The 121,896-nt window shown below is 40.8% G+C and overlaps 7 protein-coding genes and 1 long non-coding RNA gene across 13 annotated transcripts; 4 read left to right on the top strand and 4 right to left on the bottom strand.

Moving 5' to 3' along the window:
* The first annotated feature begins 1,666 nt into the window (after positions 1-1,666).
* On the top strand, positions 1,667-55,804 carry sgip1a (SH3GL interacting endocytic adaptor 1a). 5 transcript variants are annotated; one of them, XM_084012260.1, is made up of 24 exons: positions 1,667-1,751; positions 2,544-2,588; positions 30,136-30,199; positions 30,657-30,681; positions 31,328-31,390; positions 31,605-31,668; positions 32,467-32,645; positions 36,578-36,589; positions 37,252-37,273; positions 37,371-37,455; positions 38,573-38,658; positions 40,316-40,396; positions 40,923-40,997; positions 41,177-41,938; positions 42,883-43,004; positions 43,335-43,488; positions 47,380-47,439; positions 48,266-48,377; positions 49,228-49,383; positions 50,263-50,398; positions 50,499-50,701; positions 50,972-51,036; positions 51,615-51,779; positions 52,305-55,804. In XM_084012260.1, the coding sequence occupies exons 2-24, from the start codon at positions 2,579-2,581 to the stop codon at positions 52,325-52,327; spliced, it is 2,724 nt and encodes a 907-aa protein (XP_083868386.1). In that variant the 5' UTR covers positions 1,667-1,751; positions 2,544-2,578; the 3' UTR covers positions 52,328-55,804. The 5 variants fall into 5 exon arrangements, with proteins under 5 accessions (XP_083868386.1, XP_083868385.1, XP_083868388.1 ...); XM_084012259.1 differs by lacking the exon at positions 1,667-1,751 and having other exon boundaries at positions 2,108-2,588; XM_084012258.1 differs by lacking the exons at positions 1,667-1,751; positions 2,544-2,588 and adding an exon at positions 29,279-29,358.
* A 1,080-nt stretch (positions 55,805-56,884) lies between these two features.
* insl5a (insulin-like 5a) lies at positions 56,885-58,894 on the bottom strand. Its single transcript, XM_084011198.1, has 2 exons — positions 58,722-58,894; positions 56,885-57,062 (listed from the first exon to the last, which is right to left on the bottom strand). The coding sequence occupies exons 1-2, from the start codon at positions 58,891-58,893 to the stop codon at positions 56,923-56,925; spliced, it is 312 nt and encodes a 103-aa protein (XP_083867324.1). The 5' UTR covers position 58,894; the 3' UTR covers positions 56,885-56,922.
* Positions 58,895-62,382: 3,488 nt separating this feature from the next.
* pars2 (prolyl-tRNA synthetase 2, mitochondrial) lies at positions 62,383-64,997 on the top strand. The gene is made up of 4 exons (XM_084011153.1): positions 62,383-62,512; positions 63,052-63,385; positions 63,613-63,858; positions 63,956-64,997. The coding sequence occupies exons 2-4, from the start codon at positions 63,065-63,067 to the stop codon at positions 64,835-64,837; spliced, it is 1,449 nt and encodes a 482-aa protein (XP_083867279.1). The 5' UTR covers positions 62,383-62,512; positions 63,052-63,064; the 3' UTR covers positions 64,838-64,997.
* Positions 64,998-65,827: 830 nt separating this feature from the next.
* On the top strand, positions 65,828-69,042 carry ttc4 (tetratricopeptide repeat domain 4). Its single transcript, XM_084011013.1, has 10 exons — positions 65,828-66,110; positions 66,274-66,391; positions 66,464-66,625; positions 67,008-67,085; positions 67,236-67,360; positions 67,445-67,531; positions 67,627-67,868; positions 68,036-68,120; positions 68,426-68,508; positions 68,910-69,042. The coding sequence occupies exons 1-10, from the start codon at positions 66,000-66,002 to the stop codon at positions 69,007-69,009; spliced, it is 1,191 nt and encodes a 396-aa protein (XP_083867139.1). The 5' UTR covers positions 65,828-65,999; the 3' UTR covers positions 69,010-69,042.
* On the bottom strand, positions 69,033-71,456 carry LOC311014413. Its single transcript, XR_014597263.1, has 4 exons — positions 71,330-71,456; positions 70,531-70,661; positions 70,221-70,405; positions 69,033-70,135 (listed from the first exon to the last, which is right to left on the bottom strand). It is a non-coding gene; the product is annotated as an uncharacterized lncRNA (long non-coding RNA).
* Positions 71,457-89,191: 17,735 nt separating this feature from the next.
* LOC311014537 (cornifelin homolog A-like) lies at positions 89,192-91,919 on the bottom strand. 2 transcript variants are annotated; one of them, XM_084011192.1, is made up of 4 exons: positions 91,862-91,919; positions 90,188-90,262; positions 89,874-90,061; positions 89,192-89,797 (listed from the first exon to the last, which is right to left on the bottom strand). In XM_084011192.1, exons 2-4 carry the CDS (start codon positions 90,249-90,251, stop codon positions 89,615-89,617), a joined length of 435 nt encoding a protein of 144 aa, XP_083867318.1. In that variant the 5' UTR covers positions 90,252-90,262; positions 91,862-91,919; the 3' UTR covers positions 89,192-89,614. The 2 variants fall into 2 exon arrangements, with proteins under 2 accessions (XP_083867318.1, XP_083867317.1); XM_084011191.1 differs by having other exon boundaries at positions 90,188-90,289; positions 91,862-91,917.
* A 1,734-nt stretch (positions 91,920-93,653) lies between these two features.
* ttc22 (tetratricopeptide repeat domain 22) lies at positions 93,654-99,200 on the bottom strand. The gene is made up of 8 exons (XM_084011042.1): positions 98,815-99,200; positions 97,889-98,189; positions 97,402-97,457; positions 97,207-97,322; positions 96,434-96,552; positions 95,371-95,532; positions 94,910-95,062; positions 93,654-94,830 (listed from the first exon to the last, which is right to left on the bottom strand). Exons 1-8 carry the CDS (start codon positions 99,075-99,077, stop codon positions 94,294-94,296), a joined length of 1,707 nt encoding a protein of 568 aa, XP_083867168.1. The 5' UTR covers positions 99,078-99,200; the 3' UTR covers positions 93,654-94,293.
* Positions 99,201-104,525: 5,325 nt separating this feature from the next.
* lurap1 (leucine rich adaptor protein 1) lies at positions 104,526-116,812 on the top strand. Its single transcript, XM_084012535.1, has 2 exons — positions 104,526-105,211; positions 115,601-116,812. The coding sequence occupies exons 1-2, from the start codon at positions 104,999-105,001 to the stop codon at positions 116,450-116,452; spliced, it is 1,065 nt and encodes a 354-aa protein (XP_083868661.1). The 5' UTR covers positions 104,526-104,998; the 3' UTR covers positions 116,453-116,812.
* The last annotated feature ends 5,084 nt before the right edge of the window (positions 116,813-121,896 follow it).

Below are 121,896 nucleotides of genomic sequence, written 5' to 3'. Positions count from 1 at the left end.
ATTTAGAGGGAGAGAGTCAACATCTCATGAGCTAAAGTATGACTGGGGAGGATTCGTTGGGCACTTGGCTGGCCTCTGTTAAAGCAGGACTACAGACGGAGACAGGCAGATGGATAAAGGGGGAAAAGATACTTATTTGCCCCTCTGAAATGAGTTGCCACAGACTTTAAGGGTTCCTGTAAACACGCAGCATATATACAGTATATAGAAAGGCATGTAAACACCCATATACCACACATTCTGCTTTGCCCAGTAGATTTATGATGGCACAGCTGGATACCTGCTGAATACTGGGCTTTCATAGGAATGTTCAACCCTCTGTTGGCACATTTTACTGTGTATAGATAACTAAGTGAACAGTCACAACTATAAATGATGATTTCCTTGCAAGGCATTCATAAACTCTCTCTTTGCAAAAAAGACATGCACAGATCAGAAGTTTGAAAAAATAAAACAAATTGTGACATTTATTTCCCTCAATTTGTTTAATTACAGATTTCTGGAAAACTTCTGAGTAATATTAGGAAAAAGCACGATAAACAACGTTCAGCTAGTAGTGAAAATGACTATCAAGTTCTCTTTCGGTTCCATTTGAAATATAAGTAAAACCTGTAGACTGAGTAGATGAGGGCTTCCTGGAGATTGACTAGAAATGTTCCCATGTAAGATTCTCTGACAAAATAACTATTTATTTTATTATTATTAATTATTTTACTATTTAAGTGCTACATTATTTATCTGAATATGCTTTAATTACTTAATAAATTACTTTTTGTGCATTTTATTCTTTATATAATCTTACTTTTATCAAATAATTTCTTTGTCTACCATGCAAAACTGCTAAATATATCAAAATGTAATATTCGGTAACTTCTGTTTATACTGAAAGAAAAATGAATCCGTCTTTGTGGCCATATGTATTTTATTGCTTTCATTGCTACATGATACACAATAGGGAGTACTACTGTGATTACGATGACTTTTACTACGATTACAACAAACAATCAAAATTATAATCCTAGCAGTAGTACACTTATAACAGCAGTCTAAAATGACTTCCTGCATTCAGCGCTGTTACATTTGTAGATGTTTAGTTGTTTGGTTAAGTATCACTTCACTGTTTAATTTGTTGTTGTTGTTGTTTTGAAGGTTTGCCTAATTGTCAGTCTCCTCTGCTCTTTGGTCACATAAACAATCGCCCCCTCCCTCCCTCTCTTTCTCTCTCTCTCTGCACCCTCTCATAGAAAATTAATCGGCACACACACACACAAACACGAGCGCACGCCCCTCTCTGGGGGCTGTTCTATCATTGGCCCTTCCTGCTTGTTGGTTGCAGCTCCAGCCTGCGTTGCCATGACGTCACGCTGATCGATCCGGGTCCCGGTGCAGTGGGAATGCACAGAGACAGAAAAGGACAGCGGAGTGAAGCAGACTGGCAGAGAGAGGGGAAGGTGGGAGGGAACAGGGAGAGGAGGAGAGAAAGAGAGGGCAGAGTGAAACCACACCTCATTCTAAGGAAGGCGGAACACAGGCAGCCACACAAACAGCCACTACAGGAATAGTCACTCTGCCGGAGGGTGCAGGGCAAAATATTTTGTGCAGTGGTGTGTTATTATAGGGCCTGTGCAGTGTACGTCCTCAGCATGGGTTGTCACACCTGCAAGTTACTCTCCCTGTGAGCAAATAATTAATCATCATCAGTCATTCACCATTTGGCAGGCTCGTCACGACACACACTGCACTGACATAAGGTAGGGTGTAGGGGAGGGGTGAGTGTGGGTGTGTGTTTGTAGTTGACGTGTATCCTCTGTATTTACTCTCTACATGTCTGGTGACTTTTTGTGTGCCTCTATTTGGATGTGTAAACATATATATGTATTTAGCGTACATGCCAAAGTATTTGTCAAGCTAGAGCGGTTACTAATGTAGAGTCCTCTTGGGCCATGGTGTCAGGAGACTCAAGCTGTAAGCCATGTGACTCCACAAAAAGCTGCAGGGATTGGCTGAGTCCATCTCTGACCTCAGCAAACTGACTCCGCCCCTTTCTCCACACTACCACCTCCCCCTGCCAAACACAATTACACACACACACATAACCCTCCTCTGAGTCTCTCCACCTCCCTCCCTCTCTCTCTCTACCCTGCCTCTTTTATTTATTTTTTTCCTCCAGTTAGCTTTTCCCCCACCTCTCAGCATCCTCTGCTGAATGTGTAGGTTAGAGCCGCAGTAGCAGCAGCAGCAGCAGCAGTAGCAGTAGCAGCATCCATGGCTTAAGCTGCAGCTCTGATCGGCAGCTAGCGCAGCCAGGCCCCTACCCCTCCTCTCTCCTGTCTCTCTCTTTCTATCTCTCTGTATCTCTCTCTCTCTCTCCCTCCTGGGCTAGTTGACAGGCAACGTCTGGGGGTGTTGGAGGCTCACAGTTAGCCAGGGCGTTAGCCACATGCACACGGCTGCTCTGCTGCCCATCAATTCTACTGTATCTCTCTGGTAACCGGGGACTTCTTCTCTTCTCCCCCTCCCCACGCCTCCTGCTTTAATTTCAGGCTCATTGGAGATAGAGGAATGCAAATCTGCAACCATGATGGAAGGTAAGATGATTTTTTTTTGTGATGTTGTCCCTGTTATTCAGGGTAATCCCCCTTTATGTCCTTGTCCTACAGCGCTTCATCTGCTGTCAAGTGTGTATGTGTTTGTGGGGTTCAAATGTCATATGCTACCCTGCTATTTTGAGTGCATACATTCTGGTGACTTGGATGTTATTCCAAGGAAAAGGGCACAGCCACTGAATTTCTGTCACAGAGGTACAATGGCGAGGCTAATTGAACCGTGTGTACCTTTTGTGAGAGTGTGTGTGTGTATATGTCTGAGTACCCCCCACCCCCCGTTTTCCCGCTTCCCACCGTAAAGGATTATTTGGATTTATTGTGCAGGAGGGCTTATGTGCCCAGCTGGCTCACTTGTATAAATTCTCTTTGTATGGTGTACTCTGAAACACATGCACTGACACATGCATACACACTCAGTACTAAATGACTCTGCTGTCTATCTGCGCACACTGCATTCCATTTTTACCCAGCGTTTGCGTGTGGATTGCATATCTGTACGGGTGGGTGGGTGAGTGCATGTATTCGTACCCACCCATTGTTGGACTGATCCATCTCTGCTGGGTTCAGCCTAGTGAGGAAAAAGAGAACTTATGCTTGTTTTAGTTTCATGTCCCTTTAATTGATGACATCATCAAGGGGGAAAGCCAGTGATGGAGGGATGAATCCCTACAGCTCTGCAGCTAGCGCACGAAAGCCTCCGTCCATTCATCCGTCTATCTATCCAGCCATCCGTTTCACATGATATCTCTTATTTCTTAGTTTTTATATTTTTCAGACATCCTAAATGAACGGTCATTTGCAATTTGTTTGAACAGAGCAACCATATACGTTGACTCTTCCTGAATCAACCTTGGATTATGTAAGCTCACATAGTCCTTGATACATGGGCAACATTTTGAGGTAGTGAACATGGGGAAATATGTGTAGGTCACTATTGCTTACCCCTGTTCACCCCCCTGTAGTTTACGTGCATTCCCTCCTAAGTGGTTATTTTTTTGTCTGTGCTCCAAAAAACCTTGACTAATTTGTCACTCAAGCCTATTTATTCTGCTGCATTAAGCTCAACCTCCTTGTGTTTGTGTATATCTGTGTCCGTCTATCAGTAAAAGGAGTTATGTTATTGCTGCCGGGTCATATGTTGTTGGCTAGTGATTTCACACTAGAGAACAATAAATGTTGTATCATGTCATAGATGTCTTAGTCACAAAGTAGCCATGCTGTGAAGTTACGAGTGGATTTAAAGAGTGGGCAGGAACCTATATGTTTATTATGAAGTCAGAAAGTTAATTTCTAGCAGTATGAACTTGGACAATAATTGTCAGCTATATAGAATCAGAATCCTAAAGCACGCAATCATAACAGCATCATTGTTTTTCACACACACGTCATTGTACGAAGCTGCTCCGTAGGTTATAATTTAGATGATGACCATGATACAAGAGGCTACGCCCTTTCTGCCCATGTCAAAGTTAGGACAGTTCTGTATTTGTACCACACAATCACCGTATGCCCAACAATGTCTAATAATGCTCATGCTGGCTACACAGGCACAGATGCACGATAGATCATTTTAAATATTGGATCTCTCATGGTGATAAACGGACAACACAATGATCGGTAGTTAATGATCAACCCAAAGTTATTCAGGGTTTTCCTTTTGGTGTTTGGTTTAGGATATCATGGTCTTCAAGGTACATCACACAGCGTTGATCAGTACACTATAGTGATAGTGGTATGGTCTCACAGTTGTGTTGATAGGAATCTAGGTAATCTCTATCTGTTTTCTGTGTCAGGGCACAGCAGCATACACATCTTACATTTCTATTTGGTGTGCAGTGTTGAATGTCCAAATTTTGGGAAGCAGAAACAGAATTGATACAGATTGAACAGTGTCAAGAATTTTGGTTTACTTAAACAGTAAAATGACGAGCTAATCTTCTGTTCCCCCTCTCCCCTGGCTGCAAGTGTGCTGTCCTGTCATCCACTGCATTTGTCACGAGCCAAGTTGTTAGGTAACAGTTGGGAAGAAAATAGACCGTCTGCAAACTGCTTCCCGTCCATTAGCGTGGCTAGCACAGGCTTAGCATGGACTGTGTGAGGGCAGGATTACAGTCAGGTGTTAAAATTGGATGCTAATCCTTGTTAGCTCTGCTTTTTAAAGCCCCATGTCATGGCCAGCGTGGCTGTGCCTGAGTAACGCACATGGTAGAAGACATGGGGTAAATACATAATTTTAGTTCAAAGGGAGAGAGTATTCAGTCAGAATTCGTGATGAAAATCTTTATCCCTCAAGACACTATATGGCAAAAATCTTAAAAAGCATTTTTCTGTGCAATTTTCTCTTCTCTCCCCCTATAATTTACAGTCTAATAGCAATTTCTGTGATCATTTGCTATGCATTTATAACCTTTAGATTGAAATGGACCCATGGCATTTTCTGTAGCACAACCATTATGAAAAAGTCAACATAGTAATAAGAATAGTGCTATCAGTCGCTTGTTCGTATTTCTTCAGTGTGTTGTTGCAGAGTTTGTTTTTACTCCAACCAACAGTTTTGTGGGTTGTAATGAACACTGCAGCCTCCTGCGGCCACGAGCAGGGCTTCAGACTGGTAGTCTTGTTAATCCTCGTTAGTAGCAGCAGGAATCAGACTCACAGGGAGGCCCGGTACTTGGAGCTTTTCCGACTGAAACCTGGATAAACCCTTGACTGGAATGTTGCAGTTGAGGGCAGAGAGGACACAAGGTCATATGGTGGGCTTCCCTTCATTCCTTTAACATTCTATTACCTGACTTTATATGAAATATAATGATTTGTTGCTTTTGTGATGACGGCCAAGTAGGGGAACTCAAATACTAAATGATATCAGTATTATTGTTATCCTGTTTTTGCTATGATACAATTAAAAGATCATCTCTTTCAATTGAGTTGTAATGAAGATCTTTGGGAAACCAGTGTGTGTTGCTTATGGTTCTAGTGCCAGCACTAAGACTATAGATTAAGATTAACCATCACAAGTATCAATGTTTTTTGCCCAAACCCTGCTGGTATGAAAAATTAGGGTTGGTGGTCATTATCATGTATTCCATTTTTTCTCTTTCAAAGCCCTCAACTACATTAGTATCTTCTGCAACACAAACTCACTGAAACAACATTGGTGATGTTTCAAACATCTGAAATGGAGTTAAAATGTCATATTGGACTGTGTAGGGTAATAAAACGTATAACTGTTCTACCCGAACGGACACATAGTGTCTTTGTATTACCAGAAAAGATACCTGACTTCCAGAAGCCTTGGAAAACGTGATGTCAAATAGTCAGCATTATCTCAGGGCAACTCTGCTCAATATACCATGGCCTCCAATAGGCTCTAACTTTTGAAGGATTCTGCCGCCATATGGTTTCCCCGGTAACGACTGTGAGGCTGACTCATGTCTGTCTTGATAATGAGCTGGGCAGAGGCTCCCACGTGTTGATTTCCATCGATTTGTGAATAAATAGGTATTTGGTGGGTTGACGTGGGCACAGAAACCTGAAGGATGTTCTACCAGATATGTGAAAACATTGTTAAAGGTATATTTCCTTTTGAACCACTCTGAGCAAGGATTGTTATGGTGCTCCGTGTTGCAGACCAAAATGAGTAATTAAATGTCATGCTATTGGCCCAAACAAATAACTCATGTGGGCTGATGCATCGGAAAGAGCCCTCCGTGGCCTAGCATAAATTTAGGACGGAATGAAAAAGCAGAGTGCCGTCTTTTGAGCTGAAATGCAGAATGTGGAATTGTCTCTCCCTGTTATACCTCACAGTTGGTGCCACATATTCTTCACCCTGAGTCATAGTTTGAGTCCATGTTGCCATGTATTAATGTAATCTGGTCCTCCATAGACACAGAAAAAATGTGCGTCACAATATTTTTAAGATTCTGGCAGGCTCATGGTATATCACTGTATTTGTTTCTTATTTTTCTGTCTTTCTTTTTAGCATGACACAGACTTTTATATGGCTAATAGTGGCTTATTGTACTGTCACAATTACATACAATAAAACACATTTTATAGCATCATGGTTATACTGAAGGCTTGATTACAATAGGGTTTGAGTAGCCTTGCAAAATTATATATTATATGAAGGAATCAGAATGCATGAAACCATTACAGAATGTAAATAATTGTTATTGTGCAAACTGCAAAGCAGTAAAAAAAGAACTTAAAAATAAATAGACGTGCCAATTACTTTAACATTGCTTCCTTTTCAAAACAAAATATTTCAAGATGGTTGGATAAACTAACTGACGTAGACCACACGTCTGCTGTTGCAGAAAAGTGGGCAACACCGCTCCCAGCTTGCTTTGATGTTGTTGGTATGATGTTGGGATGGCAGTTTAGCAGTACCTAAAGCAGCTTTTTAATCATTGCTCTGAAACCTGTCTTTTTCGAGTGTCTGTCATTGGACCATGTCCTTGTATATGTGAAATGTTTTTGTGTTTGTGATATCCCTTCACCACTTGTTTTTCCTGGCATATGCACTGCCTCAAGCAAATGCCACTTCAAGCGATATCTGACCCTTTGACTTCGCTGTTTCACTGGTGCTACTAATTGATTGCCTTGAGTCTGACGACCATAATTGTGGTCTGTCTTCCAAAACATGTTTGAAGTGACAGAGTAAGTTGCTAGCGTTAGCACCCTCTGGCAACAACATTGGCTATGACTTCCAAACAGCACACAGCTCCTCTTTTGGGTACAACTTTTGGTGCACATCCCATCTCTCTTTCTTCATCCTCCACCTATCTTTCCTCTTCTTGAATATGCCACCCTGATGGAGCCTCTTCCAGATGGTTACAGACTGTTATGCTACTAGCTAACAACTCTAATGGTACCCAGCATGCTGTTTGGAAGTGTAAATTTGTAAATGTACAACTATTATTATTATTATTATTATTATTATTATTATTATTATTATTATTATTATTATTATTATATTAAGTCCTACAAATTGTTAATTTGACATAAATTGGTGTGTGCCATTGTGTTTGACCATGTTAAAGAACGTTCATTTTGGATTATTAAGTTAGTTACATTCAATTATAACCACAAGTGAGACAGGTACACAGTTGACATTCTGTATGCTTGAAGAGCACAGTAGGAATGGCTGTAGGCATGTTCCTTCTTGTGTGTCCAAATAATAACTGAACATTCAGATTCAGATCAAATAGCATTAATGTCCCCGTGGCAACTTGCTTCACAGAGAGTAGTCAAAGACATACTATACATCACAACACAGAAGAAGATGAAATATAGTTTGTTTAAATAACCCGTAGCAGGTGGAACATAGGACAATCTGTATCTGCGCTATCTTTGGAGAGTCTAAACCTCCGCCGTGGAAGCATCTGGAACTCTATAAAGGATGTTTGGAGTGTCCAAAACTGTAGTGTGTGCCGTTGAGATGACCCTCACTCAGTACAGGTGCTGAAAGTCGCTAAGGGTAGCACCAGTTGGTGATAAACAGAACTTGACGATATTTTTCAGTTTGTTCCTATTTTCAAGACGAAGACTTTCAAACTATTGACATGCTACCTCAGGTGGAAAAATAATTAAAAGCCTACATGCTTTCCATCTGTGCACCAATTAATGAGAGACAGTGTTAATTGCAATGTTGAAATATGTACAAAGGAGTGACAAGGATACTTCAGACTTTTGTTTCTGGAAGGAAGTAACTGATGTTCCTAATAATAACTTAAGTGTGTTCATCAGGCAACGCTGGCGCGAAAAACGTGTGCATGTTCAGTCATCAAAGAGCATGTTCTTGTGTGTCTTCTTCATTGTTGGATATGTCGCAGTAGAATGGGTCCATTGTGACTCTGCTTCACAATGACTTTGACACCGACCCAAATCAACTTTCCCACAACAACGACATGCAGGGACAGAGAATCAGCAGAGGAGGAGACAAAGGGAAAGCCTTTAAAATCAGTCTGCTTGGTCTGGTTTACACTGTTCCTAACACCATATTCATTCATAGACCCAGTAGCACAACAACTTCACAACAGCCCTCCAAATTCCACCTTTGTGCACAGACACAATCTCTCTCACACACACACACACACACACACACACACACACACACACACACACACACACACACACACACACACACACACACACACACAGAGAGAGAGATAAGCTTATGTAATGATGCCCAAGACATGTTTGTGTAATCTAGTGGCAGCTGGTGGAAGATCAGGTTCTCTAACATTGTAATCAAACTGCTTCCTTCAACGACATATCAGATATAGAAAAATGCTTGCCAAAAATGTCATCAGATAACAATAAATTGTTAAACTGTATTTGTGTGTTGGGAAGGATCAAGCTTTAACGACGTAGAGTAATTAAAAATGAAAATCACTACATTGTAAAAGTATTTTCCCTGCAGTAGTTGCTTCTTATTATCCTATCTGTGCCATACTGGTTTACCTAAATTGAAACATAGCACAGAAAAAACAAACTAGAAGTAAACTAACAGACTGGGGATGCTGTTTTTCATCCTGAAAGGGCCCATGTAGAGATTAGAGGAGCCTGCTGTCAAAGCAGTAGGTGATCTGCTGTCAGAGATGTATGGTCTAATTTAATCCGTGGCTTCAGTTTTATCATAAAAAGACTGACTTGTGTTGTGGCGACTGCTGTTACACTGATGTCATCACTAAACTGGCACTGGAGGCTTTTGTCAGGTTCAGGGAAGTATCTGATGGCTCCATCAACAAACACAATTCAGAGAACCAATTCAATATAAGTCAGTGCCTGTTGATGCCGTTTGTTTATGCTGTTGTGTGAAACAATACACAAGTCTTATTTGTTGAGATGTTGATGCGAATATTGTGCTGTTTCGCTGACCCATCTTCCATGTGTCCTTTTCAGAAGAATCACAAGATGTGTTCAGGTCACAGCCTAGATCCTCTTTTAGCCTTACCAGGAGAAAGAAACAGGGAGACCTTGTAATACTCAAAGTCTTGAGGCTCAGTATCATACCGTTTAAAAAATTATACTTTCATATCCGTGTCTTACAGAGTGCATAGCAGATTGGAGAGCATTTCACATTACCCAGTTAGAGTAGAGACAATGAGAGAGACATTCTGAGATAGAAGCTGACACCAGCTGGGAGAGTCTCCTAGAAAGCCATTGCCTAGAAGAAGCAGGTAAACAAAATGAGTGGTGACAGAAAAGGAGATGAATTGAGTTAAAATGTCCAAGTAGCTAGAGCGTGGAAGAGATACACATAGAGCAGCAGTGTGTCAGAGACCCAGAGTGAGAGGGCAGTATAGTGAAAGGCATGTATTTTGTTACTTTCTCAGTTGTGTCTTTTTTGCACTCGGATCAGCTCATGTGGTGGGAAGGGGATTTAGAAATGATTAAAGTTAACCCTTCTGTACGACTGGACAATACATATTATATCTTTATTGTGATATGAGACTAGATATGGTTTTAGTCGTTTTGTAGTGTCGCCTAAGTGTTGTCTTTTCAGACTTTCAAAGGCTACTTTTTAATATTTTTAACATTCCGACTGTTTTGGCTGTTCTATTATTTCTAGTAAGTCATTATATCCACATTACTGATGATTATTTATTCAAAATTGTGTGAATATTTTGTGAAAGCATCAGTAGTCAACTCTACAATATTGTTGCAATATTGATATGGAGGTATTTGGAAAAATATATTGTCATATATATTCTACCCTTCTGTGTCTGGATTTGCATCTTGGTTCCAACTTGCAGCTTCTGGTATCCTCAACTCCTGTGTGTACAAACTATTGTGGATGGTGTACTAATGCATTGCTTTACTCAAGCCAAGTTGTCTTGTACTGTTCAGGTAGAAGCTTGTTCATATCAGTTATTCCATGTAAGCTGCTACATAAACCGAGTTAACATCACAGTGCTCTGGTGGCATCTCTGACTTCAATCTACCTCCACTCTTCCCATCATCTTCTGCCATGTCATCCCTTCTCCACCTGATAACCTTCCTCTTTCTTGAATGGTCCTTCACTATTCATCCCCTGAGTATCTCTTATGCCCTGCTGTCCCTCTTTTCTTTCCTGCACTATGTCCTCCAGCTGTCTTTTACATTATGGAAGCAGGGGGGGATAGACACGGTGGCAGGGAAACCCCTCAGGGCACTTGGATTTATTTGGCCTTGTAATATTAATGTGCTTCTCTGTATAATGTATTCAGCTCCCAAGCTGACTGTTAGTGCTTGGCTCAATCTCCTTCGACTATACTTATTAATGAATAAACATGAAATATTATTGGATTAGATGTGTGGGTTCTTTTGTGCAATAAACATCAGAATACATGATCATTATGAGAATTTAGGCACTCAATGCCATGTTTTTTCGAGTACCAACTACATTAAAATTGCATCAGATACTTCAATTAATGATTTCCTTAGTTTCCCAGAATACCTTTCACCAAGCCCCATGTAAACCACATGACTTATTCTGTGATAGGTGAAATGCTGTAGGCAGAATTAGAAGTTTACAAAAATCTGATGATAAATTAATGATAAATTGCCAATTGTTCCCCCATTTCTCAAACTATTATGTGTCTTATCTGAATTCCCTTTGAGTAAGGTGAAGAAAATAGCATCTCTTTTTTGTTAAACTGGTTTTATCCTAATTTTGCTTGATTCTGGAAGCAGACATGAATATCTGCATTGATATTTGAGCTGAAGTATATTCAACCTGACCTTCTGTGGGTGTAAGAAAAATTTCAGGGCAAAACAGCCCCTGAAATACAAGATAGAATGCTAACACCAATTGTTAAATGTTTCTTTTGAGGCTACAGTATTTTGTCCTCTCCTTCCTTCTTCCATTTCATGAAAAGTGTCCTCAGTGGTAGGTTTATTAGGAAAAGTGGCATTGTATTCGCCCATGTATGTGTGACAAATCCCCTCTTTGCCATATCTGTGGACGTGTCTGGGTCTAGCACTCTATGTGTATTTTTACTGTATGGCTACGAGCCAGACCAGTGCAAACAGATGTCAGTTTCAATCAGCCGAGGATGCACTAGCACAGTGACGCAGAGACACAGCTACAGGAAGAGATTAGCAGCGTTTAGATTGGTACTGGTTGGGTTGAACGATGTAGTAATGAGGGGGGGAATGAGAGGTTGCAAAGAGAGCGGTATTTAGGCGAAGAGAAATGTGATTCATGCAAGAGGGATGAACTGAGTGTTTTGAGAATGTGATTAAAAAGAGACGTACGCAGAAAAAACGCAGCATTTGTAGACGTGTCTCGCCAGCTGTGTTTGCCATGTTTTCAGGCTCATACTGTTTGCATGGATGGTTTCTGTTTGTGTGCGTGTGAGGTTTTACATGTGTGTACTTTCTATGTACATTAGGTTGTAGGCTTGGTTACCTTCAGGCTACTGAATGAGCTGAAGGGAAAAAAATACCTCAGCATTCTTGCTTGCAAGAGTATTTGAATACATTGGAATTCAGTATGTTTCAGTGTACCTTGCATTTTTATTGAGGAGTATCAACCAGTCATGGGCAACATCTCTGAGTGTGTTGTCTCTGAGACAGTCTTGGATGACATGCAGCAAAGGGGCTGCAGGTCGGAATCAAACCCGACCTGAACTAAGGACTCAGCCTACTTAATCGCCCATTTTTTTATGATATGAAAATGTCTATTAAATTCTCTGTACAAACCCACCAGCTATGAGAACAGTTTGACCACAGACTGTAACAGTTGAGCCACTGCTTCAGGGAATGTGTGTATTTTGCAGTCGTTTTGTTGCAGTATGTGCAGTTTAATTTGCACATTGACCTCATTATCAGGATTTACTTCTGCACACAACACACATGTGTTTACATCAATGGATGTACCCATAAAGGTGTGCATGTTTATGTATGTGAGATCACAAATGGTGCTGCAGAGACGGCCCTTCTGCCAGCCGTTATCCCAGCAGCGATCAGATGGGTGACTCATACCAGATAGGATTTCATTAGCAGACATCAGACCTTCCACAGAATAGAGGAGCCATTGATTTTCACCATATCAGCGGGGAGGGAGGCAGGGGGGAGAGAAATGGGAGGCAGGGAGACATGGGAGTTTGAGCTGCGGCGAAAAAAACTGCACATCAGTGAAACTAAACCACACACTACAAAGCACCTGTCAATGGTAGTCCCACTGTAAGACATTGTTGAGGAGTACTGAATTGTGTCTATAATGAAAGATGGCCACAAAGGATTGATGAGTCATTTTTATTTGAATATCTTTAAGCAAATCATTACGATTCACCAGGGGAAGATGAAGAGGGAGCCTCCTTTTCTGCACATTTCTACAGAAAACGGTTGCCCTTATGGACAGTGCACCTCGTGAACCCTGCTGCACATCAGCTTCTGTGGTTTGGGTCTCTGACATTCACAATTACAGTTTGTTGTAGCAGTAATTGTTTTCACAGCATGCATCCTCAGAGGAGTTCCTTCACATTCGCCCCCAGACTGTTCTCGAACGTGTCATGATTCCAATTACTTTTATTTTCCGTGTGGTTGTACTATAATCAAACATTGTCATAAACAAAAGGAAGTGGGTTGACAGAAAGAGAGATTAATTTTTACTGTGTGAATAGTTCTTGAAGAATGAATTCTGTCTGCTGTCTGAGCACAGTGCAGAGTATTGGCCATCCATTGGAACACACAAACAGGAACCCACATGCAACAGACCATGAACATAAACGAAGCACAGAGTTTGGATTACAACACAGACACAGTGGGACTTCATTCTCTGATCAGGACAATATTAATTCACTGAATATTTACTTAGCAAATAGGTCTAGTTGCTTGCGGCTCTATTAATGTTCTGAATGTCATATAGAGAATGTCATATATAAAGTCAGCATTAGAGACGTGACAGCTGACAAAAGCCAGAAAGGAAAGATTAATAGATTAGACAGTTCTATATCAAACTGCTTCCAAATACATCACTTTACACAGCACAGATTACTCAGAATTGTCAGTATAAGGCAAAATTATTTGACATGTTTATCCCTTGCCAGCCAGTACAGGAAAGAAAATACAGTGAGAGAGGAGTGGGAAATAAATGCAGGGCTTGAAGACCTCCGGCACGGTGCCGGAAATCCGGCGTAGCAATATTTTGGTGAAGTGTTTTTTTTTTTTTTTTTAACTGTAACCAGTCGTTTAAAGTGATAGTTCCAACTACCAATGGTACTCAAGGTAACCAAGGAGTTATAGCCAATCAGAGCAGAGTAGGGCGGGCCTTAAGTTTCCAGGCACCTCGGACCGGGACAACGTAGCCAGAGCGATTGATAACATCAGCCCAAAGGCAGCCCTGCACACTTTTCATTCAGACAAACTAATGCGACTGCCACAGTTGTTAGATTTCATCAATGAGACCAACATTAATCTAATAAAAAGAATTTAACCAGCCAGCGGCAAACCTCTAAAAGCGTGCGGATAAGTTACTTGGCTCGTTTTTCTCCCCCGGGATGACGACAGAGGTTGGCCCTGGGCGATCAGATCAGTAGACCGGCGCTGCCGCCGCTGTGACAGCCGTTGCAGTAAAAAATAGTGACGTTTGTCTGTGCCCCCTCCCGCTCTGAGATTTGGTTTCGCCCACCTTGCCGGACCTGCGCTTCTCTACTGTCTCTCCCGGTCTCTCCCGGTCTCTCCCCGCATCAGCGGTGGTATGAAGAAAGCACGCGAAAAAAAGCAAAAGAATAAAAGTATCTTCCCAACAGGAGGTAGCTACTGCTAGGGCTCCAGTGCCACCACTCACGGTTGCCCCCCCCCCCCCCAGCCGGCGAGTTCGACAGTGCGTGCGCGTATAGCCCCGTTCACATACGTCGCTACTCGCCCGTCACTCGCTTTCTCGCTGAATTCTACTCGCTGGCAAAAAAAACTCACTGCCGCCGGCGGCGACTTCAAGCGACAACTCTCTGTGGAACTCTCTGTTGACGGCAACTGTCAATCATCTCTATTCTACATTGTGATTGGTACTCGCTTCACTCGCATCGCAGAAAGTTAAAATTATTTTATCTCCGATCGACCACATCACATCGCCTGTCCTGGTCCACATTCCGCTAGAACACATTCACATTCATTGACAGCTGTCTCTCAGAGATGGGCGAGTGACGACGTATGTGAACGAGGCTTCAGTCAAAACCAAAACACCAAGGAAGGCTAAGGAATAGTCACCCACTTTTATTATTATTATTATTATTATTATTATTATCATTATTAATAATAATAATAACAAACGAATTGTGTTTTAGTCATTTTTGTTCTCATCTTTTCTTGAATGCTTAAACTCCTCAACCCCATTTAGTATGTCAACATTTGTATCAGTACCAGCAGTTTGTAAGAAATTGGTCAGTAATTGATATGTCATATTTTGTTTCTCAGAATTCACCAAATTGATGCATTAAAATGAAATTATTCAAAATTTTCTCCCGGGGGGGCATGCCCCCGGACCCCCCTAGAGGATCGCAATCCCCCCACCATAGTCTCCAAAGATCCTGTGGGAAACACTACAAACCCATTTGTAATCGGGACAAAATACTTAAAGTTAGAGACAATTAAGGACCATGAGTCCTAACAAGAACACTTGCACACACTTTAATGTGTATTTTGTACACGTTCAAGACCCATTTTTATGCATTTTCTGAGTCGGTCAACTTTATTTTAGGCACAAACTATATATCTGGGCTGGTAAACCCAAACCTGCCGCAGTGGCTGGTGGCCAAAGAATATGTATATATATTATATACACACACCTGCTTCACAGGTGGAAATCTCAACCACCCCAATGTTCAACTCAAAGTTACGCCCTTGGTGATGCTAATTTCTGAGGTATTATACGTTAGCATTAAGCTAGCGGACTTTATGCTTAGTGATACTGGCTGTGTGTGTTTTGAATGTTGTTTCAAAACTATAATGTGGGTTTACTCTCAAAGTGCACCAGATTAATTCATTTAGATTGCAAATGTTCAGAATTTTCTTCTCCCCAATGCATAAAAAAATTTCAGGCACAGGATTTTTTCCTGCTTCAAGCCCTGTAAATGGGAGTGGATGTCAACTGTATTGAGGATTATTTTCAACCCCTTCTGATCCCACCTGCCAACCATAAACATTTTCTCAGAGATTCAATACGTCAATTTTATTATGGGGGCCGAGTGTGATCCATATTTGGTCATTGGACATCATTTCCAAAGTAAATGGGCTTCACATACCCATGCCGATAAAGCACAATTTGTTCATTATAAAAAGGGACAAAGCCTGGAGAAAGTTATTCCCATGATTTTACAATGATGTTAACCACTATCCATGTTAGTCCCCGTAGCCTTCTTGTCTTTTTTCTCATGACCCAAAGTTGAGCTTTTAAAAAAGTCTTTAAATATCGGCATAATGTGTCATCATTGAGGTTTGTTTTGGGTTGATTTGCATTTAAGACAAATACAGGATGTTCAAACTTTTCCACCCATGCTGAAAGCTCCCCCCCCCTAACATCACAAGGTTGTATTTTGTCGTTTCTTTTTACCCTGTGGCAAGTCATAAGGCTCTCTGCAAATAGTCTTATTTGCTAACTAAAATGGAGATTGCCACCCGGAACCATGAGAACCATACTTGAGAGGATGAACACTTCATGTCAAGTATTCTCCTAATGTTTTAACACAACATCACCATCTCCTTATCTCTCTTTGGCAATCATCTTTTGCACTTCTACTACTCAGCCAGTCCCTGTTGCTCTGTGTCTAAGATCATATCTAAACTGAATTGTGTGAGACGTTTACTTTTAGTGGCACAATTTTATTAGATGTCTACCTCAAAGATATCCGCATAGCTATAATCATCTCTTTGGTTCCTTAATAAAATATTTAAAAAGCATGCCTTTTGCTTTATTTCTGTGAAAATATTGCACTCTTCCAAAACATCATCAATATGGAAGGGTGTTTCATATTCTTTTTAATCACAGTGTGAGCCAGAGAACGGGGAGTAGGGTGTATTCTAGTAGTTTTAACCCTTTATACAGTCTCATTGAAGCACATCAATTGGGGTTCTGCATGGTACAAGCTTAAATGCATCTATTTCTGTGTTATCATTTGTGTGACTATACAACTGCTTCAGAACAGCTGCCTGATATACAGTAGAGTCACATTGTCCTCCATTTTGCATTACTTGGGTGCAGCAGTTGTATCAGGATTCTCCTGCAGTGGCCCCCTTTAGTTGTTTTAGAAGTACCAGCGTGTTACGTAACATGCAGTCACAAGGAACAATGCCCTTTTCTTCACTACCTTTAGCACAGCTTACACAATATGTGTACACAATGTAGGCAGCTCATACTGACAAAAAATATGTTGTCCTAACTGAGACATAGACAATGTGCAGTGCAGGTATTTATTGAAGCATTTATATATTTTTTCTTCTTTGTTTTTGTTCCCTTTAACCTATTTCTGTTGCTTTTTGCAAATTCTCACATGTTGTTAAAAAATAGCTAGTTCACGAGTATTTATTTAAAGTTATGCCTTTGCAAAGGCTGCACCTTGTGTGTTTACTCAGCGAGCCACAGCCAGCAGGACGATCCATGTTCTGCACTGTAACTTACCATGTTGAGATTATATCTTCAAGAATTCAGTGCATCTACCCACACCGTGGGGGTAGGTAGATACAGTCTGTAGCCGAAATTAACCTGCAGGTTATATAACATTTTCCATAACACCAGATTGCCGACCATTAGATTGACATTGGAATTGATGGTGTGTTCCCTCAAAGTGGTTCCAGATCTTGTGGTTCCCCATGTTTCTCCACATCCCCTCTCTTTTCTGCCTCTGAACATGTGCCACTCTCGCTCCCCCTCCCCCTCCTGTTCTTTGAGAGACAAACAGTACTCCACCTTTAAATGTTGTCACTCGTTCTTTATTTGCAGGACTATGACTGTGAGAAGATGCAGTGAGAGGTTTTGTGTTAATGAACCATAGACAGTCAGTACATTCCTTTGGCAACCAAAAGCTGACAAACCTATAATCTGGGTGTGAACAGTGGAGGGTGGATTCAGCGGTCTGCCTTAACCAAAATGAACTGAGATTAGATTTTAGGGAGGGAATAAGGCAGATGTAATCCACAGGAATTTGGGCCATCCTTTTAGGATCCTACTCCAATGACCGGAACAAGAGATGGAAGAGAAGTTAGAAAATGCGTTACTGATCTCATCCATTTTAACAAAAGGCTCGTCACTTCTGTGTCTCTTCAGCGTTTGCAGAGCTGACACTGTCGTCAGCTTCCTTTTCTCATTCCCTCCTCCTTTTTCTGTCCTCATTTTCATAATTGTTTTTTTCTACAAACAAAGTAATTTCCTGTGCTCCCCCGGAGCACATGGAAGGAGGACGTGACCTGGCTGCATTTGAGCTGCTGATACATATCAACTTTCTGTCAAGCCTCATCTGAACAAGACCACACACACACACACACACACACACACACACACACACACACACACACACACACACACACACACACACACACACACACACACACACACACACACACACATACATAATCTGACTGGCAATCTACTGTACGCCTCTATGCCTGTGTCCTCTCTTACTTGTCACATACACACATACTTACATGTCTTTATTATTGGCAAGCAGACCATACGCATAGCTGAATCATATAGCTGTCATGGTTACTGAAAGATGTCTGATTGGCTGCTGGGAAAGCACTGCTTAGAGTGACGCAGGAGTCTGTCCCCAAAGTCTTCTATGTCTCAGTAGTAGCCATCTTGTTTTTGTTTGTTTTTAATCCTGTTATTCTTTACCTTGAGAGAAAAGGCCTGTTAACCTGGGGGGGTAACCGCCATGTGGGTGCAGAGCAGAGAAACAGCCATGAGCTAGCCAGTGGGACACACACATTGGGACTCACCTGCATGAATTTGCACATGCAGCTAGATCAGATATTCATTCTCTACAATGGCCTCTTCACCCCTTGCCCAGGCCCAACTCCATACTAAAACTTCATTTTCATCTCAACTACACAGCTGTACAGTTTTGTGACTGCATCTTGCATGGTTGTGACGCTATCACATTCACAAAAATCTGGCTGACAGAAATATATATACACCTGGAAAACTACTACTACTACAAAACCCCTTCTGTCGAGTTCCCGCTACAGTATTTTGTCTAAAGACCATATTTTGCCATTATGACACACACAAAAAAAGTATGATAAAACCAATACCACATTCGCTGTTGCCGCAAGTAATTGTGTAATTTGTTTTAAAATGTCAACAATAATGGCAAATATCAATTACAAACGAAGCTATCATTGCCCAAAGTGCTCTCCTACTGAAACGGCCCAGACAAATTTCCTCTTGAATGAGAAGCTGTAACCAGAGAATATTTGTTCTTTTCTATCAAATAATATTCCCAACCATTAATTGATGAGCCAACTAATTGGGTAGTCATCAACAGATAAGAGCAAATCAAACTGTCCACACAAAAAGTGGAAATATGATGAGTGGGGCTTTAAGGAGTGTGTCTCTAAAGACTCCGAAGTGCTCAGTCTATCATGCTCTTTACAGACTAGTGAAGCCGTGCTGACCTATGAGGAACTGACACTGTTGATGAATGGGCTTATCTTGCCAACAGGACTTGTGGGAGGAGAGTCAGTTTATTAATTAAACTCTGCTTAACCATCGCTTTTATGTACACACATGAAGGCAGACAAGCACATCTAGTAGTAGCAGAAGAAAGGGACCAGGAAAGGAGGAATAAAAAATGACGGGGTAAGGAGAATAAAGTGAAGGTATTTATTGCAGTAATGAGTAATCAGTTCAGCTCTCTATCAGTCAAACCCAGCTCCAGCTTTTACAAGAGTCTATGAGGTGGAATCAAAGCCATTTAGCTGACTGCTTACTTGGTACATTGACTGATGGAATATGGATTTTGCATTAAAACGAGTGACTATACTGTACACTGGCAAGGCAATTTCCCAGGTATATATCGACCAAGTCTCACACACTCTTAGGTACACCCCGACTTTATGGAACCTTGATATAAATCTTTGCTTGGGATCGTAAAAGAAATGTTCAGTGGATGTAGTTGAGAGTGGAAGCAGAGTTTCTGTTACATAACATACAATTTCACACAAGCTTTATCAAATATATTACCATAACGTTTCAGTTTTACCATCAGAGTAATCAAGGTGGCCAAATAATACTTAAACTCTCCATCTATGCAGGAACTGTAGCCTCTTGATATTGTGAGAATACGTCATGAACACTTCTTATTTACATCCAGCACAATGGCCTTCCTATATATACATTTGTAAAGCAAGGATTTCACATTTTTGAGCCTTGGAAAGCGTATACTTAATTACAAATAAATACATTTGACATTTGCTTGACATTTTGTCAGCCTGTTGTATGTACAGAAAGGCATATTTAGTTTGTCATTGAGATGCTGCAGCAAACAGTTACAGGCAGATTCAGAAGTTGAAGTATGGACCACATGTTGGTATAGAATACCTGAGCAATATCATCTGACAATTTTGAGTCTTGGATCTCTCCTTTCCTGTTTTGGTATAGAGCATTAAACTTTGAGCAAGTTTTGATCCATCCGTCTGAAATCATCATGGTACTTTTACATTGTTTTCCCTGAGAAAAGTGATGAGGCTTAAATGTGTGCGTGGAAAGGATTTAATCAGGTTGGTCCATTGGTCCAGATCCCCTTCTTACTGTTTTAGTCTGTTTGCATGTTAGTATGGCAACTACGGGTGTGAATCTTTGGCTTAACTTCGATTTGATTAACGAAACAGTAGTTGGCGATTCGATTCAAGGACAATTTTTTATTTTTTTTGTAACGATTCGATTTGATTCTGTGAACCACGATTTGATTAAGTTACTTATGAATCGTTACACCTCTAATGGCAACCGATACACTCAGCTGGAACTTCGCAGTACTTTGTGACAAAACTCTAGAAGACAAAAAAGATCTGAATCTATTACAGATAGTTTCATTGAAAAGTCATGATCCGTAGTGGGCTTCTTCATCATGACAGTGTGCACAAATATGTCGCCAGATTGCCATTTTCAGAGGACAGTGAAGTATTTTATTTATCACACATTATGGCCTGTTCTGGACCTATAGGCCATCCGTCCTATGAATTCTAAAACTATGTGAACAACCACTAGGGGTTCTGTTAAGTAGCTGTTTATTCGTAATCATCATTGACCAGTCTGCTCTGTAAAATTGATTCATAAGTGACTCATATCAAATGTGGGCTTGTTGTGGAAACCTTCACAGGCTTGTGTTTGCTTCTCTAGGTGTTTGAGTGTGAGAGAAATGTTTTCTCACCACAGACCCTCCATCCTGCCTCCATCGTTTTATCAATACAATGAAGAGTTCATACATACTGAAACTCAGATCTCAGTTTTGGAAAAAAAAATCTATTTTCTCATCTGTGAATCACACTTCATTGTACACCCACACTGTGTTTTGGCTCATTTAATTTCAATCATGGCATTTGATATTAAAATGGAGGAAAATCTCTGGACTGTTTGGGTCAGTTTATATTAAGCATATTTTCTTTTCCACAATCTTAGAAGGCATTCTGTGAATCAAGGCAATCCTTAGGGCGTGTGTCCGTATAGCATCTTTTTCTGGCAGAAAAGCAGCCACTGGTCACTGGGGAGCACTTTATCCAGCATTTTCATTGAAAAAGCTCCAAGTGCTTTTTAAAAATGTTTCTTTAGCATCAATATCTCCACATATTATCACTTTAAACATGGTTGTATGATAGACTAGCATTGCCCCTTTGTTTTTTATTATCTATTTGGGCTACTATTTATTTGTTTAACATTTCTTTTTGGCTCCAACCAAAGCATGACATCATACTTTGTTTGAGTTTCTCACTGCTCAGCTGACATCTGACAGCTGTAACGGAGCAAGGAGCAAATAAATTGCCTAACAATGCAGTAATGCCGATGCTGGAATCACCATTTCTTGACAACATGTCCTTCCATTACTGGACTTCAACTTTGTTGATCATTATTTCAGCTATCTTCCATCCTTTGATGGGTTGGAAGTGTGCATCAGGCTTGTGATCCCCTGGGCTGCAAGCAGATCTAAACAGTTTTTTAACCAGTATTTTGGTGGTATTTTTTGAAGGATGTTAAACCAGCATATCAAAATATTGTGTTTAATGTGTCCAAAAGCCCCATAGAGCTACTTTCTGGGCCATGATTCTCAGTGATTAGCAACCATTGCAGTCATTAAATAAATATTGAAGAAAAGTGTCTTGAAATGCTTAGCATCTAAATCCCACCATTATGGTGCCAGTTCTTTTCTTCTGCTGGGCTGGCGTAGACAGAACATGCTTACGCGATCTAAACATAGATCACTTGTCGGCAAACACGGATCACGTGACAATAAACACACAGGGGAAACGTTGGTCAGTGGGCAGGCTCCAGTTTTTTTTTATTTAGAAGGCCAGAGGTTTATAAAAATTGATTTTTTTTATTTTATATTTGGTTATTAATGGTTTATATTTTGTACATTTATTATACAAAATATGTGATATTACTTTTGATTTTTTTCAGTTTAATGTTAGCACTATGTAGCCTATGTACTGTAGTTGCAGTAGTTTGTTGTATGCAGCTGTCTAATCCCTTATCCAAATTATAGTATATTATTGTGCACATCACCTTGTAAAACTACATCCAAGAGAATCTTGATCAATACAGTATGTGATTGTAACTAAGCCAGCCTAGAGCATTGAGAACTCATCATCATGTCTATCTTGAGCCTTTCTTAAATGAGAGAAATAAATAATACTGGTCCTTGCTGATTTAGTCCTGAGCAAGAAGACAAACGGGGACCTGCAGCAGAAATAGGAAACTATTTAACATAATTTGCTTAACTCTTAAGAGTTCCTTAAAAAAACTTACACTCGTGTCCAGAAGTACAGAAAATGTCACCTTCCCAAAAAGTGCTGTAAAAATATGATACATTCATATTTTTTCCACTTTAAAGGAGTCTGTCTTTTAAAACTACTTCAGCCTGAAATACGTACCAAATATGAATTATAATTTGAGCATTTAAAATAGTTATCACTGAAATGCAATTGGAGCCTCCTTATGTATTGGATTTGTTGTAGCACCCTTGCTTTTTGTAGATGATAAACATAAGTAATTGATCTGCCTGTTGTGTACTCAGGTTTTAGCATTGATGCTTTCAGTCATTTCAGAAAGTCGAGGCAGCAGTGGCCTGAAATACATTCATTAAAATAGAAGTCCAATGATCGAAACCCAGAGAGACATTTATCAGAGAGCCAATGACGATCAGGTGGACACTAGCTTAGAAAAGCTGCATCTCAGCTTCTACTTGATGAACATTACTTGAATACCTTGTGTAACATACCGTATTTGTACATGTGGTCATACATCGTTGGATTTCCAACAAACACACAAAAAATGAGATTAGAAAGTAGTATATTATAAAACATATAATATCGACATACGTACAAGATAAGACTGTCTCACAATAAAAAGAGAATGCACTGATTCAGGGTACTTCTGAATATGCAAAGCTTTAACTGTACCCTTGTTATGCCATTTTATAATAATATTATGCATGTTTAGGGCAACTAAACTAAATAAAAGGGGAGAACCATTAGCATATAGAATCAGGGACAGCTGGCTCATTTTGCGAGCACGTGCAAGTGATAGAGGCCAATGTGCATTTAAGAAAAGACTGATGGCTTTATTTCTCCCCAGTGTCCGTGTAACGACTGCTGCTCTAGCTCAACTGAACGTTACACCAAACCTTAGCCAATGGGCCGGGTAACTGTGGCTATGAAATGCAGGAGTAAAGGAGAAAGGAGGATTTTATTCTCACCTTGCTATTATAACTTCCTATGGTAATGCAGCTGGGTGGCTGCAGATGACATTTCTGGGTATAGAGAGACCGATGCCTATAGTTTATGACAACTTTTTTCTTTTCTGGAGACATTTGAAGGTGCTTGTATAAACGTGGTGGTTTATATAATGCTTTGGGAAATGCTTAAACTTTCACAGCATGCATCTTTAATATACTGTCGCACTTTGAACACATTGCTTCATTATTAATAACATTATCTAGTTAGAAATAACGATTCATTTGATGTCGAAATACGACAAGTTGTAGGAAATCATGAGCAAGAGCGCTCTGAGCACCAGCTGGAGGCGGAGAGGACACTTTTTTCCACTTTTTCCTATCTGCCTCCATGATCTATGAATGTCTTATGTCAATAAATGGACAGACTGGTGAAGAAAAAAAACATCTTCTTCTTGTGTCCTTGTGCCAAAAATCCATGTTAAAAGCCACTTTGTTGGTTGGGCAGCAGGGTCATTTGCCTCACAGACCTTGGTGGATGCTATTTGGAGCCTTGGGATGGGAACCATGAGTGCTGGTTGTTTATAGAGAGAGGAGTCAGGGAGGTTGAGGGGAAGAGATGAAGAACAATGATGGGGGTGGAAGAAGAAATGGACAGACGAGTGCTGCATATAATCTTATGGTAAATGCTATATTGAAATGACTTATTGGGTGAAGGGAAATAATAGAACAGCTAGATCAGTCTGGTCAGTTCAGCAAATTAAATCAATTTACTGTAATGCAGCCTTTAAAACCAACAAAAAACGAATATTGGGATATTGGTATAATATCCATATATCCTGTAGTTATTAATCAAAGATGATGAAAATGTATTAAATATTAATATTTAACATTATAATCAGTTATTGTCATTCTCAGTTAATTATTTTCGCAAATACTTGCTTGGTCTAGTATATCGGAAATTAGTGAAATATATGCGTGTGTGTGTGTGTGTGCTTGTTTTTTCCCCTAACCAATAATCAAAATACCTTAATTAGTCAATACTTTCATAGAAAACCAACAAATATTCACATTTAAAAATCATGGTTTGTGTTATCGTTTAAAAATGAATGAATTTCAGTTTAATAAGTTGTTGTTTTAAATCATAGACAGCAAAAACAAGCACTTTGAAGATGTCGGATTGGGTTAACTATTTTTATTTCATAGGTAAATAATCAATTAATCAAATGAATAATCTAAAGATGAAGTGCTAATAATCCATTAAATGCTTATGCTTATTTATCCGTCCATGTAGAAATAATCAAAACTAGATGAAATATCAGGTAAATAATGGAAACAGAGGAAATGCACAGATATGAATCGCCTTCATTCTGGGATTCTCAAATATTTTTTGTTCATCTCTGCACTGTTGGCATGCTGCTATATGGTTTCTGGCCTTGACCTACTTTCATTAGAGGTAGATGACGTAACTTGATGAAACATCTTTTTTTTCTTCCAAAGAACAAAACAAAACTGAGATGTACCATCTAATTTCTAATGTGTTTGTTTGTTTTTGTGTTTGTGTATGCGTCCTGCACTGTGCTAGTGTAAGTGTAACAGTTGATAGCTCACCGTGCAGCCACCTGGACAGTACAGTCAAGGCCTAATTTTAGCATCCACAGGCACAAACGCAAACTGACACCCCCTCTCTGTCTTTCTGCTGCCACACTGACGAAGGCTTCTTAAATGAAACGCATAGTGAGATGGGAGGGCGGAGATTTAACTTCTCTCCTCTTGGCCTCTTCTGTCAGACTCTTCCTCCATCTTTAGGTCAGGGACAGGAAGGTTAGTCAAGTCGAACTTTATTTGTGTAGCCCTTTTAAAAACAACCACAGTTGACCAAAGTGCTGAACAAGCAAAAAGCATAAGGTTAGAGACGTGGTGCAGGGTAAAAATGGGGGACATTGACTGACATCCATCCTGTGCCAATAGAGACATGTTCATAGAGAGGTTGGGCACTGAGTGTTGGAACTGGGCTGTGATTGGCCGATGGTTCCATAGTCATCACTAGTCACACACGTGTGCTAAATCTTTGCAGTCCGATTTTACAGCAAGCTGACATGTCATATATCTGACCCGCTGTCAGTTTATTTCTACCCACAAAAGTTACCTCTCAAATATACAGTATAACGCACCACTATCAGCCCTCGATAATAATCGGCTTTTTCCTGCTCTAAGCTGTTATTATACTATTATCGATCCACCTCTACTGTGTAATTCCTTGTGTGTGTGATAGTCTGTGTAACTGCATTTGTGTCTTTAGTTGACACCGCTCTGCATAAATTAAATGTTAAGACTTGCTGCTTCATATTTAAAGGTTTATTGTTAGTGTGTTTATCATAGCATATAGTTTTCATCACATCTTTCATCTTTAGTCTCCTCTGCTCTGCCTCATTTAACGATTCAGTGTTGAGACTTGCAGTGGCAAGCAGTTCTGCAAAAAAATTTGCATGAAATAAGATGGAGGCTGCATTCACTATAGCTTCACAATCACGTGCCTCCTCATGAAATCAGGGCAGTTTTCCAGCCTCAACATCGTTGTAGCATTGCGAGGTCATTGTTAGTGTATCTGCCAGCCCTGAGCAGCTTTTCTCTCCTCACCTGCCTCATCCTCCTGCCTCTCAGAGCCAGCAGGACGGATGAGTCACTCTAACAGAACGCCTTTTAAACCTCCTGTTTGCAATATGCCTGTCTAACTCTCCGTTTGTCTACTGTATGTCGCTCCGTCTGTCTCGGTGCGTGCTGTCTGCTTGTCTTTTTATTGTTTCTTATAGCCTGTCTGTCTGCAGGGTATTTTTCTTTCTGTTTGTTTATGTGCCTGCCAGCCTTCATCCTGTTCTACTAATTACTTGTCTCCTTGTCTGCTAACCTGTCTGCCTGCCTGTCAGTGGATCCACATGCTTCTCCTCGTGCTTAGTCAACAGCTTGACTCAATACCCATAACAACCCGGCGCACCGTCTTCACACTTAACTTTCTCTCATCCTATACTCCCACCTGAGCATGCTCTGACATAAACACATAAACATGTTTTTTTCATCCACTTACAGACTGAAATATAACTGATATATAACTAGCACTGAATGATATTTAGGAAATGGGTTCAGCTTTCATAGATACTCACTTAAATCCGAGGGTTTAGGATCAGAATCAAATAGTTGAGATGTTAATTTATTGCATTCATATCTAACATGGTATTTAAAAGGCAGGTACTTCAGAATATTCAATTCAGTGTCGAGAGCATTTTGTCCCTTCCAGTTTAGGTTTTCTTACTCTGTGGCGAATGTAGCTTATAGGCTAATGCACCAGATACCCCTGGCAGACGTAGACAAGCCAAGTGGAAATCAGAGGATTGCTGTCTTAAGTTCATTTACAGGCTTGGAATGAACTCTTGTACACATGCCATTTCATAATGTGAGAAAGGTATACTGTAATCGCTGTGTTTCAAAATGATCCTTTTCATTAAAAGCAGCGTTAGCGGCAACCTCTTCCTGTAGGTTGAAGGGTGGCCCTCAGATTCATAATAACACTGTAGTGCTCTGGGTGGTGTTCCCCTGTTGTGAGTGTGTTTTCATTTCTCGAGACCCTTTCTAAAGTTAGTTTTCCACTCCTAAACGATTATCCTGAACCTAAAAATAAGTCCCACAGACACACTAGAATTTTTTTTCTGTAGCCTTGCAGAGTAACATGTTTGAATGTTTAACTGGTCCATGTACTGTTGCTCTTCAGTCGTGTAGATTTTTTTCCCCCCTTCTAGCTTTGGCAGCATCCTGTCCTGTTTGGCTTCATGTCATTTGGCCTTTCCTACAATTACATCACTGTGTCTTGAGAAGAGACCACTAATTACGTTAGCACTAGTGTTAGCATCCCTCTGAACGGAAGCCATTTAGTCATTAAACAGTGTGTACCGCACTCTCTCTCACTCTGTTATTTCTTCTCCGTGAATTAACCCCTGCCATCGGCTTTCATGAAGGTTTTCACATTGACGACATCCAGTCAGATTTAGGTCCCGCTCTACTCTAAATATAAGATGGGAATTTATTGCATCATGTTTAAATTACTCCAGTCAGTTCAACCATGTGAACAAACATTTTCAAAGTATCTATTCTGGTAATTTTGTGTGTTTGAACTGTTTGAATTCGGAGATATTCAAATGTTCATATTGGAATGACCTCGGCAATTATGTTACATTATTCTGGTTATTTATAATTTGTATTATTAGTGTCAGAAATTCCCACATCTATGGCAAAATAGGAATGAAAAATGTCTGTAGACGTACAATTTAGTGCAATTTTTATGCTGCTCTTGTGCCTCCTTTTCGCCTTGTTTTTTGTCAGTCTGCCGGTGGTTGTTTTGGTTCTTTAAATGTTCTCAAAAGTATACGCAACAAGCCATGTATCATAAAGAGTACAGCTGCCATGTGCACACCGTCATGCCTGAACAAAATACTCTTTCATTAGCACATCAGTAGAACTGTCAGCTCTTGCTTGAGGCAATGCTAGATTTACAGGAGAGGAAAACCCCTTAAGAAAACAAAAAGAAGAGAGGCCAATAGAGGGGCAGGACTTCTAAAAAGATATATATATATATATATTTTTTTTTTTTTTTTGAAGACTTCAAGTGTGAAACCATGTGTCAGTGTAAAGAAATGTGCTTCTGACAAGTCAGATTAAATACAGCCTGTTGCGACCAAAGCACATTTTAAAACTAAAGAAATAAATAACTAACTAAAAAAATTGTGAAAGTTGGTTTGCTCAAAGGTGCCTTAAAGTGAAAAAAGAAGATGCTGCCATGTTGCAAGATGCTTTAAGAGAATTTAAAAAAACAGGCCTCCCCAGCTGATGGTAATCATGTCATGAAGATAATTATATACAACCAGATTTTGACATTGAATCAGCAGGTTGGACTGAACTGGGCCACGGCAAGCAAAGGATTGTGCTTCGGAATAGCATAGGAAGTAAACACAATAATTGAAACAGCAGAGAGAAAAGAAACAATATAAACTGTTACTAGAGTGTGGAAACTGTGTTGGCTTTGCAGAACAAGGAGTAATAATTAAAGCTCACTTCCTTTATTACACAATATGTGTTCTCACACTGCAACCTCTGTCTGATGTCTAGCCACCATCAGAAAGGGAAAACGTCAAGCCAGAGAATGAAAGAAAATATCTTTTGTCTGGTTTCACAGCAATGAACCCTTCGGTGTGTTGGCAGATAAAACTTGATCTCAACAGAATGGCCAAATATCACATGGATACTCACATGCACCCACACAAACAGTATGATAGTTCCATCACTCACCCTACAAAAGCAATGTTCTTAAAAAGATAGTGGGACATTAAAAGGTCATGCACTTTGTCATACATTGCCTAGCTGATGTCCACTGCAGTTCATTTATCATTTTATTTTTGATATTTCAAAGTGTCCAACTTGTGTGACATGTTCTTTTGGCATATCAGTATAAGCAACACTGTTATGGTAAAGATAAAAAAAAAAAAAAAACATGGAGATCCAGTACCAGTACATGCTGATGCAAAGATACAAGTCATAATAATATGAAATTATCTCTTCAATTCATGATAACTAAAGTCACCGTTTTAAATTTGAGTACAAGAGTAGATCAAGAACAGGATCATGATACTTTGTGTGTGTGCGTGTGTGCTAGACAGAGGTAGCATCAGGTTCCTGCTCTGAGGCTCAGTGTTTACCCGCATGTGGTATGAGGAAGAGAGAGCTGCGTCATGCGATGATTTATTGAAGTTACGGCAAGGACGAGGGAGAATGAGATCGAACAGTTATCAGAAAAGAAATGGAGTGGGACAACTGGGCTTTCATCTGGGGTAAGAATAAGCCAGGAGCATTTGAGATGTGTTTGTTTGACATAATGGCACAGTACAATTGATGAATGAATACTAAATCTGTATTTGTGCAAAAATAAATTAGAGATGGATTGTTTTCAATGATGATTGGATTGGATATTTGAACACGCTGCTCTTTAGAAGAAATGTAACGCACATTTTTTTATTTTTTTCAATTTTCTGTTTGTTATTCAACAACCTGTACACCTGAGTGCAGCAAAAATGCACAAACCATATCTGCAAATCTACAACTACATTTTCAGTTTGACTGGACACAATGAAGGTGAAAATAAGGGTGAAATGCGAGGATCAAGATCAAATATAGTGTTTGTTTCAAGGTCTGGACTCACTCACACTTAGTTGCTTAAATAACATCATTTGTAGCCTATTTTTTGTACTTTTTTTTTTTTTTTTTTTTTTTTTTTGTCAAAGCCACACTGTCATGTTTACAATAGATGTTTAGGGAGAATGAGCCTATTTTGAATTCATCAGTTACGTCAGTACTTCCAAAAAGACTCCTTGAGGGTTGCAAAGCTGTCTGTGAACACATTTAACATTTTTACAGACAGTGTTTGCCTTCACAGCGATGCAGCCAGTCACTCAATAAAACATAAAAATGTCGTCTTTAATCTCCTGGATGATAGATACTTCACAGCTGACCCCGTCTACCCTTTAACCCACCCACAGACACCACCTTTTAGTCATGCCTTTGGTGTCTTTTCATGCAATAATTCACCCTTTTTGCTCTTCGTTCCTCAGGATTGAAAAAACGTACCAGGAAGGCCTTTGGGATACGGAAGAAAGAGAAGGACAATGACTCCACGTATGTCCTGTTCCTACTTCTCCTAATACTGAAAAATCCAATCAGCAGAGAGATGGCTGGGACATCTATTTATTTATTATGTAAAGTTCTCATCTGATAAATGTTAGACAGCTACTTCCATTGAACCTGCAAAATGTATCCAGGGCTTGTGACCTTGCTTACATGCATACAGCCACGTTATTTCTGTGATGATATGGCAGATATGTTGTGAAATTATGCAAATACAGCAAGATAAAAAAAAAGACTGTACATGAGACACTTTACTTGCAGTAAAAGGTTTGTGTGTTGCAACGTTTGAGTATGGTAGTGTGCCCTGAAAAGGTTTTCTTTGAATACTAATTTTATATATTTCGGCTCGACTAATTAGCAAAGCACTTGATTTCAAAATTAGGAGCTCACATGTTAAGTGAATTTTCATACTCTCCTTTCTTCTCTGTGCTTCTTTAAATTTTCACAGGGGGTCCCCAGACAGAGAGAGCGGCGTAAGTAAAATAAAATGAATTGATCTGTTAGTAAATTACTATTCACTTTGTGTATAATTGGAGAACATCATGTCCAGTGATTGTGAGTTCATTATTTTCTGTGGTTTTTCTTTTTTCTTTTACTTGCCAGGAACCTCAAGAGGTTGAATCGGTACTGAACACTAGTCTGTAGTCCTTTTGGAGTAGATTGATCTGTAGAATAGGTAGTCTAGAGTCTAGAGCTCAGGCTGGTTATAGACTTACAGTGCATTATTCAACTCATCAGTGGGTGCTATTTCAGCTGTTGCTTATTTAACAGGCACTCTGAAGAGACTTTGAGGGGAAAAAAGGGCCACAGGATATTCCTCTGAGTCCTTTGAGGTAGCATAAAGAGACCTGAATCTTAAACTATTATCTCCAGCACTGTTGGGCAATTTGCAACATGTTGGGATAATGACAATAATCTTCATTACTATCAGATCATTAGTGACTAAGCAGAGAAAAAGGAGAACAAATTAGGGCCTGTAAGAGAAAAAATAGGAATCTGTGGAACAGTAGCTAACATAGAAACACATTCACTGCAGTTTACTCACAGCGCAGTAGTGCAGAATATACTGTACCTTCACTGTCTGGAGGGATTTTAATCAAAGTGTCTCTCTCATCCCAGTCTCAGAAGAAGACCAACGGGGCCCCTAATGGCTTCTATGGAGATATCGACTGGGACAGATATGTAAGTAATAGGATTATCATGTTTTGCTGATTTTAAAGAGTATTTGAGGTTTGTCAATCACCCTCAAAACTGCTACTTTGTTTTCATCCACATTTAATGGGCTTAAAGTATTGATAACATTTTAATGGCATACAACTAATACCACAGCAGTGTGTTACGGATAACATCATACAAACAGTTAGAGATTGACACCTAGTCACTCTTTGTGTTTCAGAATTCTCCCGAGGTGGATGATGAAGGCTACAGCATGAGACCTGATGAGGAGTCGGAAGAGGGAGATATCCTCTGCGCTGCTTCATTTGTCATTTGATAGAATTAATTTGTCTCACACGCTGATAGATCAGTTTGTGTAGTATGTATCACTCGCCACAGCATGTGGAAAAGGCTGCCAAATCAGTAGGGGAAAATCCATGACGTAAAATATCCTTAAATAACTCAAATCAACACACAAATAAGCCACCTGCAATGCGATGATGACAAAGGGTGTCAAGAGTGTCGACATCAAAGTGTAAAAACAGCCGATTGACAAAGGCTAAATAAAGGTAATAAGGCACAGCACATAACAGCTACAGAAGAATGAGTCATTGATGTGAATAGGAAGGGTTTGAGCAAACCCAATAATCTAGATATCACTCTAATCAATATACTGTTTCCTCAGGCTGTCAGCTAATATTGAGAAGAGGTGATGCTTTGTTTGTTATGATGGGCATACTGTATTCATCACTTTGCAATTAGTAGGTTAAACATTTTATCTGAATTAGAGTTCCAAGCACCTTCATCCTATAGGCATGCACCAAATGTAACCCAATATTTGTATCAGGTCTTGGCAAGAACTGGTCTACCAATAACTCTACAAAGTTATATATAGGTTTCAAATTCTAATTCGTACTCCACTTTATCCGACATGCAGAGGAGTTTATATGTTCTGAGAGCAGTAAGGTAATAATTGAAACACTACGAAATGAAATGTTTTTAATGACAAGTATGAACCATCTTAATTAGAGTTGTGGTAAAATAATCTTGAAGTAGACCAAGTAAAAAAACGAAAAGCTTTGCTTTCCTTGACGCTTCACTACCACCCACTATCAAAAAGCCCCACTTCTTTTCCTCTGATGAGTCAGAAGGAGAGGAGGACCACAGGAAAAAGTTCAAAGTCAAGATCAAGCCGCTGCCGGCAGATCGTGTAGCGTCTGTGCCCTCAGTCGACGAGCTCAAGGCCTCCATAGGCAACATAGCCCTGTCGCCGTCTCCTATGGTGAGTAGCTCTGATGTCACTGTCTTCTCACTGCTGGCTTTCATTAAAGCTACGGTCTACGATTTGGAATTAAAAAAAAAATCCACTAGTCTATCAGCCAAAGGCCTGCATAGAAATTGACCAATGGGAGCCATTGCTCCGGAAGGCTCCCATTGGCTCGTACCCTCCATCCAATCCCCTCGTCTCCCCTGCTCCTCGTCATCTCGCCTCGTCCTCCCCTGAACACTGAGGGGAGGGGTTTGGTTGGGGGGGGGGGGGGGGGGGGGGGATGCTTTTTTCAAATCTGTCTCAGAGGCTCAACTGATTTTCAGAATGTAGACCATAGCTTTAACAGACAATCACTTCTGCTTCTTATCTTCAGCCTCCATCCTCTTTAACTGGTTTTTGACTTAGACATTTTTAATTAATTTATAATTTGTTTTAATGAGCCAAATCTGAACGCTACACTGAAATCGCAAATCATGTCCCTTTTAATGGGTGAGCCCAGACAACAGACTAATTTGAAATTTGTGACACTTGTGATATTTGGTCAGTGCTGTCAGTGACCTCAGTGTTATCCCATTTAGTCCTGTGTTGTGTAACACACATCAGTTGTTTCACAATAGAAACAACAGCATAGCACGCTAGGTGTTAAACTCCTGTTTGAAGTGATACAGCTCAGTTGATGAGTCCACATTCAAGCACACGTCATCTTCACACAGCCTGTAATCAACTGTAGGACTCCAAAACAGGCCTGCCTACCCATAATCCCTTTCTTCTTCAGTGAGGACAGTTAACTTGAGTGTCCCTCTTGAATAATTCAGGTAGGAAAGTGGGCACAATGAACCTGTGTCAGTCTGCTGTACAGTGAGATTGCTTGTGGTCATTTGAGCTTCTGAACTCAATAATTTAATCCAGCCTCTGTGTGTTTGCCCACTGTCTCTGATAACCTGATCAGGTGTGAAGGTCTTTCAGTGCTGATAATGGTTGTGTTCACCTGCATTGTAGATAGGAGACATTGATTGTTTTTGAAACTTTTAGGGTTTTTTTTATATGATGTTATGGTCATACGTCCATCAACAGGAAATAATTTGACAAGAACTTTGACAATGGATTAATTGTTTAAATAATGTATTTATATAAAAACTACGAATCAACCATGTGTTAGTTCCAGTTCTTGAATTTGAGAATGTACTGCTTTGTTCTATAGGATATATTTAACTTTAGACAAAAAAAGTGTGATGGGCATTTTTCACAAATTCTTGCTGGCATTTTATTGAATAGGGATTAATCAATTAATCACAAAAATAATCAACAGATTAAGAGATATTTTTGAAAAAAAAGGTTACAGCCCTGTTAATACAACAGTGGCTGTTATACTTTGCAGTTACTTGATACCTGATGTGGGTTACCAAAACCTGAAAGTTGTGTGAAATAAGTTTCCCCTATCATCTTCTTGAAATCATAATGCAGTGAAGTCACCAGAATGTTAACCAAGTCGTGACATTGTAATAATTGGCCTGAGCTTGCGATAACGAAACTACCCCTTTCACCTCTACCAGTTCAAATTAGCATCACGTTAGCCTCGGCAGAGCTTTTCCCTAGCACATAAATTCCATGAGTCACAAAGTCACTCCCTGGCAACTCTGGGTAGCCTTGGATATGGACTCGCAATGAAATGGTCTGATGAAAAGAGGAAGAGCGGCCAAATGTAAACAGGCCTCCAAAAGCAAATGCTGCTTCTTTCCACGTCTTTGTAGTTCTTCCTTTTTCCTTCAAATGATCCACTAAAACGTACTATTCCCAGAAACAAAACCATTTGTAACTTGGCTCTTATTTTAGCAGACTGCATGAGCTTATTATTTGGTGCATTCTGCATGAATAATGCATACGTACACAAGCTTGTGAGACAGACACCATGATGCAGGTTAACAACTTATTTTACATCAAACCCCAGCATTCACATCATGTTAGGAGTAATGTGGAGGAATGAACGAAAGCCAAAGTATTACTCCAGCTTTATCTGTCTATATTAGTGATTGCAGTTAATGTTGATGGCTGACTACATTGCTTATAGATGCTTTGCTTTGTTTTGCTTTCACAATTTTTCTATTTTTTCAATCCTAGTCTTCTAACTATTCCACCCCTCTCCTCTTTATTTTTCTCCATATCCCTCATTCTTTTGCTGTCTGTCATGATGCTAAACTCTGTAGAGGAGTCCGGTAAGCCTTTGCTTTGCATGATGTTGTGTTTATAGCTCTTTATTTTCCTCAACCCACTCACTCATAAAATCACTTCTGTGTTACTGAGAATAGGCCAACTACAAATGGCTAGTCTGTAATCACTATGGGCATCATTATTAGCCCAGCATATAAAGGGAAATGTTATGTGCTTTCTCTTCTGGTGTGAGTGTGTTTCATTGTGGTGTTATACCTACGCAGATTACTGTGTGTGTGTGTGTGTGTGTGCATGTGTGTGACTGCTCAGCGTTTTAATGGCACATGTTGATTTCTTTGCCTCGATACTTGGAGTACAAGAGCGTTGTATTTTAAGTTCTTTTCCGCTGACTAAGACGTCACAAATCTCATTTTAATTGGTTCCGGAGTCTTGAGCCTCCAGTTCTCAGTCCAAATGACAAACTCGTAGACACGTAGAGGAGGCAAGGAAAAGGTCAGGGATGGAGTTAAGATGTTAGAGACTAATAAAAGAGGTCTTGCATCCCGTATTATTCAGTCTTTGTCTTATGTCTACTTGAATTTCCACCCGAGAGGCTTAATTTATAGAGAAACATCTTACCTAGCCAGCCACGCTGCAGTCAGATCTACACAGAAAGTCCTCTCACTTTACTGCTCAGTTGAGACTCTGTTCAGATGTGGTCTGCCTCAGTTACACAATGTTCTATTACTCTAGCAGCAAAAGCAAATATGCATATTGAATTTCAAAAATTAAACCCACAGGCTGTTTTGAGAGGTCCATTTTTAACATAAGCGGTATCTACTGTATATTACACAATTATACTATTTGTGTGTTAAACACCAGTGTTAGTCCCTGACAGAAGCTAAAAGGTCACTGTGTTACTTCCGGTTGTTCTTCCTGTTTACGTACAGCAGGCAGACAATGATTGGTTGAACTTATGACACACAGTGTTGCGCTGTGTCCTGCACAGATTTATCCAATAAAATAAATCCACTCCACCAGCATGTCCCTCCCCCTTGTTGCATCACTTTAATCACTCATGGCTCACTGCACAACTGGAACAAGCACAAGAGTGAGGGATGGAGGGTTGATGCGAGACGGAGGTGATGCAGGCAGATGGAGAGATTTCAGCAGACATTAAAGAGACCAAGGGCAGGAGATGGGAGACTAGAAGGGGAAATGAAAGGATACTTAAAATGATTAGATGGCAAAAATACATTTTTTTTTTTTTTTTTTTTTTTTTTTTATAAAAACTATAAAATAAAAGGGATGGAGATAGATATGATAAAAATGGGGGAAGGGGAGAGGGAAGTGATTTAAGCAGCTCCACAAGCTTTTTGGATGATGTCCAGTTACAGGAGATTCACAGATGACATTAATGTTTCAGGCAAATATCCTCATTTATCTGAAGGTGACTTGCTACCCACCATCAACAGAAAAGAGGGATGAAGGCATTAACATGAACACCTATCATCAGCTCTTTCCCTAATACCTATTTTCCTTATTATCCAGGAATTATTAAACTATATGCATGTATGTTAAAAATCCTTAAACTGCATAAGACTGGGCAAGAAATGACTCACAAAATGTAAGATGGATAAGCACATAATGCCCTCTTCACAAATATATTATCCTCATCCCCAAATCTGACCGACCAGGCCACAATTCTTCTTCTCATCATGTGTGTGATGTCTGCTTTACTGATTTGTCACTCTCTGACCAGGTGTCTCTTCTCTCTTCCTTTTTGCTGGTCACAGAGACGTAGCCCGGTAAGTGTCCTTTTCTTTCTCCCTCCCTGGGGTCAGGCTAAATATATGCCTCATGCTTCTTGGGCCCTTTTGCTCCTCACCTTTACCTCGGTGTCAGTTGATTGAGACGTAAAATGCGTAGGTGGGTTCAGTGGCTGAAGTGACAGGTCAAAACTGTGAGCTAATCCGTTTTGACATTTATATAAATATATTTTTCCCAGATTCTCAAGATCAATATTCTATTTTTCATCTTGAATGGCTGCATGCTTGGTCTCCGTAGTGGGATACAATTTGCTAATTTGACAGCTGGACCCTTTGATGTGTTACCTCCGTCGCTCCACACCGTTGTGTCTTCTCGTCTCATCTTCCTGTAGTACCTTTCCTGTATCACAGTGTTTGTGTGTGTTAGAAATGCCTCCGTTGTAGCTTATACCTGGTCAGGTAGTTCCACAGTTCTCATCGAGTCAACCTGAGGCCGAATTTCACAATGTTTTTTTTTTTTTTGTTTGTTTTTTGGACTGGCATACATTTGCATTTTATGGTTTTCTGCATTTGCAGCTGTTTGACATTCAGGGGCTGTATAGGATGCAGATTTTAGTATCATTATAGCCAAATATTATTAGAATTTATGCAAAATTGTACTTTGGGTTTTTATATTTTACTGTCATTTCATCATGTTACAGGGTTTGAAAAGGAACCCATCCAGTAAGTATCAATCTTAAGCTAGATTCACTTTTCATGCTGGTGAATTGAATGTGATGCAAGAGACACATCTGCTAAACTGATTTATTTATGGTTCCAGGTGAGGAGATTGCCAGACCGAGACGTATCGTCCTTACTTTACCCACTGTGGCCCCCACACCAACTCCAGCACCACAACCTCCCAGGTCGGTACCTCACTGTCCCCTGACGAGGGACAAGCCGCTGCCACTTGATATGATGTAGTGTAGCATTGCAGTAGATCTGCTGTGTACTACGTTATTTTGGCACATGGTGTAAAATGCTGTGTAAGAGCTAATTGAGGGGATGGCGGCGGTGATGTTCTTGGCTATTTTTACCTTTTTTTTATATTACTCCCCAGCATCTGATGACGCCTCTTTTGTTGTCTCACTGAACCCTTCTGCATGTGACTCCAATCTCTCTAGCATCTGCTGCAGCTGTCTGGCTTGGTTTCATTGAGCAGTGAGCCTAACTTGTGAAGTTACGTATTCACAGAAAAGTTCATAATGGTGATAAATTATTATTTTAAAAGCCTTTATCATGAAAAGAATATAACTTCTTTAGGTAATACTCTTGTTGTAAGCGAAGGCCAAGACTAAGGTTCGATTTCACCCAACCGTTGCCATCTCACTTACACATTTTTGTGTTTGAGACAAACATTGTGTTTATTCTGCTGGAGGCTTCAGTGAATGTGCAGAGCTGTCGTTGTGTTTATCTACTCATCAACACTGTGACGTTTTGTGTGCTGTGGGAAAATAAACATGTATTCTTCTATTATAAATGCTTGTGTATATATTTGTTTTAATAGTTTCCTCAACATGTTTTTTTGTGGTTCGTTTGAATGCTTGTTTTTAGTGTCTAAATGTTTTTATGTGTGTTTTCTGCCCAGTACCATTAGCCATGGTAGGGCATCACCCTATTCAGTCAGTTGATTCCAAAACAATAACACAAAATGATCAAATATCAACAAATAAAAAATGTGTGTATTCAGGATTAAAGTCTGAAGAAAACGCTGCTTTTAGAACATCTTCTGTATCTAACTGTTTTAAAAGGTTGGTCTTAGTTCGAGAGATACAATATTGTTTATCCACATGTCACAAAGGATATATACGTTCAAAAGAGATGAAGAAAGAAAAGTGGCTTGTTTAGCCTGTCACTCAAAATGTATTGTGTCGCAAGATGGGATCACAGAAGTGATACTCAGTTGATAATGTTCCACAAATTGTCCTTCTGTAACTATTCTGTCACACATCATCTTCTGTCTTGTCCTTTTGTCTGTCGCAGCAGTCAACAAACACCAGTCTCTGTCGACACCACAGCCTTATTTGGGCCTCCTTTGGAAACAGCCTTTGGAGAACCAAAAACCGAAGGTAACCCTCCTCCCCGTGGCTTTGTCACTGTGTTTACGTCTCTGTGCATGTCTTTGTGTCGGTTGTTAGAATATGCTTGTGTTGCGGTTCTTACAAGTGTTGGCGTTTTGTCAAACCTTGATAATAACACAATGAAAAAGGCTTTCTGAACTTATTGTCTTTTTAAGGCTGCCAGCTTAGCCCCACTCAGCTGCCATAGCAGATAGACTCTCACATCTCTCTCTCTCTCTCTCTCTCTCTCTCTATCTACACACACACACACACACACACACACACACACACACACACAAACGTTGTTGTTCTTCCCTCTGGCTCGCTGTGGAGTTGTGGATTCACTCCATCTGTATATGCTAAGGTCAAAGTTGAAATTGGTCATGTTCATGTGCGCTGCGCAGCCTGTTAATATGCAGACTGTGCCGTCATCCGCTCTCAGCCAATCCATGGGGATTTAGTGGTACCGGCTGTGGGAGAGCTCTTAGCTGTTACGCAACTGCCGTGTCAGGCATAACTAACATCAACTCAAATTCCTTTTATACATTCATTTGGATAAATAAAACAACTCTGTGTGTTAGAACTGGTGACTTGTTTCTTCCTTATTATGGTTTTATCTTCACAAGGTCATAAAGAGCAGATTGTGAGATATAGAAAACAATTATTTTTTGTGGTAAATGTAATATTACAGTTTCAAGTTGATTGGGTACAGCTTGCTAAAGCTATTACAGTCTATACAACAGCCTTGCAATATATCCTATCCTCATGAAAATGCATATTTTTTGTTCCTGAGGACAGACAGTACTAAGAGATTAAACTAATATTATTTCCACTCCAGTTGCCAGTTTATTAGGTACTGTACATATAGCTAAAACCTTTTGCAATCTTATACAGCAGCTGTGTAATAAATCCTACCTTCATGAAGGTTATAATGTGTAATGTTTTAGAGATTTGTTCATTCCTCATTTTGGAGGTGGTTTGGAGGTAGCATTTACAGCAAGACTGTTGTCTTAGACTGCAGAAGTTGTAACTTGTGTAGTGAATAAACTCACAGCTCAGTGTATTTAATATCTGAAATGTATTTGTGAAACAGTTTAAAGAAAAATGAATCCAACAGAAATGTTGATTTTTTTTTTTTTGGTAAATCCTGAAAAATGAATGTACTTCATTACACAAAGGTCTCAACATTCACGCTTATTAAACCAGAAATATTACAGAAAGATAGACAGAAAGCTAGCTCGATGTTAACCATATAAATGTCTTCAGTGAACTATCCTCTCATGCAGTCTCATCTTCTCACATTGGCCACTAATAATGTGGGTTTTGGCATCATGTGATTGTTATATAGCCAATATTTTATTATTGATAAAGTTAATAATGAAAATTAAGATTTTATATGAACTCTCAACGGTATTATACTATTGAAGATTAAAAAAAAAAAAAACAAGTGGTGACAAGTGGGCTTATTTGTGAAACTGTCTTGGTCACCTCTGCCCAGAGTATATTCTGGTGGGAAATGTTTCTCTAATATAATAATATTTTAATGATTGTTGTTTCCCCCACACATAATTCTTTTGTAAGAACCAAAGAATCAGAAACCCATTTCAATTATTTCTTCGGTTCTAATGCCCCTGACTCGGCCTGTTCTGTCCTCTCCTGAATGTAGTGGATCTGTCTGAGTCTGATCCGTGGGGGGCTCCTTTGTCAGAGCCTGAATCCCCTTTGACAAGATCCTTTCCCACAGGAAGTAAGTTTTATAATTCTCTGCACATTGTGTCTCACATCTTCTCCTCCCTGGAATGACTGCACAGATCCATCAGCTCACCTCATGAACCTCATCGTCATCTGATTAACAAACAAACAAAGACGCATGGTGCAATAACACTCTGCTTCTCGTTACAGTCAGCTGTACACTGTTTCGTGCCATCGGCCTTTTCTCATCCAAATGATTCAATGTTGGTTGTAGTTTATTATGGGAGAGTTCAGTACATGTCTCCATCCTCCCCCCTTGCTCCTTGCATTTGGCATGGTGGTGACTGAATGTGCTTTGCTGCATGGTTGATTTCTTTGTGGGATGATCACTTCTCTTCAAGTTGTTGTTGTGTTTGGCAGGATACAATACTTCTTATTTGCTTAGGTCAGCGTTGTATCAGCCCACCATAAGCTGCAGACGTGAAAAGTCTTCAGCAACAGGAATTCCCTTTCTATGATCATTGATGTTGATTAGGCAGTAATATCCTGTAATAGAGGTCTGACTTTCAATTTTATTGCAGCTCCACCTCCACTTCCACCCAAGAATGTCCCGACCTCTCCCCCTTCTACTGGTCCTCCCTCTGCAGATGGTGATGGTAAGTGGTCCTCTTATCTATTTCTGCCTTCTGTTTATCATGCCATTACATTGTTAGAATACGTTTTATCTCCGACTCTCTCAGTCAGCCTATCTACCTGTCATGTTTTATCTGTGTGTAAACATACTGAGCACCTCTGAACTCGGCCTTTGATTGGTCACTGGTTGTCTGTGTTTCAGAAGTGTCAACAGAAGCAGACAGTTCCACCAAGAAGCCCTCAATAGCTGATTTGGACAACATTTTTGGCCCCGAACAGAGTCCCCCTGCTGGGGAGGACACAGGAGACACATGGGTCTGCTTCAGTGCAGAATCTCCTGACAGACCGCCTCTACCACAGGACCCAGCACCTCCTCTACCAGGATCACTGCCTCCACCTGGATCTCCTGCCCCACCCTTACCTACATCACCACCTCCTCCAGAAGACCCTGCACCACCTCCCCCTATATCCCCTCCTCCAAAAGAAGAACCTGTGCCCCCTCTTCCAACCTCTCCTACTTCTTCAGAAGAGCTCGCCGCACCTCCTGTCCCCTCAGATCCCCCAACACCAGAGGACCGAAGTCCTCTCACGCTTGCCACTTCTCCACCCCCTGCACCACCAAAGGAGCTTGCGTCTCCTCCCGCATCATCTCCCCCTCCCCTTGACTCACCTGTCAGCCTTCCACCAACCCCTGCTCCTAAAGCAACCACCCCTCCAGCAGTGACCCCTCCTGCTGAGGGACCTCCAACATGCTCCGCCCCACCACCTCTTGTCCTGAATCAAGAGGAGCAGTCCAAGAACACAGACGTCACCCAATCCAAAGAGGACGGAGGTGAAACTGTCACCTCCCCCACTGATGCTAACCAGGGTAGCCGGAGTACACCTCCCCCACCTCCCCCCCCTACATATCGGGCAGTGGTGTCATCACCGGGTCCCACATCTGGACCTGGTGGCACGAATAGTGGTGAGTTCATGATAACTGGAAAATACTCTAGAGGGCACTTTTTTTTTTAGTGCATGGATTGATTGTCACACACAAACATAATTATGAATACACAGAGACAATATTCTGGTTATCGTACTAGCCAGGTGACTAATAGCACCCATACAAATACGGTTAGGTAGAGGTTGTGATGACTGGAGTTGAGAAGGGATTGTTTAACCAGCATTGCACCGTCTTTGTTGTTAAACTTGCGCAAAGTGAGCCGTGAATCTACATTTTTATTTCCATATCCCTGGAATAGAGGTCATGTTTTGGCCTTGTTGGATATACACCACCATTCTGCTGCAGAACTGTGTCATGTTAACACAGGTTGTTGTTATTCTTACTGACTCGTATTTTAAGGTCAGACTTCACTCTGTGGAACATTTTCATTTTCTATTGCACATACACTGTCACTGTGAGAACATTTCAACTGTCCATTTTTCAGGAGAAATATTTTTTTTCTGGTATGATTTAATGAGCCAAACAGACTTTATACATCTATGAGGAAATTGTGTGAATATAAGGGGAAAAAACAATAACATTTAGGCCAGTAGTTCACAAAAGAGTCACTAATAGCTGGGCATAGCCTCATTTATTTTTTCTTGTTGCAGCTTTAGTAAAATCCTAATTGTCAGTGGTAGCTAAAATGGGAGGTTATGTCTTCATAATCCTTTATCAAGGTGTTCATCCCAGTATTTTAATATAAACGAGGGTTTATAGTAAAATAAAACGACGGTTTATAGTAAAATGTATAATAAAATACTGTGCTTTTTGCTTGCATTGCATGCGTAAAAATAGATTCTCAAGATATACCTATACTATACTGATTCTGGCTCCATCCATCCTGCATTTGCAGCTTTTTCAACACTATTAGACAGGAGAGTTTTCTTAAGTAATCCCTATGTTATTGTGCTGCTTTGCAGGCGCCTCCTCTCCAGTGCGACCTACCACTCCTTCGTCAATCAACACCACCCCACCACCTCCTCCTCCTCGCCCCCCATCACGCCCCAAACTTCCTCCGGGGAAACCCACTGTAGGCGATGCAGTAAGTGTAGCAGTTTATCGTATTTTCACTTCTAATTGAGGTGGTTGTGTTTTGGTTCCAGTCTGTTAATACCTGGCGGGTTCAGTCACTGCTCTCTTGGACTAGCAGGAAACTTTCATAAAAGAGCCAAAGACAATGACAAAGACAAACGCAACTGTACAACTTCCTTGCTAACATTAACTTTTACAAAGTCAAATCCCTGCAGGGTCTAATATGGTTACATGTTTTAATAAGATAATAAGTAATGGTATGAGATGCGAAAAACCTTGAATCTAAAATGTCTTTCATTTCTTTCCCTCTAATTGTCCTACTATCTTTTGACCTGTTCAGAATCGTCCGTTCAGCCCGCCGGTCCACTCTGCCAGCCCCCCTCCCATTGCCCCGTTGGCGCGGGCCGAGAGCACCTCCTCTATCTCCTCTACCAACTCCATGAGTGCTGCCACAACCCCCACCGTCGGCAAAGAGCTCTCCGTGTCCGTGTCAGGTGTGTGATTCCTCAACTGTCCCTGAGCTGTGCAGTCTGATGGCTGTGCTCAGAGAGGCTAGAAGCGTCAGCTGAATTTTACTTTTCCATGTCTAATATTAAAATGTCATTATTCATTTTATCTGCTGGCCCTGTCCTTCCTTGTGCTCTGCGTTTTTTGTTTTTTTTTGTGAATGAGTCTGTATTTATGTATTTATTTATTTTTAAATATTTATTTTCTGGAAATGGTGACAGTTTCTTGGCAGTGATGGTCCACTGAATAAAGCCAGTATTAAATGGCCACAATTAGTTTTGGCATCTAATGACCACACACATCATTAAAACCTATGCATGTCAGCTGTTATTATCCGAGATAGATTATGTTAAACACGACTGCAATCATTTTTTTCTTTGCTTCTATCAGTTTTGAATAAGATTTCTCCTAGATATAGTTTTAACTTCACATAGATATTGTCTGGTTAAGATGGATGCGGAGACAAATTTAATTTTACACACACGTCAGTATGAGTGTGTGGTGAAGCAAGGTGTTAATTTTAAAGCATAAACAAACCTTCCTTTAATTAATTATTGGCAGAACAACACTTAGTTATGTTTGTACTCCTTGATCTCAGTTTAGATTCAGTGTTTAAGGACCTTACAGTGCAGAGATGTGAGTGGATAATAGCAAATCTCAGTAGACCGTAACAACAGTCTGGGAGCAAAAAGAGTTGTATAGAAAATAACATATTCGCTGGTTGGAGGTTGCTTTTCTAAAACTGATTCCATGGACATACAATAAGTAAACAGCTTCACTAGACTCAGGTTGTTAGGTTGTTGAATTCTCTATTATAGCCTTAAATAATACATTATTCATTCATGGTTGTTTTGTTGATAGACCAAACAGGGTTAATGGCCACTGAGACTTCAATTAAAAACATTATTCCAGTTGCAGTGCTTTTTAATTTTTACATTTAGGTTTTGTTTGTGTTTTAATTTGCTTTTTAATTTTTTTGTGTGTATGAATTTCTGACTTTTAATTTTCCGTTATTTTTTCCTTGGTTTGATTTGCTTTCTGCTTTTTTTCTTCGCCGTTTCTTTGTCTCTTTATTTGTCCTTTGGCTTGTCAGAAGATGATGCTTATGTAGACAAACTGCCCACCTTTGAGAGGCACTTTGATTCGTTTGCAGGTATAGTAAAGATCCCCTCGGAGGGAGGAAAGGGGGACGGGTTGGGGGAGTGATCCTGTGTCAGTTTTCAATTGTTTGATGCTTTTTTCCCAAGAGTGCACCTGACATTGTTTCTTCATTAAAGTGTGTAGGTATTGGGACAGTGAGACACCCTGTTTGGGTCTTTTTCACATTCTGGCAGTTTTAAGAAATCCTATTTTTAAGCTTCACGTCAATTATTTAACATATACTACACTTCAAAAGATGAGATATATAAGAACAACAACTCTTTGTCATTATCCTGATACCTACTTACTTTTTCTAACAGATGTAGGGACATTACACACATGTTTTATTCCTTTCAAACATGGCAGCATCTTTCAGTGAAATCATCATTTTTCCTTCATTGTTTTGTCTTTGCCAACTCATACCTTTCCACAAATTTGCTAAGAATTTAATTGATGGGATAGTCTATCTTCCAGAAAATAATGAAAGCGGTGTTAGCATAAACTTTTTTTTTTTTTAAGTTTGTGTCTTCCCCTTTGCCCATCTGCCTTCTCGTGAGACTTTTCTCTCTGTTTTATGACTGTGCACCAGTGGCTGTCTCGCCATGTCACCATGGCAACCTTGTGTCTCTTCTCTTGGCGACACATATTGTGTGTGTGTGCAGAGTGCAGTGCAGTCCCTCCCAGAAACCTGTACTCTCAGTCTGCACCACAAGAGTGTGTTTGTGTGTTCAGTGAGCATGTCTGAAGAGCTCCTTATCTGTGAGTCCTTGAGATCCATATTGTCTGTCAATCTCTCTCACACACACACACACACACACACACACACACACACACACACACACACACACACACACACACTCGAACACATACTGCTGCTCACAGAGTCGTTTGAAGTCTGGCAAGGGAATTAGGCTGAATTAGACAGGCAGCATCTGTTTGGTATTCATGCCATCCTCTCTCTACTGCTGGAGTAGCACGACACCACCTCAAGTTCAACCAATCTCTACCTAGCCCCAAAGCATCGGTCCACTTCCACACTTGACCCCTGACACCCACCTGTCACACCTGTCACTCACGCACTCTCAAGCCATAGAAAAATACAACCTGTCAACCCTGCCTTCCCCTTCTGAACACCTGCCCCCTTTGTTCTCTTCATGAAGCACCGCGCTGCTCTCATCGTTCCATCGCCCAACAACTCTGTTAGTCCACTCACTCTACATCACACTTTCACTACACATCAAAACAATAGTAGTATAGTATAGAATCAAACTAGCTCGCTCTGCTCTGTGTCAAACTTAAACACTGACAAGAGTAAAAGGCATACATTTGACAGGAAGAGTCATGTTTTTGCTGCATTTTTTGTAAACACAATCCCTTGTAATGCTTGTTCTAGTCAAATATGCAGCTGCATCCTAGTTCAGGGGCTGGATCCTCCAAGGTCTGATGTCATGGACTAAATGCATCAGGATCGGCCAGAAAAGCTAATCTCTTTTGAAAGGCTCCTCCAAATGCAGCTGAGAAATGAGGCCCTCTTTTGCCCAAGGTTTCATGACAAGAACCAGTGTATCGTTTGCATAATATAGTCCTGAGAAGCTAAAAGGATCTTTTTTTACAAGAAAAATTGGAATTATTAGAGAGTAGTCAAAAACATGAATGTATGTGGCAGAAATCAACTGCTATAATTAACTGTTCACTGGTTGTCTGTTCAGTGTCTATTAACTCCTAATTTCAGGAAATGAAAAATTATGTTTACAATTTGTTTCCATCTTAGTGAATGTTACCAACGTTGATTACAAACTTGCTTTGTCCACCATTTGTGGGCAACTTCTTGGAGATAAACTGGATGTCAGGTATCTCTCACATGGTACGCCCCACCTACGTTTTCATCCTGTTGTCCATAATGTATTGAAGTGAAAGTTACCAAGCTGCAGTCTCAACACAGGAACTAGTCGGTTTACCACTGGAGCTTGAATATTGTCACCTGTTTGAGGTGTAACTCAAACTACACTGGAGTTTTTAGGCTAGACTGACTTCATGTTGATAGTTGTGTTCCCTGGAGGATCCAGCCCCTGAAATTGGGACAGCATTTCTCTCCCTCTGCACCCACATCTGTTTGGTTGGCTGCCCCCTGCAGGGTGTCTTTATGTATTACAGTGCGTTTACATTTTTATAGTTTGGGTGGCCTGGAGGAAATGTGAACACAGTAAGACACTGAGAGAAGAGACTAAAACATATAAACACAGTATGAACAGTGTGCCACTGATAAAGGATGTAGTGCCAGTTTAGTGCTACCTAAACACATTGGTGTAGAATTCCCATTTCGTCATGTTGCATAAAAGAGAAAACAGGGAGCTTTGCAGCCTCGACTATCTCTCTCCTGTATTGGACATTCAGTCGTACCTGCCAGCATCCAGCAGTACACACCTGGCCCTCACTCCACCTGAGTCCTGCCTTTCCTCATGCATGCAAGCACCAACAAACACACATCGGCTGTGTTGTCACATGCTCTGTCTCGGCTTGCCCCACCCCCCCGTCCTCCGCCTCCACGGTTCACCCCACAGTGACGTGTGATAGACATGCCATGTGAGACTCACGCTACTGTCCTTCTCTCCTTCCCCCCTCTCACCCCTCCTCACCCACTTCCCTTCCCTTCCCTTTCATCCCTCTTCCTCCTCCTCGACCCTCCTCCCCTCCTGACCCCACCTCCCCTCCTTCCTCCACCCCTCAACCCCACACAGAGAATGACCAGCCATCCCTTGTTTGGTTTGACAGAGGGAAGTTTTATTTAACCTTTGAAGGTAAGTTGTCTCTTCACCAGGGTAGCGCGCGCACACACTCTTCTGAGGCTCATTTGTGCAAGCTTCGTCCCCTTCCCTGCCTCTTCCTTCCTTCCTTCCTTAACTCCCTCCCCTCCTTCCTCTTTCTCCTTTGCAATCTCCTCCATCACCCTAACCCAGGCTAACTCCTTGCTGAGTCCCCACCTCCCTCTTGTCATATCTTCCTCAACCTTCTCTTCCTGACATTCTCTGGTTCATTCTCATTTCGTCTGTGCTGACTGCCCTCCATTCCCTGGAGAATTGTCATTCTTCCTGTAATTTACTAATCTCTTTGTCGTCACTTTTGTCCTTTTGGTCGTCTGGGTTTTGGTTTGATCTTTGGGCTCTATGATCTTCTTTGATCTTGTCAGAATAATTTAGCTTTAACAGCATGTCTGGAATAAGCATGTACATCTCTCTGCCTCTCTCTATGTCTGCCTCTGTCTTTCCTTTCTACCTGTGCTCATTCGATTCAAGTCTGCTTAACGTACTGCATAAAGAATCATTAAACCGGGGGATTTATTTGATGTAATTGAGTTGAATGTCACAGTCAAAGAGCAGAGAGAAATGGCTATCTTCTATAACCTGCTGTTTTCATGCCACTTTACTAACATCGATATTTGTCGTCATTTCAAATAGTTTTAAAGGTTCATTTCATCCCAGTAGTTCTGCACACTGTTTGTTGTTCCTCATTTCACCCACACACTACTGGTTAGAAAGAGTGTAGGGAAATGTATCTATTGTTAATCTACTGGCCTCTGTTGACTGTTATTAAACTTGTGTTTGCCTGTGTGTGCGTTGCCTCCAGGCTGCTCCAGAGGGCCCAGTCCTCTCACCATGGGTGCTCAGGACACTCTTCCTGTGGCCGCTGCCTTCACAGAGACGGTCAATGCCTTCTTTAAAGGAGCTGACCCCAGCAAGTAGGTCAACACAAACCTTCGTCCATTCATCCAGACATTACGTATGACAGTAGGGTTCCCCAACCTGGATCAAAGTTTTCATGTAATGTGAATTACATGAAAAAACGTATTCCCCTTCCTATTGAACATTTCTAAGAAGTATTTGCAAAGTTAACAAATTGTTTATAACGCACAACACCGGTTGTAAACAAAGGGGAATTTTTAAGTGTATTTATCGACAACTCTGGAACTGTTGTATAAACACTGTTTATAATATATTATAATACTGATGTGTTTTCCACAATTATTGATGTGATAGCTTATTTCATTATTTATATCCAGTATTTAATGGCCTTCATCCACAAATGCACTTAAAAATGATATCTGCTCATAAATGTTTTAAATGCATTAGGTGTTCATATACTGCTTGTAAATGCTAAATAATGGGTTTTTAGCAGCACTGTTGAAAAACACATGAACCCAATGCACTCGTAATCGATTACATCCTTAGATCTAAGGAATATTGCCTGTATCATTTGTGACTGCGTCTTGTGTCTCTGCAACGTAACTTCGTCAGCCAGACCTCACTGAGCAAACACACTTTTAGTGTTAATGCTGCTTAAAGGCAGGTTGAGCTGCTCAGAGGAATAAACTAATGGCTTTAAATTGTTGATTTAGTTTTTCGACTAGGGTTGTGTGAATCAAGAGCCTTGAATTTGTAAAGGCTGTCATCCAGGCCACAACCTTTTATTAAGAAAGTATTAATTAAGAACGAAAACATGGAAGAAGAAATACTGAGAAATCCTCAAACTGTGTGTGTGCTATAAAGGTTATGCGTCTCAAACCCACCCCTTGTCTTCCTCTTCCTCAGGTGTGTTGTGAAGATCATAGGTGAGATGGTTTTGTCGTTTCCGGCGGGAATCACACGGCATTTTGCCAATAACCCGTCCCCCGCCGTGCTAACCTTCAGCATAACCAACTACAGCCGACTGGAGCATGTGCTGCCTAACCCCCAGCTCCTCTGCTGGTAATGACGCCGCTGTGATCTCACCACCTCACTCTCAAAACAAACGATAAATACACACTCTTTCACCTGGAAATCACACTTCGTTTCTTATGTGTTATGAATTTTTACAATTTAACTAAACTTCATTAAAACCGAATCAATTACTCATGACGAAGGATAATTTGTATTCATAATATTTACTTCACTTAAGGAGCATGTGAGATAATGGAGCATGTTGCATCATGTAATCAGAAAAGAATCACCTTCTTGTGTAAATATTGTAGATGCAAACTATTTTATTAAGTGTTTATTTCCATTCGTCGTGTATTTTTCATAACAATTAATAGTAATAATCATGATTGTTTCCTCACAATAAATCCTACTCATCACACTGACTGTATGTAACACTGGCAGAGTAAACTTTATGTATGTATCATATTTCATATTCAAGGAAAACCCAATGTGTTTTATAACTAAAAAGTCTAACATATACAACGGCATGAAGAGTTACGTGATCAAAAGGGGTAAACATTGAAAGGTTTACCCCCTTTGATCATGTAACTCGGTAATGTAAATTCAGAAAGTGGCATAAAAAACAAATTAAACTTATAAAAGTTCATTTTTTCGTGAGGATGAGTAAACGTTAGATCATCTCAGAGAAGGCTGTATCACAATGAGTCATCATGAGGTCATTTGATTGTTCAGAACTACTCTGGACGGCTTGTTTTTGTGTTTATTCATCAAAGTGTTTTTCTGGTTAAACTTTTCTTTAAACTGCTGGGTCCTGAACTCTTAATTTTACAAAAAAAAAAAAAAAGTCCTCAGGTTATCGGTCAATCACCAGATCATATATCGAATGTCTGTATTCTGATTGTGTCTTCCTCCGTGCTTCCTCACCAGCGACACCACCACACAAGCCAAGGCCGATGCCAAGGACTTCTGGGTGAACATGCCAAACCTGATATCCCATTTAAAGAAAGTGGCAGAGCAGAAGCCACAGGCAACATACTACAATGTGGACATGCTCAAGTATCAGGTCAGATCGTCCCCCTGGGCCGTTGCTTAATATTACTGCAGACTGTAGTAATAATGTGCCATTATGTTGGAATCCCTAAACGCTTCCTGTCCGTGTGCAGGTGTCGACGGAGGGGCTCCAGTCAATTCCTATGAATCTAGCAGTGAGCTGGAGATGTGAGCCCACCAGCACTGACCTGAGGATAGACTACAAATACAACGGGGAGGCCATGACGACGGCGATGGCCCTCAACAACGTCCAGTTCCTCGTCCCTATCGATGGAGGGGTTTCAAAACTACAGGCTGTCTTACCTCCGGCTGCATGGTACAATCTAAACTTTGTTATAGTGTGGAATAAGATTGAGATTAAATCATGACTACACACTGGAAATGCTTGTACTTTGTCAATCATACCAGTAACTAGTGTAAAGTGCACACTTTGTGTATAAGTATTTACTGTATATTTTTTAATGTAATAAATCTACACAAAAGTGTTTACTTGGTTTTACTTTGACTTTCAATTGGTGACTTCAGAAGCGTCTTAAATCTGTTTTTTTGTTTGTTTTTTTCTTTTGTCCTCTTGTTATCTCGACAGGAATGCGGAGCAGAGAAGAATCCTTTGGAAGATTCCTGAAATCTCACAGAAATCTGAAAACGGAGGTACATACCACAACATATGCTGTTTGCTGGTCTTACTGGAGTCAGAGTTTCTGCAGGCGTGTAGATTTAAACACTGAACTGGAACCGGCACTAGGAGCCATGGATGCATCTGCAGACATGAAAACATTGGAGTACATGAGACCCCTCTGGAAATAGATGAGCCCTGTATGGTTGTCAGTTCTGTAAGAAGTAAACAACGCCCCCTTCTGTCTGTAAATGGTGTTACAATAGCTTCAGAGTTGTTTATTCATAGCTGTTTTGAGTGTGACATCACGCTGTACTGTGGATGTTACATTGTATGTTTCTAGAGATTCCCTTGTTCTCTATCGTTAAGACGTAACTGCTACAGTGCATTATTTTAGAAGTCTGCAAATGATAAAGATTAGTTTGTGAATCTGACTTGAAAATCTGTACGCAGCAACGTCATCGTCTCAAGCTTGTTTGAACCAACATATTATAAGTTTACACTTAAATCGGTTCCCTCATGTGCCACTCTGTCTATGAAATGTTTGGACCCACCCTCAAATCATTCCTTGTGGCTGACAGGTGTCCTTCTAAAGTGGCCCTCTCTCCCTCAGGTGTGGGGTCGTTGTTAGCTCGCTTCCAGCTAACAGAAGGCCCCAGTAAACCGGCTCCACTGGCGGTGCAGTTCACCAGCGAAGGCAGCACTCTGTCGGGCTGCGACATTGAACTGGCTGGGCCAGGATACCGCTTCTCTCTCGTCAAGAAGAGGTTTGCCGCAGGTCAGTTTAGCATTTTAGCAACAACATACAAAACCAGATGTTATAGTGCTAGTGTCCAATGATCGCTCTGCCATCTCATCCAGATCGTTTCTCAACCTACATTTTAAAGTATAACCACTTATTTACCACATACAAAATCATTGAGTTTTCATCAGTTAGTTTTGAAAACCATTTCTTAAATGTTTTTGTTGATGGATTGAGGTATAATATATTATTTTTTGTATTTAATTAGAAGATTAACAGCAGATTCCTTTCATGCTAAACATGAATTACTCCAGATATTACAAATAACTTTTAAAGTTACAGTCTTGTGCTCAGTGCAACCAAAACAAAATCAGTCACATCCTTACAAAAGATATTTCTGTGCTTCATTGTAATGCATACGGTTCATAGTCATGACCTCCATTACCATGTTATCATGCTGCTTGCACATAGAGTAGTAACTTTCTCTGAATTTAACCCGATCTATTAGGATCCATAAATGGCCGACACACAAAACCTAAACGTTTCCTTGATGCGTTTCAGGAAAATACCTGGCCGACAACTAACCCACGCTGCTGAGATCAGCACTGTTGAACAAAACAATGGCAGTGGACTGAGGTTGCCACAGAGAACAGAGGACAAATCGACACCAGACGACAGACTTTCCATTAACCTCTTCTGAACCCACACGACAGGTCCGCAGCCTACCCAGCAGTATTGTATAACTTGCATATAGCTTCGTGGAAACTGTTTTAGGTCGTGTAATTATTGTATTTGAATTCATTTCATAACATCTGTATTGCTGCAGTTAGACACCTGGGTTCTTCCTCCCTTTGAAGTCTGTGCCTCTGTCTCCATCCTCCTCTGGTCAATGTGTGGTGATGTTGTTGAAGTTTCACTGCAGCTGCCTGACAGAAGACATGGACAGAAAGAGCTCCACCAGATTTGTAAGATTTGGCTGTAAATACATCCTTGAACAAGATCCTAGAGGCCAGAGGCGCACCTCAGCCTCTGGCACAAAGTCTATTGAAGCAGGGCCCAGGACAATAGATAGTAAGTTATAAACCTTCATTAGTCTTTAAATGATCCTTCTGTCGGAGTCCGAGCTCGGAGCCTGAGACAGCTCACTGTCCTCACTGTTACTGCTTGTCTTTTGCCAGCAAGTAAATGCATTTACTGATTGATTTTGACACGTGTTGTCACAAGTAGTTAGAGGAAAAAGGATATTTCCTGTCTGTGCTTGGAACACAGAGTCAAGTGACTACAAAGAGAAAAAAAAGATTTTCATGCATCGCCTACTGGTACTACAGGGTCACATGACTTTGGATTACATCCTTTTTAATATAAATGCACTGATCAGTCAATCAAACTGTTTTTTTCCTCTGGAACACACCGACGTGGCGAGGTTTTACGCTAGTTAGGCAGCTGCAATGATAGATCAATTTACCGTTTGCAAAATTGGAACATCCGTTTTTTCTGTCAGAACAAAGGAAGTGTAAAAAGTGTCATTTTAAACAATAATATATATCTTAAAGGGCGTTTCGTGTTTTCCTCGTATTGTCGGATAGCCTTCCTGTTGTTCCCAGGACAGCAGGGATAGACTCCAGAGTACATGACAGCATTCTATTTTTATTTATTGACGACGATGATTTGTTGTATAAAATGTGATTCTGTATACGGATAGAATTTGAATGGTATCACTCGACTCAGAACCCTTAAAGGTATAAATATTTGAATTCTCTCTTTTTTTTGTTATCTGTGATGTTGGGTAACCTGTGTACAGTATAAGGTATAATTTTTTGAATTTATTTCAGATATAATTTTTTAACTCGATTGCAACAGAAGATTTGAGGTATATACGGGGGTGGTGGTGGGGGGGGGCGGGGGGTAATTTAAAGAAAAAGATAAATATCTTCCTGGATGCTGTGTCATGCTTTGTGAAAGCAGTGTTAATGTAGAGTTAGCTATACCATGGGCAAGGTCCACACTTTAAAGAGTTAGTTTGACATTTTGGGAAGTATTTGTTTTTTGTTTTTTTGAGTGTTCACACCACTCTGATATCTGTCTGTTCGACGCGAGGTTGAAGCCAAGACACAGTTCCTTTAGTAAAAAGAGAGACAGCTAGCTTAGTACCATTGGGGGTTAACAAGTTATTACATCATTCATTTTTGACTTTGGAGATTCCTTAACTTTTTCCTGCAGCACCGCCGTCAGATCAAATATTTTGGTTATGACTGCCTGCAAACTAATGGCGTTTCCATCAGCCTCATCAGTACTTTGTATTTAGTGACAGTTCGCAAATGTCAGCATGCAAACATGCTTAACTAAGATGGTGAACTTGCTACATATTAAACCTGCTAAACATCAGTGGTCTCTGTCTTGTTTACCTTTGGACAGGGTCGGGCTAACTGTGTCCTGTCCTGCTAAACTAAGCTAACCTTTTTAGGCAAGAAAGTGACTCAGCGTATTTCCCAAATTGTTCAACTTTTCTTTTGATTAAGGTCAAGACAACGACAACAATCAGTTTTCCTCAACAGCAGTGATACTTTTTGGTAACTGGTACCACTACTGGAACAGGGTTTGTTTACTTTTGTTTGGACCAGCTTGTTTGTTTTTTATTTATATATTTTTTTTGAAAGCCTAACTTAAAACACTCTTGTATTAATCCAACATTCTTGGTTCCCACATTTGCCTTCAGTAATTCCTCCGATGACATGTCCGACCTGTTTTCTGACCCTTTTCTATTCAGTTCGGTGGTACCTAAAATCCCTGATTATATCGTGAGCACATCCCTGATGCATCCAACCAGCGCTTGAATCCATGGCTTTATTTTGCATAATCGTAATGGTCTCTGTGAGATGACATGAGTTGAACGAGGTTGTGGAGTGAGGTTACGTTGACCAAAACGCTTTTCTTCCCCTTTTTTATGTAATGTGTGTGTGTGTGTATCCCGGAAGTCAGTCCCCTGTCGAGGAGAATAAGCTGAATATTTTTAAAACGGATAAAAATGGAAAAAATATTATATTGTGTCATGTGTAATGAACACTGTGCTGATGACGTTGAACTTGAATGCTCTGGCACTCCATGCGGAGTGAAGTGTAGCCGAAGATCTCCGTACTGTATGTCAGCATTCTGCTAAATGCAACCAATCATGGTCCTTTCAGAGCCGTCATAGAAGCATTCAGGCTGAATAAAGGATGAGGAATATTAGCAACATGTCAATACTCCCATTAAATGGTAGAGTACATTCGATTGGACATTGATTTAATGGTTTAAAAAGATCAGACGTGAGCTGCGTATTTAAAATAAGTCTTGTTTTTGAGAGATATTCCTGTGCAGACTCTAAAAGAGCATTGTTGATTTCTCTGTGATTGCATTTAATTTATCAATGCAAGGTGAGGATGATTGTTGCCATTTAGCTCCCACATTAGTTTGGTTAAGATTTGATCTCTCAGGCATGTTGATCCATCCGGTCACCGAGATGAAGGACTGACATGACTGACAGGAAGCTAGAACCTTCTGGGTGAATCTTGAAGCCATCAGTGCAACCGTCACTACAGGATCGTCTACAGAGGCCCACCACATGCATCCCCCATCATGCATCGGGTTTAATTCACCACTACACTACAGGAGACTTTCAGTTTGAAAGTTACATCGCAGGACTAAACTCACTCAGCCGTCAGTTGGCAGATAATCTCTCACATTATCTCGTTCCAAAAATGGAACAAAAGTTTCCGATCTTCATCTCTGTGGTGGATTCATCCTGCAGTAATTAATTATTGCATGCGGAGCATGGAGTAATAGGTGGGGCATTCCTGACGATAGATGGTACTGAAATGACGTGTTGTGCTGAATGTCAGTTACCTGTATTAATGTTGAGAAGAGCGTGTTTATGTGTGCTGTAAGCCAGAATGCTTTCTTTTGGTTCCGTACCGTCAACCTCAAACACATGTGCAAGTTGTTTGTACACTACATAACAATGCTAAGATGAACTGAGAACCTTAGTTTGCTTCTTTCCAAAACCAATAAAAGTTATAACTGGACAGCTGTGTTTGCGATGTTCTTCCTATCATGTTCTTCTTTGGTTTGTTTTAAACACGCCGGCAGCATGGAGCTGTCAGTGGGCCATCACGCTGGTCCAGACTGGATTCCTAAAATATTGAGTTACACACATCAATATTTGGCTCAGGATAATTGAATGTGAAATTGAAGGATGATTTTAATTTCTCCAGTAGATTGCTTTATGACCAAATACCTGGAAAACTAATGACAGTCACATTAACCTTTGTGTTTTGTGCTAGTTGCTGGAAGATGTTCTGCAAAAGCACACTAACAACTAAACTAAAATGGCGAACATGGTAAATACCTGCCAAACCTCAGCATGTTAGTGTTGCCATTGTGAGCATTTAGTGCAAGTGAGAAGCTAGAACTTTTTAAAAAGCAATTTATGCCCTTTTCTGGATAGTTGACAGCAAAGACAGGAAATGAAGGGAGGAACGGAGGTTAGCATCAAATATATTATTTGGGGCTTTTCTGTCACGTTGATGATTTTATTGACTCTTGTTTTGTCATTTTTGGTATCCGTGTCTACAGTAATAAAAAACATGTCACACCTCAGAGAATGTAAGCAAGAACATTTATTTGACAAAAAATAGCGAACTGATAGAACAAAGCTTAAGTTTTCTTTACTGCAAGTACATCAAGGCAGAGATGGACATTTACAAACCTGCAACCCTGTGGATTCTGGCTACAGGACACAAACCCCGGCTGAGATCCTCACTTCACACAGAGTCTGAGTGGGAAGTGACATAGTCCTGCACCCCTCAGTATCATGCATTTATCTAAATGTAGTTTCTCCAATTCTCATAGGTAAATTTATATTATAATAAAATATATGTTTAATAGTTGCACATATCTTCCAGCTCAGGTTCAGAAATTGTGATTCACATCTACAAACCTAGTAGTTTTGTGAGTTAAAAAAATAATAACTCACAAAAAAATATCCAAAGCAAAGCCAAAGAGAAATCGTGGGTTTATTTTACATACAGTGATCATATTGTTTTGAAACATCGGCGTCTTGATTCAGATTTAGTTTCTATGCAGGCAGGATGAGAGAGAGCAGAGTCATTGTTGAGAGAGAAGAAGAGAGGGGGGGTCGGCCTCAGCAGAGGAAGGTGAGGTCACTCTTCCTGCAGCCCACCTGGCAGCACACGGTGGTCAGTATGTTATTAATATCCCGTCTGGTCACCTCGGAGCCCCGGTTGCTACTCTCCAAACTGCTCTGCTCCTCTGTGGGTGAACCTGGAAACAACGTAAATACGTTGAAAACACTTGAAATAATAGACTTCAATAACCAGGTTTACACACTTTAACCTCTGTCAATGTTAAGTTTCCAAGTAAGATTTCACAGTTGTTAAGAGAGTAATGGATAAGAGACTGTTTTCAGATTCATCTCGTCTAATTGAGGTTATGTTCCCATTAAATAAGGAAACTCTAAATGACTGCACGGATTAACTCGTTGCTATTTGTCTTCTACAGTGTCACTTTACTCTTTCTAATCAGCACGACTGATAGGTTAACTGGGTTTGTTTGTATGTGACAGAAAGAGAGATGGCGGCTGCTGCTCGGGGGAAACAACATTTAATCATGATCTGTGGGCTCCTCCAGCTTAATAAGGTAAAACAGCAGACGCTGTCTCTGACCCGGAGCACCTGTCTGCCTGCACACCCACTGAATTAATGGTATACAGTATAGAGTACATGTTGCACAGTGTTCCAGTAGTGTGACAGCAGTGGAGAGCTGCAGGTCACTCAGAAGCATCTTTCTGCTGGATGATTCGTTTTTACTTTTAAATTTAGGGCGTTTAGCGGATGCTTTTGTCCAAAGCGACTTACAATAAAGTTTTTAAATGCAAAAAAGTGTTACCGTGCACAGAAATACTAAGGAGTCAAATCAACATGCCAGGCAATAACAGTAATATCAAAACATACTTTTGTCTAAAAGTAAAAAATAACAGTCTGATAAATAGGATGATATTATAGAGGTTACCTTTGCAAAACTTGAATTATTACATTTCCACAAAGGGTGGATGCAAATTGAAGGATTCACTTCAACAAAATGTATGCAAAATAAAGTTGGGACTTAATGGACAAAATATATTAATATCTGTCTTCTCATCATTACCAGACTTAACAAGTAGCAGCTCATGGTTCACGCCTACGGAACTTTATTTTAAATTCATCCCGAAGTTTATGAAAATACCATTTATCTTAGGCTGAATCCTTTCAGCGTTCATGAAGAGCTGAAACAATACATGAGAAACTTTGGAATAAGATGATTTAAACAACTCAAAAGCTACTTAAAGGGAAAGTGTTAGAATGTTTTTATTCAGGACGTCTCATCGAGGCATCTTTCGCAAGGGAAAAAATAAGTAAGTAAATGGAACAAATCATGTAGGTAACCCTGTGGTCTACAACATCATCTATTTTAAATGATAGGTTCACAATTCTCAAAACAATTATCAGGTGCCCATATAATCAATGAAATATTTTTTTTCTTGCTGTTATTTTGCCTCCTGTTCATATTAACCGTTATAAGATCCCTTCTATTAAGGCAGCAATATCAGTGAAGGAGAGCAAAATCCACTCCAAGTGATGTCTTTTTAGTGTGAAAGTAAGATATCCATGTGAATTGTCTAACTGAAGCCTGATATCGGCTTCAGATAAACTTTTGAATGCATTTCTGCACCATCATTTACAGTCAAAGTGCAGGATAATAACAGTCAGAAAAACCTGTCTCAGTGTTGTTTTTCCCTTTAAGTCTCAATTTACAGACAGAAAAAATAAATGTACATATTATTCTTCATTATTCTTCCTTGTCTACACATGTCTAATATTAACGTTCATCCTGACCAAGAAGAAAATCTGTTGAATCTGAGAACAAAAAGAGAAGTGGCCTCACCCTCCATGTCTGACTCACTGAGGAATCTCCTCCAACGGGAGCCTCCGCAGGTGTAGACGACGGCCCTCAGGAACTCCCGACCGCACAGCTTCACCGCTTTCACCTCGGCTCTCACCTGGACCACGCACACCGCTGCACACAACAGCAGATGCAAAGTCAACAGAGCACGCATGCTGGATGCCTGAAAGGGGCTTGGCTCTTTGTTTGTTCCTGAAGCGACCTCAGCTGCTCCGTCCCGTCTTCTGCTGGTTGTCTGTTATCTTGCCGACGGTTCTTTGAGTCTTGATCCAATGCTTGCATCTCCTTATGTTATATACCATCCATCTTCCAGTTCATCAGTGCTGAGTGTCACTCCACTTCCTCCTCCTAACTGGCCCTTTAGCCCATCCCAATCACACACACACACACACTCGGTCAGCCCTCACTCTGTCATGACTGTCATTCATGTCATTTCGTGTTTCCGGTCGTGACCACCTTCGCCATTTTTGGCCGTCCGAGAGAGAGAGTGATGATCATCAGCGTTTTACAACCTTCAGCTGACAATCACATTAGATGATTGGAGCCTCCTCTATGATTATGTGATTCCAGGCTGTGATTGCGCTGACCTCCACTACACCACGTGGCTAATTAAGTGATGCAAAGTGATTCCCAAACAGATGTGTCATCTGTTTACAGCGCTTTGATGGCCCCGCTGTCTTTGTCTTTCCGGCGGTTTGGGCCACGTAAGTCAATGTTGACAGACCCATCATGGAGGTCATTAAAGGTGCATGCTGCCGCTGATGGTGCGATCTGATACTCAGCATGACATTTCAGTTTGATCATTAACGGTGGAGGTCCCACTTAGGATGTCAATGAAATTATATTGTGTTTAGTTGGACGTGTGGTGTCCCTGTGGCAGCAGAAAACAACGATATAAATATACATATTTTCCTTCTTATCTTATGCACTGGTACCAAACTGCAGTGTGCTGTTTTCCAGGTAAAGGTCTGGACTTATCCATGTTACCAATTGGGCCATTTCATCTCAATTGGTGACTGAAGGGTGAAATTTAAATAAATTGTATTATTTTTTGTATTAATATTATTATTAGTAGTATTAAATGAAAAGATTAAGAATGAAAGTTCATCACTTCTGACAAATATGCCATTATACTTCCACAGAAGTCCTAAATGTGCTGCGGATGAAATCATAACAGCCATCACGATACCTGAGCAAGTTCCCTTCATTTGCTGATGAAGTTCTGCATAAGCCAGTAAGTGGACCTTGAGTTGGGGCTGGTTTGTCTGACTAAACATGTTCATGATCTCATCCCTTTCTGGTGGGTTATCATGCTGTATCAGCAGACACAGGTTTATTCATTTACAGTGACTACTGGCTGGATAACTTCTACCTTCATGCTGCTGCTCTGGCTCCGGTTTCTTTACATTATATCAGCAAACCATAAAGCGAGTCCAACAAAAAGTTTAAGTTTGGGATATTGTGTGTCGGTATTCTTTTGCTGTAAGTAAGTGTTTTTAAAATGTAATTATTTTGATAGAGGTACAACAATGTTTCATCGTCTTCCTCGTGTGTCTTGGTGGACAGCCATCGATGGATGCAATCAGAGCTTCTTTCCTTGTAAATAGCTTTGTCCAATTGTCCTGATTACTGACTCAAAGGAGAGGCGTAGAAGATTACCTGAAATTACTCTAAATGACTTAAAATGGTCTTTGTGGTAAAGATGCAAACAGACCATTTAAACTATGGTATGCAATCTATAAAGGACACAAATCCTTTAATCCTCTTATAAATACTATGAATATATATATATTAACTTTATTTCTTAGAAGCCTTGAACTTATATATTCTTTGCAACAGTAAAACATGTTTTATTCATTCTCAAACCAAATAGGCAAACGTGATGTTTGCAGATAAGATCTGTTCTAATAGGATTGTTCATATCTCAAGGAGACACTCAGTCTCTGAGAAGAAAATCCTACAAGAGTCTCTAGATAAATGGATGGAACAGACACAAACCTAATTGGTGTGTGTGTGTGTGTGTGTGTGCGTGTGCGTGTGTGTGTGTGCGCGTGTGTGCGTGTGCTGTGTGTGTGTGTGTGTGTGTGTGTGTGTGTGTGTGTGTGTGTGTGTGTGTGTGTGTGTGTGTGTGTGTGTGTGTGTGTGTGCGTGTGTGTGTGTGTGTGTGCGTGTGCGTGTGCGTGTGCGTGTGTGTGTGTGCGCGTGTGTGCGTGTGCGTGTGTGTGTGTGTGTGTGTGTGTGTGTGTGTGTGTGTGTGTGTGTGTGTGTGTGTGTGTGTGTGTGTGTGTGTGTGTGTGCGTGTGCGTGTGCGTGTGCGTGTGTGTGTGTGCGCGTGTGTGCGTGTGTGTGTGTGTGTGTGTGTGTGTGTCTGGACTTAACGATGTCCACCTGAGAGAGAAGAGCCAGAGAGACACTCTGTTTGCCGTGGGAGCTGGCCATCATGTGTCCATGTGTCATTGACTGACTGAGGAAATAATGGTTTCAAATTGCTGGCATAAAACACTATAAAACTAGCAAAGGTGCACGAACACAGACCGCAGTGCAGTATAATGTCAACAAAAGGCAAAGATTACATGTGATAGTAAAGTGTGTTCAATAAAAACTCATCAATTTTACTGGTGTACATCCTACCACGTTTGGTTTTAACAATATGAACTATATTTTTGAATGCACTTTTTTCTTCTTTCTATCCAAGGAAAAATAAAAGCAAATGCAACCAAAAAAAAGGTTTTTTTTCCCCAGTAGAGCCAAACTTCAAAGACAAAGTCCACGGGAGAGCCACCTTGACTGCAAAATACCAGAAGCCATCTCCAACTAAGCATATCTGCTTACTTATTTGTCATCCCACTGAACATACAGTATATTATTTTACCACTGATGCGAGCCACAAATTACAAGCCGTACAATGCGTAACGCTGCTCTTTCAGAAGAAGAAGTGGTTATGTCCAATTGTATTACATCCCTTCTTCAGTTTTTCCTTATTGCACTCTCCCACTCAGATGTCTTTGGCATATTGGGGTCATTTGTCCATCACTGTCCACTTCCAAGATGATGTTTGCATCAAATAATACAAATTACTTGTCTTGTGTTTATGGTTAATAATACAGATGCCATTTTCAACCAAACTTTTAATCTTAACACGGTGAAATTATTGCATTTGTAGTTGATACTCTTGGAAACTCAATATAAAAACATTGCCTGAGGCCCGAGATCCAAGCGTTGAACATAAGTAAAAGTTATTATGTATGAAACAACTATGGCTTATGATTTCTATCTCTTTTCTATCATAAAAATAATAACAGAAAATCTAAAACATATTTTGTAGCCTGCAAGCCCAAAATCAAATGATCCCTAAGCCTAAACCTAAGTATTTTATTTAATAACAGTGAGCTCTTACTTTATGTGAAGCTAATAAACACGGCATCCAATACAACAGTGTCATCATAAAATGTAATCTCTTGTATGTAGATGGGAAGGACAACAAATTACAAACAGCTCATGGAGTCCAGTATAACACCACTTCAGTCTGAGAGAGACCATCAGAGGGACGCCATCCCTTTATCCGCCTCGGCGCCGTTACTCCTCCACACCTGCAGGTGGCGGTGTCACACTGAAGAAGCGACGAGCTTCCGGTTATGTAGCTGAGGAAGAGCGCATGCTTCCAGGGACCTTCAATGTTTTGGATGTTTCTCATCTGTATAGAAATGCCACTCTTTGCTAATTAAGTCCTATAAAGTCCTCGGAACAGTCAGGCGGTAGTTCTCCGTCCCACGGTGAGTGTCGTTTCCTCACGTAGCTGACGTCATGTGCTGACTGAGGAAGCTTTAGTTCAGCTAGCAAAAATGAACGCTAAACTGTCCGTCAGTGTAGGATTGAGTGACGTCTAACTGCTGTCTGTTAAACGTCACTGGTGTGTTCATCTCTCAGTGGCGTTTACGGTCACCACCAACCCTCTGCATTTAGGTTATCTGTGACGTTGTTATTCCAAGGAGTAAATAGATGATAGAAATAGATATCTGCAAAGAAATTACTTGGTGTTTACGACCTTGACGTCACCTACATGCAGCGACTATCATTCAATATACTATAGACTGACTAACGTACACTTAGATTATGTGTATTTAGATAAATAGATAAATAATGTGACTTGTTTTCTTAATTCAACACACGTTTGGTCACCAAATAACTTGAGAAGCTAATATTTTTGTATTTCCACTAGAATAAAAATCCTTAAATGATTAATCCAACAATGTGCTTATTTATTATCTGTGAATTGATTCAAAGTTCCAGCTCTAACCGATTTGTCTAGTAGGTCTGGATCCACCATGGCGCTCATAATGAATCCGATTTGGACGAGAGTCTTCCAGCGGCTCCACAGACCTTCAGTACTTCCCAGGAGGAAGCATTCAGCATGTGCTGAGCATGTTCCCGCCGCCGCCGCCAAGTCCACACATGTCAAACCCACACCCCTCGTGTCCCGCCTCTACCAGCCTTCAAATCTGCGTGATGTGGGGCAGGACAGCCGGCTGCAAGGAGAGATGACTTGTAAGAGTCAAAGGCTCATGCAGCAGGCGGGGCTCATCCATCCGTCCAACCCTGGTTGTTACTACTACCTCCCTGCCACCGTCCGCTCCATGGAGAAGCTGGTGAGACGAGTTCTGTTATACAACTACTACACATCAAGTAAACATATTGATGTTGATACACAATTTAAATTTAAATGACCATTTCCAATCGTGAAATTGGTTCATTTATTCAAGTGATGTTGTCTGGATGTTTTCATTAATAATCGATACGGTTTTTTTTTAAACTGGTTGGACACAATTGAGTATAAATGATCTAATTTTGGGCTTAAAATTTAAAAAATCCATAGGTGAGAGTAATTGACCAAGAGATGCAGGGGATCGGTGGGCAGAAGTTGGACATGCCCAGTTTGTGCTCAGCTGATCTCTGGAAAACCAGTGAGCGCTGGGACTTGATGGGAAAGGAGCTGTTCCGTCTGAAAGACCGCCATGGAGCCGACTACTGCTTGGGTCCCACACATGAGGAGGCAGTAACGACTCTGGTCGCCCACCAGACCACTCTCTCCTACAGGCAGCTTCCTCTGCTTCTTTATCAGGTAGCTTTTAATCCTGTTTCCATCGGTGTATTTATCATAATAAGCAGCATTTTTTTAACTCGTGATTCTTCTTCTTCTTAAAAAAAACAAAAAACAGATCACTCGCAAATTCAGAGATGAACCAAAGCCGAAGTTTGGTCTGCTTCGAGGGAGGGAGTTCTACATGAAGGACATGTACTCCTTTGATGTGAGCGAAGAAGCAGCTTACGAGACCTATGAATCCGTGTGCCAGGCATACACCAGGCTCTTCGCCCGGCTGGGTCTGCGTTGCGTTCAGGTGCAGGCGGACACCGGCAACATCGGCGGTAAACTCTCCCACGAGTTCCAGCTGCCAGCAGACATCGGCGAGGACCGTCTTCTGGTTTGTGAGAACTGCTCCTTCTCTGCTAATGTGGAGACCCTGTCATCAGACAGAACGGACTGCCCACAGTGCAAAACTGGCACACTGGTAGAGTCGAAGGGTATAGAGGTCGGCCACACCTTTTACCTGGGTAAAAAGTACTCTCATATATTCAACGCCACTTTCAGCAATGCCCAGAACAAGCCTAGTATTGCGGAGATGGGCTGCTATGGTCTTGGGGTAACCCGTATTCTCGCTGCAGCCATTGAGGTGTTGTCAACTGAAGAGGGGATCCGCTGGCCGGGACTTCTTGCCCCTTACCAGGTGTGTGTTTTACCCCCAAAGAAGGGCAGTAAGGTAGATGGGGCGGCAGTCTTAGCTGAGGAACTGGTTCACACTTTGGGAGAGTACAGTCCTTGTTTAAGAGGTGAAGTTGTTATGGATGACCGTACACAGATGACCGTTGGAAAGAGGCTGAAGGATGCCAGGAGACTGGGCTACCCCTATGTTGTTGTGGTTGGACAGGGAGCTTTGGAGGAAACACCCAGGTTTGAGGTGATCAATCAGCAGACAGGCGAGACAATGTTTATCCATAAAGATGGATTGTTAGATCTTCTGGGGAGAGTGGAAACTGTATGAATAACAAACTCTGAATGTGGAAATAAATGTATTATTTATTTTTGTGTGTATGAAGCAATCAGTGAGGTGGTGGGGAAAGTAGAGAAAAAGCCTTGTATCTTTTCTAACTTTTGTCCAAGAGGAACATTTTATCTTAAATAAATTGGAGCTGGAGCTGATCCCAGCTGTCATTGGGCAAAGGTCAATGACGTCACCACTGTGCAGCTCCTGTTTATAATGTAAATAAAGAAATTAGGACAATTTGCACTTGTATTTTATTTTTAAGATTTGCAACATACAACTAAACTGAAAGCAACATTTTATTGTTGCTGGTAAAAGTCAATTGTAACTTTAATTACAATTTTGGTCTGATTTGTGCATAAAATATGAATCGGTTGCTGTCAAATACTTAGTAAATTTACAATGTGTACTTTTTAAATATGGAGAAGGTGTAAAGTGACTTACTTTCTTCTCCATATTTAAAAATATATTCATATTTTGTGGTATCTCACTTTAAGTAAGATACTATAAAATATGAAAATACCACATCAAATGTAAAAGTCCTGCATTCAAAATGGAAAAAGTACAACCACTAAAGTTGAAATCGCTCATACATAATGCAGAATCGCGACATAATTTTTCTAAATGTTACATAAAAGCAGAAATTAATTGTTGCTGGTCAAAGTTAATTTGAACCAACACTGCTATATATTATATTGGGTGGTGTTGTCTATAATAAATCATTATAGGCTATTTTGTTAAATAGTTTTGTGAGTTATTTAAAAAAAAGTACCTGCAAAGTATAATGTTAGTAAATCTTTAACGTTAGTAAATCTTTTGTACAAATGATTTCACTTTAATTTACCTTGAAAAGACCGGTGACCTTTAAATTGCACTTAAATATTTTACAACACTTTCCATTTCTTATTCGTCATTTGTTGATCAGGCGGCGGCGGATGTAAGTGAATCCCTGTAGGTACTGTTTCTGCCCGGACCGTTATTACCGTTGCACCTCACAGGCGCATGTGTAAACAAGAAGCTGGGCGACTTCTAGAAGAGCTGGACGTTTTACAGCTGGTGTGCTTGTGGCAGTTATCTCGTTTCAGCGTTTACATGCGATTAAACAACAAAACAGCACTTTAAACATATACATACATAAATAAATAGGTCAATTTGATCCGAAATGGCGGCCTCCGAGGCGCAACATGACAGCGACGATGGCATGGACGAGTTCATGGACAAATTCAAGACCCAGGGATACAAAAATGCCTTCAGTGAAGCCAACTGGGAAGAGGTAATGCGAACACGCAGACGCTATCGGCTAATGACGTTAGAAAATAAAGTTACTTCTACGTAAGTTAGCTGTTTAATTGTGTCGTGGTAAGCTAGCAAGCTAACTGGTTACTTTTTAAGAGCGAGGTTTTGTCCGCAGTGATCCCTGGTTTTGTCTCATTTAGGAGTTTGACAAAGTACCCATGTTCATGAAAACAGCCCCAGATGAGATTGACTCCAAACAATACCCAGAACTAGCCTGTCTGCAAGCCATCCTACATGACGAAGATAGACCCCCGCAAGGTAAGCGGACCAAAACGCCAGGGCCCCGAGCCTTCAGTGAAAACAGCTTTTTAATCTGTAATTCATCCTCAGAGCAAGCAAAGAGCCTGAAAGACGAGGGCAACGCGTTTTTCAAGGAGAAGAAGTACGAGAAGGCCATACTGGCCTACACCGCAGGTTTGAAGAAGAAATGTGGAGACCAGGAGCTCGACACCGTCCTCCTCACCAACCGGGCTGCAGCACACTTCCACCTGGGTAAGATCCTCATTTACATGTCATGCAAACAGCTTTTTATACATGTATCAATTGCTAGCACCAGGGATATGGGTTGTTATGCATGTAAACAATCCTGTGGTTTACAAAGAATAGGTTCAAGCTCTTTGTTGTCATATGCAACAAGTAATCCGAAGCAGTCTTTCATTGTCAGGCTCATAGAATGTTTTTAAAAGAAAGTCATGTTAGTAAAACCTAAGTGGAAGTTAATACATAGATTAGTACAGCAGTTAAATATGGGAATATAATATAATATAACATATAACACACTGGTAGACAGGTGAAGAGTGCTTATATCACTGAATACTATATTTATTATTAATTATATATATCATCCTCATTCTTTCTGCTTTGTATCACACAGGAAACATGCGCTCTGCGTTGAACGACGCTACAGCTGCAAAGAAGATCAAACCAGACCACCTTAAAGCCTTGATCAGAGGTGTGTAATATGAGCCGAACGAGAATATCACAGTAATTGTGGTTAGAAATTCTAAAATATTGCACCATCATAATAGCACAGAGCAATCATAAAGAACCTAAACTCTGAATAATTTACAATCCTGTGTATATTTTGTGTCTTTTTCTGCAGGTGCTCAGAGTTGTGTAGAGCTTCGTAACTTTGCAGAGGCCGTCCAGTGGTGTGATGACGGGCTCAAGGTCAGTCCCAATGACAAGAAGCTGCAGGAGCTGAGAACAGCAGCAGATAAACACAAGGTACCTCTATCACGAATGAGACCACGGTCTGTATTCTTCTAATTTCAGTCAAACACAAAGCCCTGTTGATGGTTTGTACCACAGAGAGCAGCAGAGAGAGATGCTAGGAAGTCTAAGCTCAAAGACAAAAAGCTACATCATGAGAAAGAAACTCTCCTGGGTGCTATAAAGGTAAGCATGCCGTTAAAAACTGAGAGGCAAAATGAAACCCCTCTAACTTGCCCTCGGTTTAGCATCAAACCTGTGGGACTGTGTGTTTTGCACAGGATCGAGGCATCAAGCTTCTTCAGTCTGTGAAGCCTCAGCACTGTGGTTCAGACGGTGAGGATGAGGATGGAGGCTCCTCAGCAGCGATATCACAGCTGTGTCTGGACGGTCTCAGCTCTCAGGAGGCCACGGGGGCTCAGGTCTTCCTGGACGAGCAAGCCTCTCTGCACTGGCCCGTCCTCCTTCTCTATCCTGAACACCAGCAGACGGATTTCATCTCTGCTTTCTGCGAGAACAACTGGTAAACCCCTCCCGTTCTTTTCGTCTCGTCCTGAATATATGCGGATGTGGTGTGCTTTTGTGGGACGCTCGTTATGTCAGCCTTCCTCTGTTTGATGTGAGTTAAGTTTTAAGTGTTTGTGATTAGAAACACGGCTGCAATATCACTCTATCTCTGATTTGGTTCAGTTTTGTAGATCATCTGGCGGTTATGTTTGGAGAAGAGCTTCCACCGTGGGACACGGACAGAAAGTACCGTCCACAAAATCTGCAGGTTTGTGTGGTTTGCCTGAATGTTATTGGTCACTCATAGTTTATACGGTGGATTATCAAAAATAACCATTTGGGATATGATATTGTGCTTCTTTACTGAACTTATGGAATAATAATTTTGTTATAAATTATAGCAAGGCGACATTAACTCATATATTCTGGTACAGTAATTTTGTATAATACGGAGAGAGAGAATAACCATCTTCTGTTAAGTAATCAAGAGTACAACATTCAAACTAGGTTAATATGTAATATCAATCATCGATTGTGAATCTTGATTTCATTTGACCCCTCTTTACCTTCTAGCTGTACTTTGAAGATGAGGAGAAGGAGACGTTCTATCAAGTAAACCCAGAGACATCACTTTTAAAGGTTTTGCAGCATAAAAGGTACAGCCATTGTCTGTCTGTATGTCTGTCTGTATGTATGCGTTTCTGCTCGATGTCATAAATAGGTAATATTAAAAAACCCAATCACAAACAGCAGTGACTATTTCTAATTTAATGGATTTTGAAATTCGATCATGTGGGAGGGAAGGAAGGTCAAAAGTATGAGATGCATATATATATAATAATAATAATAATAATGAGATCCTTTATATTATATGCCATATATCCATAATGTAGTTTGTAATAGTTTAAAGCCGGCTGGCTGCTGTCATCTCTTTGGTGTGATCGGATATTAACTGTTGATGGTGTCAAGTTTCTTTAACTTCTTTGACTAACTATGTCAACATTAACTTCTGTCACTCTTATTTCCTGACTCACTGTCTTCTTCGTTCTGTTAACAGGTTTTTTGTCAAGGCAGGCTCTCCCAGCTTCATCGTTCTGGTTAAGGGCTCTTCATTCTGGAAGCAGTTTTTAACAGGAAAGAAAATACGAGGATTGTGAAAACATGGGCCTTCAAATCTTGGGACTTTTGAATCAATACGTTTATTTTATTTTTTAACCCCCAGAGGACTGAGTTTGCCCTCTTGATGTCAAGAGCAGGACACATTGTTTCATACCAAATATAAATATACAACAACAAATGAAATCTTTAAAAGTAATCTTTATGGATTATTTGTGCTTCTATCAATACAAATATAAAATGTGGATTAAATACAGCATCAATCAATCAATTTTGTGCATTCGATTTTTTATTAATGTTTTCATTGAGTGACCAAAAAATAAAATGTATTATTATTATTAGTATATGTAATTGGTAGATTAGAGATTGAGGTTAAATACAGAAATAAAGATGAATAATAAAGGAGAAGCTTTGGTCTTAAATTAAAACAATTTGTTAGTTAGTATGATGATTATTAGTATAACTACTACTACTTGTGTACAACAGTGACACCTGGTGGCTTGCAAACTGTATAATAGTTCTTCAAGACAGGCCAAAGCACTACATCAATTATAGATGATATTGTTCAATATGATACGGTAAAATGATTAATTAAAGATAGTGATACCAAGGGGACACAATTCAAAATGGATTTGAATCTTCATTGTTGAATTAATTTAGGATTTCGGTGGCACCAAACAAAATGCAGCATGATCTGAGCTGAATAACATTTACTTGAAACACACACACACACACACACACACACACACACAGCAGCCCAAGGTGAAACTAGGGAGCTCAGCGTGACATATGCATGCCTCATGGTTTGCTCACAAAACCATCTTGTGGAGCGTATCCCGGAGCCATCATTTCTGGAGCAGGCTGCATTTGCATCACATTTTGAGGCTGCATTTGCGTCACATTTTGATTCTGCATTTGCATCATATTTTGAGGCGGCATTTGCATCACATTTTGATTCTGCATTTGCATCACATTTTGAGGCGGCATTTGCATCACATTTTGATTCTGCATTTGCATAATGTTTTGAGGCTGCAGGTTTATAACGTTATGATGGTGAACATTGATGACTGTGGGACTTTTATGCCGATGTTTTATCTCACGATGCATCTGACACCAGGAGCACCACTCACAAAAATAAGAAACTGCAATATCCCTACAGATAGAACCCTGCAGAGCCAAAGAAAAATATGTTACATCTTTAATCAAACATGCCTTAACTTCTATAAAAATTGTCATGTTACGTGCATCATACCTTGATACCATATCTGTTTTGCACGGCAGTCCTGAGGGACAGGACTGCAGGAGGCACCATCAGAGGTATCCCATAGGCTGCCGATATGAAGGGGCATATGTCACATAGTGGGAGACAACGGTTCTCTCCAAATCTTCCTGCAACGGTGCCGGCCAGGCAAAAGCAGCACCAGAAACCATAGCAACCTAGAAAACACATAGATGCACCAACAGAGTGGTAGAAACTCGTAAGTAAGTTGCTAAAGATGAGACAGAAATAAGGCCTTAAATAATAAAACATAATTCGTCAAAGTTGTGGTATTTGTTCTTACAAGTACTTGCGTCCTCAAAGCAATCAAGGAGACCACTGTTCCAGTCTATCAAGGGTTGTGTTGCCATTTGTTGTTGGAAAAGCTAAGCTCCAGGTGGTGAACAACGAACCTGTTAACACACAGTAATCCCCCTGCACCCGGAAAAAAAATGTTAGATTCAATCTCTCTCGTCTCTTATCTCTATTTTTTATACTTTTGTTTTTCCGTCTTTTCTTTATTTTGTTTCCTATTACTTGTCGTGCTTCATTGTAGTTATGTTGACAATTTTTGTTAAGCTGTTGCCATGTATCACACACTACATCACTTTTCACCTAGAAACGTGCCTGCTTGATTTTTTCTATCCACAAGCAAGAGCTCATTAATAATAATAATAATTTTTAAACTAATATCGACGGCCAACGAGATTCTGTCATTCATTGTGTTGCAGAAAAAGTCCCGAGAGCAAAAGCAACTCTCACATTTGATACCTTTGTGCTTTATAGCCTGTATTTCAATATAAGATGCTGAGAATGACTTAATCATCATTGTATTCCAATACAAGTATCTTCTATATTAATATAATCCATCAGTACATTTTCAAACCATGACATAACTAGGCTATACTCCTAAAAACTATCCCACTGGGGGCATTTAGAACGACCCAGGATGGCTGTTTTTGGCAAGCTTCATACTGTCAAAACTGCTGCATGTGGCAGATACAATAAAAAAAAGTAAAAATCACTTTAACACAATGTCTGACTAAATGTTTTCTGAACTATTATGATAATGATGTCTTATGAGCAAACTTTAAAGGTCTTACCTGATGGAGCCGGACACCTTCTTGGAAAGCCTGAAGCTGAGAATGAATGAAAGGTTATGTTTTGGATTAGGAGTGGCTTCATGTGCGTGTCGGACACATCAAAAGCTGTAAAACCAGAATCTAGTGACAAAAAAATGAAAACGAAAGTACATGCTAAGAATAGTATGCCCATCATATTTGAATAACATTTACATTTACATTTACGTGTGCTTGCTTCGGGGCGTGTGGTGTAACTGTCTGAGAGACATTTTCTGTTTATATTTTATTAATGTTTTGTAAGTATGTAAAAGATAACTTTATTTTGAAATCCAGATTGTTTTGTGTAAACTTGTGTCAAGAGTTTGAGGGGTCACATGACCAGTTTGGTTGGGTACTGGCATATTGGGATGTAAGCTAGGTAGGCGGCAGAGAGACCCATCATGGCGAAAGAGAAGAAACGCACAGTCACAACTTTAATTATTCTGCACGGTTCGAGAGGCGCACGCGGTAATTTTATGTGCATTTTAATTTAATTTGATTCCATATTTGTGTGAGATATTTTTGTGCACTTGTAGGCCTACTATGTGTTTAAAAGATTTAAGATTGCCGTACGCACGTGTATAGGCCTGTCTGATAATTGACACCTTATTAAGAGATTTTGAAACGGCTGGACTTGTTTAAATGTTATTTGTGTGTCTTTGTTTTATTTTATAGTTTTCACGGTGTCTGCTAAGGAGCAGAGAGAAAAATACACCTTAAAAAGACAGCTGTATGAATCGTGGCCTTTATTTCGTCGGACCGGCGGCTACAGTGAAACGTAACGCCATACGGAGGAGCAGCGAGTGCCGTTAAGAGAGAGGGAGAGAGCAACGGGATCGCTGTGGCCACGTGTGACCGGAGAGGAAAGCGGCGAAGAGAACTGCCGATTCAGAGGAAGAGAGGATCGTTTCTGACACCTGTTGGACAGTTGGACAGTGTCGCAACTACACCACCAGAGGGCAGCACCAGCGCAGGCTCTCGCTCTGCAACTATTCTCTACGGGCTTCGGAGTGCAGCGTCAGTTTCAACCAACTAACATCGCTATCAACCCAGAAAAGAGGACGGCTCTGCAGACGGCGCTAGGTTTGAATGTGCTCCATCCCTAAAGAACATTTGTGCCTTTTGAAGAAAAGAGGTTAAAAATACTGGTTTATTAATGAGAGAGTAATTGATTTATCTTTAAAGCCATTTTTGTTGTTCTTTGACTTACCAGTGTAATTGTTCTGAATGTTTTAACAGTTTTTTGACAGAGTTTAAATGCATGCTCAGGAGGAGTTTATTTGGGTAAAGAGAAATTGTACTTGGAATGCGCTGATAACTGCATAGAGGCAAAAGCTCTATTTTCAATAAGCAATAATTTTGTTGAAATACAGTGCCCTTTCTAAAAACCTGTAAAATGTCAGAACATGGGGAAAAATCACAAGGTGTGGAAACTATTGCAAAGATTACTTCTCTTCAAGAAGAGTTAATCAGGTTAAATGAACAATTAAAATGATGATGTTGAAAAGAAGAGCTTAGAGTTACTTATAGGCGACATTCCCGCTGAAGTAGAAATACTCAAAATAACAATGGTTGAGCCTACATCCGCCACCTCCCAGCCAGTCAAACTCAGGAAATCTTCTAGAGAGAGAACGTTTACCCCCAAAATGCTGGAGTTGAAGCATCAAGAGTTTTCCAAAAAAGAGAGTAAATTAATTAGTCTATATGGAAAGAGCAAGTTAAGGCAGTACGCACCAAACTCAAGGATGAGCTCTCTGACGATGACATTGTTGAAATGATGGATACAGTTGAGGAGCTTGACAAACAAGTGAAAGATGCGTATGAAAATGTAAGATCACAATCAGCACCATCAACTGAAATAAGAAGGAAGATGGATTCTTGCACAGCAGTCTCTAGAGATTTGATGGAGCTAATGAAAGTACGCATGAGTGAAGTGGGGCAAGACGAATTTGATGCTAAAGCAGAACGCACAAGGCTTCGTTTGGTACTTGACAAAGATTATGCCCAGTCAATATTTGGATCTACTATGACCAAATCTACTGTTCGTAGCCAACACTCAAGTATTCGATCAGAGCAGCAAAGCATCACAGCTAAACGTGCAGAGTATGCAGCACAGTTAGCGGCAAAGCAGGCTGAAATAAACATGGAGGAGGCAATTTCTGCACAAAAGCAGGAGCTTAAAAAACTGGAGAATCAGAGAGATCTTGATGTGATAGCTGCTAAGCTAAAAGTATACTCTGAAGCTGACTCAGATGAAACCTGTGAAAATAAAAGAACACACAGTAAGGGAACCAGTCATCCTTCAGTACCTGTTACAGAAATAAAAAGGGAAAAAACATCTCATAGTACCAAAGAACAAACAAACAATAATGAAGCATCATTAGCTCAAGCTCTACATGACACAATGATTCTTATCCAGACTTCCTGCACCTGAGCCCTCGGTCTTCTCGGGAGACCCACTTACGTTCCTGGAGTGGAGCACAAGCTTTCAAGGCACTTATAGAGCGTCGATGCACAGGCTGTTTTACCTGCAGAAAAACATCAGTGGTGAGGCACGATCTGTAGTAGAAGGCAGCTTCTATAGAAAAGATAACAAGGCTTACGACCAAGCATGGCAGGCATTGAATGCTCGGTACGGCCACCCATTTATAATACAGCGTGCATTCAGAGAAAAGCTGAACAACTGGCCAAAGATTGGCTCAAGAGAGTCTGGTAAACTGAGACAATTCAGTGATTTTCTGACAGCCTGTGGAAATGCCATGCCACATGTTAAAGGGCTCCAGGTGTTAAATGATTGTGAGGAGAACCAGAAGATGCTCCCAAAACTTCCTGATTGGTTGACCTCACGCTGGAACCGCCATGTCACAAAGCAAATGAGAAAAACAGAGGAATATCCAAATTTTAAGGAGTTTTCTGTTTTTGTGGCAGAGGAAGCAGAAATTGCATGCAATCCTGTTACATCCTTTCAAGCATTGAAAACAACTGAAGAAAGACCAATAAGAGATGTCAAGCGTTGTAAGGCTAATGCGTTCATCACAAGTGTGAATGCAGCAGATAAGACGACAGCAGTGATGAAGGCGTACGATGCTGTGAACAGCTCAAAGGATTCAAATGCACCAAAGAAAGTTAACTCGTCCTTTCCGTCTTCAAACCCAGTTCCATTCATGTTCTGTGGAGAAAGTCACTCCATCCACAAATGCCAGAAGCTTTCCAGTAAGCCTGCAGAGGAAAAGAGAAGGTTCGTATTGGACAATAACCTGTGCTTTGGCTGTCTTAGGAGAGGACACAATTCAAAGGACTGCAAGAATAAATCTACTTGTGGTACATGTAAGAAACCGCATCCGACACCACTTCATGAGGACCGTCCTGGCATTGCAGATACATCTTCTTCTCATGCTTTGCAAGCAGAAGAAAACACTTCTTCTCTTACTTGTTGCGTGGGCAGAGGTGATGGTGGGAGCACATCCATGATAGTGCCTGTATGGATTTCCTCAACGACCACTCCTGAAACAGAAATCTTGGTGTACGCTCTGTTAGTCACCCAAAGTAGCAACACATTTGTAGACCAAGACGTTTGTGGTAAATTGGGGGTGGGTTCAGAGCCAGTCAAGTTGAAGCTTACCACTATAATGGGTAAAGGTTCCATTGTTGAGAGCAAAAGAGTCAGTGGTCTTAGAGTAAGAGGATTTTCCTCACAAAGCTTTGTCAACTTGCCACCTTCCTATACAAGAGATTTCATCCCACTGGAGCGTTCTCACATCCCTACCCCTGAAACCGCCAAAAGATGGAAACATCTAAACAGAATAGCTCAAGAAATACCAGGGCTGTTTGGGTGTGAGGTTGGAATCCTCATTGGTTATGACTGCTCCAGGGCCTTGGCTCCACGACAAATTATAACTGGACGTGACGATGAGCCGTATGGCATCAAGACTGACCTGGGTTGGAGCATTGTCGGCAACTCACCTCGGGTCGCAAAGTCAACAGAAGTAACAGGTCTGTGCCATCGCGTATCGGTAAAGGAAATTCCATCATTGACACCAGCCACTGTCATCAGAACCCTTGAAGCTGATTTCAAAGATACCAATGTTGGGGAAAAGAGCATATCTCAAGACGACATACAGTTCCTTCACTTGCTGAATAAAAGTATACTTCAGAACACAAATGGGCACCTGGAAATGCCTCTCCCCTTTAAGACACGCCCACAACTACCAGAAAATAAGCGTTTGGCTCAGGTGCGGCTGAGGCAGCTGAAAGGAAATTTTAGAAAAATCCCAAATTCAAGGCTGACTACGTTAAATTCATGGCAGTGGTCTTTAAAGATGGAGATGCAGAGAGAGCTGAGATTGAACCAAAGCCAGGAAATGTGTGGTATATTCCTCACCAAGGGGTATATCACCCCAGAAAGCCAGAAAAGATTAGACTTGTGTTTGACTGCTCCGCCAAGTATGAGGGCACAGCTCTGAATGATCACTTACTAACTGGACCTGATCTCACAAACGGACTGACAGGAGTGTTGTGCAGGTTCCGCAATCACCCCATTGCAGTAATCTGTGATGTTGAGAAAATGTTTCACAGGTTCCATGTTAGTGCAGAGGACAGAGACTTCTTACGGTTCCTGTGGTGGGAAAACGGCGACACAAACTCAGAGCCAAAAGAATATCGCATGCGGGTTCATCTTTTTGGAGCAGCGTCGTCTCCTGGCTGCGCGAATTACGGGATGAAATATCTTGCAAGCCAAAATGAAAAAGACTATCCTGCAGCAGCCAACTTCATCAAAAAGAATTTCTACGTTGATGATGGTCTCATCAGTGTAGAATCTGTGGACACAGCCATCAAACTGGTGAGAGAGGCACAAACTGTGTGTGCAAACGGGAGTTTACACCTTCACAAGTTCATCTCTAACAACAGAGACGTCTTAGAGTCCATTCCTGACAGTGAACGAGCTAGTGGAGTTCAGGATGTGGATCTCAATCATGATGAACTTCCAGTTCAATCTGTGTTGGGTGTAAAGTGGAGTGTGAACAGTGACACCTTCTCCTTTAAAGTCACCCTGGATGAGAAGCCTGCATCAAGATGAGGAATACTCTCCACAGTTGCCTCTGTGTTTGACCCACTAGGCTTTCTGGCTCCCTGTCTCCTGCTGGGAAAGAAAATACTGCAAGAAATGTGCCAAAAGGGCATTGAATGGGACGAACCACTGCCTACAGAGTTGAAGCCACGATGGGAGAGCTGGTTGAAGGATCTAGAGAATCTGCATGAATTTCAGATCCCAAGATGCTTCGCACCTGAAACCCTGGGGAAGGTCAAGACGACCGAATTGCATCACTTTTCGGATGCAAGCAACCAGGGATACGGTCAGTGTTCCTACATTAGAGTGGTGACAGAAGACAAAGTACATTGCTCCTTTGTTATAGGTAAAGCGAGGGTTGCGCCCACAAAAGTTGTAACCAAAACTAGACTAGAGTTAACAGCTGCAGTGGTCTCCTCATCGATCAGCAGTATGTTAAGGGAGGAGCTGGAGCTCAAAATCGACCAAGAATACTTTTGGGCAGATTCTCAGGTGGTGTTGGGCTACATTAACAATGAATGTTCTCAAACTGGCATACAACATTGAATGTTGTCGCTCAGATCCAGAAACTGGTCAAAAGAACTAACACAGCAGAGCCTATAAATGTGGAAGATAGACGAAAGGCCAGTCTTGTGCTTGTAAAGTTGGCACAAAAGGATGCCTTTGAAGAGGAAGTGCGAACACTGAGTCAAGGCAAACTACCAAGGACACATCAGTTGTTTGCAAGACGGTGTTCTCAGGGTGGGAGGTCGATTGAAGAGAGCCTCTTTACCTTATGATGTGAAACACCCAGTAATCTTACCAAGAGAAGGTGTGGTCACACGTCTGGTCTTAGGTTACTGCCATGAAAAAACACAGCACCAAGGCAGAGGTCAAACTCTCAATGAGTTAAGAGCAAATGGCTACTGGGTAGTTGGTGGCAGCAAAGTCGTTGCTAACTACATCAGACAATGTGTCACATGCAGAAGGGCTCGCAAACTGACAGAAACTCAAAAGATGGCTCATCTGCCTGCTTGCCGTGTTGATCCCGCTCCACCATTCTCCTTCTGTGGGATGGATTGTTTTGGGCCCTTTTTTACCAAGCAGGGTCGTAAAGAGTGTAAGAGGTACGGTTTGATATTTACCTGTCTTTCCTCGAGGGCGATCCACATCGAAATATGTTGTTTTATAGCTATCCGTGGCACTGTAAGACAAATCAGGTCAGACCAAGGGACAAATTTCGTTGGAGCGAAAAACGAGCTGACGAAAGCCTTGAAAGAAGTGGACGAAGACAGAGTGAAGGCTTACCTGGCAGAGAAACATTGCGACTTCTCAATGAACGTTCCTGATGCCAGTCACATGGGAGGGGATTGGGAACTGCAGATCAGGACAGTGAGGAGTGTTTTAAGCTCTGTCCTCTCAAAGTGCACTGGAAGATTAGATGATGCTTCTCTAAGAACATTTTTCTATGAAGCCATGTTCATTGTAAATAGCCGCCCACTCACTACTGACAACATCAGTGATCCCAAGAGTCTAGAGCCACTTACCCCGAATCATTTACTTACCATGAAAAGCTCTGTCCCGTTGCCTCCCCCTGGAAAATTTGTGGCAGAAGATGTTTATGCAAGGAAACGGTGGCGCAGGGTGCAATATCTCATGGAGCAATTTTGGGGTAGGTGGAAGAAAGAGTATCTAGCAAACATCACTCTCACCGCAGTGAGTGGAGACTGGGAAGAGTACTGGACATTTGCAAAGATGCAGATGGACTTGTGAGAAAAGCCACAGTACAAATGGGAAACAGAAAGCTTGGGAAAAAGGGTCAACGACTCACTAATCTTTCCATCCTTGAGCATCCTATTCACAAATTGGTTGCGCTTGTAGAAAGCAACTAAATGGTGTTCATTGAAACCATCACCAAACACTTACTTATGGGAAAAGTAAATTGTCAGTTTGACATGTGAGGTAAAGGGTACCAGTTGTATTTCTGTAAATTACTACATTTATTTAAAAGTTTGCATAAGGGTTCTCATAAATTTTAGTAATTTGGTGGGAGTGTAACTGTCTGAGAGACATTTTCTGTTTATATTGTATTAATGTTTTGTAAGTATGTAAAAGATAACTTTATTTTGAAATCCAGATTGTTTTGTGTAAACTGTGTCAAGAGTTTGAGGGGTCACAAGCCATCATCTTGAATTGGATGCGTGCTGCAACAGGGAGCCAGTGGAGGTCACGGAGGAGGGGGGTCACATGGGAGAATTTGGGTAGATTGAAGACAAGGCGTGCTGCAACGTTCTGGATACGCTGCAATGGTAAATGGCCTCATTTATATAGCGCTTTTATCGAAAGCACTTTACAGTTATGACTGACATTCACCCATTCATTCACCGACAGCGGAGTCAACCATGCAGGGCGACAGCCAGCTCCTCAGGAGCAATTAGGGTGAGGTGTCTTGCTCAGGGGCACCAGGCACTCAGCTAGGAGGAGCCGGGGTTCGAACCGGCAATCTTGCGGTTGCCAGCCAACCCGCTCTACCTCCTGAGCTAAACCCCCAAATGGTTTAGTCGCGGAGGCCGGGAGTCCAGCCACGAGAGAGTTGCAGTAGATGATCAGTGCTTGGAACAGGGTTGCGTTGCACCCTTTGTGAGGAAGGTCCGAATCCTGCGGATATTGTAGAGGGCAAATCTGCAGGATCGGGCCACAGCAGTGATGTTGGGGGTGCAGGATAGTTGGTCATCGAGGGTTACACCCAGGTTCCTCGCAGTTGAGAAAGGCAATACTGTGATGCCCTCGACAGCGACCGATAGGTCCATGCGAGGGCAGTCTTTCCCCGGGATGAAGAGGAGTTCGGTTTTATTCAGGTTAAGCTTGAGGTGATGTGCAGTTGTCCAGACAGAGATGTCAGCCAGACAGTCCGAGATGCGAGTTGCAATGTGAGTGTCAGAGGTTGGGGGAAAAGAGAGGAACAGCTGGGTGTCATCTGCGTAACAATGGTAGGGGAATCCATGCGATGTAATAACAGAACCTAGTGATCTGGTGTATAGTGAGAACAGAAGCGGTCCTAATACTGAGCCTTGAGGGATACCCGTGTCCAGAGAACAGGGTTTGGACATAGAGCCATTCCATGCAACCTGAAAGGTGCGATTTGTCAGGTATGATGTGAACCAGGTGAGAGCAGAGTTAGTTATTCCAAGTTCAGCCAGGGTGGAAAGGAGGATTTGGTGGTTGACTGTGTCGAATGCAGCAGATAGGTCGAGGAGAATGAGAAGGGAGGATTGGGATGAGGCTCTGGCGTCTCGCAGGGACTCGGTCACTGTGAGGAGGGCCGTCTCAGTGGAGTGAGCGGTCCTGAATCCTGATAGATTAGGGTCAAGGAGGTTGTTCTGCGAGAGATAGGATGACAGTTGGTTGTAGGCGGCACGTTCCAAGGTTTTAGAGAGGAATGAAAGAAGAGATACAGGTCTGTAGCTGTGGATGTTAGCAGCATCTAGGGTGGATTTTTTAAGGAGGGGCATCACTGTAGCCGACTTAAAAGCCGCTGGAATGACACCTGAGGTGAGGGACGAGTTGATCAGGGTGGTGAGGAATGGCAAGATGTCGTGTGAGATGTCTTGGAGAAGAGAGTAGGGAATCGGGTCAAGGAAGCAGGTGATGGCATGGTTAGATGTAACAAGTATGTGAACGTCTTCAGGAGAGGTAAGGGGGCTAAAGCTGGTAAGGCCATCAGAGTTGAGAATTAGTGGAGATGTTTTCTGGGAGGTTATAGGAGTGAATGAGGAGCTGATGTCATTTAATTTCTTGGTAAAGTAGTTGCAAAGTCATCAGCAGTAAGGGAGGAAGGAGGGAGAGGGGTAGGAGGGGTGAGGAGGAGGAGAACATGGAGAAGAGTTTCCTGGGGTTGGAGGCGGAAGAGTTGATCTTTGCCAGGTAGAAGGCAGTTTTAGCTGCCGAAACAGTTGAGGTGAAGTCAGAGAGGAGGTGGTGGTGGTAGTGAGCAAGGTCCTCATCCTGGCCCGATTTATTCCATTTTCTCTCAGCCGCTCGCAACAATGATCTGTTGGTTCGCAGAGGTTCGGACAGCCAGGGAGGGGAGGGAGATGAGCACGCTGGTCGTGAGGTGGGGGGACGGAGAGTGTCCAAAGACGAGGAGAGTGAGGACATCAGGATGGAGGAAGCTTCCTCAGTAGGCATTAAGGAGAACTGTTCTATGGATGGTAGTGAGGAAAGAACAGTTGAGGAGAGAGCGGAGGGAGAGAGGGATTTTTAGGTTGCGGCGGCTGGTGACAGTTCGAGGCGTAGAGGGGAGGGATGTAGTGGACTTCATAGGGAGAGAGAAAGTCACAAAGTGGTGGTCGGACACGGTGAGCGGGGTAACAGAGAGTGCCGACGAAGGTCAAGTTGGTTCCCGGCCCGGTATGTATATATATATATATATATATATATATATATATATATAAAATGAGATCCTTTGTATTATATGCCATATATCGATAATGTAGTTTGTAATAGTTTAAAGCCGGCTGGCTGCTGGCATCTCTTTGGTGTGATCGGATATTAACCGTTGATGGTGTCAAGTTTCTTTAACTTCTTTGACTAACTATGTCAACATTAACTTCTGTCACTCTTATTTCCTGACTCACTGTCTTCTTCGGTATGTTAACAGGTTTTTTGTCAAGGCAGGCTCTCCCAGCTTCATCGTTCTGGTTAAGGGCTCTTCATTCTGGAAGCAGTTTTTAACAGGAAAGAAAATACGAGGATTGTGAAAACATGGGCCTTCAAATCTTGGGACTTTTGAATCAATACGTTTATTTTTTTTTTTAACCCCCAGAGGACTGAGTTTGCCCTCTTGATGTCAAGAGCAGGACACATTGTTTCATACCAAATATAAATATACAACAACAAATGAAATCTTTAAAAGTAATCTTTATGGATTATTTGTGCTTTTATCAATACAAATATAAGATGTGGATTAAATACAGCATCAATCAATCAATTTTGTGCATTCGATTTTTTATTAATGTTTTGTAAGGTGTCATTGAGTGACCAAAAAACAAAATGTATTATTATTATTAGTATATGTAATTGGTAGATTAGAGATTGAGGTTAAATACAGAAATAAAGATGAATAATAAAGGAGAAGCTTTGGTCTTAAATTAAAACAATTTGTTAGTTAGTATGATGATTATTATTAGTATTACTACTACTACTTGTGTACAACAGTGACACCTGGTGGCTTGCAAACTGTATAATAGTTCTTCAAGACAGGCCAAAGCACTACATCAATTATAGATGATATTGTTCAATCTCCATCCATCCATCCATCCATCCATCCATCCATCGTCTACTGCTTATCCTGTATTCAGGGTTGCAGGGGGGCTGGAGCCGATCCCAGCTGTCATTGGGTGAAGGCAGGGTACACCCTGGACAGGACGCCAGTCTATCACAGGGCTGACATGTAGAGACAGACAACCATTCACGCTCACATTCACACCTACGGGCAATTTAGAGTCATCAATGAACCTATCCCCATCCTGCATGTCTTTGGACTGTGGGAGGAAGCCAGAGAACCCGGAGAGAACCCACGCTTACACGGGGAGAACATGCAAACTCCACACAGAAGGAACCCGGGCCCAACCCGGGAATCGAACCCGGGATCCTCTTGCTGTGAGGCGAGAGTGCTACCCACTACACCACCGTGCAGCCCTATTGTTCAATATGATACGGTAAAATGATTAATTAAAGATAGTGATACCAAGGGGACACAATTCAAAATGGATTTGAATCTTCATTGTTGAATTAATTTAGGATTCCGGTGGCACCAAACAAAATGCAGCATGATCTGAGCTGAATAACATTTCCTTGAAACACACACACACACACACACACACACACAGCAGCCCAAAGTGAAGCCAGGGAGCTCAGCGTGACATATGCATGCCTCCTGGTTGGCTCACAAAACCAGCTTGTGGGGCGTATCCGGGAGCCATCATTACTGGAGCAGGCTGCATTTGCATCACATTTTGAGGTGGCATTTGCATCATATTTTGATTCTGCATTTGCATTATGTTTTGAGGCTGCAGGTTCATAACATTTTGATGGTGAACATTGATGACTGTGGGATTTTTTTTCCGATGTTTTATCTCACGATGCATCTGACACCAGGAGCACCACTCACAAAAACAAGAAACTGCAATATCCCTACAGATAGAACCCTGCAGAGTCAAAGAAAAATATGTTACATCTTTAATCAAACATGCCGTATCTTCTATAAAAATTGTCATGTTACATGCATCATACCTTGATACCATATCTGTTTCGCATGGCAGCCCTGAGGGACAGGACTGCAGGAGGCACAAACAGAGGTATCCCACAGGCTGCGGTTATGGCGGGGCTGCATATGTCACATAGCGGGAGACAACGGTTCTCTCCAAATTTTCCTGAAACAGTGCAGGCCAGGCAAGGGCAGCACCAGAAACCATAGCAACCTAGAAAACACATAGATGCACCAACAGAGTGGTAGAAACTCGTAAGTAAGTTGCTAAAGATGAGACAGAAATAAGGCCTTAAATAATAAAACATAATTCGTCAAAGTTGTGGTATTTGTTCTTACAAGTACTTGCGTCCTCAAAGCAATCACAGAGACCACTGTTCCAGTCTATCAAGGGTTGTGTTGCCATTTGTTGTTTGAAAAGCTAAGCTCCAGGTGGTGAACAACGAACCTGTTAACACACAGTAATCCCCCTGCACCCGGAAAAAAAATGTTAGATTAAATCTCTCTCGTCTCTTATCTTTATCTCTATTTTTCTCTTGTTTTCCCGCCTTTTCTTTATTTTGTTTCCTATTACTTGTCGTGCTTCATTGCAGTTATATCGACATTTTTTGTTAAGTTGTTGCCATGTATCGCACACTACATCACTTTTCACCTAGAAATGTGCCTGCTTGATTTTTTCTTTTTTAAACTAATATCGACGGCCGACAAGATTCTTTCAACTTCATTGTGTTGCAGAAAATGACTGAGTCCCGAGAGCAAAAGCAACTCTCACATTTGACACCTTTGATTGTGCTTTATAGCCTATATTTCAATATACTTAAGATGCTGAGAATGACTTAATCATCATTGTATTCCCATACAAGTGTCTTCTATATTGATATAATCCATCAGTAAATTTTCAAACCATGACATCACTAGGCTATGCTCCTAAAGAATATCCCACTGGGGGCATCTAGAAAGACCCAGGATGGCTGTTTTTGGCAAGCTTCATAGAAAATACTGTCAAAACTGCTGCATGTGGCAGATACAATAAAAAGTAAAAATCACTTTTACACAATGTCTGACTAAATGTTTTCTGAACTATTATGATAATGATGTCTTATGAGCAAACTTTAAAGGTCTTACCTGATGGAGCCGGACACCTTCTTGGAAACCCTGAAGCTGAGAATGAATGAAATGTTATGTTTTGGATTAGGAGTGGCTTCATGTGCGTGTCGGACAGCTCAAAAGCAATGCTGTAAAACCAGAATCTAGTGACATAAAGAAATGAAAACGAAAGTACATGCTAAGAATAGTATGCCCATCATATTTTAATTACATAGAGTTTGATTACAGCACATTTATTAAGAATGCATTCTTGACATTTAAAAATACCCAGTCTGCCTCTGTTTTAGTGGCAAGCTCGAGATATGTCGTCAAAAACTGCAGCATGTGGTTGATAGAAAGAAAAGGAAAAAAATCAAAGGCCACTTCTCTTCATCTAGTGAATTAACTATTACATCATGTCACCAGGCTGGATTAGGAGTGGCCTTGTGCGTGTCAGACAACTAACCACTAAGTATGGTGCAAAACCTGAATCGATTCAATCAAGGAAATGAAATGAAATGGCATGCTGAGAACAATATGTCCATTGTATTTATGTATCTGACCACACCCAGTATAAATGTTAAGTTCTTCCACTCTATAACACAGAAACAAATATTGGGGAAATGTCCCCACATGGTTTTACATGTTTGACAGTTAAATAATAGAGCGTGATCAAATAAAAGTCACAGAGGAAGTGATGTTTTGTAAGCACTATTAAAATTGCTATGTGGGAAATTTAAACACTTCTGGTCTCTCTCCATTGATAGTAGCATTAAAGATAATGCAGGGTGTTTCCCAGGATTCACCTCCTGATGACAATGACTTGACAGTAAAAGTCATGAAAACATCCATAAAGCCAGGAGGGTTTTGGACCTGTCACAGTTTCCAGCATTTGATGACAGTTGAGGACTTACAAACACAAAATTGTTCTCTTATGAGTGTGTGTGTGTGTGTGTGTGTGCGTGTGTGCGTGTGTGTGTGTGTGTGTGTGTGTGTGTGCGTGTGTGTGTGTGTGTGTGTGTGTGTGTATAAGTATGAGAATATATATATAAATTCAGCATTTTTTGTGTCTGTTGTATAAGGAATGACGCTTTCTATGGAGCTAGAACAGTCTCATAATTCATAAATGCACAAAAAAGATTTACAAATGTATTTGGGGATTTGTATATACATGTGACTCAAAACACAAATACATTTTCAATGCACACACAAATATGTTTCATTTCATATGTAAGTAAAAAATATTCACATATAAAAAACAAGATTCATAAACATATTTCCAATGCACACACAAATCTAAAAAAAAATCACAAATACATGAATGTTAAAGTATTTGCAATCTTCATCAAATACGCATTTGGGGCTTGTTACATTCATATATGAACTGTTGGACCTGTATTTACAAAGTGCTTTTCATTTGTAAACCTCCCTGCATTTGTGTGTGAAACTTTTGAGACTCCCCTGACGTGACTCTGATCCACAAATGCGTTTTTTCTAAGAGGAGGTTGTCTGTAGCCAATCAGATGTCTCCCTCCTTTACAGCCAATCACGTGAGTGTCTCCCCCAAAAGTCTAAAACACAACTCCGCCCGCACCGGTTCATCTTCCCCAGAATGAGGGAATAAATTACTTCCATAAAATGCTTCTTTATAAAAGAAAAATAGATATTTATATAACTGTACACCTAATCTATACAGCATAAAGACAGGGAGCACAGGAAGAAGGGAAATTATCTCCAGAAATAAGGTCGATTCTGGCTCTAGCACCCATATCCCTCCAACGCAACGCACTCACGTGATTGGCTGTAAAGGAGGGAGACATCTGATTGGCTACAGACAACCTCCTCTTAGAAAAAACGCATTTGTGGATCAGAGTCACGTCAGGGGAGTCTCAGAAGTTTCACACACAAATGCAGGGAGGTTTACAAATTAAAAGCACTTTGTAAATACAGGTCCAACAGTTCATGAATGTAACAAGCCCCAAATGCGTATTTGATGAAGATTGCAAATACTTTAACATTCATGTATTTGTGATTTTTTTTTAGATTTGTGTGTGCATTGGAAATATGTTTATGAATCTTGTTTTTATGAAATGAAACATATTTGTGTGTGCATTGAAAATGTATGTGTTTTGAGTCACATGTATATACAAATCCCCAAATACATTTGTAAATCTTTTTTGTGCATTTATGAATTTCTGTGTGCATTTATGAATTATGAGACTGTTCTAGCTCCATAGCTTTCATTATCTTTTTTTAATTATTTTTTAATTTTTTTTATTACATAACAAAATTATTATTTCAACCAATGATAATATACATTTTATAGTGCTTTTTCAACAAACACAAAGACAATACCCTACAAGATGAAAAATCTTGTTTTATTTCTAAAAGTAGGCCAGAAAATATCACTTCTAAGATAAAATAGTCCTTATAATAACTAACGTCACATCATCACGTCACTTATTATTAATACTATAGACGTTTTAATACAGTAAATCTACATTTTGAACTGTATCGCTAAGTATCACTGTAATCAGATTATAATTTTGAAAATGCGTATGAGCGTATGAGTATACACATCCAGCATCATGTTCTGTGATTGGCTCATTGTGTTTCTGTCTGAACCAACCAGAACTCATCACCTCAATGATGACGTTGTAGTTCATGTTCTGTGCGTAGTGTGGCTCCTTGGTAGTCTGGTTTTCACCATACTAAGGTCAATCTTTTAAGATTGAACATTAGTCTGGGGAAGCTGCGCTTTGTTTCTACTGCTCAAGAGGCGGGATCAATGGGCATCGTTCAAATGACTCCGTACGCAATTGGATAGTCCTACAACCAATCAGAGCAACTTTCCGGACAACAACTGCTGCTTCGCGTCGCTTATGTTTCGTCATCGTCACGTCACCGGCCAATAGCGTGCCAGGAGAGAATGGCCGTTTCTGATTGGAGCCAAAGATTCTGGCAATGTAACAGCGAAAGTAAGCCGTACGTGTCCACAGGGGCGATTTTAAACGCGTGTGGACGCGCCGCTTCCCAGTATTGCACGCTTGGTGGGCTGCCACTAGAGGATGATTGACAGGCGCTCTCCTTTAAACAACACATTTTTGCGAGCGTTCCCGAGGCGGCGAGTCGAGCCCGGCGCCTCTGATTAGCATAAAGTAGATTCGACTTCAACTTTAGGCAAATGAGGAGCGGCCGACTCGCGCGCCGTCTCTCGACATTCGCCGTGACGCTACCAGAATGCATTGCACAGCTTTTCACATAGACAATGAATGGGACGCGGGGAAACACCGCTGCCTGTGGACACGCACCTTGAGGGTGTCCAGCCTAAACTGCCGAGCGAAATCCAAATTTCCCGGAAGTTTCAGGCAGGGTTCACCCAGCCTAGCTCCTTGGTCCTTGCTGGTTTTGTGTGTGTGCATGATTCTATCACAGTAAGTTCTCTTTTGTGTTTATTTACATAGAAACTGTAAGTATTTTCTACATTTCTATGTAGACTGTTCATTCCTATTCATTTACATGGTTGAGATACTTGCTGTGCACCATGCTTATTTAGACATGTCACTAATGTTTATGTCACTATGTTTATGAATATAACTTCTTATCTTGTACGTTTTACTTCAGATGTTTGGCAATAGATGTATATTTAGTTGTATAGCTTGTTATAATACCTAATATAATACGTAATGTAATAATAAGAAGAGGATTGCAATGAATGCATAATGCCCATCTGTATGAGTCTTCTGGCAGTCATTTGTCATAGAGCGCCCTCTGTTGAGCTTCAGGATAAACTACAATGTGATGTTGCTGAGCAGTACTATGAATTTCCGAATTCTAGAAAACAAAGCTAGATAAATATCTCTTCCATTGAAACATAGAAACATAGTGAAGAAAATAGTTAAATAAATAAAAGGGATCTATGAAGTGGAATTTTTTTAAAATCATAATTGTTGTCTTTTACTTATAACTAGATTTTGGAGGAAACCCAAAACTCTGAGGTAACAGTGATGAAGTGGCAGGTCAGCGTTGGCTACAGGCGTTTCCCAGGATGACACAGGTGTAAAAACATCCATCAACGAAGGATTTTTTTGTCTGACTCTGCGTGACACGGTTTCTGACAGCTGATGCCTTATGAACACAAAACTATCCTGCTGGCATGCCACAGTAAACACATGAGCCTTTTGTCTGTCATTTATTGTGATTCCACCCACATTAACCAACCAATCCACCTCAGTGGAGGAACTTGAGTGAGCAGAGGTTACACAAAGCACATAAACAAAATGTCATGCTTTATATTTCTACCAGGAACTCAGTGTGTTGTTGACTGAGTTTCTGATGAAAATACAAAGCAAAGTTACTTCAATATCTCATTCTGGCAAACAAAATATTCTTACAAACAAAAACATTTCCCATAACAACAAATTCAAAGTTATTTAAAGCAATACTAAAGTACTTTTTAGCGCCTTAAAATAATGTTTCCAAAATAGTTTCAGTGGTTCATCACCTCAAAACCGGGTGAACGGCACTTCAGCATTCGCATCCGCACTATGTAACTTTGCCTCGTCGGGTAGTGGTTTTGTAGTTCCAATGAGACTACAATTTGACCTGCTTTACGGCAAGCGTTACAAAAGCCGGTAGGTGGAGGCTCTGCGTGGAGATCAGTGGGAGAACACCCGGCAGGTGCGTGGAAGATACCTTGCAGCTAGGTACTTTTTAAATTGGCGTAATGGCAGAGCTTGCAAAGAAAAGGAGGAGTATAATGTCCGATGAGGCGAAGAAAAGAAAACGGGAGCATGACAAAGCTTGAACGAGAGTGAATATCGGACCGGCTCGTTGGCGAGAGCTGAAGGAGGCTACAAAATGCAAGACGGATGGTGACTTGGCTTTGTTACTGCTGGACTTGTAAATAATACCGGTAATCTTTTTTTTTTCCAACAGTGTGCATCTGTGTACAATAAATTGTTGATTATTTTATTGGCTCACGTTAGCTAAGGCATTAGCTAATGGGCTAATATATATGTAACTGTCGCTATGGCTCATGTTAGCTAAGGCGTTAGCTATTGTGCTAATGTAACTATTGCTATGGCTCATGTTAGCTATCTTAGCTAAGGCTGCTCTACCTTGTCACTGGATATCGTTCAACTCGTTCATCGTTTCCAGAGGCGGTTCTGCATACAAACAAATAACGTGCGTGCGACGGTAGGCTAAATTATGTACGACTGCAGTAATGGACAATCCCGCTTCCAACCTGTAGGGGATGTTGCTTTAATCATATAAATAATCCATTAATTTTATGTGGTTTTCAAAAAAGAATAATTTATAAAGGATGGCATTTTTAAATATGTATGTGATAAATGCTGCAGATAATAACAATACTTCCAATAAAAACCTACACATAGTATAACTAATGTACTCAGGTTTAAAAATCCTCACCGGAGACACATTTGGTACATTTCATGAAACAATGCTGTGTTTTTATTTCTTCAACATACAAGTAAATCTAAAGCCCCAACAGACAAGTAAGTCTTTTTGTAATGTTTGGGAAACGGAGGCCGATGCTCTGCTCTCATGCTTTTTAGCAAGATACATCGTTGGTCTTTAAAAAAGAGCGATAACGTGATCATATCGATCAACTTCCACCATAGCATGCCATGATTATCATTATTAGCATTGATTAGCATTATGGGACAATTCAAAAATTATTTTTGTATATCATTCTAAAAAATAAGGTCCACTGTATCCTCACCAACACCGCCCACACCTAACCAATAATAATTTGAATTTACAGTGAACGAGCACAACTTAGTCAGACCAAAGATAGTTAATATGAGCTAAGACAGAGCAGATCAATATGAAGACACAAGGCTCAGTAGGAATTAACCATGACGCCTGCTGGAGCCATCATCACTGGAGCCATCATCACTGGAGGAGGCTGCACGTTGACAATGACTGTCTGGTTTTTCTTGCGATATTTTAACTCGCGATGCATCTGACACCAGGAGCACCATTCACAGAAACAGGAACTGGCAATATCCTTACAGAGAGAACCCTGTGGAGTATGATTGCATTCCCGTCAGTATTTACTTCCATACATTAAGCAGACAATCGTTTAACACGTGTTGTACCTTGATGGCGTATCTGTGTCGAATGCCAACCCGTAGAGCCAAGGCTGCAGGAGGCACACACAGAGGTAGTCCACAGGCTGCGGTTATGGCGGGGCTGCATATGTCGCATATCGGGAGACAACGGTTCTCCCCAAATTTCCCTGAAACGGTGCAGGCCAGGCAAGGGCAGCACCAGAAACCATAGCAGCCTAAACAAAATACAAATACAAATGTATTGATAGTCTAAGTGTCTTTATGTGACTGAAGAAAGACACACACAATGAGAAAAATATGACATCATTTGAATAAACACGATTGAAAGTGTGGATTCTTACAGGAACTGAAGTCATCACAACAGTCGAAGAGGCCCGAGTTCCAGTCTGTCAGGGGATACGCCATTGGCTCCTGAACTTTATCACAGATGGAGAACAAGTAACCTGTCAACTAGGGTTGTCACAAGAACCGATACTTTGGTACCAATTCGACACGAAAAAAATTATTCGATACTTGCTTTTTTCTGGTATCGTCAGAACCGAATATACAACTTTTCACTCGGCGAGCCGTGTCGATTCTTGGCAGAACAGACAGGGGCAGTATACGCGTGTGAGCAGCACAGAGCAGTAAGCGGCGCTGAAGAAGAAAACTTGCCGTCTTCGAAAAAAAATGGCTTCAGCAGGTGGGAGCGAAAGCACAACACGTCTCGTCGACAAGACAGGTGCGAAGAGTCGCGTGTGGAAATATTTTGCATTCGAGGCGGATGAATCCGGAGCAATTCTTGATTCAAACAAGCCGACATGCAAAAAGTGCCTTATAAGCACAGTATTGTTTGTTTTTATACTGGATGGCTATAGGTCTGTTGGCAGCTGGTACTGCAATTTAAATTCTTTGCAAAAAGATCTTAAAGCACAGTGGTGTTAAATACTTGACAGTTTGAAGCAGTTTTCAATAAATTAGTGAATTTAAAAGTACATGGGTCCTGTTGTTGTTTTTTTTTAAATTGTGGTATCGAATTAGTATCGAGAATCGTGGAAATTCACAGGTATTGGTATCGACTACTGAAATTCTGGTATCGTGACAACCCTACTGTCAACACACATAAATCAGTGCATAGCAAGAAAACCTGGATACAATAATTGTGTGAAGCACATAACAGAAAAGTTTTTTTTTTAATTTCATCCTCAAAATTTCATGATCTGAAGAAATTTGGGACCATAATTGGGACACGGTCATAAAGACATGTAACGACAATGTGTTGAAACATAAAGATGCTTATAGGTTTAAGAAATCTGCATAAATATTACAATCACAGACGTTGTCTAATGTTTTTTACCAGTAATATTTAATTACAATATAATGAAAGTAGCCTACTGCATATAGTATTCAAGATTTGTTTATTCGTCCCAATGTCAAAAGGCTGCCACATAAAAATACATATAATACGTCACATGGACAGACACAAGACCCCCCCCCCCCCATATAGTCAATCAAAATCCGGACGCTGACAACAGAGGAAGACACCAGAGAAAACTCCTCAGCAGGTTGTCGCTACACCCTTCAAGGTGTGTGACTCGTGTGATTATGTGGTTGTACACGAGTCAGTGACCCCAATTCAATTTTTTTTTGTCCACAGCCATAGACCCAGTAGAAGTCGCGAGGATAAAAATCACAATTTCTTGTTGTAAATTCCCTGCATTATAATCCAAGCACATACCTCGTTCATTGTGTTTTTCATATTTCAGTATATATAGTAAATACATATACTACTAGTAAGTAGCTGTGAAGTCGCACAGCTACTCATCCTAACATTAACCCGTTGTCTTCAATAAACAACTGCCTGTTTTGGGGAAAATTTGTCTAAAACTGATGCATGTGGCTGTATTAGAAAACAACTTGAAAATAAACTTGCTTTTCGTAAACCACCCCTTCTTGTGAGCTACCAGCCTGTCAGATGAAGCTTTTATTTCACTTTCACAATAAAGATTACTTATCAGCAAATTTAGAAATCTTACCCGATTAGAAAGCCTTGTTGCCACCTTGGAAAGCTGCGAAAGAATACACCTTGCATGAGGAGTGGCACTCGATCCATATTGAGAAAGTAAGCACAACAATGCTGCAGAACCGGAACCTATGTGCAAATAGAGATGTAAAAAAACAACAATGAGTGTGCACTAGTATGCCCATTACATTGTATGCAGGTCACATGTAAAAGGTGTGGCAAACCAGTCGGACACCAAGCTATTTTTTAAGAGAGTGGACAACTGCACATGATTTTCATGGGTATATTTTTATTAAATGCAAATGTGACGCCCTGAACCTCAAAATCGCCAGTGAGTTTTAAAAGTCTGTTCATTAAAAAAAAAACAACAACAACATATTATACATCATCAAAACATACAGCAAATTTGACATGCAACAAAAAAGCTTGCAAGAAGCTCACAACCAGTAACGTTGTTAGGCCTATTTAGAGGGGCTGGAGCTACCCTAAATTGTTCCCAAGCCCCCCCAAAAAATATTATTTGCCTTTTTACTTATTTTACTTTTTTTTAGTCTTTATCTTCAGAATCTCATACTGATAAAAAGATATACATAGAGTTTTAGGATTACAGCATCATACTCTGTAGAAAGAATATACTTTAGAAAGAAGCATTTCTCTAAAGCCTATTTGTCTTTTTGTTTTACAGACACTGTTTCCTCATTTTGCTGGAATAAATACAGAATAAAAACATACAATATACAGTTATTTGGGTAAATTCATATTTACAGTCTGTCACTTTACAAAATGTTAAATTCATCAATTATTTCCCCATTAACAATAAAATAGACCATAGGTATAGGACATGCCTACCTTGTCATTGACAGATCCGTCCAATGAAATTAACTACTAAGATTACTTAGCTAACGTTTACCTTGAAATGGAAGCTAACTTTGTTAGCAGCTTGGGTCCAGAGTCCAGATGGAGTCCAGATGCAGCAAAGGTACCGCTCTGCTGCTTGTGTTCGTCAGATCCCCCCGCCGTTCCTCGCCAGTCCAAATATGCTCACTTTCATTCACTAGTTGCACTGAAATTGACAAGACACTTATCTGCTGTATCAGTATTACATCAATATTACATTTCCTATGTGACATATTGGGAATTTAGTTATATCTTCCTTTTTTACAATTCAGCTTACTTTTGTTTTTTTAAACTGATGCTGTTTGATATTGCACCATCCCTTGTGTCTGTAAGCCTGAAAATATTTGTGTTTGAGGTTTATGTGTCCTCAAGTTGGTGAGTATAAAATAATAATGGTGCATGCCACTTAGTACTGTATTGTTCTCTGAATATTCAAGTGCAAACTAATGCCAGACCACATGAGTGAGTTTGCTATTTTATGAAACCAGAGAAGGGTAAAACATGCCAGTTACAAAAATTATATAACTGATAATGTGTGTATTAGATTTACAGTCGATGGGGAGGGCCCATGAAGGTTTAGGCCATGTATGTGAAGTCCCACCTGCTTAAACATGCTCCTGAGACTGCACAGGAATGTATTTTTAATTATTTCACTTCAATTTTGTGGTAACTGTACAGTAGATGGGGCTTTAATTCTACACGACATATGAAATCACTGTTTTACTGGTGCCATACCTTGATTCTTTATTTCTGTCTCATGGCAATCCTAAAAAAAAACTGCATATTGAAGAGCTATGTCGCACCTGAATCCGAACATACACAGTGTCAAGAATGTATTGTAACAATGTAGAGATATCTTTCATTAATATCAAATGTGAGTGTAGAAATATAAATAAAGCCCAAGAAACCCTGCAAAAGAACCCAGCTGTCACGGTATTTGTTTTATTGTTCAGAGAGAGACATCCCATCATTAAAGCTTCATTACGCATCATTAAGCTAGAGGCCTTGTTGTTACCTTGGCAGTTGCTGCTGAGATCTGGCGACTGTGAGGGCCAAAGCACATCCGCACGCAAACCATTTAGTGACGAGCCTGGAACCCTGTATTCAATTATTCCAGTTTTTAAATTGAATTTATATTTTCATACATTTTCATAAACCAGGCAACATCTTAACGGTGTTTACCCCCATCATTCCTAACTTGTGGTAGAGCATTGAACTATCCCACTCAAAAGAGGTAGTGTGGCATGATTTAAATATTACTCTGCGGCAATGAGACTGTCCTCATTTGTAGGGCCACTGTAGAAAGGCCAATATTTTAACATATTTTCCATTGCAAAGCTTGAAAAGGAACATCCTTCTGTGCTGTAACACTGTAGATCCATCTTTCCTGAACTAAATAGTGGAAAAAACTTAACTTAGAAACATAAACACTGACAGTAAAGAGAGCTTAATTCTGATGTGCATTTTTATCTGTGGAATGCCACAGGGAGTCTGGCCAGTTCTGCTGAGGTCATGTGCCTGTATGTCTATTAAAGTCACATATTTGCTTCATGTAAAGGAGAAAAAAGTAGCCTTTGGTCTCTTCTTAACCAGTTGTTTAGGCACCACTGTTTCCAGTAGCCTCCTCACCAGGTCCAGTCTTCCCGTCCTGATCAGAGCCCTGGATAACTCTGTGACCTCGGCCGTATGAGTTCTGTAAAGGCACCTCAGCTCGGACTTCACAACGTCCTCTGGGTACCGCTCCTCTGCCTTTTGCACCCACAGCTCCAGCTGGGTGATGGCCAGGCTTGGGTCCGGGCCTGCCTGCATGAAGAGAGTCAAAAGGGCCTGTAGGAGGCAGCGCAGGGCTGCGGCGTCCGTGTTCCCCGGCCTCTCTAACTCCACTGCCAGTTTGAAGCAGTCCGCAGCGTTCTGCTCCTCACCCTTCAGCAGGAGGCAGCGTCCCCGGAGCATGTGGAGGTCCGGCAGGCTGTCGCCCAGCTCAAACTGCAGGGCATGGGACAGGCTGACCAGCGCACTGTTCACTGCCATCTCATCCACCAAAAGACTCTCCTGGAGGGCATCTACACCCATGTAGTAGTACACCTGAGGGAAGAAGAGTGAATCTGAAAACCCCGCTGCTGTAGAGATCCACATACCTGGCTCATTATTCGTTTGTCTTTACCTGTGCCATCTGCAGGTGAGTCCGCAGACATTGACGTACAGTCAGGACCTTGTCCAAGTCTTTTCTGGCCTCAGTTAGATTCTGTCGGTCTGGGATTCCACCGTGACCGTGTTTAACTTTCTCAAGGTCCCTGACATAGAGCATCATATTGATCTGAAAGGAAAACATAAATAAAATGCTTGTACTAAACACATTACATTTCATCAAATGTATCAAAATCATCACTTTATGTAGATTTTAAAGGTTCACTTTTACTGTATTTATTGAATAAAAAAACCTACAGTGCACTAATAACTGTTTATACGTCACAGCAGCTACACAATTAGATCAAATAGAACAGATATGTTATCTTTCAGCCATTTTAAACATATGCAAATTACCAAGCATAAAAGGGATTTCACATGGTAATTGACTGAGATTTGCCAGCTTGGTTCTGGCATGGACTTGATCGGCTGCAGTACCTTGGCACGGGTGCAGTAGGCCTGCCAGTTGAGCTCTGGGTCTGGGAGCACATTTAGGGCCATATTGCAGATCCCTGTGGCCATCTCATGTTTGCCCAACAGAAAGAAGACCTTTGCCAGAAGGTTCAGGGTGAATGCATCGTCGCTGGCCATGTTTATGGCCTGAGGACACAGACATAGAAATGTAAATATATTGAATGAAGTCGCTTGACTTCATTATTAACGCAGGTGGTCAGAATAGATACTGCAGGGAGTCAATCATTCAAATGTCCTAAACGTGGGAAGGACACTTATTTGATGAGAGAGGTTAGAAAATATGTGATATTATATGGGAAATGTATTTGTTTTAAATCACATCAACACACACCAAATACTAAATTTCACAAATAACATAAACAAAAAGCTAAAGTCACTTTAGTTTATTCATATGGATTGAAACATTTCTACTTGTACATTTCTCCACCAGGAGAATCATGTGTGGGTTTGTTTCCATGTGTCCAAGAGTGAGTGTGCACCTCTGTCTGTCCACAGCTAATCTTGTATTCTGATCAGACATCCTGCATCTCCATTCTCCCTCTGCCTGCTCACCCTAACGTTGGTCTGTGCTCCAGAAGTTAACGTCGTAAATATTGTGAAACTAGAGCTAAGATGATAATCTAAAATGGAACAAAATGCTGTTCTATTGCTGTAACATTCACTGGCACAAAGAAAAGTTTAAAAAAAGGAGCCAGTGAACCTGCGGTGTGGTCTCCATGTCCTTCACTGGCACACATCTCTTCCAAAGCTGTCAGATACACTGTGTAATATCCTACAGCTCATGTTTGGCATCTGACTTAAAACCCATAATATCCCTAAATACAAGATGTTTGACTCTAAGACGGAGGCGTCCACGCTGGCCCAGCATTGGTTGCTACTAGCAACTGAACGTTCAACTGAAATAAGCTGCCTGCAGCAGAACACTGACAGGAATTTAAGCAGGACTTAACACAAGGGGAGAGATAACTTGTCCCACTTGTTCTTGCACAATATTTGGTGATAGGTTTCAGTGTGTGGGTTAACTTACAGTCCCATAGCACGATAGAGGATCAGAGGCGGAGTAGCCACAGTCATGTATGGACATGGGAACAGTGGAGAACTCATCCTTCCTCTCCAACATGATGCCAACATAACACCAGGCAAGAGCTGAGGGGAGAAATCACAGTGGGGAGTTTTTATCAGTGTTCTACATAAAGCATCCGTTGTCTCCCTCTTTATCAGATATATTAAATGTCGGGCCCGGGACCTCTAGGGGGTCCGCAGAGTTACAGCAGGAGGTCCCCAAAATTTTTATTAAAATATGTCAAAAAGTATACATTAACATTAAAACAACATCTAATAAGTAAATATAAATGTTAATTGTTGTGTAAATGTGAAATTGTGATGTAGAAAGGCCAATATAGAATTACAATATGTCCCATATATATGAATCTGTCAACAATTATTATTTTAATGGCTTAGCATTGTATACATACATCATTACAAAGTACCTTTATACATGGCCTTATAGGCTGGACTACACATGATTATTGGCCAGGTTTAATAAGCAACACAATTTTATACGATATATAATAGGGGGTCCCTCCACCAGGGGGTCCTTGGCCTGAAAAACGTTGAAGACCTCTGGACTAGATCAATAAATGGTTGTTACTAATGTATGTAACAACATCTTACATCAATTGCCCTTTGTAAGGATTGCAATTTACATTATGAACTATAGAAGGCGCAGAGGATCGAATGGCTTTAACCAAACATCACCAGCAGAGCTACAGTTTCTCATATTTACTCTCCCATGTTTACCTTTGTGTTGTGTTCTCTCTGATTCCAGTGTTTCCTTCAGAAGCTTCAGTCCCTTATTGTAGTGAGATAGTCTGGAGTATTCAGAGTCCTTTTTGGTCTTTACTATGTCTTCCAGTCTGCAGAGAGGAAATCACTTAATACAGATTACACATTAAGCGACGTAGTGGTTACCTTTTGATGGTTTTGTTTTTGTACCTTATATAGATAGTTGCCATTTTAAAATACCAGCTCCGTTTTTCCTCTCTTGGTATCTGAAAAACAACAATACTCTTTACTAACAGACATAAAGTGACACTTTCACATGCCCTGCAGCATTGTTTAATTGCTATTCCAACTGAACACTATTGCACTTGTCTTTAATAAAAATAAGCACGCTTAAGGCTCTCCTGATTTGTGTTTTGAAAGATAAAATTGGATGTCTTGATTTCAGGGAATATTAGTGTTTTATCCATGTCATTGTGAGCCCAGTTTCATATTCATAAACCTTCTGAGCAGAGCCACATCTTCTAACTTCATTAAACATACCAACAAATGTATAGAAAACATGACCAATGATTCAGTGCTCCTCCTTACATTTAAAATAAATAAATAGTAATCCTTAACTATACTTAAATTACTGGAAAGTTCTTCTACTTTAAATCCATCACAGAAAACAACAGCCATGTTAAACAGACAATCTCACCAGCTGACCCCCATAGTCCAGCGCTCTGTTGTAAAGGGTCAATGCTGCCGTCAGTCTTTCTCTCAGGTCGTCCTCGCTGTACAACTCCACGTCGTAGGGATAAACGTACGCCTGCTCAGCCAGGCAGCGAGCCGCCAGGATCATAGACTCTTGTTTACAGGCCTCTCCAGTGTCTAACCCCATGAGCTGGGACACTTTGTCCACACACTCCCCTGCATCCAGCTCCCTCTGCAGCTTGTCGTACACGTAGCCCAGGTTGGCCCAGGCATTGAGGTTACCAGGATCTTCTTTACAAATGCTTCTGAAAAGGCAAAGATTAAAGGTTAAAAAAAATATCCCCTTCAACTCTGGAAGTTATTTAAAAATGTTTCATATTTCATTTTTTATTTTATGAAAATCAACGTTGGATTGCCATAACAATTCGAAAATGATGTTGATCCTCTACATACGTGTCCCGCTCTCAGGACCATCAGGTCTTGACAACTATCAGGTGAATTTCCCCCTCAGATGAATTGAGATAAGTTAAGTGATTAAAAAAATGTTTAATCACAAAACATTTCCGACTAAACAACATTCCCATCAGCCTCAGACATACTTTTTAGTGCTCATTATTATTATGAACATCCATACGTTCATTATCTGTAACCACTTATCCTATTTAGGGTCATAAGTCTGTCACAGGGCTGACAGACAGCGATTTAGAGTCATCAGTCAACCTAATATGCATGTCTTTGAAATGTGGGAGGAAGCCGGAGAACCCAGAGAGAACCCGGAGATATCCTGGAGAGAACCCGGAGAGAACCCAAGCAAACAAGAGGAGGACTACTACTATTACTGCTACTGCTGCTACTACTGCTGCTGCTACCGTTACTACAACTACTACTACTACTACTACACCATGCAGCACCATAACAGTGAATCATCACCTGAATATTTCCTCAGCTGTCTCAAAGTGTTCCAGGTGAAAAGCCAGCAGACCCAGCAGATTTCGGACAGCGTATTGTAGATATCCTGCTTCAGCCTCTAGCTCGCCCCGCAGGCTCTCCTGTTTTAGGTACGTGTCTCTGAGTCTCAGCTTCGCAGGCCCAACAGGTTCACAGTTGAGGTTGAGGTCCAGGTGGAAGTGGCCGGGGATGTAGTCCAAGTCCTCTATGAGGGACTCTATATCCTCTTCGCTGTTTTCCGCCATGGCCTGCTGCACCTCCTTCTCTCTACCTGCTATTTAAAATAGACGAAAATGCAATAAAAAAAGTATTTTGGTATAGTGTGAGCCAAGATCCTGCGTAACAAAATACCTTGTCCTTCTCAGCTGACAGTTCAATCGACTGTGACAGGATTCAACCACCAACTCACCGTGCAGACAGGTTGAACAGGTCAGTCTTGGGAGTGACTAGGGAGTGGAATAGTTAGTGTAAGGGTAGTATTTAACCAGAGATACATATTTCTACTGCACTTTTTTGTATCAAATCAGCCTTTTTTATTCAAAATCCATAAATATACAAATCATAATCGTCATCTCTTCACATTTGTCTTGTTTTTATTAGTTGGCGCTTTATCTGAAGCACCATCTGACAGGCTGGTATTACGTACGTCTTGAGTTTGATGTTTTGTTTTGGAGAATGTTTCAGTTGGGCCCCTCTGTGTCAGCTGTAGAAAACCGAAGAATGTGAACCATCAGGATCAGTGGGAATCCTCACCGAAGGAAACAACCTCATCCAAGTTTTTTCTTAAAACTTGTTCTTAAGAAAGTTCCAAAGACAAGTCTACGTCAGATTCATAACGTGTTCTCAAACCGCAGAGTTGTTTGTACCTGTGCTCTAATAAAGAGATGTCATTGTAAATTGAAGGCGTGTGCTGGTTGATTCTAATTAGGGCATGTTAACGCCCTGCAAACCCCCATAAAAGATCATGAGACTGCAGGGTCATGTGCCAAGTGAAATGCCAAAACAAAAGTCCACAGCGCATAGGACTCCAAATAATCATGTTTGACTGGGTCATATAAACTTCTACTTACTAATTGTTCTTTCTTACATTTTTCTCATGAAACTTAACACCCGATTGGCATCTGTATGTTTACTTAATGAAAGTAAATGGAGATATTAGAGTAATGAAAGACAGCGCCACTATTTATTATATCTATTTGATGTTGTTCACACCGTATGTATTGTAACATATTTTTATTACCCATCACTATTCATGACCACTATACATACACAAAACGTACTGCTTTTTTACTGCCTTGCTAAACGGCATTTCCTAGTCTCAGTTCTTGCACGCACATGACAACAGGTTTGAACCTTATCATAAAAGAAAAACATGCAGCTGTCTGACGAGTGACAGAACATGTAAACACCTAGAGGAGAAATGCAAATACTCTGCAAATAGTTACAAAAAAGTAAACATTGACTTTGAATCCTCATTTTCCTGCAAGTTACACAATATCATCTTCAGAAAGAAGAAACACACATGATACGAACATTTCTGTTTCAGAACGCTTTTGTGTGTGTGTGTGTATATATATATATATATATATATATATATATATATATATATATATATATATATATATATATATATATCCAAACTAGTCCACTAGAGGGTAAACTTGCATTATAATAAACCAGTGGAACAAAAGGGGAGAGGGAGTTGCAAAGCGATGTCTTGATGGGCTTGACAGACCTCCATCAAAAGTGGTTCACAAGCAAGTGCAAGCTCTCAAACAAGACAGGAAAACTCTCCACAAAGCCTCAGCACATGAGAGATCGTCAGAGGGAAAAGTCAAAGATATTTATCAGCCCTCCACTGACAGCTGGGTGCAATAACAGCCTGGTGAAGAAACAAATCAATAACAAAGTCCAGGTTGGGAGGATTATAGTAAGAACAAGGCCAATATAAAATACACTCAGGATGTAAGTCCCAGAAGTACATTTGGCTCAAGGAAGCGATTGTCACATGCAATAAAATGCAACCAGCACATTTCCATAAATGGACTTATACCCTGGCTGCTCTCCAGTCAGCATATACTGTAAAAATCATTTATACTATCACTATCATTTAAATAAGGAAAATGAGGGGGAAACAAAATGGAATGCTCCTCTCAAGACACATAATAAATTGAAAATATTCAGAGGGCATGCAAACCACACACAAATGCCGCAGCAGGTTTGAGCGGTGCTGAACCATCGAGGCTACCTCTGAAACACCTACCATCAGAATGTGTGGCATAATGTGCATCAAAGTACTGCACATTTGCCTCCTCGTGGGCAGTCTTTTCAAACTGTACATGTGGGTGTACAGAAATCTGACAATGTTTTCCTCTCGACAACCGTTGCCATGGTGGCCAATGGATACCAGGCTGATTGCATGGTAACAATGATAAAAGATGCTTGTTTGTGTAGCTGTGCACCCCCCAAGCCAAAGACAGTTTTTGAGCAGCATTTCACTCTTAACGGTTCCGGTTTAGATGATAGTTTAGATCCCAGCAGCCAAGAGACAAAACAACGGCATTATGGAGAACATATTAAGCCCTAATAATCCTTATAGCATTAGCAGCACTAACCTGGAAAAAAAAGTGGGATTACGATACGTGTCCCACATACTGATGAAGGTCATTTATGCTGTCAAACTAACCCTTTGGTAACCTACATATTAATCTTAATTTCTTGCAAAAAAAAAAAATGAAAGTGTAGAACTGATGAAGAGTAACAAACAGGGACGACAATGGAAATGCTTCAACTTTGCAGCATCAAAGTTCTCAGAAGTCCTTCTCTGTAGGGACGACACATTTACATTGACAGGAGCAGAGTCGGGACATTTGGGGCCCCTCACAAGATGTGACACTGAATACAAAGGATCACAGTAAAGCCTTGTTAATCCAGACTGTATACCTTCCCTCTAAATTGAGCTCTCGTCTGTCATTGCCTTTGGGACACCTTCACTGTTTTGTCTGCTCAGAAGCATTATTAAGAATGGAGGGATTAAATGAGTGAGTATGTATTAGGTTGTCTGTTCTCCATCTTGAACTAAAGCTTCATCCTGGTATACAGGCTCAGTAGCACTCCTGTTATTGTTGTATCAGAAAGTGGGAGGACAGCCCATAATCCACTTCATATCCCAAATCCTGCTTTTAACACGTTGTTATTCAATGCAGATTTTACTGCAGATTCCCCCTTTATCCCTTATTCTCCTGGGACATACTTGTACATGTAATAAGTGGTCACAGCAGAAAGCTCTGCCTTTTTAAGCTACCCCTGTTCTTATTCCACTTCTCTCTGACAGAGAGCAACTCTTCAGCTCCCCAGAGACCTGCTTTGGCTGCGGTTTAAAAAACATTGATTGTCTCTTTGTACTGTCTTAATTTGTAAAAGATGTATATTTTAGCACGCTACATTTTCAGGAAATCTTAGCAGAGCAAATTTACCAGAAACGATGACTAGTGGGATTCCTCTTTATGATTTGTTTAATCTCTTTATCACATCCCATCTTGCATAAAAATGTACAAATTGAAAGACATTGCTCTCCTTTCATTACTCAGCACTGGATAAAACAATCTCAAGGCATATAGGCCCATGAGGAAAATGTCAGAGGTAGAAATTACCACACATCTTATTGATTTTATAACTGACAACAGAACTCAGAACTGTGAGGGGGGCTGGGAGAAAGTTGTCATGTAGAGCCCCAGGGCGTGAGTGTGTGTTGAGAGTAATGTGATAGTCTTTAGTAACACAGACATCTGTCATGCTTCATTACACTGATCAAACTATTTATCCATCCCAGCCCACAGGGACTCTGCTGCTTCTAAACACAGTCTTAATGCAATACTATGAAACAAGCTTCGAGATCTTTGGAGTTTAACTCATATGAGATTAATAGTAATTAGATACAGATTGGTATTTGTGCCAGGCTTATCTGTTGAATCATCCCAACTGAACTGAGCTACGGAGTGATATGTGCAGACTGTTGTACTTACTCAGATGATCTGAGTAACATGGTGCTTTATAGTTATGTTGGTTTAATGAGTGCACAGCGAGGATGGCAAGAATTGTTAGTGATGAAAGCAGTGGCATTTTAAGGCGGAAACATGGTGCAAAAACCAGGATATTACACAGTTTGACACAATACGCCATTTGACATTTCCCACACAGCGTTACCTGTTCTCCTGAGTGTGCTGTTGTCAGTTCAAGTAACGTCAACTATGTAATAGCAAGCCCACATGTACTTCGTCTCCTGCTTCTTTCGTGTTAGGTAACGTTGGTGATCTTCTCAGAATGCTGCTTGAGATCCCGAACGCCTCTTGTTGACCAGGTAACATTCTTATAAACACACGGGAAGCAAAAAAGACGAGGAAAAAAAGAGTATTTTTTTCCGCGGGAAAACAAACCTTGTTAAATCCCCATCAATAATGTTAACTTGTATCAGTTAATCAGATTGTCTGTTGCTTCTCTCAAAAGCAGTAACAAAGTGGTGAAATTAAATTAAATGTTCATTTAAAATTAAAAACCAGGCAGCAGCACCATCTGTGACTTGATGTGATACACAATCTAAACAATAAGGCGGTTACTTTAACTATATTTGTATTCCAATTATGTTGCTTAAGGACAACTTTGAATGACTTCTAGGCCTGCTTGTAGTGTTTTTACACTGTGGTAGGCTACTTCTTTCTCTTGTGTTCAATTAAGCTACCTGTAATTAGTGCTAAAGTCAGTGACTAAATGTACTTAGTGACATTCCACATTATGTACTTAAAGCATCACTAAAGAGTTTTTAGTGCCTTAAAATAATGTTTCCAAAATAGTTTCAGTGGTTCATAACCTCAAAACCGGGTGAACCGGGTGAACCGCATTCGCTCTGCGGCCCTCTATTGGCTGTAACCGCACTATGTAACTTTGCCTCGTCGGGTAGTGGTTTTGTAGTTCTAATGAGACTACAAATTTGACCTGCTTTACGGCAAGCGTTACAAATGCCGGTAGGTGGAGGCTCTGCGTGGAGATCAGTGGGAGAACACCCGGCAGATGCGTGGCAGATACCTTGCAGCTATTGTGCTAATATATATGTAACTATTGCTATGGCTCATGTTAGCTAATCTTAGCTAAGTCGTTAGCTACTCTACCTTGTCACTGGACATCGTTCATATCGTTCATCGTTTCCAGAGCCGGTTCTGCTTACAAACAAATAAGGTGCGTGCAACGGTAGGCTGCGGTAGGCTAAACTATGTACGCAGCGCCGTCGTATAGGGGGGAAAGGTGATGACAATTCTAAGGGCCCACAGCCCGCTAGGGCCCACACACAGCCCCCAGTAGGTGGCAATGAATGGGTAGAGGGGCCCACACCGATATTCTTTCAGGGGGCCCAGAATTCCTAGCAACTGCCCTGTATGTACGACTGCAGTAATGGACAATCCCGCTTCCAACCTGTAGGGGGACAGAAGAGGAAACTTCTTAAGTGTTGCTTTAAGTAAATGGTTTAGTTCACGGTTTAGTAGAGCGTTTGTTTTTATTTTGGTCGTTCACAATATTCCAACATGTTCCCTTCTTCCTGCTTTATTTTGAAAGTCAACCGGAAGCTCCGCGATGTCCTCACAGCTGACTTGACAGTCTGGGATCTCCTCCGCTCTCCCACTCTGCGGTTGCTGGTCGCTGTCATCATGCAGGTGGAATCTGCGCAATGTAGCTCCGCGTGAGGACCTCTGACGAGACACCCGCCTGCAGCGCTGTCACACCGGTCACTGACCTCCGGTGGTCGGCCTGTATTTAGCACCGCTGTGGAGCGACAAAACTCGGGAAATAAAACACTAAATTAGGTGGGGGGTTTTCTCCCTCAGCTTTAAGTTGACAAGCATCGGGTTTGTTTAGATATGCGGGCTTCATCAGCTTGATACCTAGATGGCAATCAGGCTAAGTGAAGATTTAATTTAAAGCTTATTCTGCCGGAATAACACGCGGTTGTGTTGATGCTGTCACGTTGTTGTTTTGCTCTCCTGGCGCAGTCTAAAAAAAACAGCTGGAGTCGAGTCGCATAGGATGCCATACAATCCTAGAGGAAGTGACACTATTCCAAGAGGCGATAAGGACGTAATCTTGCGGATCTTTTCGCTTTAAACGCACGGACACGATGGACGAAGGCACTGGCAGCGACAGCGTCCCAGACCTGAAAGACATAGAGGTGAAGATCGGACGGAAGACCCCGGAGGGTTTGCTCAGGTGGATGCGGGAAGAGGCGCCCTCTCTTCGGGGAGACGCCAAGCTGAGTACCGCGCACGACGCCAGTAACGGCACGGGGAGGAAGAGTTTGGATGAAAAGATCAGGAAATTGAAGATGGAGATGGTAAGTGTGTGTGTGTGTGTGTGTGTGTGTGTGTGTGTGTGTGTGTGTGTGTGTGTGTGTGTGTGTGTGTGTGAGAGACAGGCTGTTGAACGTTGCAGATTGTTTTCCAGGATGTGGCATTTAATGAACCTGACCCACTGGACTCTTATGGTGTGCATTTTTAAAGATGTACCAGCAGATCAGTTTATCATATCTCAGGGCTGGTTAAAAACTATGCGTATTAAATAAATAAAGTACAGTACAAAAAAAACAAAAAACATCCAGAAATCGATGTAAACAAGAATAAATTATAACGTGATAAGGACATACACATAGCCAAGCAACCAATCTTGATACAGATCCCTCATATTTGTCTTTTTCCTTTCTATTGTCATGATACATAAGCAGGCCATTCAATCATAAATCAACATGTCAATGCTGCCTGGTGGACAAAATATGTAGTAGTGTCTCTGCTTCTACTGTAAGTAACCTAAACTCAGTTCATCAATTCTTATAGACTTCTAATCAGCTGACATGTATCTAACATTCTTGATATGTCTGCAGTACGCTATTAGCTTGGGTGATTTATCGCTGTACCTCTAATTGTAATGATCGATGTTGTATTTTTTGTCAAATTTCCAGAAAAGCTTCCTTTAGGGAGCAGTGGAACACAGATTCAAAGCATTTAAAATTCCTCCTCTGGCTCTGCATCCTGTGACATATTGAGAAATCTGTCACTTTCCTCGAGTTGGATGAGAAGATCGATACCACAGAAATGTCGGTACCGTGAACATGAGGCTGAAGTCAGCAGCTGGTTAGCTTAGCTTAAGGGATGGGAACTGGGAAATGGCTGATAAAACCTCCATACCACCATATGGCTCACTCTGCAACTTGTTTTATCTCGTTTGTTTAGTCTGAACAAGAACCAATGTTGTGTGTGTGTGTGTGTGTGTGTGTGTGGGGGGGGGGGGGGGGGGGGGGCAGAGTGGTACAGGGTGGGGGGGGCACCCTGGTAGCTCACCTGGTAGAGCAGGCGCCCATTGCAGCATGTTGGAATGATCTAGAGAAACAAGAGCCCAGATATAAATCTTCCCATCAAGAAAGGAAAAAGGTGTATTTTTACCTGTTAATATCAATTAGTCTCATCATAAACGAACATATTTAAACAGCATAATATTGTACACAAATACTTATTGTATTGTGATATCAATGATCTTTATTTATAAAGAATGAAATGCATCATTGATATGTGCCATTCGATGGCTCATACATACTCGGTCAGTAATTCAAGCTGCTGCTCACAATGCCAACAGCTACAGATGGCTGTGGTTGCTAGGAAATGAGTTGACCACCAAAGGCCTGCAGAAATGTGATGAATTCATTGTCTGCCTATTGTCAGATGGTTAACACTCTTTGTTTAGTTGTGATGTATTGGTACATTATCATTCTTCAATATATGTTAGTTTCATTTATTTGATTGTTTGAAAAAAAAACATTTTTATTTTTTTACAAATGAAATCACACGAAGACGCTTACAAACTGCAATCAAACTGTTTTTCTTTTGTCTAGCCGGGGTTGCTCTTGGCAGCAGATTATTTCCTGTTAAGCATTGGTCAAATTATTCCATTAAACAAATATCTCCCTTTATTTTCTTCACATGGAGCCCCCTCCTCTACACAGTGCAGGTCTGCAGCAGTCATCCACCACTCTACAGTTGTTTTGTTCTTCTCATGTATGTCAGACATGGTTGTCACACACAGAGTGCATGCACTGGGTTACATTCAAACATCCCAAACAATTCTAGTTTGGTGACATGTCAGAAATATGAAGTTCCTTCCCTGCAGCATTGTGGCAACGCCAGCACAATGCTGCTGGCAGGCAGCCCAGATGTACTTAATAAGTAGAGAGTTATAAAGAGGAAACGTCTCCCCACTTCAGCTGCACTTTTAGGAATGTGGGCTGATAGATACGTTCCGCTCTTTTTAATTTCTCATTTAGATAGTTTACATGTGTAATTTATCTTAGTGTAGTTGGATTTAAATGTGACATCAATGGCGCATTCAGATCTGTAACACAGCTGCAAGCAACTATTTGCTTTGTAAAGGTAAAGTGGAGTAATAACTAGCTGAACAGAGAATGACCTTCCCTCTGTGTGTATTGTTATCAGAGCTTCTCCTTGCTTTGTTCACAAAGCTGGAGATGCATGTTTGTGCCACAATGGCTAGCTCACAGCCGGCTGCTCTCACGGCGGTTATAGTTGATGATGCTGTCCAGACAAACGGCGTCGTCGTGGAAGCACGGCACTCACCCTTCACCGAGCGCCTTCTGAGAGGCAATAGAACTCCTCCCACATGTAGCGCCATTTAACATCTCAGTATGGGAAAGCTAAATAAATATCAGATCAGAAGAAGAAATGTATCTGAATATGACATCGGCGGCATCAGTTTGAATCAATTCAGTGACATCACTTCGCCCCATTTTGTCCAGACCGGACACAGACTGACTCTCATCCTCCTTGCTTTCCATCAACCTATCCGTCCACCAATGTCAGTCAGTTTACAAGTGTGTAGCTGACCAAAGCTCCCAGTTTTGTCTCACAAAGCAGAGAGTTTCTATAAATCTGTCAGGAGCAGAGTGTCGGACTGATTTGTTAACAGTTTTAGACATTAATCAGGTTTGGTCTTCCAGCTCAGACTGTCTCTCTCTGTCTCTCTCTGTCTCTCTGTCTCTCTGTCTCTCTGTCTCTGTCTCTGTCTCTCTCTCTCTCTCTCTCTCTCTCTCTCTCTCTCTCTCTCTCTCTCTCTCTCTCTCTCTCTCTGGTGTAATGGGAGTGCAGAAGAAGAGTTCAGTGCACTTTCATCAGAAATCTGCTTAGTAAGATGCGCTGTAAGGCATGTGCAGAGTGTCTGCAGAGTAATACTAAATGGAAATGCTTACACACAACTGTGCATGCTTCCTTAATCTGAATGTGGTTTTTATTTTTATTTTTCTGATGCTGATCAGTTTCTGTCATACTGATTATAAACTGGGCCAAATCCACACATGTAGCACGTTACATAGGACACTAACATCTGCTTCTCACTTTTTGTGTCTGCGTTGTGTTTCACAGTCATCTCTTCACATTACTCCATTACTGTGTGTGTGTGTGTGTGTGTGTGTGTGTGTGTGTGTGTGTGTGTGTGTGTGTGTGTGTGTGTGTGTGTGTGTGTGTGTGTGTGTGTGTGTGTGTGTCATGAAATGTTGCTCCTCATAGTGCATGGAAGACCTGAGCAAACACACAGCCTTCAACTTGTATGTAAACATCACATGACAAAAACACAGTTAGCAGATTCAAAGTGATGCTTTTGACAAATAAGCAGCAATGTTACTACATGCATGGCAATTTTAAAACCAAAAAATGTGGCAATGCAAAGGCAAAAGGCAAAGAATGATCTATGCAAATGTTTTATGATGACATGTTTGTGCGACCTCAAGGATAAACACAATGCATTTTGATTTGTCACTGCTTACCAGACTGTTTATTTTCATCACCAAATAATCAGTGTCCAATTCATTATTTAGTCCATAAAAAACATTTCCATTCCAATTTCCCACTGTCATTCAAGTGGGTCGTTTGAACTGTCTGAAATTTGAAAGCTATTTAATTTATACTTGATGTTAAACAGAGAGAGCCACAAATCCTCATGCTTCAGAAGCTCGAATCAGATAATGCATTTGTGCTTAAACGAGGATTTAATCATTTAATCGATTATCAGAGATTGTTCCTTTGATTGATTCATCATCTGATGTTGTGGCTTATTTGTCAGTGTTGTTGCAATAACATTTCACAGACATATATGGAAGAGATCAAATATAAAAAGGTTTAGAAAGTGTATCATTATTGACAAGACTGTTGGTGTGATCTTAGCTGTCTGATGCCTGGTTTTATATCTGCTAACATCAGTGCTTATGGCTCAGTATACTTGAGAACATTTTGCAACTCTGTGAGCCAAAGTTAAATAAATGTTATGAATGATTTTAGTGTTGCTGTTCATCTCGGTGGGAGCAGAAAGCTTCTGTCTTGTCTCCAGCTGACTAATAAAAGACACGCTCTGCCCTGATCTAAACAGATTTAATGGCTACAGAGAGACCCCTTCAAAAACGCACAAGACTGGCAGTCAGCCACACACACACACACACACACACACACACACACACACTAAAGGCCCATTTATAACTGAAGCGAACACCTGTATTTCCGCTATCAAAGGGAGACACACAGGATGAATGCTGTTATTACTTGGACTATCATTATTCTTCTTTCTCCATGTCTGCTCTCTCTCTCTCTCTCTCTCTCTCTCTCTCTCTCTCTCTCTCTCTCTCTCTGTGTCTCTCTGTCTCTCTCTCTCTCTCTCTCTCTCTCTCTCTCTCTCTCTCTCTCTCTCTCTCTCGTCCACCTCTGGGCACATGAATGACATTGCAAAGTCAGCTTTGAGTGAACAGCTGAGCTGTAGGGAATCAAAAGCTTGTCCATTTAATCCCAGTCCTCTTTCACTATCCGGCCTCTGGGGTTCTCCTCAAAGACGTTGTCATTAAATCACTGCCAAATGACCTGAGCTCCTTCATTCACCCACAACATTTGTTTTGTCTCTGATGAATTACATTCATGTACTACAAACGTGTTTTACCAAAGATGTTTTAATAGGAAACGTAATTGCTACTGGATTATGTGAAGGAAGCGCCACGTTTAATAACTGCATACAAGTAGAGATCAGAGTGGTAGGTTGGCAGGAAACTGAAAAAAATGTGGTCAAGGTTAAGAAAGATGTTAATATGTAGGGTCTTGTGCTTGAGGTGACTTGTGTTTCTTTCAATAATAAACTATGATCTTTCCAAAAACATAACCAAGTGCTGTGAGTGGCTAAACATGAACATACAAAAATATGACCTAATTTGTATCATTTTAAACATGAACATCAATCCATCCATCCATTATCGTAGCAGCATATTCTGTCTAGGGTGGCGGGGAGGCTGGAGCCAATCCCAGCTGACCTTGGGCGACGGCAGGGTACACCCTGGACAGGTCGTAAACAAAACCACCAAAAGTTTAATATACTACGAGAAGATGTTGAAGGAAAACATATTAAAGTATTTTGAATAGCTGTTGAAACCACCAGTGCTGAAGAAGTGCTGAAAATTCTGTGAAACGCTGGTCCGACTAATATTGTGCAGTAAAATCTTGCATGTTGTGGTCGAAAGCTGTCTGTAGAGGAGAAACGGAACAAAAGAGGAGGGACAAAGATGATACAATGGGAAGAAAAAACAGATGAAACAATGCTTTGATCAGAAACCCGAAAGAGAAAATGAGACAGAAAACAAGGACGAGTGGATATTTGATGGAGTATTCAGAGGTGAATGCAGACAGATGGAGCGGCGGGAGCTTTACCTTCTGCTGTGTATTGAGACTGTAGGGACTCTGCAAGGACGCCGTATGTCTGTTAGATTGGGAAGGTGCAGCGACAGGCAGTGACACCAGGGGACACAGAGAGACAGACGGGTGTGTCGACTCTGCTGGCGGTGATTCAGCAGTCTGTTAGGTAGCTGTGTGACATTGGAACGATTCGTCCACACGAAGAGTGCGTCACGGATCACGCTTCACTACTTTATCACTGAGTGTCTGTGTTGAGACACTCAATCGGCCGATACATGATTGAAAAGCATTCTACACTTCAAATTCCCCTAAAGGAGATGATCAGATCAGATTGACCTTGCCACTTCATTTTGCAATTTGATGACAGGAAATCCGTCTACTATAGCAGCTAAAATATCAGATTTTATTACAACTTGGGTCATTTTTGGTTGTGATATCACCGTACTCGGCAATATATCTGATGAACTCATTGCAATGAATACAGATGGCGAGAAACACGAGTGGTCAGCCAAGACTGGTTGTAAACAAGCCAGTTTTACTATCAGTATAGATTAGAATGGATGATGGCCAAAACTACAAAAATATGACCTAATTTGTGTCATTTTAATCCTTTAAGATAAGCAGTTAGTATCAGACCATGTGTTATTTGAATGCATTTACACAACAGCTCTGCCTGGATGAAAGCAAGGTTCAAACATGTGATCCAAAACACAGCACCACAATGTTTTCTCTGCCACAAAATCCAAATTTGATGGGGAAACAAATGTCAAAATCCAAAATATCCCTAAAATAAACCTCCCAACAATGTTTTCAGGGTGAAGCTGTTACATTTGACGTGTTTCGGAGTCTCACTGGTTCCTTCGAGTTTCTAAACGGGTCAGTCAGGAACTCAAAGATGCCTTCATTTACCATCAGCTCCTGTTGTTCTTTGTATTCAGAAGGTTTCAGAGGCTCAGCTGTTTTACACGTTTACACAGGTATGAGGATCACAGCTGCTAGTTTTCACTGTTGGTTCATCTATTTGTGCAATTTTGGATACAATTAATAGATTAAATCAGATATTATGTTAAATGTCTGTCAATCCCAAAACCCCTAAACATTAAAATGTTAAAGTAATACAAAAGTTTACAGTTTTACTTGGCTCACACAATTAACAAATTGTCTTTGCATACCATTCACTGGATCGTTTATATGAAGTGTACTTAAGTTTGATATACTCGTCATATTTTTAATGAATGAAATAAGCTGGTAATGTATTGTTTCATTCAAATTTGTAGAAATTGTCTTCATGAAAACACTTCGGAATAAGGCAGATTGCTGTGCCATAATAATATAAATGCCTTTTGATTAAACAAAGAGTGATGCTGAATATCGTTTGCAGTGCAAAGACAGGAAAATGAGCTTTCCAGAGTCTTATAGATCAGCCGGGAGGTGCTTGGCTTCACGCCTGAGCAGGAAAACAGAAATCTGCTTGGCCGTGTACTACTGGCACAGAAATGAGAAACGATGATTAATGTGAGTTTCAGTCCTCAGTCCTCCCGGTTCCCATCCTGAATGGTGTCACATAGAAACCTTTTGAGCCCCAGCTTGACCTTTTTCATTCAAGAGGGTCATCTCTTTAATGAGTCTGTTTGACTTGATTGCATAATTAAAGGCTGTAATGAATCCATAAATAATGAAAAGACTTTCCTGCTGGATCAGCACCGAACACCCAATGTGCAACACAGTTGGCACGGTTCCACTTTTGGCACAGGGAGAGGTGTAGGCATTGTTAATTAAAATGTATTCACACACTTTATTTAATAACACAATGTTATGTTGCTTTAGTTTTTTTACAATGTTGATTTATAGTTTGATAACCCACCGATTTTAAAACTGTAGAAAACGCTGCTGTTAATAAGAGCGCTAGGAACGCTAGTCATGCATTTTTAATTAATGAAAGGAACTTATGTTGCTTCTGGGTACATTTCCTTTATTTTACATTCATTCCCTGAAACTGTTCTTTCCTAGAAACTGTATTGTCATTAGTTATGTCCATGTTTTATACTGTATATTTTGAGGAAAACAAACCTTCATTAGGGCTGTGACTATTGGTTAGCCTGCCAATAATTTGCTTGATTAATCAATTGACAAATATTACATTTAATAACATAGAGACAAACCAAACATTGAGATAATTCATAAATTATCAAAATAGTCTGTTTATAGACTAATTCAGGCGCATAGCATGTCCCCCTCACTTTCCATATCTGTGCCCACTTTTTACATCATCTCAATTCATTTGTTACATGTCGTAACACGTTTTTCCGAGCTGTCCATAAACGCACCACGAATAGACGCCGGCATACTGATCGCGTCACACAATTGACGCTTGAAAGCTGTAAAGACCCAGAGCAACTGTGGATTTATCTATATATCAGATGCTCCAGCAGCAGAGTGAGAACAGGCTTGTGGAGCGCTCAGCTTCGTCAGCGCTGACGGGCATCGACCTGCTTTTACTGCCACCCTCATTAGGCTCTCGGTCTCTGCCAGCCCCAAAAAACCCTCAAACCTCAAACCTGAACCCCACCCCAAATGTCTGAGTGCTCACCAGGACGCCAGCCGGTTTACACACACACACACACACACACACACACACACACACACACACACACACACACACACACACACACACACACACACACACACACACACACACACACACACACACCATGTGGTTGTTGCTCTTCTTTGTCTGGCGCTCCTCCCTGCACTGATCGTATGTGTGTCTCATTTACAGTAGAGGTGGATGAAGAAACAGATGAGGATATCTACAAATCTAGAAAATCTTCTATTTGATGTTTCTCTTTATCTCACTCTCTTCATTTCTTTGTCCTTCGTCTCCTGTTGTCAGAGCCAGTTGTAATTTAACGCCATGTCACAGCTCATTTCTTTCCTTTTCAGCTGTCCCAGGTGTCTTTTCTGCTTCCTGGATGATGTGTGTGGGTTTCTGTATTTATCCATTAGGAGATTGACATCTTTTTCCACACGTTGTTACATTACATTCATTTGACGGACACTTTTGTCCAAATTAGTCCATTCACACTTCTAATGAACAAGGTGAAGTTCAACCTTTCAAAAATAAACAGCTAAAAAATGTGATCAGACAGCTACAGTGAGATGGATGTAAGTGCTAGCTTTAGGTGTTGAAGTGTAACCTGAAAAAAGAGTGTGTTTTTCAGCCTTGTGGGCACCCAAAGCTAGTCCCCACACGCTTAACTGTCTATTTATTTTTGGATTCAGACTCTTTTTTTTTTTTTGTTCAAATTAAAGTCTATTTTTGGTGAAGGTTTGGGTAAGGGTTGGGGCTCGGAATGTAGTGGTTATGGTTGAGGTTTGAATAAGTCAATGTCCTCACGAGTCACATAAACAACCCATTTTAAAGTTTCAAAGCAATCAGACTAAGGAACAGTATTTGCATGAAGGATGTAGGCCCAAAGTGGACTGAAAATAAAGTCCCTTATGCGACATAAGGATGCAGTACATTCTAAAGTGACGTTCTCAACCTGCAAGTTAAACTTATGTACATTTATGCTTTATAGTTTGTGTGCGAACATTTGTTTTATCTGTCTTATGTGATTGTTTATTATAACAACATGTTTTTTGATTGTTAAACATGGTGGAATGTTTGCTTCATCTACTAATGTATTCAAGGACAAATGCTTGTACTTTACCATATAATAACACTTACTTATACTTCTGCTCCATTATATTTAAGAGGAAATACTAATGCGATATATGCTTTTACTCTTGAGTATTTTTAGTGTCGTCCTGGTACTTTTAGTATCCATAAGAACCAGAATACTTACACATACTTTATTATTCTGAATGTGATTAAATGAAAACAAAATATACGTTGTATGAAAGCTGTCATAATTATGTGAGACAAAAGACACAAATGCCATAATAAACTATTAATTTTACAATATGTCTCCAGAAATCACTCTGCAGTAGCCTTGAGAAAGAAAGACCCGACACTCTGGGGCTGCAGTGAGATACAGAAAAAGTAATAAAGACAGAAAATATATTAGGTGGAAAAAACTGAGATAGTGAAAGACTAAAAGCTTTAGCTTTGAGAGAGACTGGTTATCTGCAGAGAAGGGTGGATAGCTTTGAATGTCGGTGCCATATATCACCTCTTGGCCCTGCACTTCACCGCAGACCTCTGCTAATGTATTCTGGAGAGGAATTTTCCATGAGCGCAGCCGTCTTTTTCCTCTTATTCATCGTGTAGCTTTTTTCAATCTCTGTCTCTGTCTCTCTCTCTCTCTCTCTCCCCCTCCAGCAGTGACTGTTATGTCTGATTATTCATTACTTTATTTATTAAACCAGATGACATCATAACTAAATAAATGTGTGTTTTAAATGTGTGACTTCAGCCTTTATTGTCCCCCGAGGATGAAATTTGTGTCCACGGTACTGAACCATCTGATACATACATTGACAAAAGGGCAGACACAATAGAAAAACTAGTAGTGTTGCACCACTCACAGGGTATTTTGACATTTTGAAATGTGTCACAGTTCCACAGTATCAAATTTCTGCCCCCCAACATCTTCTCATGCAGAGTTAGTGTTGCTTGAATTCCACTTTTCGCACTTATAAACAGTTTATTCATCCACTTCTCTAAACCCTCTTTTACCCTCTTTCTATTTTCTTTTATTTCCATCTCTAAGCATTTGCCCTCTACCTTTACCTAAGTAGTTTCCACATGGGTTGCTGTGTATACTTAAAATGCAACTTCTCATTATGGTGATCCCTGAAGGTTTAACAGCATTATAAACGTGTTTGCACTTTGCTGTGGAGCCTACGTTGAATGCTTAAAGTCCTGGTGGTTTCTCTGGTTTATAGTTTATCTGGATTTAATTATTTTTCTTTTCCTATTGCAAATTATCAAAACATGAAAGTAATGAACAGTCTAGTTTGTCACTTCATTCATATCATTGTTTATTTCTCCGCAGGTTCACTTGCGCTCGGTGGACGTGAAGATCTTGCAGCAGTTGTTGGCGGTCCATGAAGGCATCGAGGCGGTGAAATGGTTGCTGGAGGAGCGCAGCACACTGACCAGCCACTGCAGCAGCCTGACCAGCAGCCAGTACAGCCTGGGTGAGGGCCTCGACACCTCCTGGAGAGGCTCCTGGAGCAGCCTGCAGGACCCCAACGACAAGTTGGATAACATCTCCATCGGCAGCTACCTGGACACCTTGGCGGATGATATGGATGAGTACTGCCCCTCCAGCTCAGAGTCAGTCATCTGCGCCACCACACCGCTGGTCTCAGAGGCTGCTGGGGGGGGCCTGACAGGGGGAGGCCCCGGGGCCATGGTCACAGTGGCTGGGGCAGGGGTGAGGCCCGGTACTGGGGCTGGAAGTGGGATTCGAGCTGGGCCAAAAGAAAATGGAACTGGGGTTGGAAATGGGATGGAGATGAAAGGTGGACCAGGTATTGGGGTTACCAGTGCCTTCACTGGGATTGCTGGGACTGGAACTGGGAAACGAGCTGTTCCCATCAGCTCTCTCCAAGCCAAGGCTGAGGGTCCAAAGGAAGGCGCTCCGATCTGGACGAAGGCTTCAGACACAGGTAAAGGAAGCCCTGTTTTTCAGGACCATATCCAGACTAAGGCCAATGGCGTCCTGGAGAAATCAACCACACAAACAGGCAGCCTGACCCGCCTCAGCCAGAGCCCCAAACTCAAACCTTACAAAAACGGAAAGATCGACTTAGAAAACTGCAAAATGAATGGGAAAAGGCATCTGGAGTATGATGCGCACTGGCGCTGGGTACAGTCGCAAGAAGATGTGACGTTTTTGTAAGAAGGATAGTGACAGAGGACACTAAAGCCACTATTGAACAGCCCCCCTGCAACATCAAAGACCAGATCACTGATCGATGGAAGAAGAGTGAACTGCTGTTGTGAAATGCACATAGTGAGGCTTTCCTTGTTGGAAGATGCTGGGTTTGAAAGACAAAGAATAACCTTTTTTTTCCCTTCTGTGACTGCACTAACTTTCTATAAAACATTGATGTCAGTATTAAGGTGGATGCACATTTCAGGATTTTTACCATATTTAGCCAAACTGGGCTGCCTCACACAAAGTTCACAAAAATCATTTTAAAATCCTTTTTCTCAGGGTCTCTCTTTCTATTCCCTGATTTCTTTTCTGAAGCACAGTGAGAAGACGTTCCAGAGAGCTGAAACAAGATTTCAGATTGCTTGATATAAAGTATATATATATATATATATATATATATATATATATATATATATATATATATATATATATATATATATATATATATAAATTGGAAGATTAAATTATGATTTGACCTTCTCATCCAGAAAAAAATAATACCCATGCGCTACAATTTCTCTTACACTGGATGTATAATTAAAACCCCAGATCTCCTTAATTACTTCACACATCCTGTGGCGGACCTTTAACTCCACTACACACAGCACCGATAGAGCCGATTCTATTGCATGTAAGTTAGTGGAAGACCAAAGCTTTACTCCAACCCCATATGTTTGAGTCGCAAATCACATTTGTGGTATAAATCCTTTGTCTCAGACTATATAACTGAACACTTGGTGGTTATTGACAGTATGACTTGATAAAATAGTAAACAAATACTAAAATAAACACCTTTTGATAAAACAAAAATATGTGAGCGCGTTTCTCCCCAAACTCGTAGCTGCCTGAACAAAAAGTAGAGGATGTTATAGACAAGAGCGCTGAGGTTAGTAAAATATTCCCTCATTGTTAAACGATGTACCCACTATTAACACTTGTGTCTTTGTGGAGCTTAATACCTTCAGTGCTTAACCAACCATCTGCAATATTGTATATTCCCTGAATCACAATACAGCTACTCTGTGCAACAGGTACTAGTTATGGTTGTCGGTAAATGTTGAATATGGCTGAATCTTTTTTTTTTTTTCCTTTTTTTTTTAACAGTAATGGTAACCGTGTACGTTTTCTAAGCAGATGTTGTGCCTGATTGGTGTAAACCTTAACTACATATGCCTGTACTTTTCCCCTCCTGAGGTGACTGCACTGCTGTTATGATAATCTGAGTTTGTTGACTCGTTTTATTTATGTTTTTATTATTTTTTTGCCTCCTCCTGGATTCTTGCTTGCGCGTATACAAATGGCCAACCAGTCTGTGTGAGTGTTGACTGGTCGATGTGTTAGCTGGGTGGATATTGCATGCCCTGTTTTGAGAGCTTTATTGGATAAATCATGAGAAATGCATGGAAGACCTAAAACAATCAGAGAAGAAAAAGCAATATTTCTAGAAGCCTTTCTCGTTGCTTACATAAGCAGCCTCAGCAAATCGAATATTATTCTCTGTTCTTCAGGAGTTTCCAAGACTACTGACAGGGAGACGAAGAAGTGTGTGTGTGTGTGTGTGTGTGTGTGTGTGTGTGTGTGTGTGTGTGTGTGTGTGTGTGTTAGACAGACGCTGACTGCCTTGCCTGAGCACAGCTGGCCTGTCAGGTTCGGATAAGAATAGAGGAGTCCCAGCGGTTTAAAAGCATTTTCAGCTCATTCATCACAGTGTTACATCCCCTGCCGGTCTGTAGTTAGTCATATTTATGCTGCAGGGTCAGAGGGACAGGTTGGATAAACGGAGGGGAACATATTACATAATCGGTACATAAAGCAGCGCAACTTAGTTTGTGTTGCTACACCTGTTAATGTAAAATGCATATATGCAGTTAATAATGGAAACGTGGCAGACTTGAAATAGAAGAATCTTATAAAGTGAGTCTTGCAGTAAATATGTACTTGATGACTACATATAATAACGTCTTGCTAGACAGAGGCTGAAGCTGCATGTTAAAGGCAAAGTCTGCACGAGTTGATGATCCATAGCAGACATGGTAATAAAGGAGCAGAATTGTGAAATAACTGTTTGGCTGCTTAGCTTACATATTTGTGTGCATTTTCAAGGAAGATTGTTTGGCTTTTAACTTTGCAGGAGAAACAACTATGAGGACTAATCAATATGTTTGGGCCAATGTGATGTTATCAGGCCACGTCGGAGTGTAAATAAGGAGCAGGACAGAGTTGATGTCATCTTAAATTCTCATGTAGGAACGGCTCTCACACAGTCTGGAAACATTGCACAGTGGATGTCATTAACTTTTTGATATGCAAACTGCAAACTGTTTGCCTTGGAGAGTATATGAATCAGCCGGTCATGCTAAATCCAAAGTTTGAAGGGGAATGGCAGCTTTCAGTCCATGTTAACTGCTTGCATTAATATACACTAGTGGTTACATGTTGACTTGGAGTCAAATAAAGCCAGTCCATCTTTAATCAATCCACTTTCAGCCTGGTCTCACTGTAAAGAAATCCTTCAAGGCAGCTACAGAAAAATCTTAAACTGGGCACCTCCATTTGTTTGAGCAGCTGAAGTGTTTCCTCTCTCCTCCTTCCTTTCCTTTCATCCATTGGTTGGATGGAAAATGCTCCGTCTATGCCAACAAACACACACGATGCCCTCTCACATTCAGCACCATAAAGCCAGCGCCACAAAAACTGCGACTGGAGGCAGGAAAGGAAAACTGCTCAAATTGGACCTTAACCGTATTCTTCTCCTCTCTTTAAATACAAAAGGAAGAGCGTCTATTGTTTGATATGTATTTCAACCATGGTATATCATCCAGCCACAGACATGAAGTCATTTAAAACATCCTTCCCTTTTTAACATATGTGTTGGCTGTAAAGCAGCGTTGCATGCCAAAGACAGTCTGCTCTGCTAGTTTGTGGGTTTTTTTCTCTCCAAATTTGCCATATGGGAAAAAAAGTCCCATAGTCCCGGGAACAAACCTGTAAAACACATTACATCAAACTATAATGTGTCACCCTGTACGTTGTAGCCCAAGCTGTCAAGAGCTGCCCAAGAGTGAAATCACTCGGGGTCTGATTGTTTCTGAAAGAGGGATAATAGCTGCTGTCTGTGCATAGATAAGAGCGGAAGTGTTACTAACCAGTAAATAACTTTCCGTTAAAGCTTTGCCATATTTTTTAGACGGCATAGAGGTGAACGCAGCCTCAAACTCCGTCTGTCCTGTCCGTTTGTGACATCCAGGATTCAAGAGACGACCAGTGCGTGGAGTGTTTGTCTTGTTGCCCAGAATAGCTGGAGGGCGCCTGGCACCTGAAGCCAAGGCAAACAGCATGATTACATAGATGAGTGGATATCCACACGGTTACCATGACAACGACAACAAGCAGGCTTCTGCCGTGGAGACGTACATCAATGTTTATTGCTGTTTTAGTGGCGGTGTGGCAGTACTGATGGCAGGTGAGATGACTGGTGGATATATGAAGGTCTGAATAATAACCATTAGAAGGATATTTAACATCTTTATAGGTGATTACACTTTCTAGAAAGGAACCTTTATAAAGTTGTTTTAAGTTTGAACTTCATTAATGTTTTATAGATCAATTAGCCTTTAATATTAACAAACCCTGGGTTTGTTAGGGTTAGGGATGAAAAATCCCTGATTTCAAGACAACGTATGGCAGCCATGAGCATTGATTAAAGGTTTATCGACATTTCTCTGCATTATTACCAAATACAAACATAAAGGATGTTTTACAACCTCGCAAGCTATATTTCATCCTTATTAATGTTCATAACTAATCTATGAATGAACGCGATTTGATTTCTGTAAAGCACTGGTTAATAATGCATTAAACATTTAAAAAGCTAGTACTTAAAATGTATAAACACTTTGATATGGGTGCCTTATTAGGAAGTTGGAGATTTAATACCCAGTGAATTTGCTATTAGATAACATTCAGGCTGACTGGGGCAATGTGAATGAATCTGGCCACCACACAAAGTATTAGTTCATAATTCAATTTTCTTGAATATACTTGAATCTCATTGATGCTTTCTTAAAGTAAAGTGAATATAATATTAGATGTCTTAGAATATTTGTGCATAGAAATACATCTTGACAAGGCGTGTGAAACATAAGTGCACATCTTTCTTGTGTTGAGAGTCCTTGAGAGACGGAAATCACAAGCCAACCAAGAAAAAAAACTTATAATAATAATAACTATATTTGCCCAGTTATAAGGTATTCAACAATTTGGTTTAGTTTAGTTGCAGCATAACAATATGGATAGTAAATCAGTGTGCATTAAATCAGTTTTGCTTTCCTTCTTCACACTCTGCACTACTTTGTTCTGCATTAGCACACAGATCTGCCGATTTCTATAACCCTCTAAAATGCTGTCTGGAGCCTTTTCCCTGCAAGTTTTGGACATTTTTGAGAAGCTAAACGACAGACAGGTTGTGTTTCCCTGGAGGCAGAATAGAGGTTTAAGTGAGCTGACATAGGGAGCTGAGCGGCGATGCACACAGCACGCAGCTAAAAGGAAGCTTTCACTCCTGGTGTCCTGCTGTTCTCTTCCTTCCTCGTATACATACACAAACACGCACAAGCACAATTTATCCTCGGACTGAGTGACTTGGTCTCTTGGTACCTCACAGTTCCTCAAAGAGAGCCATTAAGAATTTCCTTTCCTTGAATCTTATTTATCCCTCTGCGTGGGAGTTTTGTTCACATCCCAAACTGCTCAAAGAAATGGAAGTGAAGGGAAATAAACCTCACAGAGTGCCCACTGGGCTCTGAACTAGGTCCAGAACTTAACTTTGGCAGCACAAAGCTGAGGGGGCTGAAAGATAAAAGCCAGACAGACCGACTGCAGCTCACTGGACCAGTCCAATCAATATCTTGCTTTAGTGAGTGGAATTTCAATGGTTCAATGCATTTTTATCATTTTGTTATGCAACGTAAAGTGGAGATGTTAACAAATAACTGATATTGTTCATTAATGTGGAGAATTATATTATGCAGTGTGTAAATTAAACAAGCTTATCTAATGATTAAATATATTTTAAATGTTTTTGTTTGTGTTTTTATTCACTTATCGAAGAAGGAAATGCAAGTTGCATGAAAACATTGTTTCAGGAGTTTGACCTCTTGATCCTTTGGACAAACAAATCAAATAAGAAACTCAAAACCTCGCCACCTTCTCTTGATCAGCAGATGTTTTTCTCTCCTGACCTCTTGATGTAAACTACTCTGAGTGCTTTCGGTGAACCGTATGTAGATTTATAATCAATACTTGGCCCAGCCCGTCCACAAAGGTTATCAATGGACGTCCATTAGCACTCAAAGCACTCAATGGCCATTTCCCAAAACAAGGTTTGATGGAAGTAAGGGAAGCAT

The sequence above is a fragment of the Eutrigla gurnardus genome (assembly GCF_963514095.1).
Source record: "Eutrigla gurnardus genome assembly, chromosome: 6".
Lineage (NCBI taxonomy): Eukaryota > Metazoa > Chordata > Actinopteri > Perciformes > Triglidae > Eutrigla > Eutrigla gurnardus.
Note: the sequence above shows the minus strand (reverse complement) of the source record. Positions and strands in the feature narration are given on the sequence as shown.

Excerpts from the sequence above, each read along its gene's own strand:
- sgip1a (XM_084012258.1), top strand. The coding sequence starts at position 29,328 with ATGGAGTGGGACAACTGGGCTTTCATCTGGG. Across the intron at positions 37,456-38,572 it reads CCAGCACCACAACCTCCCAG|CAGTCAACAAACACCAGTCT; the intron begins GTCGGTACCTCA and ends TGTCTGTCGCAG. Across the intron at positions 43,489-47,379 it reads GCTCTCCGTGTCCGTGTCAG|AGAATGACCAGCCATCCCTT; the intron begins GTGTGTGATTCC and ends AACCCCACACAG.
- pars2 (XM_084011153.1), top strand. The coding sequence starts at position 63,065 with ATGGCGCTCATAATGAATCCGATTTGGACGAGAGTCTTCCAGCGGCTC. Across the intron at positions 63,386-63,612 it reads TCCGCTCCATGGAGAAGCTG|GTGAGAGTAATTGACCAAGA; the intron begins GTGAGACGAGTT and ends AAAAATCCATAG. Across the intron at positions 63,859-63,955 it reads TTCCTCTGCTTCTTTATCAG|ATCACTCGCAAATTCAGAGA; the intron begins GTAGCTTTTAAT and ends AACAAAAAACAG.
- lurap1 (XM_084012535.1), top strand. The coding sequence starts at position 104,999 with ATGGACGAAGGCACTGGCAGCGACAGCGTCCCAGACCTGAAAGACATA. Across the intron at positions 105,212-115,600 it reads GGAAATTGAAGATGGAGATG|GTTCACTTGCGCTCGGTGGA; the intron begins GTAAGTGTGTGT and ends ATTTCTCCGCAG.
- LOC311014537 (XM_084011192.1), bottom strand. The coding sequence starts at position 90,251 with ATGGCGTATCCCCTGACAGACTGGAACTCGGGCCTCTTCGACTGTTGT. Across the intron at positions 90,062-90,187 it reads TTGTGATGACTTCAGTTCCT|GCTGCTATGGTTTCTGGTGC; the intron begins GTAAGAATCCAC and ends TATTTTGTTTAG. Across the intron at positions 89,798-89,873 it reads GACACAGATACGCCATCAAG|GGTTCTCTCTGTAAGGATAT; the intron begins GTACAACACGTG and ends CATACTCCACAG.
- insl5a (XM_084011198.1), bottom strand. The coding sequence starts at position 58,893 with ATGCGTGCTCTGTTGACTTTGCATCTGCTGTTGTGTGCAGCGGTGTGC. Across the intron at positions 57,063-58,721 it reads CAGTGAGTCAGACATGGAGG|GTTCACCCACAGAGGAGCAG; the intron begins GTGAGGCCACTT and ends CGTTGTTTCCAG.
- ttc4 (XM_084011013.1), top strand. The coding sequence starts at position 66,000 with ATGGCGGCCTCCGAGGCGCAACATGACAGCGACGATGGCATGGACGAG. Across the intron at positions 67,532-67,626 it reads CTCTCCTGGGTGCTATAAAG|GATCGAGGCATCAAGCTTCT; the intron begins GTAAGCATGCCG and ends TGTTTTGCACAG. Across the intron at positions 67,869-68,035 it reads GCTTTCTGCGAGAACAACTG|TTTTGTAGATCATCTGGCGG; the intron begins GTAAACCCCTCC and ends GATTTGGTTCAG.
- ttc22 (XM_084011042.1), bottom strand. The coding sequence starts at position 99,077 with ATGGCGGAAAACAGCGAAGAGGATATAGAGTCCCTCATAGAGGACTTG. Across the intron at positions 96,553-97,206 it reads AGAGAGAACACAACACAAAG|CTCTTGCCTGGTGTTATGTT; the intron begins GTAAACATGGGA and ends TTCTCCCCTCAG. Across the intron at positions 95,063-95,370 it reads CCTACTGCACCCGTGCCAAG|ATCAATATGATGCTCTATGT; the intron begins GTACTGCAGCCG and ends TTTTCCTTTCAG.